The following is a 144,179-nucleotide window of genomic DNA, read 5'->3' on the forward strand; positions in this document are numbered from 1 at the left end:
GTATCTATCATCTGTCAATCATGTATCTATGTACTGATGTATACGTGCATCTGTCATCATTCATCAGCCATCATATATCAATCTGTGATCTGTGTATGTATCTGTCATATATCTACCATCTTTCATCTATCAATTACCATCTATCTATACCTATCATTAATCTATGCCCATGTATCTCTTTAGGAACACAGGAGGCTCTTTAACATTTATCCTTAATACCTATTTACTTCAGAAAGCCACATACCCTCAGTCATTGTATTACTAGGTCTAGTCATGTGAACTTGCCATTTTAAAGGTAAACTATAGGTGATTCCCATGTCATTGACTCTAACATAGTCATGGGGTTTTGTTAGCCTCTCAGTTCCTGACCTCACTCAGACCCACTGAGTCAGAGTTCAGGGAAGCATGGCCTGGGGACTTGCGTTCCCACTAGCCCATTGGTCCTGGGACTTCCAGATTCTCTTCAGAGCTCCATGGGATGCAGACTGTGACATTCTGATTCTGACCCTAATTGTCTCCAGGGCCTTATCCAACAACAACAGCAACAACAAAACCAAAAAGTCCAAAACCAAACAAACAAAAAAGCCCAAACAGGGGCTGGAGAGATGGCTTAGTGGTTAAGACATTTGTCTGCAAAGCTAAAGGATCCCAGTTTGACTCTCCGGGCCCCATGTAAGCCAGATGCACAAGGGGGTTGCACACATCTGGAGTTTGTTTGCACTGGCTGGAGGCCCTGGTGCACCCATTCTCTCTCTCTCTCTCTCTCTCTCTCTCTCACACACACACACACACACACACACACACACACACACACACAAACTCTTTCTGTCTGTTTTTCTCTCAAATAAATATATATAAATAAATAATATATATATGTATGTGTATATATATATATATGTATGTATATATATATATATATATATATATATATATGTGTGTGTGTGTGTGTGTGTGTGTGTGTGTGTGTGTGTGTGTGTGTGTCTCAACCAAACAAGCAAGCAAGCAAATAAACAAACAAACAAAAAACACCAGTGGTAGTTTGGAATCCCCTTCACACTGGATAGAGAAGGGTAAAGTCAAAGTGGCTTTAACAGTCAAGTTCCAAAGCACAGAACCCTAGCAATTGCTTCAGCATTTTGCTCACGTGCTCCTGAGGACAGTGGCCCAGGATATTGGGGTTCCATGGGGTCCTCCGGGATCCAGTTCCTTAGGTCTTGTTGCTGTGCCATGGCTCCTTGTTGGGGCTCATCGATGCGGTGGGAGCTGGAGTGTAGCCTCCTGGAGGGGGCATATGATGGCAGGTGCCTGCCCTAAAGCTGGAAGAGGCTCCTACCTCTACTGCCCTCCATGGGCAGGAAGAAGAGACAACCTTGATGGGTAATGGGAAATCTGGGGTTTGGGCTTGGAGCTGGGGTGCTGCCTGGAGGGGGACAACAACCATGGCCGCTGTGGGCCAGTGGGAACAAGTAGCAGAGGCCAGTTCAGATGGACCAGTGTCTTCATAAGAAGAGGAAGAGAAAAGAGGGTCTCTTCCCCTCTGATCGGAAGGCAGCCAGCCACGGCAGACCCCATTCTGCTAGCAATCCCCATGACTTAGTGCCAACGCTAGAGCAAAATGCCACGCACTCAATGCCTCACACATCTATATCCATCTCTCCTGGTTCTGGAGAAGGGCAGTGCAAGCCTTTAAGCCCCTGGCTGACAGGGTGTCTGGGAGGTGGCACAGGGACAGGGAGTCCTCGGGGCCCCTTTTGTATGACCCTAGTGTGGTTCGAATGTGAAATGACTCCCACAGGCTCACGTGTCTGAGCACTTGGACCCCAGCAGCAGATGGTGCCGTTTTGTCACAGGGCTTTGCTGGCAGATGTAGGGCCAGCCGCGGGGGTCATTGTTGGCTCTGCCTGGTTCCATGGGAAATCTCTTCTTCCTGAGCCGCTGAGCGGTGGCAGCTCCCGCCACCTCAGAGGGAGCCCCAGCCACCAGGCTCCATGCCACGAAGCTGTGAGCCTAAGTAAGTCATTCTTTCTTCTCCTGTGTTGCTCCTGTCTGATGTTTTGTCCTAGCAATGAGAAAAATCACTAACACGGGTGGGACCCACGCTCATGACTTAATCACCGCCACAGGTCCCTGCCTGCGTCATCACGTTGAGCCTTTGGGACTTAGCACAGCCCTATATCCCCTTGGGAGAGCTTACCAATTCTGCCTGACTTGTAGGGTGATGTGGAGACATGGTGGGGCAAGGAACACCTGGCAGAAGATGTGCCCTCTATCAGTGACACCTTTAAGGTTCTTCAACAGCTGGCGAGTGGGGCTCCTGTGGGGCGGGGAGCTGGGAGTGACCACATCAACACGCCTGGAGTCAGCACCGCCTCCCCCGCCCCCTCCCCCACACCATGTGTCCATAAATCCTGCTGAGATTAGCAGAGCCTAGATGGTGGCCTGGTGTTCCAGGCTTTTGCCCTTGTTGATACTCAGTGTTTCCTCCCATGCCAGGTCCCACTGTTTCTGTTTAATTCATGTGTTCAGCGAAGCTTGCGTCCTGCTTGATTGAGTAGAACTGAAAAGCAAGAGTTGGTTACACCTAGACTGAGGAGATAGTTCAGCGGGTAAAGTGTTTACCAAATAAACATGAGGTTGTGAGTTCAGTCCCCAGAACCCATGTGAATGAACAAAAAAAATGAACAAATGAAAAAACAAACAAACAAACAAACTTGGGAGTGTTGATGTTTACCTGTGATCCCAGCAGAAGGGAGGTGGAGACAGGAGGATTCCTGGGGATTGCTAGCTAGACAGTCTAGCCTTCTTGGTAAACTCCGAGCCATTGAGAGTCCTTGTCTCAATAAAAGGTGGATGAGGGCTGGAGAAATGGCTTAGTGGTTAAGCGCTTGCCTGTGAAGCCTACGGACTTTGGTTTGAGGCTCAACTTCCCAGGACCCACATAACTCAGATGCACAAGGAGGTGCATGCATCTGGAGTTCTTTGCAGTGTCTGGAGGCCCTGGTGTGCCCATTCTCTCTCCCTGCCTCTTTCTCTGTCTCGATCAAATAAATCAATAAATAAAATAAATCTTTTTTTTAAAAAAAAGGTGGATGGTGCCTGAGGCTGTTCTCTGGCCTCCACATGCACACACATGTTCATGCACGAGTACACACACACACAGAGAATTGTATACACTCAAGGTGTATAGTACAATGATTTGATATCTGTATAGGGTGTGTGACTCCAGTTAGTAATATACTATCCTTTCACATACTCATGTGTGTGAAAGAGAGACAGACAGAGGGATGGAGAGAGAGAGAAACTCAGGTCTACATTAGCTAACTCAGAAAGTTCATTTCTTTGATCAGGAAACACAGCTCATGTCTGTCCAGCAGTCACCAGGTAAGCTGTGCAGTGACAACCGTGGTAGCCAAGGCCTTGGATATAAGCAGTAGCATTGTGGTCATAGCCACGATCAACTGGAAGAAAACAATCTTATTCTTCATGTGAGGACATTGGGAGTCATGGTCATGTTAAACTTCTTCTAGAAGTTTCCAGCTAGGCCAGCTCAGGTCATCAGAGCCCATGTTGCAGAGGCCTTGCCTGGAGAAGTTGAGTCACCAATGTTGGCTAAGCCATGTCCTCCAATGGACACATCCACGTCCCGTTCCTGAACCCTAGTAACTGTTTGGAAATAGAGTCTTAGCAGATGTTACAGGTTAAGATGAGATCATGCTGGCTTAGCATGGACCTCTGCCCAATGACTGGTGTCCTTGTGAGAAAATGCAAGGCCTCAGGGACACAGGCGTGCACAGGGAGAGTTGGATAAAGATAGAGATGGGCATGGGGAGTGGTGGGTGCCACTGAAAGCTGGGGACTGTGACAGTAGGAGGAGGTGAGGGAGGGAGGGAAGGAGGAAAGAGACTCCCCCAAGCTTACAGGATGGTTTACCTTGCTGACACCTGGTTTTTCTAGCCCTGGAGTCCTGCAAAGGCACTTCCTAAGGGTTTTGGGGTAACAGCTAACAGAGCTGACACCGTCATCAACCAGTGAAATATGGGACAGGAATTCCAACTGAGGTTCCTCAGCGGACCCCTGAGTCTCCCCCCGCCTCACATGGCCACCTTGCCATGTGGCACTGGCAGTGGGCACAGACGGGCCAGGGAACCAGGCCCCAGCCTCTGACTGACTCCCTCTCTGAGGGCTCGACCCAGGCCTGGCTGCTCTGAGATCACTCTCCTTTTGCCTTAAGCTCTGTGAGTTCAAAGCCAAAACCAAGGCAGCTTAATCAGTGTCTGTCCTGGAATTACCCTAACCAGCTGAGCCTGGCTCGTGCGGCTGGGGCTGGGGACCGCTGGCGCTTTGTTCTTCCTGGAACCTTCCCCTCAAATGTGGTCATGCGGTCTGGAGGACTTAGCTGTATGGCCGCCTGCTCTGCCTCAGGGCACTGGTCACATGGGGCTGCTATTCCTTGACAAAGTCCTGGTGAAATCTTGTGCAAAATTAGGTTTTCCTTTGCAACCCGCATCCTCTCCCCCCCCTCCCCGGCGCAAGGGCAAAGCTGATGAGACATTGCAACCCTGCCTGTGGCCCCCTCACCCCTTCCAGCAGGGCCATCGGGGCCTCCCGGAAACCTGGTGCACGGGTGATGTGTGCTATTGTGAAAAGTGGGAAAGACATGCTTTCAGTGAAGCCAAGGAACTGGGGATGCTGTTCCGTTTGCAGAATGCCTGCCTACTGTGCACAAAGCCCGGGCTTTGAGCCCCAGCATTATATAAAGGGAGCATGGGGATGCACACCTGTAATCCCAGCACCCAGATCGGAAGTTTAAAGTCACCCTCAACTATATATATAGTTTGAGGCCAGCCTGGGCTACATGAGACCCTGTCTCAAAAGAAAAAAAAACCTAAAAGGAAGCCAGGTGTAGTGCTACGCACCTTTAATCCCAGCACTCGGGAGGCAGAGGTAGGAAGAGCGCTGTGAGTTTGAGATACCAGCTGGAGACTACACAGTGAATTCCAGGTCTGCTTGGGCTAAAGAAGCAAGACCCTACCTCAAAAAGAAAAAAAAAAAAAAAGAAAGAAAGAAAGAAAGAAAGAAATCAAGCATCTGGGCCTTTAACCCTTCTACTCTGAAGGTTGAGGCAGGAGGATCAAAAATTCAAGGTCTAGGCTGGAGAGATGGGTTAGTGGTTAAGCGCTTGCTGGTGAAGCCTAAGGACCCCGGTTTGAGGCTCCATTCCCCAGGACCCATGTTAGCCAGGTGTACAAGGGGGTGTACATGTCTGGAGTTCGATGGCAGTGGCTGGAAGCCCTGGTGTGCCCATTCTCTCTCTCTCTCTCTCTGTTTGTCTCTCTTAAATAAATAAACAAAAATAAACAAAAAATTTAAAAAAAAATCAAGGCCTGAGCAACTTAGTGAGACCTTGTCCCAAAACTAAAATAAAAAATAAAAAGAGGGCTGGAGAGATGGCTTAGTGGTTAAGCGCTTGCCTGTGAAGCCTAAGGACCCCGGTTCGAGGCTCAATTCCCCAGGACCCACGAAAGCCAGATGCACAAAGGGGGGGGGTGCACGTCTGGAGTTCTTTTGTAGTGGCTGGAGGCCCTGGTGCACTCATTCTCTCTCTTTCTCTTTATCTGCCTTTCTCTCGGTGTCTGTCACTCTCAAACAAATAAATAAAAAATGAACAAAAAAAATTTAAAAAGACAGTAAAAAGAGGGCTGGGGTTGTAGCTCAGGAGTAAAGTACTTGTCTAGCTTATGCAAGGCTCTGAATTTCACGTGCGCGGGGGGGGGGGGGCACAGAAAAAATAAAGGCAAGATGTGCCAGAGGTCAGAAGTGGGTAGACTCCCACAGTTATGGCCAGAAGGGTTGTAACCATATTCACATGGATCTGGGTCAGATGTGTCTCAACTCTTGACTATGTAGTCACATGTTGAGAAATGGATCCCTCTAAGCCTCAATTACTTTATCTGTCCATTGGGGGAGCCGTCATGTCTGTCATGGAGAATTGGATGGAAGGCCCATAAGACAGAGAGAGTATGCACAGCATCAGGCATAGGTGGATGGTGATGACTGTGGTCAGCGAGAGTGAGTGGTCATTAACTGATGGCTGTTGCTATTGCTGCTACTTCCCTCAGCCTGGGGGCTCAGCTGGAGGCCATGCCAGCAGGGCAGGTGGGTTCTAAATACCCCAGCTGGCTCCTACCTTCTACTTTCATATATCTCTCCACCCACACCTGGTGTCTGCTTCCAACCCACTGAGACATTGATGAGCTTCGGGGTCAGGCAACTGAGGAACACTGTCCCAGCGAAGCCGTCACCCAGTGAGGGGTAGGAGTGGTTGGTAGAACCCCACAGATGCCATCCTGCCATGGACAGCTCTGAAGTACAGAGGATACTGGGAGAGGACTGGGTACCCTCCCACTAATGCATGCTTTAGAGGTAACTCCTTGGTAGATACAGCTGTGTGATGGTTATATTGACTGTCAGCTTGACAGGATTTAGGAAATAAGCCTCCGGGCATGTCTGTGAGGGATGATCTGGATGCTTAGATGAAGTGGTAAAACCAATCTTAACTGTAGGTGGCACCATTTTGTGGGCTGGGGTCCTAGACTATACCCAAAGGAGAGAGCTGGCTGAGCACCAGCATTTATTACTCGCTCCTTCCTCACTGAGGACTGAATGTGACCAGCTGCTTCAAGCTCTGGCCACCATGTCTTCCCCACCACTATGGACTTGTAACCTGGAATTGTAAACTGAAATAAAGCCTTTCTCCATTAAAGTGATGCTTTTCCAGGTATTTTATCTCAGCAATGAGGATGTAACTGATACATAAAATTAGTACTGAGGAAGAATGGGACCATTCCAGTGACAAACCTGACCATGTGGCCTCTATCTAGGCTGTTGGAACTCGAATAGGAGGAATGTGGAAGAGTTTGGAATTTCAGGTTGGAAAAGCTCTTGAATACTAGCTTAGTGGGCCATTCTGATGGAAGACAAGAATGCTAAAAGAAACACAGACAGTGGAAGCCAGGTCCTTGGGGTTTCTGTCAGGATCATGGCTAGAGGCAGCTCGTGTTATGTGCTGGCAAAGACAGGGACCTGGCTGCACTTTCCCCATGTCCTGGAAACTGGAGTGGTGCTGAATGAAATCATAATCGACTAAGTTGTTTGACAGAGAAAACGCTCAAGACAGGAGAACATGCAGGCAGGTGAAGAGGTAATCATTAAGATCATTATCACCATTAACTTCTTGTGCTGCACTGGGACAATAGAACAGGTGCCCTGAGGGCCAGACACCACCCTCTGGAGTCTCTAACTTGTGAGGAAAATGATCCATTTGAAAGGAGAGAACCTCTAAGGAGGTTCTCTTCTTGAAAGCAACCATGCAGGCAGGCAGAGGTATCTACAACTAGGGCTGAAGGGAGCCAGGCTGCATCTGCAGCAGACAGCGTCATCCATGTGCTCTTGGAAGCATGAAAGATGCAAGATTGAGGGAGAGGATCATGGTGTCTTGCTCCATAGTTCCAGAAAGCTACCGAGGCCAGGCAGTGTATGGCAGGGTTGGAGTCCTTCCTTGAAAAGAGGACCCAGGAGACCACTGCATGAAACTGTGAAGGTGAGCTGTAAGTTGCAATGGAAAGCCCAGGATGTTGGAGATGTCAGGACCACGGGACATTTGCTGAGGACATTTGTAGTAGCTGAGCAGTGTCAGCCCAAGAGAGAAGCTATGTGCTCTGCGGGCATCAGAGCTGCGGAGGAGATGCTGCCCAAGTCCTTTGGAGCCCAGATGGTTTCGACACGAGCCCCAGAGGCCGGACATGGAGTGGCAAGATTTGGAGTTTACCTGCTGGGGTTTGGGCTTCTTTTGGAGCTCACAATTGAGAGATTACCTTGAGCCATGTTCTCCCTGGCCCCAAAGAGAGACATGTGCTGCACTACTTAGGGTGGGGTCTACATGAATCCTTTGAAACTTCCATCATTGTGCATTTGTGTGTGTAGGTGTGTACACCCTTGTGCATACATTTTTTTTTTTTTTGATTTTTTGAGGTAGGGTTTCACTCTAGCCTAGGCTGATCTGGAATTCACTATGTAGTCTCTGGCCTTAAACTCATGATGATCCTCCTACTTCTGCCTCCCAAGTGCTGGGACTAAAGGCGTGTGCCACCATACCTGGCTCTATGCGCATACATTTTTAATTCTGGCACTACAAGACACTCCAGATTTATTTCATGCATTTCTTGCTCCATCACCATTAAAATAATTTATTATTATTATTTTTTCTTTATTTGAGAGAAATAGGCAGGGGGAGAGAGAGAGAATGGGTGCGCTAGGGCCTCCAGAGTCAGGATTTGAATCCCAATTTGAGACTAGACACAGTCACTCACCTGCTGCAAACCCATGAGAAGTCCTTTCCTCCCGTCTCTGTGAGGGTCCTGGAGCCTGAGAAGTGCAGAATTTGGTGTGGGGGGGGGGCGGGCAAAGAAGTATCCTTAGGTCTAGGCAAGACAAGGCGTGTTTATGTGTCTGTGTCCCTATGGGCCAGCTGGTCGTCAGTTTCCTGAAGGTGATAATGTCACGGAGAGTTCAGACCACCCGAGGTGTAAGCTGGAGTGGGCAGGCGTGGCCTCTGGGGAGGAGGTAGTGTGGTGGGGGCTGCGAGATCTGGAGCCTCCTAGGCAGCAGGCTCAGGATAAGCTATTGCTGCAGCAGCAGGAAGGCTGGCGGCCAAATTCCGACGATTTTGCCCAGGTGGGGGCTCGGGACAGGGCTGGGGAGCGTGTTCCGTGATGAACCATCACTGACTAGATCTGCTTTATCTGTTGCCCGGAATGGTGTGATTTCCTCCCTCCGAGTTGTCTTCAGCAGCCCAGATAAAACGTGAGCATGACTTATTACCCCACATTCCTCCCTGCTATCGTGCCAGCCTGGCTCCCGGAACCCCTTATCAGCAGAGGCTTTCTGTGCCCAGCTGCCTCCTCCTCCTCCTCCTCCTCCCGGGACCCACTGCCGTGGACCGAAGCCCTGAGATTCCACCAGACATCGGCTGGGCTGGTCCGGAGGGAGTCACATCGCACACACGCACTTAAAATAAAGCCGCGGCCTGGCGACACGCGCCTCTGTGGCTGACAGCAGGAGTGATGGGCTGGGCACAGCCTGGTCCTTGGCTCAGGCCTTTCTGGCCATGCTGGGAGGTTTGGCTAGAGACAGAGCTGCGCCAAGGAAGTGGCGAGGCTTCTCAGAGGCGCCCTATCCTGCCCAGGCCTGGCGGATTAGAGAAATACATAGGATTTCCAAATTTAGCGTGCAGGAATCACTTCATGTAAACAAGAGCTGCATTCGTGGCTGAGATGCTGAGTAGATAATGCCAAAAAAGTCCCCCTTTGTGACAGAATTCTGTGATTCTGCAGCCAGCCTCAGAGCTGAGTCTTGGTGCACACGCGGGGCCGCTTCCTGCCGTCCCTCTGCCTGGGTGGTCGGCTTAAACTGAAGGATCCAGCTGACAAATGCTTTTACAAAGGCCAGATTATAAACTGTAAACCTACTGTCAGCCGGGCTGGGGAAGCCGGGAGGCCTCTCCAGCACTCATGTACAGTGAGGCCCTGGATGAAGACCACTGCAGTAGAAAGCTGCCTGGTGCTTACTGGCCTAGCCAGCCACTGCGGCCAGTTCACCTCTGCTCAGGACAAAGGGTCCATCACCCAGAGGCCAGCCACCAGCGGACTAGAAGGGAAGACAAGGCAGAATTTCTGTGGGTGACAAGATCCAGCATGGAGCTCCTCTCTGGAAGCACTGTATCTACCAAGGGATTCAATGGACAAGATAGCAGGGAAAAACAACAAAACCAGCCCAGAGCCCTGGGGACACAAACTAACATGCATGAATGCATACATGCACCCCTCATATATGCACACACGATACATATACATATGCTTGTATTACCCCCAAATGTGCTCACATATGCACACACATGCACATACACACATATTCGTACACACATCACATGTGCCCACATATGTCCATGTTTGTGGGCCCCTCACATGTGCTTTCACACATATGTACACACTTGCCCATACATACATGTATGCACACACATGTTTGCATGCACACAGGTCCTGGCATGGCCAGTGCTATGTGTGTGGGACACCACACTGTGGCTCCCAGTAAGAGCCAGGTTTCCCCCGGGTGCACAGACAGTGGCACAGAGCACTTGAGCCGGAAGCACCATTGGCAGCTGGCTGGTCCCCAGCCCATTTGAAGCAAAGAAGCCTTTGGGTCTAAGCGGGGAGTGGGGGCTGGTCTTGCTGTGAGATGCTCAGCCACCTCGGGGACTGTGGCTCTTGGACTGAGCCCTCTGTGAGGCCACTCACCATCACCCAAAACAGACACATAATCATCAGAGTTGGGAGATGCAACAGAAGGTGTGTGCTGTCAACTGAAAAGTGTGATGGTAACAGTGGTGAGGAAGGTGATGGTTGTGAGGAAGGTGATGGTGGTGAGGATGGTGATGGTGGTGAGGATGGTGATGGTGTGAAGATGGTGATGGTGTGAAGATGGTGATGATGGTGATGGTGGTGAGGATGGTGATGGTGTGAAGATGGTGATGGTGGTGAGGATGGTGATGGTTGTGAGGATGGTGATGGTGGTGAGGAAGGTGATGGTGGTGAGGATGGTGATGGTGGTGAGGATAGTGATGGTGGTGAGGAAGGTGATGGTGTGAAGATGGTGATGGTGTGAAGATGGTGATGGTGTGAAGATGGTGATGATGGTGATGGTGGTGAGGATGGTGATGGTGGTGAGGATGGTGATGGTGTGAAGATGGTGATGGTGGTGAGGACAATGATGGTGGTGAGGATGGTGATGGTGTGAAGATGGTGATGGTCATGAGGGCAGTGATGGTGGTGGGGATGGTGATAATGGTGGGGTGGTGATGGTGGCAGGGACTGTGATGGTGGTGTGTGGTGGGATGGTGGTGGGGATTGGTAGTGATGGTGCTAATGACAGTCCTCCGTAGTTGGGTCAGTTTATTTGCCTTTGCTTTTCTCCCAGGGACGGTGGCAACATTACAAATCTAGTCAGAAACACGAATCCTCTGTGCACTACACACTTTTCCTATGTTATTTATCGTAAATTGTTGCCATTCACATATAAAACCATGGCACGATCATATTGTCTTGTTTACTGAGTTTTTGGTGGCCTCTCAAAGGCTGTATTTACTAGATTAGAACTGATGGACCAGTACTCAGAAAGCTGAGGCAGGATAATAGTCTGGATAACTTAGTGAGAACCTGCCTCAATATAAAAAGGGAAGAGAGTTGGGAGGGGTGTAGCTAAGTGGTGGAGCACTTTGTAGCATGAGTAAGGCTCTGGGCTCCATCCTCAGTACTGCAAAAATGAATCAATAAGAGTGATGGTTAATCTCAATTGTCAACTTAACTGGATCTGGAAAAGAAAATCTCTTGGCACATCTGTGAGGAATTTTCTAGATTAAGTCAATGAGGTGAGAAGATGGACCCTAGATGTGGCTGGGGTTTGACAGTGAATAATCAAAACGAGACAGAGAGCTAAGCACTGGAATTCATCTCCCTTTCCTGGCTGCAGACACTGTGACCAGCTGCCTCACACTCTTGCTGTCGCACCTTCTCCACCACGATGGACTGTACGTCCTCAAACTGCGAGGCAACATAACCCAGTCTTCCTTCAGTTGCTTCTGTATGGTGTTGGGTTACAGCAGCAAGATAAGTAGCTAATAGAATAAGTGAATAAGGAAGGAAAGAAACAGAGAGAGAGAGAAAGAGAGAGAGAGAGAGAGAGAGAGAGAGAGAGAGAGAGAGAAGAAGTAGTAAAGCTTCTCACAGGCCAGTGGCTCCTTCACTTCATCTGGTCCAGAGCTGGGTGCTGAGCAGTGCTGGCTTCTCTCACCATCCGAGGAATGGCTCCACATCATCTCTCTGCCTGCCACTTGGTTTTTGTCCAGGACTCTGCTTCCCTGGAGCCATGTTTCTGACTTGTTAATCAAGGTCTTCCAGATAAACAAAGCCAATAGGATGGACATAGGAAGAGATGGCACATAAGGGCCAGGTACAGGTAGTTATGCAAGCACATTGGGGGCTTAGGAAAGCCTGTGGTGGGATTCCAATCTGAGTACAAAAGCCCGAGGCTCAGAGGAGAGCCTGGTGCAAACCTTAGTTCAACAGCAGGAGAAAAGGGGATGAGTTCTGCCTTCCTCAGACCTCTTGCTCTTCTCGGGCTGAAAAGATTGGCTGAGTCTAGCTTCTAGTGCCTGCTGGCTTTTCTCAATCTCTGGGTGGACTGGATGAGGCCACTTATAGGCGAAGGACTCTTTTGGCTTCTCTGAGCCACGGATTCAAATGCTGATGCCATCTGGAAATTTTCTTCTGGATACACCAGAAAAGATGTATAATCTGGGCACCCCAGACTCAGCCAGCTGACATGCAGAACTAACCATCACATTGACTTTGTCATTCCTTTTTCCGTTCTTCTCTTCCTCCCTCTTTCCCTCCCTCCCAACCCACCTCCCTCCTTCCTTCCTTCTTTCCTTCCTTCCTTTCCCTTCCTTTTATTTATTTTTTTGAGATAGGATCTTACATAGCCCAGGCTGGCCTTGAACTTACTATGTAGCCCTGAATGACCTTAAACTCCTGCCTTCTCCTCCCGGGTGCCTTTCAGAGCCCAACACGTTACCACCTGGTGTGTACCACCACCATACATGGCCAGCAAAGTTAAATTTGCCTAGAAGTAGGACCTCCTGACAAAAGCACTCCCACTGGGTCTGCAAAATGGACTCCCTGCACTTCCTGTGCAACACCTACAATCTTCCCCTCACAGCATCTATTGCAGGAGTTCCGGGGGTTGAACGCATCCCCGTCTACTGCCTCGCAGACAGCACAGTACAGTGTGGAATCTGTCTCCTTGGTCCACTTGGGCCTCTGAGGGACAAAGACACCAGCATGTCTGGTGAAGGCAACAACAGGAGTCTGTGGCTGGCTGAAATGCCTGACAGGGACCGGTTTACCCCGTGTTCCATACCCAGAAAAGCAGAGTGAAAACTAGGTTTCTCTGAGAAGATGGATGTGTGATGATGTTTATGACAGATGACCTTCCAGATGCAGGCTGTTCTCAAATGATGTAAGAAGTTTAGTTCTCCAAATTCTCTTGGAAAGTGTCTCGTCTCCAAGAGTTTTAGCCATGCACAGCAGAACTCATGGGCCCCAGTGGGACTGGTCCTGGCTGGGGCGTGGCAGGGTGGGCAGGACTCGGGGCCCCCCATCCTCAGCCTCTGAACAGCTGCCTGGGTGCCGGTTGTGCATGAAGGGCCCATGAGAGGAACTTGTGTTTAAAGAAATGAGTCTTGGATTAAAAATAGCTGATGAATTATGGACCTAACTCACAGGGTCTCCATCCTGGCTGTGTCCTGGAATCACTTAGGAATTGTAAATATTCAAGGCCCAGGCTCTAAACCCAGGAATTCTGACTTCATGAATCTGTGGTGAGGTCTAGGCATTGGCATTAAAAAAAAAAAAAAGAAAAGAAAAGAAAAGAAAAGAAAACCTTTTCAGAAGAGTCTAACAAGCCACCAAGGGTGAGATCCACAGATTCAATCCAACATTCTTTGTTATATGGAAAATGGGGGGCCCAGGGAGGTTAAATGGCTTGTATGAAGTCATATACTAGTTAATCTCCAGACTGGATCAGAACTTTCATCTCCCAGGGTTTTGTCATTGCCTCTTTTTAAAATTTTATTTTTATTTATTTGTTTGAGAGAGGAAAAGAGGCAGAGAGAGAGAGAGAGAGAGAGAGAGAGAGAGAGAGAATGAAAATGGTGGCACCAGGGCTTCTAGCCACAGCAAATGAACTTCAGATGCATGTGCCACCTTGTGAATCTGGCTTTCATGGGTGCTGGGGAATCAAACCGAGGCCCTTTGACTTTGCAGGCAAGGGCTTTATTCTCTAATCCATCTCTCTAGCCTGTCATTGACTTTTTTTGAGACAGGGTTTGTCTCCTTCTGTAGCCCAGGCTGGCCTTCCTGTCTCAGTGTCATTGTTTTTAGGACCCTGTAAACACACCCACACGGAAAAGGGCAATGTAGTTATCTTACATGACTTCTCTGTGGCTTCATTTTCACATTCAAATGCCCATTTTTTAATCTGACATTTGAGTTTCTGGAGGAAAAAAATCTTTAGGCAAGAAAAGACATTGGTATTTATGCTTTTTCTGGGAAACAGAGGCACTGGGGTCATGGTGCATGGCCCCAAGACCACACAGCAGCACAATCCCCAGAGGGCTGGCTCCCAAGCTCATGGTTTAGCTTAACCACTTCACACACTCAATTCCCCATCCCTTGGGGAGGCCATTCCAATGCTAACTGGTTGATGGAGACAAATTGTCAATACTGGTGAAGTGGTTTTTTGTTTCCAAGGTTAATCTCAGGGTTCCCTTTTTTCTGAGACAGAGTAAGAAAGAAAAAGAGAGAGAGAGGAGAGAAGAGAGAGAGAGAGAGAGAGAGAGAGAGCGAGAGAGAGAGAGAGAGGGAGAGAGGGAGAGAGAAGAGAATATCCATCAGGAGCCAAAGCAACCTGTCAGGTACAAATCCTATGTGATGAAGAGATAGGCACTTTGGCAGAGGTGGGGGGAAGGCAGAGTGTGCACAAAGCTCTGAGGGCTGCGGTCGGTCTCCCATCAGGGCTAGGGAAAAAGCTGCATAAAAACAGGAGGAAACTAGGCTACCAACACACAGCTTTCAGAATCCAAAATGCCTAAGTTTGGGTGGGGGTGGGAGTAAGTGTTGAAGATAATGCCAGCATGGGCAGATGTTTAACTAGCCTTTGGGCATAAGCTCTAACAGGGAGCAGCAGGGCTCTTATGGTTTGAACATGAACTGCCCCCCACAGGCAGTGTGTTTGAACGCTTGGTCCCCAGCTAGTGGTGCTGTTTTGGGAGGTTGTAGAACCCTAAGAGGGTGGAGCCTTGCTGGAGGAAGTGGGTCACTAGGAGGTGGATGATATGCGTGAAAGCCTTACTCCTCTTCCAGAGCAACTGTTTCCTGATCGGCTGTGATGTAAGGAAGCAGCTTCATGCACCTGCCGCCACCACACACTCCACTCTCCCTTCACTCTTGTGGATGTATCCTCTCAGACCATGAGCCAAAATAAATCCCCTGAAGTTGTTTTTGTCAGGCACTGACAAAATGATGACAAGAAAAATAACCACTACAAGGACCAAGTGGAATTTTCATGTGGAAGATTATAAATAATTCCACCTAGCAGTGACACAATAAATATGGAGAAAATTTTTTTTTTTTTACCATATGTTCCATTAAGCAACAGAATACATTTCTTCTTCTTTTATTCTGGGAGAGCCTGAGACTTGATTTGACCAGTAGGATGCAGTAGAAGTGGTATTGGGGCACATCCAAGGTTGGGGCTAAAGAGATCTCAGCTTCAGGTCTCACCTGCACGTAGGCCCCTATGTGGGGGCCTGGTTGTCATGCTGTAGGACCACTGGGCTTATGGACAGGCAAGGTCTTCTGTTGACCCTCCAGCCCAGCTACCAGCCAGAGGCCAGTGTTGACCACTAATCCCATGAGCATTTGCTTGGATGACCACAGATGACATCAGGGGAACAGAACTGTCCAAATGAACCTCAACACCCACAATCCTGGGAGGTCAGAAATATTTATCTTTTAAATGTTGTGTTTTAAAAATCATTTATTTGCTGGGGGCTGGAGAGATGGCTTAGCAGTTAAGTGCTTGCTGGTGAAACCTAAGGACCCTGGTTCAAGGCTCGACTCCCCAGTACCCACGTAAGCCAGATGCACAAGGTGGCTCATGCATCTGGAGTTCATTTGCAGTGGCTGGAGGCCCTTGTGAGCCCATTCTGTCTGTCTCTCTGCCTCTTTCTCTATTACTCTCAAATAAAAATAAACTTTATTTAAAAAAAATTATTTATTTGCAAACACACACACACCAGAGCCTCTTGAGCCTGCAAACAAACTCCAGATGCATGTATCACTTTTGGTGTCTGACTTTATGTGGAGAATTAAACCTGGGCTGACAGGCTTTGCAAGCAAGTGCCTTTAACTGCTGAGCCATTACAGTGGCCTCCCCCTTTTTTAATTAAAGTAACATAGATTGAGGATATTTTATCTGAAGAAATAAGTTACTAAAACTAGCATCTTCCTGCCCTTTGGTGTTTTTCTTTGTGGTTAAAATTCTATATATGTAAATTGCTATACATTTGCTTGACATCATTTTCTCTTCCTACTCCACACTTTTACTTTTCCCCAATCTACTGTTTGTCTACATAGCATTTTCACATTGGTTGAACACCTAAGCTTTCCCCAGATGCTCTGCTAGACTAAGAATGCCTGGTTTTGCATGAGTGAGCTTGTGACTGTATGCAATGGCTGATGCTTGCCCTACATGACATTCTTTTTTTTTTTTAATTTTTTTTTTTATTTGTTCATTTGAGAGCGACACACACAGAGAGAAAGACAGATAGAGGGAGAAAGAGAGAATGGGAGTGCCAGGGCTTCCAGCCTCTGCAAACGAACTCCAGACGCGTGCGCCCCCTTGTGCATCTGGCTAACGTGGGACCTGGGGAACCAAGCCTCGAACCTGGGTCCTTAGGCTTCACAGGCAAGCGCTTAACCGCTAAGCCATCTCTCCAGCCCGACATTCTTGGTCATGAACTTCCATATCACAGGCATCTGGCTATGTATTGCCAACTTGCCTTCCAGGCTCGTGGTATCAGGTTGGTGGCACAAATTTAGACTCTGAGGACATGTATAAGCTTTATGTTTCCTTGTTGTCTTATACCATGACCTACCATGTTTACTTAAAACAAATTTTTTTAGGGCTGGAGAGATGGCTTAGCAGTTAAGGTGCATGCCTGCAAAGCCTAAGGACCCAGGTCCCACGTAAGCCAGATGCACATGGCAGTGCATGTGTCTGGAGTTCGCTTGCAGTGGCTAGAGGCCCTGGCGCACCCATGCTCACTATCTCTCCCTCTCTGTCTCTAATAAATAAATAAATAAATCTTTAAATTTTTTAAAAAAATTTATTTGCTTGCAAGGAGAGACAGGGAGAGAATGAGAATGAGAGAGAGAGGAAATTGCATGCCAGGGCCTCCGGTCACTGCAAACAAACTCCAGATGCATGTGCTACTTTCTCCATCTGGCTTTACATTGGTACTGGGCAATCAAACCCCGGCCTGTTAGGCTTTGTTAGCAAGCGCCTTTAACTGCTGAGCCATCTCTCCAGTCCTGCTGTGTACTTTTATTTTAGAATATAAAATCTGTAATCCTGAGACCTTGACTCTACATCCTTGCATCTCTGTCCCATTGAAGGCAAAGGGAGTGTCATTTCAAAAGCAAACTCTAGCATTGGATGTGAGCAGGATACTGGAGGATGAGGAGGCATCTCTTCACAGGAGAAAGCAGGTGGAAAAGATAAACAGCTGACTAGCCTCTAACGTCACAGGTCCCTCTGCTGAGCCGGGCAGTAGCGGAGAAGCAGAGGAGGCTGATGGCAGGAAGGGATGTGGCCATTGTTCCTGGAAGCACGGCCTCCTGGTTACACATGAAGTCCGTTTTGATTGTAAGTATAGGTTTGCCTTCCCTAATGGCAGGGTCGGTAATGATGTGGTGACGGCAGGCGCATCTGACCAGAAGGATCTGGTCTGCAAACTTCGGCCTCTTAGGGAATGCCTGGCCATTTGACCCCAGCTCCCAGCATCTGCTTGTGTTTCTGAGCTGGGAACATAGAAAACTAACTCTAATGTTTTTAAATTGGGAATGTGGCTGCAGAAGACAGAGTGGGCCATTAATCCTCACAGGTAAGGCTCCCTTCATTATGTGTGGCTGCACAAGGTCACGGGGTTTTGTGGGATGGGGTGGGGCACATGGTGTGGCTCTCTGAGAGAGGAACCCAGAGGCCCAGAGACTTAGAGAAGAGCATGAATGATCTTTGAGCCTTAGCTAAGATGCACAGGCTCTGAGGTTTTGGTATGTTAAAGGTGGCTTGTGGTATAAGCTGTGTCAGGTGTGAGGAGCTAAATCCTGATGTAGAAGTGACCTGGGTGGAGGAGGGCTTTCTGTCTTGGACAGCAGGCTAGGTGCTAGTTTGGTAAGCAGAAGCAGAGATCTGAGGTAGCATCGTGGCAATTTGATTCTCTTAGCCTCTGCATTAGCCCACTTTCTACTACTATCACAAAACACCCGGGGCTGTGTGCTCCATAGGGAAAAGAGGTTTCCTTAGTTCACAGTTACATGGTACCGCGTGTATAGCTTCTGGTGAAGACCCCCATGGTGACAGCATCATTGAGAGTGGGGTAGATTGAATGTGCATTCCTCATAGATGTGGGTGTTTCATTCAAACTTGTAACTTGGATGTCCAGTTGCCTGGCTGGAAGAGATGTCACCACAGATAGATCCTAGGGTCCAGCCCTAACGTATGTTTGGAGGCAGAGCTGTCTGAGCTCTAGTGGGTCCCCTGTTGTTTTGCTACCCGGGTTTTGTGCTTGTTGCTTTTGGTGGTTGCTGGCTGGTGATGGTTTCTCTCGGCTTGGATGAGTGGAAGCAGCTTCCTCCACCACCGATGGAACTTCCCCTGCATGTGTAAGCTTGAGATAAACGCCTTCCTCCCGTAAACTGTCTGTTTTGGATGTTCATTCCATCCACGTGAAACTGAGAGAGCGCGCGTGAGAGCTCCGTCACACAGTGAGAGACATCACGTGGTGAGAATCACATTACGAGGAACACAGAAATCACAGCCAGTGGAAGGCCAGGCTCATCCCTTGACAGCAACCTCTCACACGGGAATGGACAGAGGTTTCTCCAAGTGCTACGCTGTCCCGTAATGAGCATAGTGTCCCGATGACTTAACTACCTGGCCTTAACTAGGTCCTCACCACCTCCTGCATCACCACCCTGGGGACCAAGCTCCCCACACATGAGCCTTTGAGGGCCACACACCAGCCACATCTAAGTGGCACACATCAGCCCAAGCCACACACCAACACATGACCACACTGTCCACGTGCAAGCCGTCGCATGCCAACACAAAACACCACACACTGACCACAGCCAGGCCGGCCTCTGTCTCAGCTTGCCAGTGTAGGTCTAAGCCCTCCCAGCCACACTCCCTCCTCCCCAGCTGCCTTCCGGCAAGCCTCCACTTTGCATTCTTAAGGACAATGCTGCCATTTCTGTTGCACCCCTTGTGACAATCTCAGCGTGCTGCCTGTGGGTTTAAGATGAGGCCGATTGAGTTCCTGTCACCCTGGCCTGGGCCTCAGATGTCAGGCAGGCAAGGGATGTCACAGAACAGCCACCTGGTGTGCTTGGCTCTGTCACCCTCACCACAGACTGTAATGGGACAGGCCACCTGGAATAAATACACTGGCCTTGAGGCTCAAGTCTGGGTTCAACTTGGCCAGACCATGTCAGTGTGTTAGGACTTGGGGTGTGCCCATGCATACCCCCGAGTCTGACCCCTGATCTATCAGATGGGCACCAAAACACACCATAGAGAATGAGACCTAGCCCGGTGTGGTGGCACATGTCTTTAATCCCAGCATTTGAGAGGCAAAGGTAGGAGGATCACTGTGAGTTCGAGGCCACCCTGAGATTGCATAGTGAATTTCAGGATTGTGACTGAGATGTCATGGCACATGTCTGTCACCCCAGCCCTGTGGAGACAGAGCAGAAGGATGTCAAGTTTGAGGCCAGCTTGGCATAGTGAGGCCATGTCTGTAAACAAAAACAAGCAAAGGGTTGTGGTGAGGCCCAGAGAGAAGGTATGAAATGTCCATACCACTGTTCTTGGCAAACTCGAGGGAGCTCAGTGCACAGTCGTGGTTTGCTGCTGAGCCTCCCATGGGAGAGGGGGAGGGACAAGAGATCAACTGATCCTTTCCTGAAGAAACACGATGAAACCTTTCTTCACCTTGCCTCCGATACGAATTAGGATTGGGATTTGGTAAGTGTGTGGGTTGTGCGTCTCCAGAGCTGGCCCCCACATAGTCAGATGTTCAGGATGAAACCACATTGGCACTCACTGTACAGACACAAAACCTGCCCAGCAGACTCTGTGACAAGTGGGCGGCAGGAGCAGGGGAAGGGCCCTGGGTATTGGCACTGGGGAGAAGCCTCCAGGTGCAGAAGCCTTCCCCCACGTCTGTACCGGGGGCACCTGGCATCTCGACATAGTCTGGGGATGCCGCCAGCTGTCCCCTCACAGGATGCTCTTGTGGCGTGAGCTTCCAGGACAACTTCTGGGTCACCTGTAGTGAGTGGGGAAGATGGAAAGATCTGTGGACAAAGGGCTGATTGTGAGAACACAGCCACACAGGAGCATCTGGACTCACCTTACTAAAGAGTTGTTGCAGTTAGGTCTGCATTGCTGGTAGACATCACCCAACCAAGAGCAGCCTGTGGGGGAAAAAAAAGAGGTTTATTTTGCTTATAGGCTCAAGGGGAAGCTCCACAATGGTAGGGGAAAACGATGGCATGAGCAGAGGGTGGACACCACCCCCTGGCCAACATAAGATGGACCATAGCAACAGGAGAGTGTGCCAAACACTGGCAAGGGGAAACTGGCTATAACACCCATAAGCTTGCCTCCAACAATACACTGCCTCCAGGATGCATTAATTCCCAAATCTCCATCAGCTTGGAACCTAGCGTTCAGCACATCTAAGTTTATGGGGGACACCTGAATCAAACCACCACACAAGTCAACAGGAAAGGTTCAGACTGTCCATTTGCTCCAGGTCTTTCCATTTACACACATGAAAGTCACAGCCTGGAAAGGGGTGGGGACTGTCCAGTTTGTCACGTGGCAAGTTAGTGGTACTGCCATTCAATCCATCCACCTGCCCATCATTCACCTGTTCACCCACGCATGCCTCCATCTATCCATCTGCTCCTGTACCACTCCCCTACCCATCCACCCACCCATCTTCTATTTATCCATTCCCCTAATACTTCCCATCTCTTCACCTTCCACCTACACACCCAGCCATTCAGCAATCTATCCACCATGCATCTATTCATTCATTTACCTACTCATTCCATTTCTAGGCCCCATCCCTCCCTCATTCTTTCCTCCCTTTCTTCATCCATCCAGGTATGATGCATGTGTAAAAATTCTGTGTGTGGGCCAGGCACTGTGCTAGGTGCCAAAGCACGGGGTCCCTGCCAGCAGGACTGACTTCCACCCTCAGAACCCCAATGCCCCACTGTGGGAGAAGGGTTCTCACAGACTATACACTTAATTCCATCTTAGATCATTTGGGCAAAGAGAATGGGTACTAAAATTTTGAGTCTGGTGGATCTTGGATGAGGGAAAAGAAAGTACTCTCTTTTTTGGTTCATTTTATGTATTTATTTATTTGACAGCACGAGAGAGAGAGAGAGAGAGAGAGAGAGAGAGAGAGAGAGAGAGAGAGAATATGGGTGCGCCAGGGCCTTCAGCCACTGCAAACGAACTCCAGATATGTGCACCCCCTTGTGCATCTGGCTAATGTGGGTCCTGGGGAACTGAGCCTAGAACAGGGATCTTTAGGCTTCATAGGCAAGTGCTTAACCGCTAAGCCATCTCTCCAGCCTGGAAGTAATCTTTACACTGAGACCCAGAGGTTGAGGTGAAGCAGGGAGATAAAGGAAAGAATGGGGGTAAAGACGAAAGTTTTAGAAAGATCGACACTCCAACAAGGAAGGCACATGGAACATGGAGACAATGGGGGGGGGCAGCATGCAAACCCAGCCCTGTCACTCCAAGACTGGGCATTGTCTCCACCATGGTCCTCAGATCTTGTCTCATGGCCTTTCTTCTGACTCTCATGTCTAGAAAGGGCTGGTGATGAAAACACTGAGTAATTTACCTGAGTGATCCCAACGACCTGCAAGATAGGCTGGAAAAGGGACTGTCCAGAGCAGCGGAAGAGGGACTTGCAAGATGCAGGCTGAGCCATCAACGGACAGTGCCTATCACAAACTTACAGTTACCAAGAACTCTTTTCTCCATTCTCAATGGTGATCGCCATCAATCTGTTTCCTCAATTCATATTTGTCAGTATTTGCATGTGTGATGAGCTATGGGGAAAGCATTGGTAACATGTGATGTTTAGACTGTCAGGACTGAAGAAGCTTCCTCAACCTTTTCATAAACAACTTTACAGTCACTTGAGAAAGAATGACACCTGTCCCTCACCTCACACCATATTCAAAACTTAATGTCAAATAAATGCATCAAGGATCTGAATGTAGGATATAAAACTTTGAAACATTTGGAAGAAAATGTTAAAAATATAACTTCATAGACTTGAGGCAACCAAAGATTTCTTATCCTTGATAAAAAAAAAATAATGCTACAATCATAAGTAAACTGGAATCTACCAAAGCTTAAAAACTTGGTCTTTGAAAAATACTTTTAAAAGAGAAAAGGCAAACCTAAGACTTCAGGAAGTGCTCACAATACATGTATTTGGAAAACACCTTGTAGACCTCTTACAACTAAGAATTAACGATTAAGCTGGGTATGGTGGCGCACACCTTTAATCCCAGCACTCGGAGGCAGAGGTAGGAGGATCTCAGTGAGTTCAAGGCCACCCTGAGATTACATAGTGAATTCCAGGTTAGCCTGGACTAGAGTGAGACCCTACCTCGAAAAAAAAAAAAAAAAAAGAAGAAGAAGAAGAACAATTAAGAAGCTGGCTGCAGTGGTTTGCATGTGAAATATCTCCCTTAGTCTCATGTGTTTGTGGTTGAGCCTCAAGCTCAATCCCCAGCTGGTAGAGCCCTGCTGGAGGAGGTGTGTCATTTGGGATGAGCCTTGAGGTTCATCAGTCCAGACCTAATGGGCATTGTCTGCATCATTCTCTTTTGCTGCTCCTGCCCTGCTGCTGATGTGTGATGATGCTCGCGGGTTGTCTTCTCTGCCAGGGTTTCTCCACCATGATGAAACGTCTCCTCAAAACTGTAAGCTTGAAATAAATCCTTTCCTTTCATAAGCTGCTTCTGTTGGGTGTTTGTTTTACCCCAGTCATGAGAAGTTAATTGCAACATCAGCCAACCCAGCTTTATAAATAGCTAATACTTCTGGGTAGACTTGTACAAAGCAGAGATAGGAATGCCCACTAAACACATGGTAAGATACTACCATAGCTGCCTCCAAATGCAAATTAAAACTATAGTGTGGGAATAATTTCTGCCTTCCAGAGTGGATTAAAACTTAGAACACAGGATGGAGAGATGGCTCAGCAGTTAAGGTGCTTGCTTGCAAAGCCTAACAACTGGGTTTCAATTCCCAGTAGCCATGTAAAGCCAGATGCAAAAGGTGGTGTATTTATCTGGAGTTCCTTTTCAGTCTCTGGATGCCCTGGTGCACCCATTCTCTCTCTGTCTTTTTCTCTCTCCCTCTCTCAGTCATCGCAAACAAATAAAATAGTTTTTAAAAACTTAAAACACTGAAACTGCCAGGTGTTGGTTAAGCTGAGGAGTGACTGGAACTCACGGACCTTGGGGCATGTTAAATGACATACCCAGCATTACAATTTATTTTTATTTTATTTTAGAGAGAAAGAGAATTGACATGCCAGGGCCTCAGCCACTGCAATCACACTCCAGACGCTTGCACCACCTAGTGGGCATGTACCACTGTGTGTCTGCCTCACCTTTTGTGTGCCTGGCTTATGCCAGATCTGGATCGAACATGGGTTCTTAGGCTTTGCAGGCAAGTGCCTTAACCACTAAGCCTTCTCTCCAGCCCCTCGCATGACAATCTTTTACAAAGTCATACAACTGCTGGATCACCTAGCAATTCAGTTTTATGTCATTTTTTCAAGAGAAGTTAAATCTTAAATCATTTGTTCACAAAATATTGCTGTGCAAATGTTCAGAGCTGTTTGATTCACAGGAGCCAAACACTGATATAAGCTAAAAGCCCACGGTTGGGTTAGCAGATAAATCATGGCAAATCTATGCAATGGAACACTACTCAGCAATGGAAAGGAATGTTGTTCTCATAAATGAAGCAAACTGATGGCACTCAAGATGTCTTGTGGGAAAGAAGTCAGTGGAGTCTGCTGCGGTTGCACCGCGTGGAGCTCTGGTCTGAGGCTACAGGATACAGGTTGGCTGTTACCTGGATTTGTGATTTGAGAGCAGGCCAGGGGGAGCTTGGTGGTGACTTGAATAAACAAAGTGTTTGTTGAGGTGACACTCCCACGGAACATGCACAAACTCTAGGGTGGGCTCACCTTCTAGTAAGTAGACGTTATCTCAGAGGCTCGACTTCCCAAACCCTGATGCGAGCATGCAAGCAAGTCAGCACTCATGTTCACCTTGGGCTGCTAGAAGGTGTTTCTATGGGGCTGAAGGAAATGGCAGCTGCAGCCCTTTCCAGGAACGGCCCTTGTGATGGGCGGGGCTGGGGCAGGAGCGCCAGAGCTGCTGATTGGGAGGGCGGGTCTGCACTGCGCAGCTGCGGTGTGTAGAGCCTCGAACTTGTGATCTCCACAGAATGGGACTCGGACTTCCAACTGTCCACAGCCTTCCACACACTCACCCCCGGTTGTGCCACCAACCCACCGCATACGCACGTACACACCCATACCACATAAACACAACATGCACAAGCACACAGAATACACACGCAAACACATATACATATAATATACACAGGCACACACACAATACAAACACGTGCACATCAACGTACATAAATACAGACGGTACACATCCACACATACATAAACACACACACATATTTACTTACATGTACATATACAAAAGTGCACATACAAATGCACAAACTACATACACATACACATGCACACACATCCCCTACATACATGAGAATGGCACTTATACACATCCATATTACATGTACATGCAGACACATATACAAAAAGACATGGACACATATATATATACATGTGCACATACAAGCACACACATATATACACATGTAAGCATACGCACACACACAAACTCCCCAGAACATGGAGGCCTCATTGCTCTGTGGGGATAAAGCTGATGGGTTGGGTATGAGGCCTTCATGACAGAATGTTACCCTTGTCATCTTCAGTCATGTCAGGGGTCACCTCAGCCACAAGTTCTAACATGGACTTCTGTGACTCGGAGACCTGTCCTCAGGCCTCATGTGACAACCCAGAGTGCTGAGGGGCAGGTCCCATCGGTCATGAGCCATGCAATAGGGTGCACAGCCCACACTGCTGGAGCTGCGGGGGAGACTGCAGACCCTTCGCCACTGCCAAGGGCCAGCGCTCCTGTTCCTGTCTCAGCTGATCAAACAAGGAGCCAAGCACGGTGGCTCCTACCTATGACCTCAGCACTCAAGAGGCTGAGGCAAGAGGATCACTTCGAATTGGCCCAAGGCCAGCCTGGGCTACACAGTGGGACCCTGTCTCAAAAAACAGAACACAGGGTTGGAGAGATGGCTTAGTAATTGAAGCACTTGCCTGCAAAGCCAAAGGACCCAGGTTCGATTTCTCAGGACCCACATAAGCCAGATGCACAAGCTGGCATGTTCGTAGTAGCTGGATGCCCTGGAATGCCCATTCTCTCTCTTTCTCTCTACCTGTTTCTTTCCTTCTCTTTCTCTCTCTCTCTAATAAATCAATACAAAATAGAATATTAGGGGCTGGAGAGATGGCTTAGTGGTTAAGCGTTTGCCTGTGAAGCACCCCAGTTCGAGGCTCGGTTGCCCAGGACCCACGTTAGCCAGATGCACAAGGTGGGGCATGCATCTGGAGCTCATTTGCAGTGGCTGGATGCCCTGGCGCACCCATTCTCTCTCTGTGTCACTCTCAAATAAATAAATAAAAATAAACAAAAATTTAAAAAATAGAATATTAAAAAAAAAACAGAACACAAATAGCTAGCAAGTGTATAAAAGGATGGTGACAGACATGCAAGACTTAAACACCAGGGGCAGACCAATTTACCTTGCTGACACTGGCTGTCCTGGCCAGCAGCAGCAGCAGCAGCAGCAGCAGCAGCAGCGTGAGACCTTTCCACCACACCACGGTAGACTAGCCACTGTGGCCTGCAGTCTAGACTTGGTACAGCTGGTCATTTAAAAGTTGTGTATATGTTTGTTTTTGCAGTTCTAGGGATGGAAGCTAGGGCCACAGATATTCTGGGCAGGTGCTGCACCTCTCTGCCCCTTTGCTATATATTTAAAGATTTAAAACACACACACACACAACACTATGCACATGCAACAGTGGCCTGCAAAATGTTTTCTGTCTGGCCTTTACCAAAAAAATCTCCCCTACCCATGTTCTAGGTCAGAGAAAAAGTCTGGATAATTTAAAAAAAAAAAACGTTGTATTTATTTATTTATTAGAGGGAGAAAGAGAGTGAGAATGGGCATGCCAGGGCCTGCAGCCACTGCAAACAAGCTTCAGATGCATGGGCCACCTTGTGCATCTGGCTTACGTGGGTCTTAGGAAGTTGAACCAGGATCCTTTGTCTTTGCAGGCAGGCACCTTAACTGCTACGCCATCTCTCCAGCCCTTGAATAAATTTTAAATGACCAACTGTCTGCCATTTTGATGGTTGCTCTGTACTTGTGCCTGTATTTCCAAGATTCCAATCACAGCTGAGTTGGAGCTCTGCCCGTGGGTGCCTGTGCCTGAAGATGCCCATATCTTACCACATACGGATTCCTCCTCCAAGGCTCCAAGGGAAGGGGTCATCCTGCCACTGTGGCTCTGCAAGGTCCATAAGCTTCACACTCCGAAGTCCTGACTCTCACACCTGTCCTGAGCCAGGCTGTTACTCAGCCTTCTCATGGAGGCGCCGGAAGGTGTCTGAGACATTTTGATTCTATTTTCAACCCTAATTCTAGGGCTTCAACTGGCATATGATAATTCCCACTTTTTAAGGCTTTACTATTCATTTGTCCAGATGCCACCTTACCTAAGACCCTCCTGCACATGAGTCCTTTTAGCAATTGGTCACCCAGGAAAAATAGGTCTACCCCGAGGCCCCGGTTCCCAAGCCCCTTTTGCATAGATTGCCATAATCTGCTGGTCCCATGTGGCCACTTATCAGGAGCCACAGGGCTCTGTAAACCTCATTGAGATTGGTGTTTATTATATATAGCTATATGTGTATGTATGTATGTATGTATGTATGTATGTATGTATGTATGTATCTACCTATCTATCTATCTATTTCTTAGAGAGAGAGAGAGAGAGAGAGAGAGAGAGAGAATGGACACACCAGGGCCTCCAGCCACTGCAAATGAACTCCAGACACATGTGCCACCATGTGCATCTGGGTTGTGTGGGTTCTGGGGAATTGAACCTGGGTCCTTGGGCTTTGCAGGCAAGCACCTTAACTGCTAAGCCATCTCTCCAGCCCCCAAGATTGGAGTTTCCATACCAGCTAATGATGAAGCTTGCAGAACCACATGGAGTGGGAAGAAGACACTTTCCTGATCACATGTGGATCTGTGGGATGGGGAGGGAAGATGGCTGGAGGGTGAGTGGGTGGCCAGGTTCTGGAAGGACCCTGGATTTTACATTTCTAACATGGTGAGTGGCGGAGGATATGATATCTCACTAGACCAATATGGACATTCTAATAGAAGGCTGAGTCCAGTTTTGTGAACATTACTGTCAAATAGGAGTGTGTACATGCGTGTGCAATTGTGTGTATGTGCGTGTGGACTGTGTGAGGATGGCACTCTTGTGATAGAAGGAGGTCCCAGAAAATGAGCAGTAGGAAGCGGAAGCAGGGCTCCATCCAAGCAGGCAGTCTCAGGTGGCTTCGGTGATGGATCACTTTGACTCTATTCTAAACATGAGAATGTCCCTGTAAGGAGCATGCTTCTTATCTAGTCCCACGCTGCTTCCATTATGAAAGTTTGAACGTGGGCCATTTCCTGTGGTGAGGGCTTTACAGAGGGGGTGAGAAGGGCACATCTATTTTGGACTCTTGCTTCAAAACCTCCCAGTATCGTGGAGATCAGTTGGCACAAACAGCACAGGCCGGTCCCTTTCACAGAACTGGCAATGAGGGTCTATCAATGGAGCACACGCGAGCTGGGCGGAAGGGTCTGCCAATGGCCGTTCCATCAAGTTTGGCAGGTGTATACACTATGCCTTTGATCTCGGAGGATGCTGAGTTTAGATGACATAATTCGCGTTTGGTTATCTTTCTCTAAGGTAGAAGGGACGTAAGCAGATATCCACTTTTACAAGATAAAATTAGCACCTCTTTGCTGGAAGATAAATATTTTGGGCAGGAAAGGCCTGATTAAAGCACAAAGCAGCAGAGGGGTATTAGACGGCACCCCTCTGGGTGAAATCCCTATTTATAATAAAAGGAAATAGCATTGGTATGACATAGGGCAAGGAGGAGAAGCCACATACATTGCTTGTAAGAAGTGGCTGAGGCCTTGTTGTAGTAGACGTTCTGGAAAGTTCCACTGGAATTTGGTTCATACAAGTCAAAATTGGGATTGGGGGAAGAAGAGGAGGGTATGGCGGACACTATTTGGAACAAGGTATCCCCATAGGCCTAGAAGATTCCTGTTTTTACATTCCAGGGCTGCAGGTAATAGTTGTATGTTTTTCTGACTACACACAGGGTTGGCCAAGGAGGCAAGTGAGGGCAGGTTCCTAGGCTGTTCACCCTGGGGCGAGGCTGAGTCCAACCAGAAAGGGTGCTTTGTAAGACTCCTAATAGGGGCATCAGGAGGTCCTACTGTTCCTCCCAAGCAGTCTGCCACACCTGTACATCTGGCCTCTCACCTTGACTTCTAGAAATTTATTTATTATTTAATTAACTCATTTATGTATTGAGATAGGGCCTCCAACACACTATGTAGCTGAAGACGATCCTGAACCACTAATCGCCCCAGCCCCACCTTCTGAATACTGAGTTTACAGGCAGGTGACACCATGTCTAGTTGATGTGGTCCTGGGGTTTGAACTCAGGGTTTTGGGCATCTAGGTAAGCACTCTACCAACAGAGCCATATCTCCTCACTGGAGCATCTGGTCCAGGGAAGATAAACTGAATTGGAGCAACTTCACTTCCCTTAGGAAGCCAGTTGCTCAGCTCAGTTTCCCGGCATCAGTGGTCACGTGTTTCCCATGCAAGCTTTGCAGCCTTGTTGGGAAACAACCCACCCCATCCCATGTTTCTGTTGCCAGTATTAAATCATGTAACTTTTTCATTTTAAAAAATTGGATTTCTTGGGCTGAAGAGATGGCTTAGCAGTTAAACACTTGCCTGTGAAGCCTGAGGACCCCGGTTCAAGGCTCAATTCTCCAGGACCCACGTTAGCCAGATGCACAAGGGGGCGCACATGTCTGGAGTTCATTTGCAGTGGCTGGAGGCCCTGGTGCGCCCATTCTCTCTCTCTCTCTCTCTGCCTCTTTCTCTCTCTCTCTCTGTCGCTCTCAAATAAGTAAAAATAAACAAAAAAGTTTAAAAAAAAAACAAAAAAAATGGATTTCTTAAATTGGGTGTAGTGACACATGCCTTTAATCCCAGCTCTTGGGAGGCTGAGGTAGGAAGATCACTGTGAGTTCGAGGCCAACCTGGGTTAGAGAGAGAGACCCTGCCTTGAAGAAACAATGAAAAAATAGACTTGATGTTTCATATAACAAACAGAGGAGGAAGAACTTCAATGTAGTTTCTATGCTGCAGTTTAATACTAACTTTATTTTCAGTGACATTGTTGTGTAGGACTTTGGCATAATCTGTGACAACTTCATGGTTTCTCCTTGCTCAAGACCTCTGAGGTCCCCCATCCTCAGAAAAACATTCCCTTCATGTCCTTCCTCAGGGATCACTGGACCAGTCCCAACCAGTCACTCAGCCCCGAGCAGATTAAGATAAGCACAGGAGGGACAGTGGTGTCCCCTCCATATCTATGTGAAAATCAACATGAACACAACACCTAACTACCACATACACACACTAGAAATCCCACAAAAAAATGCAGGAATCCTGATTATATTTTATAAGAAGAGTCTAGGTGCTGGTTTGCTCTCGCTGTCTCATCTTCTATTAGTTACTTTTTAAAAAAAAAATTTCATCTGGTTTGTGTGGCCTTTAGCCATACACCTGATCATGGAGGCTTATCTTTCTTGGACTGTTATCTTCTTTATATAATTGAAATTTAACTTGAGTGCAGGGCAGTACCAAGCACAAGAATCTTCCAGACAAGATGACAATTTTCACACAAGTAGACTCAGATGGAAATACACACCATTCTCAGCACCCAGAGGCCCAATGGGATGGCAGGACAGTCATCCTCTGACCCTATCCCCAGGGCACTTGGCAGCCATCATGTTTCAACATCATCTTGGTAACCTGGAGGCCCTGGCTGCCTGTGTCCATTGACTGTACCCCAGACAGCCCATCATTGGCTCACTACTTCCCTGCAAACTTTCTAAGCCATGCTGCTCATTGGTACAGGCTCTGTTTTCCAGTCTTCACAGTTGTGCTTCTGTCTTCAAGGATAAGCCCAAGGTGTCTTTCACCCTCCTCCCCGTCCTCAGGAGCCTGAAAAAAATGTAAGTTGAATAAAGCCACTGCCGGGCGTGGTGGCGCACGCCTTTATTCCCAACACTCGGGAGGCAGAGGTAGGAGGATCGCCGTGAGTTCAAGGTCACCCTGAGACTCCATAGTGAATTCCAGGTCAGCCTGGGCTAGAGTGAGACCCTACCTCAAAAAAAAAAAAAAAAAAAAAGCCACTTAGGAAGCTCGCCACTGGGAGAGGGGGAAATGTGCCCAGAAGCATTAAGCAATGTAACCAGGGTCATCCAGCAGGTAAGGTATCAATAAACAAATGCAACAGATTGAAATCCAAGTTTCCTGATGGCAGAATGTCACCCCCCCCCACCTCCCCTGCCAGATCTCTCTCTCTTTTGGCAAGTCTTTCTTTTCTTATTGTGGGGTAGCCACCCCAATTTTAAAAGAGGGTTATTGCTCCCAACGTCATCAGTGATTTTCTCTGTATTGTCTGGGTTTAGGGGCCATCCAGGAGCCTGTATTTAGTGACAACTGCTAGACAGCACTCAGCCCATCTCTGCTGCCCTTTTATAGACAAGGTGACTGGGTTCCAGAGAGGACACATGTAGCCCATAGGAGGCAGAAGCAGGGCTTACCCCGGGACTGAGGGACACCAGACCCCAGATCCTGGGTGTCTCTGCTGCCTGGTCTCTGTGTCAGGTCCCAGCTGGTTGTCAGGAGGCCCCAGGCCTGGCTGGGAACTGGCTCCGGATGCTGGGCTGTTTACAGTTCCCGTGACTCGCTGCGCAGGCGCAAGATGCCTGAAGGGTACAGTAAAGGGGACTTTGAAAAGAGGGAAGGACGGTTACAAGGACTACATCATCTAAACAGTGTGGCAGGAACCCACCAGTGGCCAGGGTGGGTGGCCAAGAGCCTGTCAAACTTGTCTCCTGTCACTCGGATGGTGCTGTGGGTCAGGACCTGGACCCCATGGTGACACGGTGAGGTGAGGGGAAAACTGAGGGATGTCAGCAAGTTCCTCCTGGGGCAGGTGGGAGCAGAAGGTATGGTCCCCACTCTTCTGATGATGCCTGAGAGATCTTTTGCCAACCATGTCTGAGTTTTTCCTGCGGGGGGACATCCCAGCTCTCCGTACAATAGCTTAGCCATCCAGGCATCTATGAACATGGCCAGAGCTCCCATGCAGCCGTGGCCTCTGAGAGGGCGCAGAGGGGTCCTGGGGAACGACACCTAGTGTCTGTTGAGTACTTCTGATGGGACACACACTTATCACTCCCTGTTCACGAAGCCTTGATGACAACTCCCCAAGAGGGGACTGGTGCCACCTTCCTGTCACGGACAGGCAAATCCAGGCACAGAGTATAGAGCAGTCAGTGGCTTGTCCGGGCAGCAGCATGGCTTTGACTTCACTTATAGATATACAGCTCCTGTCATCACAGCCTGGGGCCATTGTGACTGGTGTGCCTGGTGTGACCTGGCCTTGACACCGCAACCTTCTCACCCGTCCAGCAGTGTGGTCCTCGACAACAGACCGACCTTTCTGTGTCAGTATTCCCTATTGCAAAAGGAAGAGAATCACAGTCCTTAGCCCCTGGGCCTGTTGTAGGGTCAAATGGGCTTTTCTACATACAGAGCGTATGTGTCCAGCACGACCTCCTCAGAGGGTACTGACACGTATCATCTCGGCTACGGCTACACTTTGCAGATCCTCATCTAGTGCCATTGTTTCAGAAGGAGTGCACCTTCCTTCTCCAGCTCTATCAGCAGAGCTGTGTCCCTAGCCAGTTCTCCTTCACCTCTAACACTATGAAAAGTAGACAGTGCTGTTAACACCAAGGCCACTGGACAGATTGGCTTCAAACACCATCACGTGCAAACACCTTTGAGGCACGGCGCATTCTTCCAGCGTTCGTTGACTTCTGACATGATTCCTAGCCCTTCCCGGAAGTAAGGCTCTCTCACGACAATCACGTACCGGCATAAAAGTGACTTGTTCAGTTCACATGAAGAGAGGTCTGTGCCATGCTGCTGGTGTCCGGTGGAAGAAGTCACAGCACTAAGGCGTTCTAAAAGAAAAGGAAAATTGCCTCTATGTAGTGGGAAGCAGGAGGGGGGCGCTGTTACTTTCTGGAATCACACCCAGCCCAGAGTCCATTCAAGCTATGGTTACGGGATGAACAGCTTGCCTTGTGCTGGGTTTAAGGATCTGTTGGCTGGTGACAAGCGACACGTGGGGTTTGCTTGTTCCCCTATCCTCTGCTTCCTAAACAGGGGCTCTGTCTCATAGTGGAGGAGTCAGGGGCCAGGTATGGGGGCACAGAATCTCCACTGGGCTTTTGCATGGTCATACTGCCTACTGGGTGAAGAGAATCAGGAGTAGAGGCCACATGTGGTGTGTAGGGTGTATGAGTCTTTGGGCTTTTTAACTGGCCCTCTCCTCTGGTCTCCAGGGTGTCCTGCTCTTTGTCTGAGCTGGAGAGATAAGGAGGAAGCCAGGCTCCTCTGACCAGTGCCTGACCAACAGGCCAGGAGCGCTGGCTCCCAATAACTGACATGAGCGAACACACATTGTGGTCCATTTCCTCAGAAAACACTGAGAAGCTGTCACCAGGACAGCATGGGGTCTTCTGAGCACCTCTAGCCCAGCTGGAGACAACCTGAGCCGGGCGGTCACTGTTCCTTCGCTGCACAAGAGCTTCCTCCTTTGAATGACTGACCTGAATCTTCTGTAGAATTGCAAAAGTGCCCATCAGCTGGGTTTCTCTCCAAAACCAAAACTATCCCCAGGAAATAGAAGAAGCAGTGATTTTTATGACCAGGGTATCACCTGGGACATGCTTGGAAATTGTAGAAATTGGATCAAACAACAGAAAATAATGTCTGTTCATTAGCAGGACTTGGGAAAACAAATAATGCTACAGCAACATTTGTTTTGCTCATGTAGAAATACTATTCTAATAAAGTCAAACAAGGAATTTGGAAATTAAAGCAAGGAGAGGCTTGCTTTAAATTTTTAAAGCCCCCACTTATTTAATAGTCCAAACCAAACCAATATGCCTTGCTGATAATGGATTTTTTTTCCTTCCTAAATATAAAAAGTATTATATGTTATATTGACATTCAGGCTAAATCTTTCCCTTATAAGGTGTTTGACATAAATAGCTTTTATTATGGAACTATGAACTAGAAGGGTTACACACATTTGTTAAAGGTCCCAGCTGCTGTTGTTATCACTGGAGACATAAAATTGGAATTCCCAACTTCTAATATCAAATTTTAGCACAAATCCTATAAAATGTATCTTGTCAGAATGTGCCAGAACCCCTAAGCCCTTTCCCGTGGAACGGATCACAGCTGGCGCTCTGTCCTCCAGGGCTGAGCGTCCGCTTACTGTGTGTGTCCTCTGGTTTAGGCAGCAAATTATCCTCTGGTCCTCCCCTGCCACACCGCTGTCCAGGGCCCTCGTGGGTCTGGATGGGCCCTGGGCTAGGCCATTGGATGGGGCGGCAAGGGGCCTGCAGGGCAGAGTCCAAGGCCTGGAGATAGGACCAGCCACCAGGAATGCGAAGTATGTTTTCCTTCGGACTCTATCGAGGCAGCGGGCCCTGGGGATTCTGCTCACAGTGACAGCCTTAACATTCACCAGAGCGCGGGACGCCTGGAGAAATGGCATTGCCCACCCTGAGAGAGAGAAGGTAACGTTTATTTTTGTATTTTTTTCTCTCTCTCCCATATACAGACCATAGAAAGACCACCAAGTGTGGATTTCTTTCTTTCTTTTTTTTTTTCTTTTCGCCATGATGTACAATTCACATTTGTTAATCAAAAAGAGTGCCCGAGGTCATCTACCTAGACGCGCCCCCCCCACCACAACAGGAAACGGGTTTCAGATGTTTATATGTTAAAAAGTAAGGCTACTAATCTGTTTAGCCATTTACCGAACCCTGGATAATGCTCCTTACCTCCTAACAGCATTCAGATCTCATAAAATGACATTAATTTTTATTCCCCTTGTTATTTGGAATTTAAAAAAAAGAAGAAATTCAATAGTCACCTGCTTTGTTGGGACAGCTCCAGCGGAGGTTAAATAAATGAATCCTGCAGTTTAGTCAAAGGGTACCCTCCACCATGTGGTGTGAAAATTTGTCCTTTTAGGAAATTCTTACAGCAGAGCGCGGTCACAAGTATTTTCATGGGTCTGTGCCCACAGACAGGCGCCTGCTGAGACACGCCGTTAGATTAAGAGTGAAGGTGCACGTGTGCCCGGGCTCTATAAAGCCGATCACAAAAGCAAAGAGGGCTCTTTAGCCACAGCTTTTCTTCAGATCTGTGCACTCCGAGGAGGTGAGGAGAACACAGTGAAGCCCAGGGAAGCCCTGGTCCTTGAAAACGGCCTCATGTTGCTATTTGCAAAGAAATTTTGTTTTATTGCCGGAATTACTCCCCTTGCCCCGGGGCTGGTAATTTTCAACAATCACCACTGGTTCCCCCATTTAGTGTGGCAAATCAGTGGTATTTTCAGCTATGTTGGTCAGGGGTGTGTATTTATAGTTTAGGAAGCAAGGAACACGTGTCGGGGAAATTGGAGGGTTTTTTTTTTTTTAGGAAATTTGTGAGCACTTGAATCTGGGGCTTAAAAGACTACATTATACCACACACTTCAGCTGCATCAAATGTCTTCTGTGCTGTCGCTGGTGCGCTATTAGCCAAATGCTTTACGTCTATAAATCTTGCAAGGGAAATGAAAGATAGTTCTTGAATCATCCAGGGGAAACAAATCAATGCACAAAACCCAGTTAAGATGAAATAAGTTCATAAAATCGGCCCCAGATAATTGGGACCAGTTAAAAAAAAAAAACAACGTATTTGTAGAAAATGAAAAACAAAGAACCGTTCTTTCTGTCCCTATAACTGCTCCCTGTATTTATCCATATATCTAAATACATAAATATGTATTCATTTAGAATATGCACTGCTGAAGTGAGCCCAGATATGTATACATTTTGATGAAGTAGAAATACATTTATTTTCTTTTTCATCGAAGATGAGTAGTGCCTGGAGACATTTCCTTCAATGTGAAAAAAAATAGACATGCAACACCCCCCCCCCCAAACTCTTCCTTTAAATGTTGCTGAGTCGAAATTGGCAAAACAAAATTTAGAGCACATTTAAAAAAATCAAACCAAAAAGGACATTTTAAAATTTCTCAGGGAGTGTTTTAACTTTGCGCTAGGTTCGTGTGAGGCTGGCTGTCACCCCCGGCTCAGGAGAGAAAGCGCACCAGAGTCACCTGCAGACAGTGCACACAAGAGTGACAGAAGGGACTTCTCTGGACCAAGTTGCGGCCAGGGAGCGGGTCGGGAGAGTGGGAGTCCTGGGGAGGCAGGCCAGGGAGCAATCCCACCTCTGTCCACGTTCCTCCACCAAAGCGTGCCAGGGCGCCTCAGGGCTTTGATTCTCATTCAAACAGAAACTGCTCAGCAGGACAGGGTGGGAAGCAAGGAGAGAAGGGCGCTGGGTGGCTCTGAACCCAAGCAGCCCCCAGTGGCAAGGAGCAGGGACTGAGGGGTGAAGCCGGGCAGGGAGGACAGCTGTGAAGTCTCCCCCATCCCCCTGGGCCCCGGTGCAGCCCAACTGGGCTCGTGTGGCTGCTGAGTTCTCCTAGGCTAAAGCCGCAGGGAGGAACCGGCGTTGGGCCCGCTTGTGTAATTTCTTCGTCTTTTTCACTCCCAGATGAAGAAGGAAAAGAAAACGTTGAGAACTGCATGCGCGCTGCTGCGGCCCTGCTGCCCATGTGCAGGGGAGACGGTTCCCAAGCCAACACCTGGGCGCCGTAAATCACCCTGCGGTAAACACGTCAGGCCTGGGCTCGGTCTCAGGCGGCGGGTGGCACCCTCCCACCAGCCAGGTCCATAACCCAGGCACTGACTCTGCACTAATAAATGCTCCTTTCACCCAGCAACGCCCCCTCCCCGAGGGAGCAGAGCCCCTCTGCAGAAGTTGCTCAGATAAGGGACAAATCCCGCCACCCTCACCCTCACGATCTGGTCTGGACAAGGGAGGACTCCCGTCAGTATGTCAGGCGTCTGTGTCATGATTATAGATAGCTTTATGATCCCCCGACAGGCCATTTGTAAAGGGAGCATGAGAAGATAAAATTCAACTTTGGTTTTTAATGTTAAATTATTTAGTAAAAGCATAATGACAGAAAGAATGACACCCAAAGAATGAACTATATTGAGATGTTGCCCAAAGTCGGTAGAAATCAATGTACATTTTCTCATAAACACATAGGGGATGAAAATTTAAGATAAATCCTCCTGCTCCCATCTTAAAACTCTCACTCCTAACAGAGGGCTGTCCATGATGGCAGACAATTGTCACTAAAATGCCCCAATGCAGGGAAAGCCAAGGGCAGACACAGATTACATACATATATCAACCCTACGTACTGGGAATTTCTTTACATTTTGATGTTCTGCTAAAAACCCAAATCTCTCCTTATAATTATCTAGCCCAGAGGGGTCTTTTAAATGGTATCTTCTGTCTTCAGTCAGACATGTGAAGACGGGCCACATAAACATTATAAAGCCACCTTGGAGGTGCTGTTTGCTGCTCTGTTCCTTGCCGCCCACAGCGGGGACCAGCGACTGGGATGGGTGAGGAGCCTGCAGGACTCACCCGTCATTGGAGAAAAATAACCTCCAGAAATTAGTGCTCGGCTTGAAATGAAGCCGGGATCAAATGGCTGCAAATATTTAAATTGGATAAGTCCAATGGAGCATTATTAAATAAGGCATGTTTAATATGTCTCAAGCAGCAAATGACATTGGGAGAGCATTTTAAACCTGATATTAGGAATGTGACCACTTGTGCGTCTTGAGGTTCTGTCTGTGTGCAGGGGAATTTGTTCTTACAGTGAAATGTGGTCTGATATTTTTTTCCCCAAGAAGCACTTTTCTCCCATGTATAAAATGAAAGCAGAAAAGTTTTTAGGTAGCAATTTAAACTGTTAATGTGACATAATAAATATAAGACAACTGACCCGTGTGTGCACATTTATTCGGAAGACACAGTGCAGCCCGGCTGGCTTGGAGATGTGGGTGACAAACTGGAGCCGAGAACACCCACGTGCGGGGTGATGTTTTCCCACCGTGGTGCGAGGGAGACCCAGTGACCCGTGTGCTCGCCAAGCCCCAAACTGGTCCCTAATGGACTCCCCGATATTTACATTCTGAATTTTATTTATAGGACACCAGATGTCTACGTTCAAAAGAGGAAAATCATTTGGAATATAAAATCCCCATTCCTTCCCCACATCTGTGGGCTCGTTGGGTGTTTATGAGCTCCGGGATTGCATCTAGGCTTTGAGTCCGGGGCCTCCTCCGAGGAGAGGAAGGTGGTGATGAATCACCTTTATTTCTGGACCGCGTCTTGTCTTGTAACTTAGAAACACGTGAAGTGCCAAAGGTGCCCCCACAGAGGATCTCCACCTCTCCACAGATTCTGCTCTTGCTCACTGAAGTTTTCTGACCATGGGGGCAAGTGAGGATGACTCTATTAGAACCTTCTGCACTCTAGTGGCAAGCCTTCTCAAGCTACAGGGCAAGGTGGCCCCTTGGGTAAGAAGTTACAATGTGACTTTGTCCTTAAAAGTGTCCTTGCAATAAGAACTCCTTCAAGAATGCAAGGTGATATTTTTTATTAACTTACTTATCATTTTTCAAAGTCAAATGATATTGCACCCACACCCAGCGGGAAACACGCATCCCAGAGATCCACTGTAGGAGATCTGCCAGAGACCATTCATAAGCCAAGCTCCATTCCCAAGTGACTCTGATCCCTTCAGAAAACTGTTCCCTGAGGTCTTGCCCAGGAAACGGTGTCCCCACTCCCAAAACAGGTGACTTTTCAGCTCAGACTATGTTATAGGCTCAGCCTGACCCTTTTCTCTTAGTTCATCCTGGACAGGTTGACGGAGTTTCAAATACCCAGGCGCAACTTAGCTTCCCTGAGAACGGTGGAGCCCAGAGCAGACCTGTGAAGCGCCCTCTAGGGGCCAGGTGTATTTCAGGTACATTCACAGGTCATGGCTTGTCATTCTTAGGGGTATCCCAGGTCCCCTGCCTTTGCAGACACCCCTAACCTCCTCTGCATTGCTGCCAATGCAACACTGACCCTCCAGATGGACTTTGAACACCATTCCAGAAGCCCCAACTATGGCTAGGACACAGAGAGAAACTGGATTCTGACTTCCAGCTAAATCTGCAGATTCACCTCCAGGAAAAGTGACTCACATTCTTTCCTTCTGTGTTTAACTGCGAAGCTCCCTGCTTGGCAGAGGGGACAGTGTGGCTGACAGTACCTGTTTGGGACAGCAGTGCTCAGAGCTGGTGAACTGTCTGACACTGCAGGGTGGGCGATGTGCATGTCACCCCACCTCCCTCTTTGCGTTAGAAAGCCCAGAGCTCCTGCAATCCATCATTCAGGCTAAAGAAGCCTGGCTTTCATTCCATGGCCGGCAGCAACCTTACACCTCGCCTTAGGGCATCAAAGTATGTAGGCTGGGAGGCCAGGAGATGGTGGTATCTGCAGAGCTGAGATGGGGGGGAAGAAGGAGGTGATAGGTCCCTAAAGGAGGTGGGGGAGACAGTTGAAAAGCTTTGTGGCTAGAGGCATAGGGAGAAGGAGAAGCCATCAACAGGGCTGAGATGAGAAGAGATGGTGGGGGTCGACTGTGCTTTCGAGATAGTGTGAGGTGAGGAAAGGTCTGGCGCTTGGAGACAGGCATGATCCACTGCCCCCCACCCTCCCTGAGCCATTTGGTGTGTTAGTTCTGCAGGAAACAGCTCTGTCTCCTGCTGTCCCTACAGAGGTCTTCCTCTCCACTCTCCACTGGGCCTCACCATCTCTCACCACCCCCACCCTGTAGACAGCTTTCCCAGTGGAGGGGAGCCTTGCTTCGGAGAGTCTAAAGACCTCCTCCAGCTCCCAGATGTGGCCAGCATGGAGACTCACCCCTGGAGCCTGGGCTTCACTGAAGCTTATCGTCTGAGCTCTGCTAACCTGAGGCTTGAGGTCTGTTTCTGGGGCTGTAATTCCTCCACTCTAGAGATGTTCATTTGACATGGGCTCGCCTTGGCCCAGAGGTCCAGCAGGTGAACAGGATGCCCAGTTTCACATTCCAGGTACTCCGCATGATGCAGCCTACGTTTGGTTTCTGGGGATGCAGGATGCTCTCGGTAGAGGGGGGTACTTTTCCAACATGTCCACGTCTGCACTGTCCCGTCAATATTGGTTACAGCTCAAGGGAAGCACAGTCCCTCATTAAGTTAACTGCTGTGACCTCCCGAACACCCAGACCTTGCTGTCCAAACTGACATGTTGTGTGACCACAACTGCCCAGAATATGAGCCTAGCTGCCCAGCTGGGTTTTCCTGTGTCGCCTTGTCATGTGGTTTTTCTCCTTCTTACTAACGCAGCAAAACAGAAATCAAGTTTCCACAAGTTAAGTCATGAATCCTGGTTCTGGTTCTGTTTTTTTTTTTTTTTTTTTTTTCTGAGGTAGGGTCTCACTGTAGCCTAGGCTGGCCTGGAACTCACTCTGTATTCCCAGGCTGGCCTTGAACTCATAGCAATCATCCTACCTCTGCCCACTGTGTGCTGGAGTTAAAGGAGTTTGCCACCACTCTGGGCTCTATTCTCTGCTCTAAGTAATTATGACCCCCCCACTTCCCCTTTAATTCCTTTCCTGACAGCCATCAGTAGGGCAGGTTGATGTCCACAGAGAAACTAGTGAATCAGTGCTGTGCATTTCCCTCTGTGGCAGGGCTACTATGATTGCCCATTTCACAGATGGGGTTTATGAGGCACAGGTCAGGCTGGAAAGCACCAGAATGTGTCTTCAGTATTTGGGGTCAGTGTGCTCTGAAAGTGCCAGGGCCAGTGGGATGATGCCAGGTAGAAACTGTAGAGGGTGTCCTAGGTGGAGTGGTCAAAGCCACAATCCCCTGCTGGTCACTCTCTTTCTTTCCAAATCTCCTCTTTTATCAGCAGGCATTTTGCAATTGCCTTGAGGTTGCTGGCTAGGTGCCCCCCCCCCCACACACACTCCACAGCTGCAGGCTTAGCCCCTATTTTCCCTTTTCTCTTGTACTTTAGTCCTCTGTTTTTGCAGAGAAGGGAAGGAAATTCTAGAAATATTCAGCCAGCCCTAGTTGGGGCAGAGCTCAAGGTTTGATGCACAGAGAGAATGTACTGGCATGGGGAGAAGGGAAGTCCCAGCCAGTGCGGGACCCGGTGGTTCTGATCTGGTAACGGGAATGGCTCTCGGTGTTTTATCTCTGGGACACATGGGGTATTGTGGGGAAGACCTTGGAGTCTCAGGCAGTCTTGGGACACATTCTTCCATACTTTGCCCTGGAGACGTAGTCAGTCTCTGTAGAACAAGGGTGACAAAGCCTGGCCCCCACACTTGCCTCACTGCTGGGCAGGTGGACTACAGGAGAACCCCCATACTGCACCCTGTATATGTCCCCGAGGCTTGCTGTGTGTTTCCTAGCTGTGAAGTGGAAATGGGTTTAGTCCTGCCTCTGAAGAGTATCCTGGAGAACTGAGATAGCCCTGGATGCTTGTAAAAACCTTCCAGACCTCCCCTGCCCCCCGTGTGTGTATACAAGTGTGGCATTTGCCAACCTTCCCATCCTCCAATAAAAGCAGGTACCTCTGTGAACCCATGTTTCAGATGCTAACACAGAAGCTCTGAGAGGTGACGCTTTGAATGGGAGTCCCACGCGGAGCTGAGATTTGACACCAAACGGTGTGGCTCACAGGTCATTCACCTTTAGGCTAGCCTCTCTTGCCACTGGACAGGGAGGGATTATTATTGTGTTGGACTTAAGAGATAGCACAGAAGTTAAAGTAGCTTGCTTTCAAAGCCTCATGGCCTGGGTTCAATTCCCCAGTACCCATCTAAATAGCCAAATGCAGAAAGTGGCACATATAACTGGAGTTCCTTTGCAGTGGTAAGAGACCCTGGTGTGCCCATACTCTCTCTGAAATAAAAAAAAATTAAAACATTTTTAAGAGATATTATTTCTCAAAAAATTTTATTTTGGGATGTTTGCACATTTACGTATGGCTTTGAGAAATACTAATAAGGAGACCCTGTGACTTTGTTCATAGTTACAGCATAAACTCACAACCAGAACACAGACAACATCTGCCTGTTTACTCATTTAAAAAAAAGGTCCAAGGGCTACAGGACTGGAGAGGCCAAAACAGCAACCACCCCGCCTGTCCGCACAGTGTGGCTGGCGTCCCGGCCCAGCGTCTGTGGGAAGCTGTACTGTGGATCTAGCTGTGCCTTTCCCCAGAACCCTGGAAAGCCTGCTTTGTACCTCCAGCCTTCTGTCCCTGCTCTCTGGGGTCTCTGAGGTTTCTCTGGCCTCTTGGTGGCCTGTGATCTTTCAACAGTTAAGAGCCTTGCTAATAAGAGATTTGAGAGCAATTTGCATCGCCTGGCGGAGGCCGAGTTTTCTGGCGTGTGGAACAGTCTTGAGTACCAAGCGTGAAGCCCTTACTAATTCTGCTGACTTGAAATAACAAACAGCTTAGCACCATTGTTCTGGGCCTAATGGAAACCACGTCAGTCCTCAGTCCAGGATCCGAGGACAGAGCTCAACAGAGGAGAGCTGCGGTGTGCGGTGCTCCTCTCTGAAAAGATCCCAGGGAGCTGATGGTCTTCCTGGGAGAGAGTGGTTTCTCTTCTCTTTCTGCTTAAGTGAAAGGGAAAGTGTCCTTTCACCGCTACTGTCTCAACCCTCAAGCTCATCAGAATTCAATCGCACCATTTGTTTTCATTGGATGTATTTGTGTGCTTATAGGGTTGCATGAGTCTGTCCTGTTTGCAAGAGCCATGCAAAGTTGTTTTTATAAAAATATGCAATTACCAAAAAAATATGCAATTAAAAACCAAAGTGAATTGGTTTTAAAAATATGAAGATAAGCCTGGGATTGCAAACAGGCATGGCAAAACTTTGACAGTTTTGATGGACCCAGGTGTCAGAAACTGATCCAGAGATGTCTCATGGGGGATACTGAGGCACAGAGAGAAGGCAAGGAGCGTGCTGGCTGGAGATGCCAGCGTCAGAGCTCTTTCAAGATGGCCCAGGCAGCAATGCAGCCAGCCTTGGGTAGAAATTGAATTCAAAGCTGCTTCTCCTCCTGAGGAACAAGGAGAGAAACAGGAATCACTGTCTCCTCCTGGCATGAGCAAAGCACCCTTCCTCCTTCCACATCAGAGTGGGGCGTGGCCAGTGTCCATGGAAGGGTCACGTCCATGAGGAAGGCATTTTGTCTCCATGGTCTGGGTGAGACATCAAGCAGGTTTCTGGTTGTTTATTTTATTAGATTTTTGTTTTTTAGGGGAGGGCCTTGCTCTAACCCAGGCTGAGCTGGGATTCACTATGTAGTCTCAGGGTGGCCTCGAACTCATAGTGATTTGCTTCCCTCTGCCTCCTCCTGAGTCCTGGAATTAAAGAGGTGTACCACCACTCCCAGCAGATTTTTTTTTTTTTTTTTTTGAGATGGTCTTGCCCAGGCTGGCCTCAAACTCAAGGCAATCCTTCTGTCTCAGATTCCAAGTACTGGAATTAAGGTATGTATCACCATATACTGCTCAAAAAGTGCCTTTCTTTCTTTCTCTTTTTTGTAAAAATATATATATATATATTTTATTTATTTATTTGATAGAAAGAGGCAGAGAGAAAGAGAGAGGGAGAGAATGGGCACGCCAGGGCCTCCAGCCACTGCAAATGAATTCCAGATGCGTGCACCACCTTGTGCATCTGGCTAACGTGGGTCCTGGAGCATCGAACAGGGATCCTTTGGCTTTGCAGGCAAACTCCTTAACTGCTAAGCCATCTCTCCAGCACCCCCTCTTTTTTTTTTAAAAAAAAAGATGTGTTTATATCGATATTAAGTAATGACCATCGTTATTATAAAGACTTTGCTTACACTCTCTGTATCTAAGTGTGTATGCATGTGTGTGCACACATGTGTGTGCGTGTGGAAGCGAGGGCATTGCCCGTTTTTAAATTTTGAGACAGGGTCTCTCACCAGCCTAGAACTTGCCAATTAGGTGAACTTGTCCCTTTCCCAGTGCTGGGATTACAGGTGAGAGTAACTGCCCTTGGCTTTTTTATGTGAGTTCTAGGAATTGAACTCAGGTCCTCATGCTTACAATGCAAGCATTTTACTGTCTGAGCTACCTCGCCAGCCCCTCGGCTTGTGTCTTAAACATGATATGAATTATTATATATAATATTATATCACTGTTTTATCATGAACTATTTCCATTTCCTGGAACATTATTTGAGAACATAGATATTTTACATTGAAAATCAAACCCCACAGTGGAAATGAAAACAAAATCCCGAGAGGGAAGGGGTTTCAGCCAGTGGGCCAGGACAACCATTCCACAAGGACATCGTTTCAGTGTCTGCCCAGCAGTTCATTGAATGTGAACTTCAGCCATCCCCAGTGACTGGGCACATAGGTTGTTCTACCACCTTCACCTTCATAAATAAAACCGCCGGTGTCGATCCTCAGATGCAAATGTGCGTGAACTTGCCTGACTATTTTCCTCAGTGCGTTCCAAACAGAGGGGTTCCAGATCAAAGTGTGTGGACACTTTGTAAGCTCCTGGCACACACGGCCAAACCACACTGTGGAGAAGGTGTAAATTCAGTTGTGTCTATAAGCAATGTATGCCAACACTTGCCTCTCTGTGTCTTTGCCAACACTGAGTGTTATGACTTTTAACTGGTTTTTGGCCAATTGAAAAACTAGGGAATTCTAGTCACTGATTTGGAAGTAGCTGACCTCACATCTTAACACCTTAATGAAACACCCAGATCCCAACAGGACTACAGACTCCAATTAGCGAGAGACTGGCACTTTTGCCATAAAGCTGCCAACCCACTCTCTTTGACAGTGTTCAGGCTCTGGGAGCTGGGCCACCCCCTTGCCATCTACTTTTGTTGGACAGGCCTTGTAGGGAGAAGGAGGAAGGGAAGAGGCCTCAGAGATATCTTCCTCTGAGGCTCAGGACCGGAAGATGGCTTACAAACTCTCTTCTGGTGAGGGGAGGAGTTGGCACTAAACAGAACCCTTCTTGCCCCCTCGGATGACCCTTGAGGCCCTGAGGAATTACTGCTGGACCCGCATGGCAGTGAGTGAGGCCTGCCATGTTTTGTTTCCAACCAGAGTCCAGTACCTGACCGCTGCTCATCACAAGGGTTCCAGCCCAGCCATGGAGACATGGAGAGTAAGAGACAGAGCCCTGCCTGTAAACCATGAAGAGGAGCTGGGCAGTGACTGGCAGCTGGTGCTGCTCCCTCCCACCTCTGTATGGCACAGAAACCTGAGCCATTTGGCTCACTGAGGCTCTGGGTGTTATTTCCCTGCTAGCTAAGGCTTGATATTAAATTGAAAAAAAAACAACAAAACGGGAGAAAAATGAACATGGATCAGATGGACCATCTTAAAGTGAACGTCTCGCGGCATTTAGCACACGCACAACGTTGTGCAGCCCTTACTTCTGCCTAGCTCTGAAAAGAGCCCAAACTGTCATCTTTTCTTGTTATCCTCTTCCCCTGGCCCTGGCCTCCCACATACCCCTATTCTGTTTCCACTGTGTAGATTTGTCTGCTCTTGGCATTTAATGGAAGTGGAATTATATAATATGCATTTTTTTTTTGTATCTGGCTTCTTTCACTTCCCACCATCCTCACAGATTTATCACATGTGTCAGACCCCCTCCTCTCGCTGTCCATGGAATGAAGGGCCACATGTTGTCTGTCCATTCGGCTGCCATGGCCGGCGCTAGTGGGAGTGAGCGGTCGCGTGCCGTTTGGCTGAGGACTGCTTGCAGGTCAGGGCGTAAGGAGACCGTGGAGCCTCTCCTGGTTTGTGGTGAGGAGCAGCCAGACTTGTCCGCAGTAGCCACCATTCCCACACCCACCAGGAGGGCAGGAGGGTCCAGATGGGCCTGGGCCCTCAGCACCAGGCTTAATCAGACCAGCGGTTTTCAGAGGCTGAGACCTGACCTATTTTCTTGGTCAAGGTGACAATCACATTGGCTAGGATGTCAGAAAGCCATGGCATCTCCCCTGAAGCCACATAGCTACCACCACCGAGGGGCCGCAGTCCCTTCAAGCTTGGATGCCAGCTTTCCAGTGGGACTGTCCACCTCTCCTGGCCTCAGTCCTCTATCTTGGAAAATAAGGGTGCCAAGTCCAAGCTGAAGGACTGTCCTGAGCAAAGTGTGAACATGTGATGGGTGCCTGGTAAAGGACACCTATGAGGTCCCATAAGAAAGCGTGGGGGGTGTCACAGAGGTTCTGAGTTTGGGTCTTTGGGCCCCAGACCGTCTTCACTATGCCATGCTGTCCTAATGAAGCTAAAATGCTCTGTTGAAGGTGTATTGAGCTAGGAGAGGCAAGCATAACAAAATATACTCCTAACCATTCAGAGAATGCCAAAAGGGTGGCACTGGAAACAGGCTAGCCTGACATGCCTCTGGTACAGAGCGAGCGCATCTGGGGCAGCCCCACCCGGATCCCAAGCTGTCCAGGAGGGAGTGGCGGTGGCCACCTCATTGGGGACAGGCAGGCTCTGTATACAACCCTTCAAGTGCTAAATAAACGCCATAATTTACCGAGAAAAGGCCTTTCAGGGCCACCTCTGGCTCCGAGGTCTTAGGACTTATGGGACAAAGCCAGCATCCATCTTCTGGTGTGACAGGTTCCTGTCAACAGTCGCCCTAATGGAAACAGAGCTGGGCAGGGGCAGTGGGACCGCCCCTCCTTCCTAAGCTCTGTTCTCCTTGGACACTGAAGGGAGGCAGAGGTGGGGGCCAGGGGGCAGCAGGGGTGGGAAGGACCCAGGGGTGAGAAAGCTAGGATGGGGACCAGGGAAATGCAGGACAGGAGGAAGTGGGGTAGTGAGGACTCAGGAAGAAGATCTGCAGGACAGAAAGGGGTGGCCACTTTCCCTCCCCTTATGCTGCCAATTCTCTGCGGCTCATGGGAGCAGAGCCGGCCAGCCACCCCTGGAGCCCAGGCTCCTGTGAGGACTCCAAAGCTGCACACACTTCAAAGCCTGACAGCTCCAGACTGGAATGTAGGGAACCTGAGAGACCAGGCAGATGGGCTCTCCCAGGGTGGTGGCAAGACTCCTGCCTGGCCCAGAGGTCTGGTCCTGGGCTGCCTGCTTCTTAGCATGCCGTGGTGATGCTGCCTGCCCAGGTCACTTCCACGCAAGGGACACAGATGAGAAAACATGAACCTTCCTGGTTTTCTGTGAGATCAAAGGGTTAAGAAAGGGAACTTTCTCTATGAGAGGTGTGAATTAATTTGCACATGTGTAAAAGGAGGGCCTGAGATGATTGCTGTCTCACATCAAGACATTTATGTCATTTAAATTTTCCTAGCAACCATGTTAAAAAAGTAAAAGGAATTAACTTTTAAATATTTCTATGCTGAATATGCAAAACATATCATTATGCTTGCAACTAACATAAAGAGTATAAAGATGTTTAAACGTTCTCTTAATTATTCAGATCGGGCAGAGATGTCATCCTTTAGCCTTATCTACATTTTAGCCTTAGCTACAATGCCCACGTGAGTTAGAGGAAGCCATATTGGGCAATTCAGGTCTTTGGAGAAAAGTCCCACCTCTGTGGGGCGGGACTTCCTGTGGGGTGAGACTTCCTGTAGAATGGGACTTTCTTTGGGCAGGGTTTCCTGTTTTGTTTTACTTTCTATTTCTTTTTCTTTTTTAAAATTTCTATTTCTGTATCTTTAACCTATTATACGATTGGAGAAAGATTCATTAAAAAAGCTATTTGTGTAAAGGTAGGATGTGTAAAAAATTTTCATGGCCGTGATTTCATGGCTGTGTTATTCAGCAAACCAGGTGAATGTCCTGCAAGAAGAGCATGGGTGAAGAGGTGACCATTGAACTAGGCTTCCCCAAGGTAGCCGGTGATTTTGGCCAGGACGGGCCAGTGGCATGGTGAGGGGAAGACAGCGTGCTGGAGAAAACTGGGTTGCTCCATTTCTATGATTTAACCAAAGAAATGTGCAGGGACACAGTCATGATGCTGTCGAGTGACCTCTGGTAATGAGTGTTATGTGTTCTGCTTTAATTTTATTTTCTTATAACATGTAGGGATTCATCGAAGAGTAGACACTATTCAAAAATAAGAAATGTGTGCCAGGTGTGGTGGCATACACCTTTAATCCCAGCGCTCAGGAGGCAGAGTAGGAGGTTGACTGTGGGTTCGAGGCTATCTTGGAACTACAGAATGAGTTCTAGGTCAGTCTGAGCTAGAGTGAGACCCTGTCCATCCCCCAAAATAATAATGTATTTGGATCATATATATATGAACAAATAGATATAGATATAGATATAGATATAGATATAGATATAGATATAGATATAGATATATGGGGGTGGGTGCTGATTTGGAATTCACTATGTTGTCTCAGGCTGGCCTTGAACTCTCACAGCACACCAGGGTCTCTTGCCACTGCAAATAAACTCCAGACACATGCACCACTTTGTGCATCTGGCTTTATGTGGGTCCTGGGAAATCAAATTCTGCTTGTGAGGTTTTACAGGCTTAACTGCTGGGCTCTCTCTCCAGCCTGTACTAATATCATTTTGAGGTCGGCAAGTGGGAAAGACGTAAGGAGACTCCACACATTCAGGATCTGAAATCCCAATCAGACCCCTAGTCCAGACCTGCCCAAATTTAGGAGGTTTTTCCTGGACTCACTCTCACCAGCAGCCACTCAGCTACATAAGGGAAGGAAAGAGTACTTACTGAATACGGACTAAAGTGCCCAGCACAGGACAGGACAGAGCCTCAGCCCTGTCCAAATGCCACGAATAAATATGCAGCAGCTGGTGAAGAAACGGATCCCCCAGAGCCTCCTGACCACTCAGACGCACCTGTGCATCCATGCTGATGACAGAGAAGGCACTCAGGGCTGGCTTGAGCCAGACACTCCGGTGAGCATAAACCTCGCGCGTGTAGGTGTCATAGCATCTCCCAGCAGCCCCTGAGTCCCATTCTTCAGGACGGGAGGCTGCGCACAGGAAGACTGAACTACTCAGGACTGTGGATGATGGTGCTGGGGTTTGAGCCAGGTGGCCTCCTTCCTCCACATGCCCTAGACTCTGATCCTGCTTTCTGTACCTCTTAGCCCACAGCTCTCTCCTCTAGATCATGGCTCCTTCTCCTGCCTCACCTTGATGGATCCCTCTGGGGCACGTAACACCCCTGTTTTCCTTTTCTGTATTCCTGTAGGTCCCAGTGAGGTGGACTGTGATGGTTCATCACCTTGGCAGGATTTAGAATCACACTGAAACAAATCTCTAGTCAGATCTGCAAGGGATTTTCTAGACTGGATTAGTCGAGCCGAGAGGACCCACTCTAAACTGTGGCTGATACCATTCTGTGGGCTTGGTTCCTGAACTTTATGGAAAAGGAAGCCAGGCATGGCGGTGCACACCTTTTAGCCCAGCACTTGGGAAGCGGTGAGTTCAAGGGCAGCCTGGAGCTATAGAGTAAGTTTCAGGTCAGCCTGGGCTAGAGTGACAGCCTACCTTGAACCTCCTCTGCATCCCCCCCCCAAAAAAACCCATAATACTGAGAAAGCTAGCTGAGCACTCAGTGTCCATTACTTGCTTTCCTTGGCCTCCCTGCTGATGTGATGATGAGACTCCAGCTTGCTGCTCCTGCCAGGCTCTCCCCACTATGGTGGGATTCCCCTCAACACCATAAGCCCAAATTAAGCCCCTTCCTTCATTAAACTACTTCTGGTTAGACATTTATAAAGTAACTGATGGATGCCCTTCAGTAATACGCCCGTGGGATATGCAGTTTTGGGCTAAGCTCTCCTCCACCCCCTGACCTACCTAGGAAGATGGGATGTGTTTCTTCTATGTTGCATTTTGAGCCCTGAACACCATTAGCTAAGTCTCAGGATCAGGATGGGGGAATGGTGCCAGGAGCTGTGTGAATGGCTATGCAAATAAACCCATGAGAGTGCAGGCTGAGGGACTGGTGTGTGTGTATGTGTGTGTGTGTGTGTGTGATTCCACTGGGATAAAAGGGAAGAAAAGGTTGAGGGGGTTCCTGCTGTCAGGAAGTCCCCCTGGAGAGGAAGGAAGGACTTAGAATTCAGCCAGCCTCTATGGCTGCCCTCCTCATCCATGAATCTCCTTTTGTCCTGAGACTGTATTCAGGGATGCCCACCTGCATAGGTGTACCACATACAGGGCATGCATGGTGAGTAAACACATGGTCATGAGACCTTATGGCCAACGGGTTAGATAGGACAGCTCCCAGGCCACTAGCCACATCTTGGTAGCTCTGTCTCCTGACAGTCAGTATCCTTGAAGGTGCCGTTAGGTTATTCTTGTTATAACTGAAATTGAGGTGCCAGGGAATTTCCCCAGTCTCCACACATGGGCTCCAATGAAGGGATCTGCATACTCGAAAGGCCCGGTTTGATTTTAATATCACTAGCATGTCATATTTGGCACCTTCCCTTGTAGGCTTTTCTAGAGGATCACGGGAAGCAACCCTAAAAGGGAGATTAGGTCCACCACAATTTTGGAGGAAAAAGTATCATCTTGATCTTGTGAATGTGCCACCTACCTCATAAATATTCATGAGAATGGCACAGGGCTGCAGTCTGCTGGGAGTGCAAGTTTCAGACTCACCCCACACCTGCCGAGCCCAGCTGCCCTGTGACAGGTGCTCCAGAGACCTCACTGGATGTGACAGCTGGAAGACTCCAAGTCCAGGCATGGTTGAACTGGATGAAAGCAAGTTCTCCAAGGTGTCCAAGGTGAGCAGAAGTCCTTCTAGGCTTGACGCTAGGATAACAGGGTCCTGAAGGAGGTCACCAGTATGTGGAGACTGGGACATGGGAAGGTCTTTCTCTCTCTCTCCCTCTTTCTTTCTTTCTGTCTCTCTCCTTCCCTCCATCCTTCCTTCTCCTCCTCCTCCTCTCCTCCTTCTTCTTCCCCTTCTTCTTCTTCTTCCTCTTCCTCTCCTTTTCCTTCTCTTTCTCCTTCTCCTTCTTCTTCCTTTCTCTTCTTTTTTTCTTTGCAAGGATTTGGGGCGGGGGGAGAAAGAGAAAGAATGGGCACAACAGGGCCTCTAGCCATGGCAAAGGAACTTCAGCTGCATGTGCCACTTTACACATGTGGCCTTATGTGAGCACTGGAAAATTGAACCTGGGTGGTTAAGCTTTGCAGGCAAGCACCTTAACTATTAAGCCATCACTCCAGCCTGGGAAGCTCATTTCTGTTATCATCTCCTGACACCCTTGTGGCCAGGTGCCATCTGTTCTGCCCTGAATGCAGACATTTCACCATGGGGTTCCAGCTATCCTTGGAGTGTGCTAAGAGCCCATGATCTGGAACCTTGGAGTGTTTTCAAATTCCAGTCCCAATACTTACTTACACACAATACTTGTGTGATCTTGGACAAGCCTCTGGACCAATCTATGTGTGGCTTCAGTTTTCTCATCTGTAAAATGGGCTAATAGTTCCTGTGCTCAGTAATTTCTTATTCATGTGACAAAATATCTTACAAAAATCAGGTTAAGCTAAGTGAGAAGAGTTTATTTTGCATTAAGGTTTAAAGATACAGTGCTGTTGTATCAACTGCCAGGAAGGAGAGAGAGAGAGAGAGAGGGAGAGAGAGGCACACTGGTGTTCAGTTGGGACCCAAGCTGAAGGGATGGTGCCTCTCAAGTTCATGGTAGATCTTCCCACCTCAATTAAACCTCCCTAGAGACACCCACATAGATACACCCAGAGGTGTGTTTCCATGGTGATTCTAAATCCAGTCAAGTTGAGCATGAAGATTGACCATCACAGTACCCACTGTCATGTATTGCCAGAAGATCAATCAGGCAGACAATAATGGACAGTTCTGGGAGCCATACTGGCCAGAGTGGCTGCCACACATGCCACCTGGCATTGTGTCGTACCATAGTCATGCCTCTACAAGCCCTCCCTGGTGCTGAGAGAAGGTCTGGTCATTATCTTCCTGAGATACTGCCACTCAGGGCTGGTCCAAGGTCCTGACCTCACTGGAGACACACAGCCTGGTCCCAATTGCACTCTGCCAAGGAAAGATCTTATCCAAATGTCCCTGCTTCTAATTTAGGATGAGAATCTGGGCTTCTCCAAGGCTCAGCTCCATTCAGTGCTGGGGGGATTCTGGCTTGTAGGGAAATGAGTCGTTAAGTCTGGGGACTTGCTATGACTCCAACTGAAGGAGGTTTTTAAAAAATATATCATTTATTTATTTACTTATTTGCAAGGGGAAAGAGAGAGAAAGAAAAAGAGAGACAGAGACAGCGAGAATGGGCTTGCAGGCCTCCCAGCTGCTGCGAACGAACTCCAGACGCACGCTCTACTTTGTGCATCTGCCTTCACATGGGGCCTGGGGAACGGAACTCAGATAGTTAGGCAAGTGCCTTAACTGCTGAACCATCTCTCCAGCCCTGAAGGAGGTTTAGATGGACTACCTGTAAAGGAGTGATGAGCAGACGGAGTGCTCTCTGTCCATGTGCATATGGACAGGAAGAGAAGCCGTACTAGCGGGTGTCCAGTGTCAGAAGCAGCTGGCCAGTGGACAGAGAGACTCAGTAATCATGCAGTTCTTTCGGGATTTTAATCCCGGCCTGCCCAGTACTGTTTCCATGTCTGTAACAGTTGAAGCAGGGCTGTAACAGGCCCTGTTTCCTGGGGTACTGGGAGTCGTGGAAAGAGGTAATGTCTGTGAGGCCTGGAGCATGCTGGTCCTGGTAAGAGCCCATGGCTATTGAAAGTCCTGCTCCTAGAACAATGCAGGGAGCTTCCCAAGGCAGCTGCAAACAGCATCCGTTGATTCTGTTCCCATCCTGAAGTCAGATGTCTGGCGTGAGTCTCCCTGGGCTAAGTGAAGGTGCCAACAAGGCTGATTTCTTCCTGAGGCTCCTCTTCCAGTTTCTAGAGGCACCTGTGCTCCTCAGCTTGGGACCCTCTGTGCATCCTGAGAGATGGCTGCTCAGAGCCTACTGTCACAGCTCCCCTGATTCTCACTGTCTGCTTTTGTCTTCCATGAATGAGCCCTTCAGGGTGACCTTGGGCCCACCTGGAGCATGTACAATGGCCTGTCAGTCTCAAGAGCCACACAGAAGCACACCTGTAAGATCTCGTGGCTACAGTAGGCTCCTTGGAGTAGGCTGTGGCTGTCCCTGGGGGACAAGTCACCTAAGGGGGACTGCTAAAAAGGGATGTGAGGTTTTGGACTCCATGGCACACAATTTCTCCATACCAAAGCCCAGCAGGTAACCTCCATGCGGCTCTAGATTCCCAAGCTCAGAGGTGTCTCATCTCAGTGCCCCTGTGGCAAGCTTGTCCCTATTTTGCAGTTGGTTAGAACTGGAGGCTCAGTGATGACCCCCACACCCAGTGGGACCAGCTGAGACATAAACCTGGCAGTCCTTAAGGAGCTTCCATGTGGCTTTGCTGGCCGTGCCTGGGAGCAATGCCAGCTCTTGGGATGTATGTCTGACCTTCAGAGTCTACCAGGATGACCTGTGCTGGAATCAGTTTCTTGCTGTCACCAGCTTGAAATCACTAGTTGTTGGACAAAGGGTCTTGTCTATCAGTGGCCCCAGGCTGGTGTCCCCAGCAGTCACGTTTGGAGGAGCTCTTCCATAAGCCCAGCTGTTGACCTCAGTGTCTGTGTGACACTGTAAAATATAGATTGGGCGGGTGTGGTGGCATACACCTTTAATCCTAGCACTCTGGAGGCAGAGGTAGGAGGATTGTTGTGAGTTCAAGGTCCCCCTGAGACTACATAGTGAATTCCAGGTCAGCCTGGGCTACAGTGAGACCCTACCTTGAAAAATATATATAGATATAGATATAGATTGGGCTCATAGTAGCTCAGGTCTTCTACCCTTGATCCCAGAAACAGCCACAGCATCAGAGACCCAGAAAACAGTGGATGAGCTGAGGAGTGGGGTTCAGTTTAGGGGGGAGGGGGTTCCATCCCAGGAGCTCCCACTCAGGCACATTGAAACTATCATCACCAGTATTTGTTGAAGGCTGCTTCCAGGGTGGCTGCTGCCCCCAAGACCCACCCTAGGCACGTGCACGTGTGTGCAGAGTCTCTCTCTCTCTAATCTCTCTCTCTCACACACAGATACATATATACATGCACATGTGTGTGCAGACACGTCCCATCTGCTCTTTTGCTCTGCTGGGCTCTCAACACCTATTGTCCTCTGTAGGGTTTGAATGATGTCCTGTAACAATGACATGCCTATTTTCTAAGCACTAGAGCCTATAGGTGTGGCCTTAGTTGGGAACCTTTACAGGTGTGGTAGGTTTAGGGTCTCTAGAAGAGTCCATTCTGAATTGGCCCAACCCCACCATCACCTTGGGTCCTTAGAAGAGAGACCAGGGCAGAAGAGACACAGAGAAAAACCATGTGGTGATGGAGGCTGAGGTTGGAGCAATGTGACTCCAATCCAAGGGATGTCTGGGACAACCAAGAGCTGGAGGAGGCAGGAAGGAACCTTTCCAGGGTCTCCAGAGGCAGCACAGCTCAGCCACGTTGGGTTTCGGACTTTGTGACCTCCAGAACCACAACCGCATATGCTCCTCCTGCGTTAAGTACCCCAGGTTTGCGGGCTGCTTATGGCAGTGCCAGCGCCAGCCGCCTCTAAGCTTGAAAGCCACACTGCGAGGATGATGTGTGCCTGCGTGAGGTGTCCCCCACGCCCGGAACAGGGACGATGCTTAGCCCCACACCTGGGAGAAAGGAGGCAGGCATTAGACCCTTGGTCGGGGCAGTGTGACAGAAGCAGATCATCCTGGAGCTGGTCTCTGTCCTACACTCCTCTGGTAGCAGTTTCTCTGCTGGCTGCCTCTGCTTCTGCTGGGGTTGGCCACTGGGTCTGGTGGGTGATGGGAGAGGGGAGACAGCGAGGAAGGCCAGGGCTCCCTCCCACGGTGACCATCCTCCTTGGTTTCCCTCAGCTCTCAGTGGGTCTTAGACGTCCTCTGCTTGCCCATGGTACCGTCAGCCTGGTCCCCTCACTCTCTCCCCCCGTCCTTCACGACCTTACTCCCAAAGTCCTCACCACACTGGGCCCACCCCTTCTGTGTATAAAATTTGGATGATATGTGAGAGATAGCATGCCGGATTTGTCTTGCTTTCCTGCTCTCTTGCTCCCTCATCGCCCTCTCGTTGGACCCCTTCTTCCCTCCACATGGCCCTCTGACTCTCATGCCATAGACGTATTTAAACCTAGATTCCACATGTGAGAGAAAGTGTGATTTTTGTCTTTCTGAGTCTGGCTTCTTTTGCTAAGCAGCATGCTCTCCATTTCCACCCATTTTCCTGCAAATGACCTGATTTTTGTGTTTCTTTATGGCTGAGTAGGACTTCACGCTCTCTACGCACCACAGTCTCTCTGTCCATCCACCTGCTGATGGACAGCCAGGCTGGTCCTCAGTCTTCCATTGTGAACAGTGCTGAGTAATCACGGCTGGGTACTTGTCTCCGGGGCTCCCTGACTTAGAGTCCTTGGGGACGTTCCTAGGAGCACTGGAGCTGGATCACATGGGAGACCGACGTTTTGTTTTTGAGGAATCTCCATCCTGACTTCCACCGTGACTGAACCTGTTGACATTCCCACCCAGCAGCGTGTCTGGGCTTCTCTTCCCCCACACCCACCCCATCATTTGTTGTTACTTGCATTTTAAAAATAATAACCATTCTGACTGAGTGAAATAGAATCTCCTCAATGTAGCTTAAATTTGTATTTTTTTTGCTAAATCATCGTGGTTATTTTTTAAAATATCTGATTTCCTCAGAATTTTTTTTTAACCAGATTTTTTTTTTCACCACCTTATTCCCAGGACCCTTTGCCATGTTTGGCCCATGGCAGAAGCTCAGTGCACACTGATTGCATCCATGTTTGGTGTATGTCACCTCCTTCGGGCAGAGCTGGGAGGCTGGCTCAGTGCCCTGCAGTGGGTGCCAGGTCAAGCGTCAGCGTAGATCTTTTCCAAGCCTTGTGGCTCTGGCCTGATGCGTTTTGACCTCAGGCTGCTCTCTGTGGCTCCGGATCTTGGAATCTAAATGCAGGAGGTTCAGTTTGTCCCTGCAACATTGTGAGGTCATCCTGAACCCTGTCCCGACTGCTGCAGCCAGAACATGCCCAGTGCCAGGACGCTGTGGGCCAGAGCTCAGGTCCCCCACAGCTGTGTTCCAAGAGCCTCTCCTTGGCTCGTCCAAAGGCTGATAAAAGTGCAGGGCAGGACGTGGTGGAGCCTGGAGCCTGGGCTGCCAGATAACCAGCTCCACTTTGATGCTTCCCAAGTTCAGAGCAGGCCGGGCCTCCTCAGCTGGCGTTGCACGCTTGTTTATTTTTGTCGCTGTGTAGCCTTTTTTGATTTCCCCTTCCCAAGCGGGACAGCTATCATTATTGCTGTCATTACCCTATTGGAAATGTTGCTAAATGCCATATCCCACTCCATCGGATCCGTCCTCTAACAGGCCTGAGGAGGGCCACCCACGATGGCAGGCCCCCCTCTGTCTCCTGTGAGCCCCGGGCTTAGGTTTCAGCTTCATCAAATGTAAGCGCAGTGCACGCACGCTCATGAAGCCGGGCTGGCCTTCTTTATTAGACCTGCCAGCCAGTTATTTCCCCCCCCCACAAGGTGGACGGAGGAGTTGCCTAAATATCCCCCAAGACCCATGCATATTCTTGGAGGCTGAAGGACCATGGGATGGCTTCCCAAGATGAGGCAAAGTCCTAAGTCGCCTTTCAAACATGGTAGGTCAGAAAAGAAGAGCCCAGCGGCGTTTGTACATGCCGTAAAGTACTTGGTGGGCATAGGAGAGAGGGGGCCGGGACACTGCAAGATGTCCACCCCGAGAGGTCAGGCCACACGACAAAGACCCCGGCTATCGTAGGGTCCCTGCACGGTCTCTGTGTGTGTGGCTGTGTGCGATGCTTGACGTTAGTTCCAGTGTTTCTACTGTGTACCCTCGTCTTCTGCATTGTGTGAGTCCAAGCCTCAAGTTCACATATAAGTGTGTGCACGCACATACATGCACACTTACTGCGTGCATCCATGCACATGTGTGCACACACACGCGTGCACGTGCACACACATGCACGCACTGTGCTCGGGCACATTCTTCCCAGCACTTCCCTCCCCCACCCGCCAGTGTTCCCACTCTCTCAGTTTTTGGGAAAATGTTGCAAAGCGTGTAATGAGATTCACGTGGTTTCTTTGGCCCAGGAACTCTTGCTGGTTTTCACCAACCAACTTCAGTTTCTTCTTCTGAATTCTCTTCTTCTCTACTTTGCTTTTACTTTTTAAAAAAAAAATCCCTTCAGGCAGTAATACATTTTTAAAATAAATTTCAGTGGCCATTTTCTTTCTGATCTACCTTCAGCGGGAACCCTGGGAGGGAGGAATAAATAATTAATCTCTGGCTCTAACCCTAAGCCTTCAACCCACAATGTAAAAGATGACGGTCTAGCCCAAGGCACGGCAGAACTCAGTGTAAACATTAGGAGACACTCTCTCTGCCTTGAAGAGGATACAAATTCCAACCATGGTATGTCTGCTTGACCACAGTCTCAGATCCACTATGTTGAACATGTGTGCTTCCCCCGAAGAGCCCAGTGCATTGCCCTGTATGCCCAGCACTGGGGTGGCAGCGGTCACAGGGTCAGACTGGAGCTGGGGCAAGTGTCAAGGTCTGGAGCTCTCACACATTGAGGCTGGAGCAGATCCCGGGCAACCCCTTTAGAAAGACGTCCCTATCCAGACTGGAAGCGCATGTGCACCCAGACATGACCTTTCACTCTGGCATTCACCCTTCCTGCAGCCCCAGTTGTAGAGTGGGTGCGCCCTCAGGAGCCTGGGCAGGCTGATCTACTTACTAACCACAGCTTGGGTTTCAGCAGCAAGGGTCAGACCAGAGGTTTGTTCGTAGGAGGATGAGCTGAATAAATTATGGTCCAGCTATTAAATGGAGATGGAAAGCAACACAGCCGTTGACAGGAAAGATGGGGATCCAAGGTGCTCAAATGAGAAAACCAGTATGAGCTATTTCCAGGTGAGGATCCCTGAGTCAGGTGAGGGCAGATACACGCCCACTCAACCAGGGAGCTGAGCAAGGCTGGGCCAGCTCCTCAATCATTCTCTCAGCCTCACTGTCCTCATCTGTGAGATGGGGATGGTAAGAACGACTACCCTGTAGAGGAATGTGCCTGTGGGCCGAGAGACGTTGGCCGTAGTTTCCGAATGCACGCATGCTCAGTGCTGAGCAGGGTCTGGCCCACAGTGCACACTACGTTGTCATTGGTTCTCTTCCTTGTCCTTGCCGAAACAAACACTTGTGGAAGCAGATAGAAAATTCCTGGAAGGGGACCTCAGGGTCCAGCAACACTGGGAGTGGCTATTGTTAGAGAATCTGAAAGGCCAACATTGCGCCTCAAGGGTCTGCATTCTCCATGTGGGAATATTTTTAGATCTGTAGCGACATGTGAAGTTCAGAGTCATAGAAGGAACATGTGGGCAGCTGCCATCTACTTCTGGAATTGACGCAGTGCTCTGCTTAGCTTATTGTTCCTTCACCCATCCTTCTTGCTGTCCATCAGCAGCTCTAACTGTACTTCATAGTCAGTCTCAGACACCTGTGCTCTCTCCCTAGCCTGTGTTGAGTCTAGTGTTTTCTTTATGGGTTTTCTTTTATTTTTCAGTGTGTGTATCTCTGTGTGTGCACATGCGCACGCACACACAGTGCCTGTCACACCATGTGTGGCAGTCAGAGGACAACCTTAGGGTGTTGGTTTTCTCCTTCCTGCTTCTTGTTGTTTTGACACTGGGAAGGCCAGACTGCAGGGATCACGAGATTTGGGATTCTCTGCCTCCTACTGCTATAGGTGTGTTGGGCTCACAGCTGAGTGCACCACTTTGCTTCTGGCTTTGTGTGGGTGCTGGAAGTCGAAATGGGGTGGGCGGACATGGGGAGCAAGTGCCTTTAGCTGCTGAGCCATCGCCCCAGCCCATGGATTTTTCTTTTTAGAAAGTCTGTATGTGGAGCCAAAACCTTGTGTGATGGCTCACATCTGTAGACCCAGCACTTGGAAGACTCAGACAAGATAACTGCCACAGTGCAAGGCTAGCCTGGGTTATCACAATGATGCCAGGCCAGCCAGCATTTCATAGCAAGACACTGTGTCAAAAACAGCAACAGCAGGGGCTGCAGGGATGGCTTAGTGGTTAAGGCATTTGCTTGCAAAGCCAAAGGACCTGGGTTCGATTCCCCAGGACCCATGTCACACGCCTGGAGCTTTTTGCAGTGGCTGCAGGCCCTGGAGCACCCATTCTCTCTCTCTCTGTCAAATAAATAAAAAAATAAAAATATTTAAAAAAAACAGTAACTTCCACAAAATCAGCTCCAGTCAAAGCCGAAGTGTTTGATGGTTTTGACAATGCCTCCATAGCCTGTAGTTGCCTCTATAGCCTGTAGTATCCTGAATTCACTATGAAGACCAGGGTGGCCTTAAACTCACGGTAATCCACTTTTTCTCCTGAGCGCTGGATTGATTAAAGGCATGAACCACCACTCATGGCTTTCACTATTTTAAATATAAATGTTCAGAAATAAAGTGTGGATCTTTTCATACAGTGAGGCTGGGAGAAAAGAGAGGAGAGAGGAGGGAGAGAGAGGAAGATGAAGAAGAGGAAGAGAATAAGGTAGAATAAAGAGAAAATATATTGCACTCACAGAAAGCAGAAAAGCATTGTGAGGTCATAATGATAGCTTATCAAGGGATTTACACATGATAATGACCTTGACAGTTGGCAATCTCTATCCCCAGCTCAATGTCTCCTGGAGACTTTGTACTAGAGCCCAGGCCAGGAACACACTGGCATAAATGGTTTAAGTCATAGCTGCTGGCCTCAGCCAGAACCCAGTGCCTCTGCTCCGAGCTACGTGTTCTTAGGGGGAGTTACTTAGCCTTTCTGAGCCTTGACATCTCCTTCCGGGACACATGCTGCATCCTGCTCTGTGGGTTTGTGAGGAGGATTCTGGGAGCTGAAAGTTCAGCACAGTGTGTTTTGTCTAAACCTGGCACCCCCAAAGTGCTTTTTCAAAGCTTTCTCTCACTAACACTCATGTCTCTGTAATTTTGCTCTTTTTATACAGTTGAAGAAAGCCCAACAAGGTTTCCATCGTCTCTCCAACAGTTTCTTTGCCCTCCGCGAGCTCTGGAAAGGTCCGGGGGAAATGAACCGGCCTGCAGCCTGCGCTCTTTCTAATTCTCTGATTACTACTTGATTGCAGCAGCCCCTCCGTCTGCAACTACAAAATCGAAAGAAAACAAAAATTCTTGAGTCCTTTCCAGATCCTGAACCCGACACCACTGTTCCTCTGTCGGTTTTGGCAGATCCTACAAGATGAGTGAGCAAGCAGGGTAAACAAGTTTAGGTAAACACTGATTCCTGATTTAAGTGCATCACTTAGCATTTTGCTCCACTTACCGCAATGTTTTAATGTCATTAAGAATGTAACTTCTTAGGAAAACTAAGAGCGTCTGTTTTTAGCCCAGACATGCAATTAAAGGAATTAGTAATGTGATACATCATCTCGGAGCTACAGGACGGTAAGAAATCTCGGGGCGACCCTTTATAAAGACATCCTTACAACCCATGCCGGAGTTCACCCGGCTCCTATCGGAGGGCAGAGGGAGCAGTCAAAGCAGAAAGAAAAAGGAGGAATCCTGAGCCCTTGCCAGGCAGCAAGCAGGAAGGTTCAGCAATGGGGGAAAATACTGCAAGGTCGGAAGTGGGGTCTGTCCCCTGAAAGCTTTGAAGGGAGTCACTTTCCTGTCTGGAGCTGGGTCACTCTCATAAAGTCCCCGCCCCAGCTATATGAGGGGTGAGGAGTCAGCGGGAAATGGAGGAAGGAATTTTTTTTTTTTTTGCCCTTTTCTTTTCAGTGCCTGGGAACTTGGCCCTCATTCTTCATGGTGGGGTGCCCTGTGCACTGTAGGAGGGCCAGGGTCCACAGTTCAGACTCCTCTAGAAAATTCCAGAAGCATCCCTCCCCCCGCCCTCCTGCAAGTAACAGATATGTCCCTTGGGCAAAATCACCCTTGAGTGAGAACCACAACTATTGATGAGTCCAGTTGTTTGGCAGATTGGGGAAACTGAGGCACAGAGAAGGTGAGATAGAGTCATACTCAGAAGTGCAGGCCATAGAGGAGGAGATAGCCCAAGCCTGCCACTTCCTGTTGTGGCCAAACTGAGGTCTTCCTTGTGGTGGGACAATTATAGCCCTGTCTAGGGGCGAAGGCTGGTGACGCGCACCGTACATGGCAAGCACTTCAGCAACACGGTCTGTTCTGGAGACAAGGCCCTGACAGAAAGCTGTGGTGGAGAGTTGTCAGCAGAGCTGGCTCCCAAGTGCAGTGTCTGTGGTGGGGTCCTGGTTCAGGTCTGGCCTGGTGACATGCACCTCAATCTCTCATCTGTGAACTGATAGTCACATGACGTCTCTCAGTCTTCCCTCTTCATAATGATGAAACCGGACAGGGACCGCAGAATTCTAAGTTCCTTGGCCCCACATGTGGCAAATACAGGGGTCAGCTCTACTTAGCTGCTCTTTCTTGCTGTTGGAGGTGAGGATACAGGTGATGTTGTCATGGGCAGTGCTGGGATTTGTCGAGAAGGGAGTCTTGTTTGCGTTGTTTGGAGGTCTTGGTCATGGTGTTGGTGTGTTACTGGTGGCGGCGACGATAGAATTAATGGAACTGTTGGAATGTTGCTGTGAGTCTTGTCTTGGTTCTGGTGATGATGTTGGGGTTGTCACTGAGGGTGGCCGTGGTGCTGTTGACACCGTGGTATGGGTATTTATGACAGTACTAGAAGGATGTTGGTGCTGGTGCCACTGCTGATGTTGGCGATGACACTGTTGATGTGGCGATCAGTGTTGATGGTGGCAGTGTGGGTGATGGCATTGCCATTGAGGATGGGGTGGTGATCCCGGCGTTGATGCTGATGATGGTGACTTTAGAGTTGGGATTGATGTCAATTGTGATATTTATTGTTGTAGTCAGGGATGCTGGTGTTGACATTGGCAGCGAAGGCAGTGTTGGCTTGGGAGTTCAGGCGGTGATGGTCTTCTTGGCAATGGTGTTCTAATAGTGCAGTTATTGGTTTGCTGGTGTTAACGGCACTGGTGTCAGTGATGTTTGTGTTAACATTGATGGCGATGGCGATGGCGATGGCGATGGTGTATTGGCAGTGTCAGTGGGGAAGGTAATGCTGGTGTGTGTGATGTCAGCAGTGTTAGTGGTGGTGGTGTATTATTGATGATGGTGGTGATATTGGTGTCATGGTGTGATTATTAGTGTTGGTGATGCTGGTCTGTGTGGCTCATTTTGGCATTATCAGTGTTTATATTCATGCTGAGGGTGTTGGTAGCTCTGGTGCTGGTGATGGTGGTGTTGGCATTGACAGTGTTGGTGATGCTGGTGATGATGGTGTTGGTATAGTTGGTGGTGGTGGAGCCGGGTGAGGGTAAGATTGAGGGGAGATTAATAGCGACCAGATGTCAGTGGCCGATTTTACTCAAGGGTTGTGTAGCTGGTGGTCTGTTGCTCCCTATCAACCTCTCTGAGTTTAAAGGCCATGTACTCACTCCTATCCCACTGAAGACCTGAATCTGTCCTCCTCAAAGCTTTCCCTGGCTCTCTCAGCCCTGTTTCCTCTCCTCTGAACCCCAAGTGGCCACAGCTGGCGCATATTATCTCTTATTCCCTTGTTCTGTTCTCACCGGCATTGGCACCTCTGAACACCTGGGTCTCAAATTATCGAACAAGGTAACTTTCGCTGAACCCCTCCGGTTTTTTGCACCTTGGCCTCCTTGCCTGCACAGCACGGGATAGCCTCCCTCTCTGAGCAGGGCCAGTGCGCCATGATGTCGTTACCCCAAGCAACAGGAGTGACAAACACACAGCAAGCACCCAATAAATGCTGGCATAAGGAAGTGGAAGAGAGTGAGTACCCAGATCTGCCCCTTGCGGTGATCTGTCCATTTTTTGAGTGAAAGTAAGATTGAGAACAAGAGAGGGAAGGAAAGAGATTGCTGTGTGGATGTTATATGAAAGCAAAAATTACCTTACTGGGGAGTGAAGGCCATCCACCCTCTGACCCTCACTCTCCCCATTCACCCACCCAGCTATCCTTCAGTCTTCCTGCCCATCCATCCATCCATCCATATCTATCCTTCCACCCACCTGCTCATTCTTTCACCCACCCACCATCTATCTATCCATTCACCCTTCCATCCACTCCCCCATCCATCCACCATCCATCCACTTTTCCCACCCATCCCTTGAAATCCTATTCCTGTCAGGTTCCAGACCCCGGTTTGAGGATACAGTGGTATATTAGCACCTATGACCTCTGAACCAAGAGGACCATGGGTATGCTTGTAGCATGAATGGCATGCACCAGCAAAGCAGTGAATGGCTCCGGGGGGTGGGGGCTGGGCTCTAGGATGCCAAGCTAGCAGCTGTGCCAGGCCTCTGGCCTCTAGGCCCTTTGACCATCTGTGATTCCTGAGCAGGGCTGGTGCTTTGTCAGGCTTTCAGCTTGGTTCTCTCGAGCCAAGTCACTTACCAACCCACTGCCCAGGACTACGGCAAGGTGGGGTTTAGGGGGGCTGGGATGCAGCCCACCCAGATCCAGTCCTTTCTCTACTGAACTCAAAACTAAAGCATGGGCTGGGAGATGGTTCACTTTCTTGCAAAGCCTGCTGGCCTGGGTTTGATTCTCCAGTACTCAGGTGCACAGAGAGGCTCATGAAAATGGAGTTTATTTATAATAGCAACAAGAGGCTCTGGTATGCCCATTTCTCTCTCTTTCTCTCTTAAATAAATAAATAAGTACATAAAATATTTGTTTTAAAAAACTGAAATGTGGCCGGGTGTGGTGGCACACACTTTTCATCCCAGCACTCAGGAGTAGGAGGATCACTGTGAATCCGAGGCCACCCTGAGACTACAGGCTGAATTCCAGGTCGGCAGCATTGGGCTCATCCTCTGTCTATGGAACCGTTGAGGCTCTGCAAGATTCATACGGCTGGCTCTGTCCCATAGTTCCACAGCTCCCATCAGAACTGGCTTCTCCAAGCACTTAGAGAGTGCCTTGCTGGCTCGGAGCATGGCTGAGGCTCCAGGTGGTCCTCAGCCCATGAAGACCTGCAGCTTCTTCCCGTAGGAGGAGGCTGGTCCTACTGCGTGACCCTGCAAATGGGACCGGGAGTGTGCGTGGGCCCGGGGTGCTTGCAGGAGCTCCTGTGCAGTGCCACCAGCAACCAGCATAGCCGTGGGCTGGTGTGTTCCCAGGGCCTGGCTGAGAAAATGCTGTTCACAAACAGGCAACAGAGCAGAAGGAAATGGCCCTTTGGAGACAGAAATGCTGCCTGTGGGGCTGGGGAAATGGCTTAGCGGTTAAGGTATTTTCCTGCAAAGCCTAAGGACCCTGGTTCAATTCCCAAGACCCATGTAAGCCAGATGCACATAGTGGCACATGCGCCTGGAGTTTGTTTGCAGTGGCCTGGTGTGCCCATTCTCTCTTTCTGTCTGTGTCTTTATCTCAAACAAACAAACAAATAAATGCTGCCTGTGGTACTGTTTTTCTTTTAGTATTACTAGGGATTGAACTCAGGACCTCACATATGCTAGACAAGCACTCAAACTCATTACCTGTGCCCTTTTTGCTTCTTTTTTTTTTTTTATTTCTCACCCATTTATTTGAGAGAGAGATAGATGGTGGGGGGGGGCGTGCAGGTAGATTGAGAAAGAGAGAATGAGCATGTGAGGGCCTCTAACCATTGCAAATGAACTCTAGATGCATGCACCACCTTGTGCATCTGGCTTAAGTGGATACTGGGGAATTAAACTTGGGTCCTTAGGCTTTGCAGGCAAGCACCTTAACCACTAGGCCATCTCTCCAGCTCCCCCTTTCATTTCTTATTTTGACATAGGGCCTCCCTAATTTGCTCAGGCTGGCCTTGAACTCACTGTGTAGCTCAGGCTACACAGTTTTAAACTGCAGTCTTCCTACCTAAGCAGCTGGGATGGCAGGCCTGCATCATCAGGCCTGGCCTTGGTCTGTGGTCCTATGGGACTGAGTGGAATGTTCCCGGCTCTCTGAACCAGGGAGCACACTGGCATACACATTCCTCCTGACCTATCCTCTCCAGGCAGAGTGGAGACTTGGCCTCTGCAGTGGCAGCCCAGCCTGACAGGGGTGCGCGGGGGACACCTGGCTCCCAACTGCAGATGTGTGAGGCCAAGCAGAGACTTGTCTGATTTATGCTTTTTTTTTTTTTTAAATCTTTTTGCATGTTTTCCTCTGTCTTTTCCCAAATACCAACCCAACAGCGGATGGTGACTAGAACCCATGTTACAAGCGCGCAATTTCTCCTTGCTGTTTCTCAGCGGAGACCAATTTTGGATGAATAATTCGCGACCGCAGAAACGCGACACCAAAGTGTCAGCCCTGGGTGGCAAATTTCTCCGTGACCACAAATATCCTCTCTCCTCGAGGATCAGATTGGAAGCATTTGGGAGTGTTTGTGGTACCACCCATCCTCATCAGCCCCAGGAAGGCCTGCGCTGGGCTCAGCAGCAGCAATGTGCCCCACAGGCTCAGTGCCACCCCCTCTGGTGGCACTGATGGACTTTTCCCAAAGAGCTGATGGCGTCCTTAGTCCAAGGTCTGAGGCAACATTGAGCATTGAGCATTGTGCTTGAAACACAGTTAGATAGGGCCCTAGATGCTCCTCTCCTGGCCTCAGTTTACTCCAGTGGCATATAAGTCCAGGCCACTGTGTTCTGGCAGTGACGCAAAGGTGACGGACCTCTTCAGGTGGCTGTCACCCACCGAAGGGATAAGAGAATTGGTTTTGGGGACTTGAATACCACTCTTAGTCACTGTTTTTTGAAATATTTATTTATTTGTAAGCAGAGAGGAAGACTGAGAGAGAGATTGAGAATGAGCTTATCAGGGCCTCTAACTGCTGCAAACAAACTCCAGATGGCGTTGTGCCACTTTGTGCGTCTGGCTTTACCTGGACACTGAGGAATCAAACCCTGGTCATTAGGCTTTGTAAGCAAGTACCTCAACTCTTGAGCTATGTCTCCAGCCCTCTGATTGTTTTTTAACTTGGAAACATTGTAGCCTAAAAATTTCAGGCATGTAGGAAAGTTGCATAGCAAGGAATTGTACTGACATCAACATTTGGGGACTGTCAGCTTTATCTCTCTCTCCTTCTCTTCCTCTTTCCTTGCCTCCCTTCCTCCCTTCATCTTTCCTTCCCTCCTTCCCATCTTTCCAGCCATCTCGTTCTTTTAATGACTTTTTTTTTTTTTTTACAAAAGATTTAGACTTACAGAAAAGTTGAGCAAGAACGCAGCTCTCAGATGCCTCTGCCCTGTCTCCCGTCTTGTCAGCCTATCGCATTGCCCAAAGTCATTTTCTGTAACTAATAAACCGTGATCATGGCGGAACCACGCAGCTGCCATCAACCCAAGCACACACTGTATTTAGATTTCTAGATCCCTTGTGACTTCTTCTGTTCTAAAATCCCACCCATTCAGTATTATACTAAGTGTGGGTCCTTGGGCTCCCAGGCGCTGGCAGTCTCTCAGATGCTGGGCATTTCTGGTGACCTTGGTGCCTGCATGTGTTACTTAGAGTTCTTCAGATTGGCTCCCCTCTGGGATTTGGCTGCATCTGCTTGTGGTTAGGTGGGTTGCAGGTTATTTTCTGATGAGTTTACTTGAAATGAGGCGGCCAGCCCATACCACAGCCGTGCCACAGAGAGGCAGGCCACAGGCACCTGCTGGGACTTACATCCTCCAGTGTGGCATTTGTAAAGAGTGAGGACACTTAGTGTGCTGAGGTCTCCGAATGGTGTAGAATGGGCATCAAGTGGGTTCTCATTCCCAGGTTGCTTTGATTGCTGATACAGCCGCCAAGGACAGCAAGCCTTTACCAAGAACCGTGAACTTCATGATGCTAGGAACGTCCACACAGGTGTCCATCTTCACCAGGTTGACCGGGGTGTCTCCGGAGAGGCTGTTTCAGAGTAGGCAGACCTGCTCTGAGTGTGGGCAGCACTGTCCTGTGTACTGGGGTGCGAGACTGAAGAAAAAAGAGAGAGGGTGCTGAGTGCCAGCATTCACGGCTCGGCTTCCTGACTGTAGGTGTGCGTGAGCAGCTTGCTGCCTTGCGCTCCTGCGGCCATGACTTCCCCATCCTGATAGACCGTATTGCCCTAAACCATGGGCCAAATGTTCCTTTCCTTAATTTGCTGCTCATCAGGTATTTGGCCACAACAATGAGAAAGTAACAATATAGACGGTGATCATCGTGAGACCTCTGGAGGCTGCCTGTCTCCTCTAGCACTTGGGACAGATGTTGCCCTTCCCTGTCCCTGCCCACCCTGGGTGATAGGGTTCAGGGTATAAGGAGTGCCGCTGACACTTATGAGGACAGAGGGATCATCTTTATGATGAGCAGAGCCTTCCAGGGGCTGCCTGCTGGTTGTGAGGAGTGTGTTCACACACACACACACACACACACACACACACACACACACACACACACACCACATCCTTCTCAGCGTGCAGCTAGAGCTGTGTCATACGAGGTTGCTGCTCAGGCCTACATTGCCCCCGTAATCAAGGGAGCTACTTAGTTTCTCCAAATCTTAACTTTTTGTGGGCACAATAATGCAGGACAACGAAGAAGCCTGCAGTGTCATGGGGGAGCCCACTCCCAAGCCTCACAGGCACCCTGGGGTGCAGCCTAAGGAAGATGCTGGCCACCCTCCTGGGCTCAGAAGGTTGATCAGTATGGACGCACAGTTTTACAGCTCTGGAGCATGCAGAGCCCTCCAGCCATCTCTGGGCTCGATCAGAAGCCTTCTGGGAGCTTTTCTGCACCCAGGAGGCCCATGACCGCCATGAGCACCCATGACATATCATCGCAAGAGGACTTGGGTTTCCAGAGGGAAGTGAGCACCAGAACCACTTCTTTCTGAAGGATGCCTGACCTCCCCTGAGGACACACACTTACTTGTGTTCCTTGGTGCTCCTCACTGCTCTAGATGCTCCTCAGTGCTCCTCCACACAGTGGAGTGTTCAGAGATAATGGACCTTGGGAAGTCACAGCTGTAAAGAGGCTTGGAGGCCACCTCAGAATCTCAGAATAGCCACCAATAATTATATCATTCCGGCTGTGACTGGCTCGGGGCTGAGTGTGTGAGAACTGTCTTTCCACCAAACTTCCATTCACCCCTGGGCTTGTGACCCCCAATTTAGAGATGAGGAGACCATGGCACATACACCATGTTATTCCTCTTTGATCTAGTGATCTGGGGCTGTTGGGCTCAGTCCCATAGGATCCTTGTCGAGAGCCCCTTCACTGAGTCATGTCTGAGCCAAGGCCCCAGAGTCCACGTGCAGAACATGGTGTATTTGTGCAGTTTCCTGATGGTGTTCCAAAGCTGTTTAGAGGGAGCCCCACACTCACTAAAGAGCCACTCTCTGTTCAGAGTGCTGAGAATAAAGGACTGTTGAGTGCTCAGCATTAAATGAGACAGCTCTATCACCCCTCCAAAGCTCAGGGAACCCCCACAAGATGACGTGGAAAGAACGTAAGAGCCAAAGGTTGGGGAGAAATGCTGCAAAATGCTGTCTTCTGGACATGAGGAATGGTTGTTCCACTCATGACCCCTCAGCAACTATAGCTAACTGGCTCCAGACCTGCACAGTATTGGGCCCATCAGCATGTTGTCGTGGATGATAGAGGAGAGCAAGCAAACAAAAAACAAAAACAAAAACAAAAAAAACACATCAAAATAGAAGAAGGATTGATTGGAAAAAAGGAGTTCAGAAAGGGGGAGGGGAAGTAAAAGAAGGTGGTGGGAGGAGATTGTGATCACAATACACTATGTCCATGTGTGGAAATTGTCAGTAAAAATAAAAAAGGTGCTGGAGAGATGGCTCAGAGGTTAAAGGTGCTTGCTTGTAAAGCCTGATGGCCTAGGTTCTATTCCCCAGTACCCACGCAAAGCCAGGTGCGCAAAGAAGCAGGAGGCCCTGGCATGCCCTCCTCATTCTTTCCCTGTCTGCCTCTTTCTCTTTCTCTTTTTCAAGTAAATAAATAAATGAAACTAGAGAATAAGTAACCTGATACCCTCATGACCCAAAGAACCCAAAGGCCAGCAGGTTGCCATGGTTACCCAGCAGGCTCAATGCCGATTAGGCCTCCAGAGGAACTTAACGATCTTCCCCACTGTGTTAGTTACTTTCTCAGTGTTGCAACCAAATACCTGGCGAGAAGCAATTTAAGGAAGGAGGGGCCTTATCTCCGTTCAAGGTCCATCATGGTGACAGGAGGTTGAGGCAGCTGGTCACAGCCAGGAAGCCCAGAGCCATGCCTGCTGTGCTCAGCCGGCTCTCTCCTTTGTATGCAGCCTTGGACCCAAGTCCAATCTAATCTAGACAGTCCCCAAAAAGTATGCTCAGAGGTTCGTGTTCTAGATAATTCTAGGTCCTGTCTGGTGGACAATATAAACCATCCACACCTACCACTATCTAGTGCATGAGCATGTTTCCAGAACTTTCTGCTCTATATGAAACACAAGGAAGGTGCTCAGAGCCTTTGAAAAGACTATCCTACAGCAAACACACCTTTGTAATCCCCACTGGCACCCAGAGGTGAAGAGGGCCAGGACTCCCGTAGCTCCTGGGCCCTTCTCATCATGAGTCCCTCTTCCCCAAGGGTAGTAGCTGCTCCCTAACCCTTGGGGGTCTAATTTGGAGTGCTACGAGAGCAGGATAACACGGGCACACTCTTTCGGTGGGGTGGCAGTGCCCCAGAACTGCTGTTTGGTACACCATGGGATAGCATTTCCCAAGGGAACTAACTGTACCAGCTACCTGACACACGCGTGCCCATTCCTAGTGAGGGCTGTTAGGACATTTCCCATCTGGGGCTGTGTATGATCGGGGCTCATTGTCCATTCTTGGGTGCACACATGTGGTCTTTCCTGTTGTGTGTGTCCCAGGGAGCAGAGCTGCTAGGTCATCCAGCAGGCATGGCAGATACGGCCAAACTTTTCCAAAAGGGAAGTTCATACTCCCACAGGCAGCCGCACGTATCCTTGCCAGTGTTTAATTTTAGCTGTAATGGTGGGCGAAAGCATACGCATATTTCAAAATATCAAACAACCTTCCAGTTCTTCTGTTTTCTCCTCCCTGAAGGCATTTTTCTTAATCATCCTCATTCCCCACCCCCAAGACACACACGAGGCCCCGGGCCCTGGAGGAGATGGGAGAGCCAGGCCCTGGGATGATAAGTCAGTGGAGGCACTGTAGGAACCCAGAAACCTGCCTGCATCTCCCCTCTTTCTTCTGAGACTGTTTCATGTGGGCCTTAGGGGGGACCCTGGGCTGACTTGAATCGGGAAGGCTTGCGTGGGTCTGTTTAACGGAGTTTGGCAGTCGGATCTTGGTGAGGCCCCTGGGTGATGGTCATAACAGCTCTGAGGCAACTGTATGGACTGGACTGAGCCACTGGGGCCAGGTAAGCTGGAGGATGCAGGGAATGAACGGAAGCTTAGGGAAGACCATGGTGGCCGATACATGCCTGCTGGGATTTGACGAGCCCCCTGTCAAATGATCTCCACCAGCTAAGTCCATTAGGAACAGAGCATGGCTCGTTCAAGGCCCGGCCCTCTCCCTGGGTGGCCTGGGAAGCCTGTTGCTCACGCGGGCCCACCTCCCCCCCAGGCCACCCACATCTGGGGTGTTGGTAGCGGTGAAGGGACCACGTAGCAGGCTAAGTCTCCTGAGCATGGGGTATCAGCCACAGTGGCTCAGAGAAGGCACAGGGGAGTCACGGCTCCGCAGCGGGACTGCGTGGGGCTGGGGGAGCGTGGAGCGCGTGCCATCTCTCTGGATGGCAGGGAGGACGTGCCTGGGCCTAACCGATCTTCAGAGCTTCTTTAGGACATAAGAAGTGCCTTCTTCCTCTGTTGCCCCTGTTTGGGGCTGGTCCCACTACCTCCAAGATGTCTGCTCTCACTCTACGTGGGGTCTAGAAAACATGCATCCAAAGACGCGGAGGAGGCTGGGCGTGGTGGCGCACGCCTTTAATCCCAGCACTCGGGAGGCAGAGGTAGGAGGATCGCTGTGAGTTCGAGGCCACCCTGAGACTATGTAGTGAATTCCAGGTCAGCCTGGGCCAGAGTGAGACCCTACCTTGAAAAACAAAAAAACAAAAACAAACAAAAATACCCCAAAGACACGGAGGCTTGGACGGTGCTTGTTCTGGCTGAGGGAAGGGATTCGCAGGTGTTGGGGTGGGGGGAGTGATTTCCCAGCCATGCAGGGGGAACATTTTCTGCATATTTTTCTGCTGGCATCGGATGCGGGCATGGAGACTGGGTAGCAATGCTGTGTTTGGAGAGTTTTTGCCACACACAACCCCTTCTGCTACCCACCCACCGCACACAGGAAAGGGAGCTCTGGTGGGGTTGCTGAGGGCGTGAGACTCTGGCTGGTGGCAATTGTACGCATGTGAGGACATCACCTTAAACACATATAACTTTTGTTAGTTGTCTCTCAGTTGAGCTGGACAGTGGACCAAATGCAGGTTGCAGCGGGGCCTTTTCCCAGAGTTAGACAACCAGGGACCCTCTGCGGCTGGCTCTGTCCTTTGCTCTGTCACAGCGCTGAAGGGTCCTTAGAGCTGTGTCTCTCTCCTCTCGTGGCCTGGGCTGCCTCACCTCAGCCCTTTAATTCTTCTAAGGTCACGTGCGTGCATACACACACACACACACACACACACACACACACACACACACCCCTTCTGTTTGCAGGAAGTTGCAGGCCTTGAGAGTCCATCTGCATAGACAGACAGACGTCTTGTGTGGACATTCAGAGGGGTCTCATTAGCGTGGGGCATGGTGGGGGGAGTCGGAGGTCCTATGTCTGGGGATCAGAAAGGACTGAACACGGATACATCCTCCCGTGGTCATGTGACTTTGCACATGCTATGAGGGATGTGTTCTCAGTTATTTAGGTATAGGATGACTATTTCATTTATCACCCACACCTGATCCTTTTGAGAGTGACAGGGCGTCAGATTCAAAGTGTAACCTGGGTGGGCCTACCCCTCTATGGTGGGCAGGGGATGTCCAGGACAGGGCCTAGTGCTCTCTGTCTGTGCCTCTGCCCTTAGGGTACCCTCAGGATAGCTGGTCCCTCTCGCCAGCTTGGAATCAAGGATGAGGACATTACAAACAGTATTACTTGAGAAAATGCAGACATGTTCCAGACACCATTTCTGCCACCAGAAATCCAGATTAAAGGGATAAAAAATTGACAGCCACAAGATACATTTTCAGCCTGATAGGAACTCTTAAAATTCTGATGTTGGGGCTGGGAAGATGGCTTAGTGAGTAAATTGCTTGACACACAAGTGTGAGTTCTACAGTTTAATCCCTAGAGCCCATGTAAGTGTTGGGGATGTGACACCCTGCCCGTGCTTTTAGTGCTTGGGAGGTGGAGACAGGGGTTCCTTAGTGCGGGCTAGCTAATCTCAACAAGTTGGCAAGCTCTGGGTTCAAGTGGGAGACGCTGTGTCAATAAATAAGATGGAGAACAATTGAGGAAGATATTTTGACTTCACCTTTGTCCTCCACATGCTCACACAGGCAAAACACATATACATATGCCACACACACTCATGCGCAACACACACACACACACACACACACACACACACACACACACACACACACAACACCGTGATGCTGAAACTGAATTACCCAGTGGCTCTCTTCCTTAGCTTCAAGTGTACCCTGGGCAGTGGGGTGTCAGGAGATGTGCCTGTGTTAGCAAGCTTTCTCTTAGCTACCACCCACTGTTTCCAGTGACTTTATTTACTTTTTAAAATAATTTTTTATTGACAACTTCCATAGTTATAAACAATGTCCCATGGCAATTTCTTCCCTCCCCCCCCCTTTCCCCTTTGAAATTCCACTCTTCATCATACCCCTTCCCCTCTCAATCAGTCTCTCTTTTATTTTGATGTCATCATCTTTTCCTTCTATTATGATGGTCTTATGTAGGTAGTGTCAGGCACTGTGAGGTCATGGATATCCAGGCCATTTTGGGTCTGGAGGAGCACGTCACAGGAATGTGTGCAGGCCCATCACTGGGTCCCTGTTGCTGGGATGGGTGCTCTCTTAGTGGGATAAGCTGCTGTCATTTATTCTGAAGTTGTTTGAACTTTTTGCCTTCTGTGTTGGGCTAAAGGCTTCTCATGCTGTCATTCATTCCAAATGACACAGGGGGAAGCATGTTTTGTGGCTTTATATAGTGGGTAGCACTGACCAAAATAAAAAGCCTTTTACTCAGGAGCCCCAGGTGGAGGTAGATTAACCCCATTCAGATGGTCATTATGCTGAGCTTCTGCACTGATGAAAATTCTTCTAACTGCGTGACTCAGCTGGAGACATGGGCACTGTTCACCAGTGGATTAGGGCCACATTCCCGAACACCCTAATCACGTGTGTGATGATCAGTGTGATTGGTTTGATTGACCTAAAGCAAAAAACTGCACCTGCCTAAGGCGGCTTTTTATATTTGTATAACAGAGACACAAGTAGATGGAATTTTCCATGACATTTACGTCAAAGTCTTGAAGAATGGCCCAGCAGTGTAGGCATGATCCCAGTTCCTCTGGAGGCTGAAGCAGGAGGATGGGCAAGTTCAAGGGCAGGCTGAGCTGTTGGGTGAGGCCAAGGTCAGCCTAGGCCAGTCTTAATGAGACTCTGTCTAAGAATGAAAAGCAGCAAACAGGCTGTAGTTCACTGGTGGAGTGATTGCCTAGCATGTGGAGGGTTATATCCCCAGCACCACAAAACAAACACAAAAACAAACACAAAAACAAAAACAAAAAATAAGCAAACAAAGAGGAAATCAAGGAAGTCATTGAAAGCCAAATTTACAGTACAGAGCATTTTCAAGGATGAGCTGGGATACTGATCCATGATTGAGTGCTCTCCTGAGCCTCACAGTTTTATCCTCAGTATTGAAAAAAAAAAAAAAAAGAATAAGAAGCTACAGGAAGTAAAGTGTTTGTCACACAAGCATGAAGACCTTGAGTTCCGATCCCCAGGCCCCACTCAAAAAATTGCCAGGTATAATGGTGATGGCCTGTCATCCGAGCACTGGGGAGCAGAGACAGGAGGATTTCTGGGGTCCACGGGCTAGTCCAGCTGAATCAGTGAGCTTCAGGGTCACTGAGAGATGCTGTGGTGAGAAGTCAGGTAGAGAGCAGTTGAGAGTTGACCTGAGGGCAACCTCTGGTCTCCATAGGAGCACACATGGACACAGTGCCGTGTAGGAGACAGTGCCAGGGCTTTTCCGCCCTGCTGCAAGACCTTGGAATGAGCAACGGCATACAAATGTACAGAGGGACACTGTGTGTCCCAGCCTCAAATGGCTCCTCACTTTAAAAAAAATTATTTATTTATTTATTTGAGAGTGACAGAAAGAGAGAGAGAGAGAGAGAATGGGTGCACCGGGGCCTCCAGCCACTTCAAATGAATACCAGATGCACACACCACCTTGTGTGTCTTATGTGGGTCCTGGGGAATGGAGCCTCGAACCGGGGTCCTTAGGCTTCATAGACAAGCGCTTAACCACTAAGCCATCTCTCCAGCCCTGGCTCCTCACTTTTGACATCAGAAAACACTGGCAAGCACAAGAGATGGGAGGGATGCATCTTAGTCAGGGGAAAAGGTGCTCTTAGTTTCCTTCTGAATGTTTGATGATAAATTGGGCAATGGGGACAAAAATATTTCAGGTAGTTTCAAAATGTACACTCTTTTTTTAAACAAAAAATTATTTATTTATTTATTTGCAAGCAGAGAGAGATAGAAAAGAGACCGACAGAGGGAAAAAGAGTGTGCCAGGGCCTCTAGCCAATGCAAACAGACTCCAGATGCATGCGTCACTTTGTGCATTTGGCTTTAGGTGGGCAGTGGAGAATTGAATTCAGGTTGTTAGGCTCTACGAGCAAGTGCCTTAACCATTGAGCAATCTCTCCAGCCCTAAAATGTACATTCTTTGTGGAAGGAGCAAAAATTGCATTTATCAGAGAGACACGGTTTTCTGTCTGCAAACATATGCTTCCTACTCTGGCAAACAGAGTTTTGATTGCATCTAAGTAAGAAGCTATAAAGTCTTAGAAAACTACAGAGAACAAATTTTTTTCTTAAAGATTTTCCTTTTAAATCTAGTCAACTATTTAATTGAGTGTGTGTGTGTGTGTGTGTGTGTGTGTGTGTTTGAGGGAGAGACAGATTTAAAATACATCTTAGAATTGAAAGTTGAAAACACCACCAGATGAATTACCCCAAATCTTTGTAGTTTGCATTTCTCTGGAGACGCCCCGGAAAAGGTTTCAAAGGTTTCTTCCCTTTTTCAGGATGTAGAGTTCCTTCAACTTCCCCACAAATCCTGAAATTCCTTTGTTTAAAACAAAACAAAACAAAACAAACTTGTGGCTTTTCTCAAAATGACAATCCAAACATGAAGAATCTAAAATTCCCAAAACACAACCCGAACCATAAACCTTTCTGACTCACCAAGCAGATTTTATGGAGACCCCAGTAAAACCTAGGACAGCAATAAATAAATCAGACTGCCTCTCCCGACAGCTGCGCCTCGGGACTCGAACCTCTGAAGCAGAGTACAGGCCTGGTGCCCAGCAGTTCTGGGGTTGTGACAAATTGCAGAAGCGCTCCGTGGTGGCCCAAGCTGCTTCCAAGGGGGGCCTGTGGAAGGACACTGAGGGTGGAGGTGGGAGTGCTTGTGCCAAGCACAGTCCCATATTTGCACCTCATCCAGGTGTGTAGATATTTGGAATAAAGAAGGGGGTTGAACTAATCCAACCAAGCAACTATCAAAATGACAACCAACAGGCCAGTGACATTGGAGGGATGGTGAGAGACAGCGAGGCAGAGGGGCTGTGGGACCTGGTGAGGCTCACTCACCTCATAGATTTTTCATACTATGAGCAGGTGTGTTTGTTTGTATGTGGATGTACTTGTGCGTGCGTGTGGAGGCCACAGGCTGATATTGGATTGCTGTCCACCTGATTTGGTGAGACAAGTTTCTGTCAGACTAGGTAGCCCGCCTACTAAGGGTGCCCTCCTCCGTCTCCCCTCCTTAGTACCAGGATTACAGGCCACTCACCAAGTCTGCTCTGAATTTACATGGGTGCTGGGGATCTAAACTTGGAGTTCTCATGCCTGCACTTTCTCCTCGGAGCCGTCTCCTGATCACTTCATGCTTCTAATAGACAGTGCAGGGTCATTCCCATGGCTGGATCTCAGGGGCATCTCTGTGGGGAACAGTAAATCTGTGTGTTCGCCCAAACTCTGTCACTCCCTATGATATTGGACCTCAGTGAAATTTAAATTCTGATCAAAATATGGGATGACATCTCCCTTCTCCCCAGGGAGAGTGTGGAGGCAGGATGGGAGAAAATCGAAAACATTCTTTGTATATATATTTTTATCTTTTTATATTTTATGTATTTATTTGCAAGCAGAGAGAAAGAGAAAGAGAGAGAATGGGTGCCTCAGGGTGTCTAGCCATGGCAAACGAGTGCATCTGGCTTTACCTGGGTACTGGGGAATAGAACTTGGCTCATTAGACTTTGCAGGCAAGTGCCTTACCTACTAAGGCATCTCTTCAGCCCGGTCTTTGGATATTTAAATGCAAGTGTGTGCACTGTCTGCAGATGTGAATGGAAACCAGTGTTCTTTTCGCAGGGTTCTCAGCACCTTCTGTCCCCTCTGAGGTCCAGGCGTCAGTGTGTTTGGGATGGTGAGGGGGCAGGTCATGCTGCGGGTGGGGTTCTCCCCATGCCTGCTGGGCGGCTGTTTCTCTGACAAAAATGAGCTTCCTTTGCAAGTGGCCTAATGCTGCTCTTGTATTCCAGAAATTCCTTTACCAGCTGAGGAAGAAAGACAGCATGTTAAGTCACTAAGAAGGGATCTGGCCCTGGACATGGGATGCACGGCGCACACCTGAATTTAAAGCCTTCTCTTTTGCATGCACAGAAACACTCACACACACGCTCCATGGGCGTGCATGCCACACACCCAGGCTTGTGTCTGGGGGTGAGAAGTGTATGGCGGAGGACAATCAGGCAGTGGGTGGCTCCATCTCAGGAACAGACACCTCCCGCGACCCCCATCTGCCCAGCCACATCCCCAAATGTGGTACTTCACAGCAGCAGGCCCAACATTGGATTAGGAGCAAGGCTTGGCTACTCCTGTGGATTCTAGGGGCAATGCCTCTCTTTGTAGTAAGGCATCCACAGCCCCCCAGCAGGTCTACATGGCCTGGAGCCCCATAAGATCCCCCTGCTGGGCCTGTGCTGATCTGGGGAAGCACCAATGTAGTGAAAACCCCGAGGCCTCTGTAGCTGGAGAACCGCCCAGGCAAATGAAATCTGTTAAAGCCCTGAGCTCTGGGGCCAGACTGGGGATCATCGCTGAGTCCTGCATGGTCCTTCCTGTCGTTTCCTTTGAGCCCCTCATAAGGTCCAGCCCAGATTCAAAATGGAAGGGGTCCATATTCAGAAGACCCTGGGTTTCGGGGTGTCCCCACCTCCCTCTGCCCCTGTTCCTGCCACTGCCTGGTCTTGCTCTTCTGGGCTTCAGATCCCATCCTATACTCACACTCCACTGACAACTGTCTTCCTGACACTCACGGGCTTGGGGTCTGCATTCGCTCTGTCTCCTCTCCAGGGCCCAAGTCCTGAGACAACAGCTCCTGACTTCCAGCCGGCGTTGCTGGCTTGGCACTTTGGCTGTGGGGTGGGTCCCTGGGCCCATCTGAAGGCGCGGAGAAGCAGGGACTATAGTCCTCAGGCACTCAATGGCCAGTGGTTGTCAATCCTACCATTACTGCACCCTGCTTCTGGAAGGGAGACAGCCTATCCCTGTAGCATGCTGAGTCTGTGGGCTTTACTGAGAGCGGGACCCAGCTCCCAGCCCAGGCAGTCCTTAGGAGGTTCACACCCAGGTCTTGCTAGTTTTCTTGAAATGTCAGTTCATGGAACATTCTGCCAGAGAAACCCCGTTTCCACCTTCCCTGGAAGTCCCCAGCCCCTGAGGAGGCGCATGCCTGGGGTCTTAGCACAAGGACACAAGTCTAGTGGTGTGAGTGTCAGGGAGCCAGGACACAGAGGGGCGCAGTACCACCCTCCCGCCACGCCGCTCACAGATGTCCTTGGGTGGCTCTGCACTCGCTGGCACCAGCCCCGCAGGAGATGGGCCCTTTCTCACCCTGAAGCTTCAGCTGTCAGGCGGGGAGGAGCCACATTCAGGGGCTCGGTGACAATTATCTTGTCACTGCTAGGGACCTCCTGTGTGAAGACATGGGGAAGAACGTCTGGAAAGTGGGAATGGTTAGTGTGCCCGGGGAGTAGACAGTGACCCCTCTTTTGGAGTTGTGTGAAGGAAGAGGAGGGAGGTGGGATCTTAACCTAGGGAAATCACCTGCATTTTCTAGATCATTCCAACTGATGGTAGGGAACATTGTGAGGGGCCAGAGGGATGGAAACTGGGAGAGCAGAGAGGGGCACCGGACAGCTACTAGGAAGTAACACAGGGATCAAGGCGGTGTGTGTGGTATAGCATGCTTCTCCAGACTTGGGGTTCATGCCGCTGCAGTGCTCTTAGCGCTGGAACCCAACCTTCATTCCCTGTGCCTGGGGCTCCCAGCAAACCCCAGGCTTCTTCACAGCCAGCAAAATGGGCATCGTGACATCACCACCTGCCCCGACATATGTATGTCTGTGGGTTACACACCGTCCCTGATCCCACCCACTCTTAAGGAGAGGGGATCTCAGAAGGCCCTCCACCATGCACCAGTGTTTGTGGTGAGAAGTGGACACAAACTGAATTTCTGGTCAGAAACAGAACATTTACGTACCACCTTGACAAGTGGGAAACGGTATTGTTCAGCCTGTGGCCAGGGATGAATGAATGACATTGTTTAAAAAAGTATAAAATAAAAATAAAGCATGGGGGAAGGGAGGCTGAGACTGGCTAGATAGGACATTAGGACAAGTTTGGGAGCAGCTAGAGGGCTGGCTCTGGCATATCTGGCAGCCAGTGTCACTGTCCCCAGAATCTACAGGCTATCACGAACCACCTTAAAGCTCACTGGCTTCAGCTGGTTGTGGTGGCTCATGCCTTTAATCCTAGCACTTAGGAGGTAGAGGTAGGAGGTTCGAGGCCACCCTAAGACTACATAGTGAATTCCAGGTCAGCTGGGGTCCCCCTGTGGGACTTTGTACTGACACATGGCGGGGCATGGAGAGGCCGCTGGCAAGAACACTGACACGTGGTCATGATGTATGTCTGGATACTACGACAGCTGGGTCCTCAGGGTGAGTGTCCAAGACAGAGGGTGAGGGAGCTGTCACCTTTGTGACCCATCCTGGAGCCAAACAGGGTTGTTTCCGGGCACTCTGCTTTGTCGGAGGATGTCATTAAACAAGCCATCGATGCAGGGAGGACCTAGAGTCCTCCTTTTGGTGGGAGTGGGTCATAGGGTGAAACCACAGTATCTGAGGCAATGCTGATCAAATCCTGTCCATGGATGAAGTCTCCATGATGTCTGGTTGGTCCTTCCTCCTTTCTTTCTTTCCTTCCTCCCTTCCTTCTTCTCTTTGTGTGTGTAGGATGTACATGAATGTATGTGTGGGGGCAGGTGCACGTGTGTCACAGTGTGTGTGTGTGTGTGTGTGTGTGTGTGGAGAGGTGTGAGTGCAACCTCAGTGATTGGTTCTCCTCTTCCACCTCGTGCAAGGCAGAGTCCGCTGTCCACTGCTGCGTGAACCAGACCAGCTGGCTCCCAGGCCTTCAGAATTCTCCCGTCTCCACCTCCCATCTTCCTATGGGAGCACTGGGGTCACAGACGCGAGTGCTACTGTGTCCAGCTCTATGGGAGTTCTGGGGACTTGAACTCAGATCTCCATGCTAACACAGTAAGCACTTTATCCTCGGAGCCATTTCCCCAGCCCTTGGGTGGGGGGTCCTAACCTTGACTATCTGTGGAGAAGAGTCGGGGCCTCGCTAGCCCTAGGGGTTACTGGATAGCATCAACTCCGACATTCTTGTCTTACCCACCTGCACTGTTAGGGGGTTCCCCTGAGACATCCTGGGCCTTCAGTAATACTGCTCGTTCCATGTACTTGCAAAGACGCTTTATAAAAATGCCAAGTGTCCCACACGCACACGCCCCTAAGTTATTGCATGAAGTGAGGTTAGCAAGAGCCAGCTGGCTCAGAGCCCCGAGAGCAGCCAGGACACACTGGGCCCAGCTCCTGTCAGACCCTTAGGCACCATAGGGACCCAACACCTCCTTAGTTGACAATTCCCTCCCAGACACCTTGGCTGCTGAGACCCACTAGAGAAAGGAACATCTTCACACCCAAGCACAAGATCCTCCCAACATAGATCTCGCCAGTATTGACGGTGTGCCTACACCGTCCTAATGCTGTTCAAGATTTCAGCCATACCAAGCTTTCTCGCAACACAACACAGACGCAAGGACCAGAACCTTCCAGAACCCTCTAGCAGCCAGTGAGTGATGCGTTTGTTCTTTGGAGTTAACACTTTCAGGAAACTTGATACTGCTTTATTTTTCGCTTCTCACTTGAATATTTTCACAATCTTGTTGGGCCAAATAAAGAGGAAATGATCTCTTGCAGGGTGAGGTCGGTGTTCTGGAAGTAGGGCTGGAGAGATGGATTAGCTGATAAGGTGCTTGACTGCAAAGCCCAAGGACCCAGGTTTCACTCTCCCGTACCCCCATAAGCCAGATGCACAAGGTGTGCCTGGAGTTTGTTTGCAGTGGTTAAAGACCCTGGCGTGCCCATTCTCTCTCTTCTTCTCTCTCTCCCTCTCTCTCTCTCTTTTTTTTTTTAGTTTTTTAAGGTAGGGTTTCACTCCAGTCCAGGCTGACCTGGAATTCACTATGTCGTCTCAGGATGGCCTCGAACTCACAGTGATCCTCCTACCTCTACCTCCTGAGTGCTGGGATTAAAGGTGAGAGCCACCATACCTGGCTCCACCCTCTCTCAAATAAATACTTTAGAAAAGTTCTGGAAGTAGATTGTGGGGATGGTGTGAATGTAGACAGTGACCCTGAACTATGTGTATAAGCTTGGCCTAGATGGTAAATTTTATGTTAAATCTTTGACCGCAATTAAAAATTAATATTATAATTTACTAAGACTAATTGCATTTCATACTTTAAATGAGTGGCTGAGTATGAGAAATGAATATCTGAATTTATATCTCATTAGCTTTTGGCGGTGTTGTTTTGTTTTATTTCATTTCTTTTAAAAAAATTTTTTTGTTTATTTTTATTTATTTGAGAGCAACAGAGAGAGAAAGAGTGAGTGAGTGAGAGAGAGAGAGAGAGAGAGAGAGAGAGAGAGAGAATGGGCATGCCAGGGCTTCCAGCCACTGCAAACGAACTCCAGACGCATGCACCCCCTTGTGCATCTGGCTAACGTGGGTCCTGGGGAATCAAGCTTCGAACCGGGGTCCTTAGGCTTCACAGGCAAGCACTTAACCGCTAAGCCATCTCTCCAGTCCTATTTTGTTTCTTTTGAGACAGGGACTCACAAACATGACCCAGGCTGGCCCTAACATCCTCTGCCTCAGCCTGCAGAGGGCCTGGACTATAGATACATGTTACTTTACCTGATCACTAAAGCTGTTTTGAAACATGAATAATTTCTAAAATATACTGTTAAAATGTCAATATATAGTGGGCTGGGGAGATGGCTTAATGGTTAAGATATTCGCCTGCAAAGCCAAAGAACCCATGTTCGATTCCCCAGGACCCATTTAAGCCAGATGCACAAGGTGGCATGTGTATCTGGAATTTGTTTGCAGTGGCTGGAGGCCTTGGCATGCCCATTGTCTCCCCCTCTTTCTATCTGCCTCTCTCTCTCTCTCTCTCTCTCTCTCTCAAAAATAAAGAAACACAAATATATATATATATATATATATATGTGTGTGTGTGTGTGTGTGTGTGTGTGTGTGTTTAAATAGATAAAAAATTCCCCTAATTGTGAGACGAAGCCCACCAGCTGTCATGGACATTTCTATAATGAACATCACACTCCTAATGACGAGTTCTTGTTGTATATCTGGCAAGCTTTTGCAACAGTCATCAAAGGTACCCAGAGAGGGGCTGAAGAGATGGCTCAACAGTTAAGGCACTTGCTTCCAAAGCCCAACAACATGGATTCAATTCCCCAGTGTCCATGTAAGGACAGATGCACAAGGTGGCACATACATTTGGAGTTCCTTTGCAGTGGCTGGAGGCCCTGGGGTGCCCACCCTGTCTGTCTGTCTGGCAGGCAAACCTACGGCTGAGTAGCTCACTTGGCACCTTGAGGCAGGGTCTCATACCGAACCTGGAAGTCACCAATGTAGCTGGACTGGCTGGCTAGCGAGCCCCTTCCTGTCCCCATCTCCCCAGTGCTGAGACTAGAGGCATGTGCCACCACCAGCTTCTGTATGGTTCTGGGACTCTGAACTCCGATCCCTGTGCCTGCAGGGCAAACTCCTTACCCACTGAGCCATCTCCCCAGCCTTTCTCTGTTCTCTTTATAGCAGCTAATATTACTGGAGGTTTGGTAATCCTGGAGCTTTGCGATACCTCTGAGAAGGTTAGGATCCTCAGGGTGGACACTTGGTCCACTGGATAAAGGGCGTCGGCTGACTTCTTGCATGCAGACTCACCATGGGCTCCATCAACTCCCCCAGGGACCTAGATCCCAACAAAGGCGAATTGTGAGCGCCTCAAAGCTTGCGCCCGCGGGATCAGCTTCGACACCGAGCTGAGGAAACGGAGATGGGAACAGGGCTGAGGTCCCTGCCCCAAAAGGAGCCATGTGGTCTTAGTTTGGTTCCAATTAATGTTAGGAACTCTTTTTTTTTTTTTTTTTCCTTCTTCTTCTTTTGGCCTGTGTTAAGGTAGAGTTGCCGTGGCGACTGGCATTTCCTGTAATTGGCCCTGATGGTCACCCGACCCACTGGGCCGAGATCGACACCCTGAGTGCTGCTGATTTAGTTGAAATTGAACGGCTTGGCTTGACCGCAGACCAGTTGAATTGAGAATGTCCCGAATGGGGAGGGGGCTGCGGATGGAAGGAATAGAGGCCTCTCTGTGTTCCTGTCAGGAACCAATCCAAGCCAGGCTGGGTATCCACACTGGCCACAGGTTCTGAGCGAGAGTGAGAGAGAGAGAGAGAGAGAGAGAGAGAGAGGCTGGGGTTACTCAGGAGCCTCCCACTTCTGCTCACCAAACACTCCCCTCCCACTCTACCATCCCCACATCCTGGCCATCGAACCAGGGCACCTGGCCATCACCCTGGTGCCATGGTGCATTCCAAGACTCTGGGCTCTGGCAGAACAGGGGCATGCTGGAGACAGTTCATTTATGAAACCAGAAGCGTGGCCAGTGAGAAGTTCTTTAGTGAGCTCAGCCTGGTCCGGTCCAAGCCACTGCAGCGAGCCCATCACTGCCTGAGAGGTGAGAGGGCAGCTGTATGGATTCCCCTGGGGACCGACCTCAGGCAGCGTCAACAGTGCCTGGCTCCCAGTCAGTGACTGCCCTGTGGGTACCTCGTGGTGACAGTCACCCTCATGACCCTGTATCGTTTCTTCCTTTACACTCATGAACATCTGTGGGCACTGCCCCATGCCTCTTTTACGTGAGCTCACTGGTTATGAGGTCCCAAGCGAGAGGGAGGCTGATTCAGAAGTGGAGGTCTGGGGGGGGGGGGTTCTCCAAGGAGAAGGCAGCAGAGCAGAATCTGGAAGCGGTTGGGGACCCTCCAAGGCTAGGGAAGGAGTCAAGCCAGAAAACATGTCCATTTCTGGGATTCCTCCATTCCTAGGGTGTTCACACTGTCCACCTAGGGGACAGGAGGCGGGGGGGGTGAGGTGGGGAGCTGGGGGCAGCGCCAGCACGGGCATAATGCGGGGACATGGTGCCCTAGACAGTGGCCCAGAGGAGCTTTGACAGGTGTGGGTATGGAAATCGGGGTCTCTTGGCCTCAGAAAGGCAGGTTGGAAGATGGTGACAGGGTGGGAGGGAGCCCACCTTGGAAGCTGTGACAATAAAGCAAGCAGAAACTAGGAAGGTCTGAGGCGGGCTTTGGTGATAGGGATGACTGACGGGAAGTAACAGCAGTGTGGTTAGAAATTCACAAGCGGGGAGCTGGAGGGATGGCTTAGCGGTTAAGGTGCTTGCCTGCAAAGCCAAAGGACCCAGGTTCAATTCCCTAGGACCCATGTAAGCCAGATGCACACGGTGGCACATGAGTCTGGAGTTTGTTGTAGTGGCTGGAGGCCCTGGTGTGCCCATCCTCTCTCTCTCTCTTTCATTCTTTCTCTCTCCTCTCTCTTTCTCTCTGCTTCCTTCTCTGTCAAATAACTAAAAAATATGTAGAAAGGACACAGGACATGTCCTTCCCCTGCATGTGACACCTCTGCTCCCCATGCTCTCTCTTTCTCTCTCTGCCTGGGGTGAGCATGCCGCAGCGCCAGCCTGCCATGGAGCCGATTCACCACAAAACCAGCCTGCTCATGCAGCCAGCCCAGCGCAGGGCCGGCCCCCAGCCCTGCTCCCCCTTAGCTCCGCCAGGGACAGGTGCCTAAAGTCGAGACACTCCCCGTTATTGGAAGTCCTTCCTGCCAATTCGCCCAGGGTCCACGTGACTCTCAGGCCCAGGCCCCTGCTCTTTCATAGTGGACTCCACTTCCATCTCAGTCACACCACCCTCTTTTCCCTGTGCCCTCTGGCCTGGGAGTGTGGCACCTCCAAGATTGCTGGGTTGACTCCTTGCTGTGCCTGGTGCTTTCCTGCCCCACTATCACCAGCATGCTGGTCTCCTGTACACAGCCTAGGGAATTCTCCTAACTTGGATGTCCACTTCCTGCCCACGAAGGACCCTACCCGAGACACAAATACACTCACTCTTCAGAAGTGTAAGTCTTCATAGATGCTGACCCCATGGCTAACTGGGTGCGCCAGACACACTGTGGAAAATAACCCAGGTCCAGCTTCTGTTCCCACTGAGCCAACCACTTCCAGTGGGTCTTGGCAGATATGCAGAGTCCTGGGGCCTGCAGGTCAGCACCTGGGGGTGGAGCTCCTGGTGTCTACAAAGTGAGAGATGTCACATGTCCACCCCAGGCTGCAGTGTGATGGCTCTGTTCTGTGGGACGCCTGGTGTGAAGCAGGGCTTGTCCAACAGCTGTGCACAGAGCCACGGAAAAAAGCCCTTCTGATCCTTCAGTAGTAGTGTGGGGGACCAATGGCCAAGGCACCCATGCTGGAGGGGAAAGCTTGGGCCATCGCCTCTGAGCTCTTAGTGGAGAACTAGCTGTGTGTCCATCCTGCCCAGCCTCAGCTTCTGCTGTGCCTGCGTCTCCAGATCCCTGCAAACCACAGCAACACAGTGACGGCAGCGAGGATGACTTAAAACCAGGACTTCCTCATGTGCGTGCTGAGTGCCCTACCTTCGTGCCCAGCCTCTCCACCATTCCTCCACTTCCCTTCCCTGGATGCATCACCTACAGCCGCGTATGCTTTATAAATCATGCATTGATTTAAAAAAATTGGTGGCAATTAGTCATTTTCTTTGGAAGTCATATTTTGTCTCCTTATCCAACTCTCTGGCATATTTATGGTGTAGTTAACATGAGAAGTAGGACATGTGTCATGTAAGAAATTTGGCTGTGTTTTGAATAAGGTAGGGTGGTAGACCTTCTCAGAGACACCTGGATGTCCCTTGCTCTAACTCCCAAGTGGGCCCCCTGCCTCTGTCTCTGGGGCTCTATCCATTCATTATTCATCACTCCATCCATCATCCATATACCTCTTCCATCCATCCATCCACCCATCATTCATCCATCCATTCACCCATTCACCCGCCAATCCACCCACCCATCCTTTACTGAGCCCTATGCTATGTGCTGAGGGTTATAGACATAAAGGGAACCCCTCACTTAGCCATCCATGGGAGGCTTTAAGTCTCACACCTCTTAACTTTCATACACCCACCCTTTTTACCTCCTTGGTCTTTGAAATGTTCCAAAACAAAACGAAGCAGGTTCTCTTTTCATCTCGCTTCTTGATTACAGCATTCGATACACAGAAATAGGTAACATGTCACCACTGTCGGCCACAAATTCCATTGCACAATATAAAAGTGTTCATTTGCTTTCCTTTTGGATTGGATTTCCAAATGGGTCAAACATTTACAGAAATGGCCCAAACTGTACAAATAAACCTCAGCTCTCGTGAGGAAGGGGGTTTACATTACTCCAGGTCAGATGCACACGGAGCTTCAGCCCCATCCTTTGAAAACCCACTTTACCCAGTGTACGTGCAAGCTCTGCACACCGCCTGGAATTCCTCAATCCCATCAAAGAGCCGCAGCATTGCATGAGGATCCCATAAACCCATGCGCCCATCCCCACTCCAACTGGGTGGCTCTTGACCCTAGCGGGTCACACGAATGGATCGTCACTGAGGTCACTCTGCACAGTGGACCTTCAGAGAGTCCTCCACTTTGCCTCAGAGCCACCTGTCCTCCACCGCTGTTGGGCTCAAGGGCAAAAACTGGGTCACGTGACCCACAGCCCTGCACCAGGCAGAGCTGTACTTAACTTGCTGGTCCAATCCCATTTCGTAGATGGGGAAATTGAGGTGCTGAGTGGTCTGTGTGGCTCTCTCCCTGCTTCTTAGGATAGTGTCTGTACCTGATACAGACTGAGCTGTGTGGGGCCTGTAAGCCACTTTTCTCGCTGCTTTGACCAAACGCTTGGCAGAGCAAATTAAGCGAGGAAGGGCTTCTGTGGGCTCACAGTTGGAGGGACGATAGTCTACCATGACCGGGAGGCACAGCGGCAAGCAGCTGTATGGTGGTGACAGTCTGTTGCCAGAACTTTCCACCTCCTCACATCTGGGTGGCGCCAGGGTCAGAAAGCAGAGTAGACAGGATTATAGAGAAGCAGTGCCAGCTATACATTTCCAGACCTCTGCCTCAGAGATGACTTACTTTCCATAAACTCCCCCAATAGCACCACCTGCTGAGGACCAATTGTTCAAGCAAATGAGCCTCTGGGGACATTTTACATTCAAACCACAGCAGTGTGAATTAGGGTGGCTCTAACCAAATGTGGTGGGGAATCTATAAGGAGGGACACACAGAGGCCAGGGGAAGACAGGTAGAGATGGTAGTGACTTGGCCTTGTGGACATGACCATATGCCAGGGCATTTCAGAGCTACCAGGAGCTGCAGTGGCAGGAAGGAGTTTCCTTGGAGCCTGCAGAGGAGCAGCCCCCTGATCTGTGACTTCTCGTGAGAGCGTGGAACTCTGACTTGTTTTGCCCTGTTGGGTGATGCTGGAGCCTGGCTGAGTGTCCAGTGAGCGCTCCAGGAAGACTGCTGAAATAAGACCCCTCCCACTGCCCATCCACCATCTCCCTCCTGTCTGTCAGCAAACATGGCAGCATCTGTGGCCCTTCATGTCATAAGGGCAGCTGGCTCTTCTTTCCCGGGATTGCCCCACCCACTTTAGAGCCCTCAGAGATGCCACCACCAGCTGCTTAGCTCTGTTTCTTTGTGTGTGTGTATCCCAGCTCCACAGGAACCCATCTCATGCTTCCCACCCTAAGTCCTTCTACCCCACCCTCCTCCCTTTGTCCCCCAGAGGTGCTAGCTGGGTCCATCCGTATCCCTCCTCTGAGATATCATCAGGTGCTTTTGCCTTTTTGGTCTTCTAATATTTACCTTTTTAAAATTATACTAACTGCTCCTTGTTACAAGAGCTGGTGTGTTTAATGAGCAATGGGCGCCAATGTGGGAAGGTGGAGATATTCTGGAGGTGCGTAGTGGGAGCAGACACACAAGTGTGAATGTGCTTAATGGTGCTAGATGGTACACTTAAAATAATTAAGGTGGTAAATTTTATGTTATGTGTATTTTACTATACACACAATCGGTGTGATTGCTGTTTGGCCATCTGATATTCACTATTTAAGTGGTATGATCATTTAGATTGGTTGTCAACTTAAGGGGACCTAGAGTCGCCTAGGAATTGAGTCTCTGAGGATGCCTGGGAGGCGTTATCTTGTGTAGGCTGACTGCAGTGGGAAGATCCACCTTAATTTGGGTGGCACCACTCCCTGGGCTGAGTCCTGGGCCGTATACAAAGGAGGGAGCTGGCTGAGCCCCAGCTCTCACTGTTCTCTGCTTCTTGCTGTGGCCTGGATGTGAGCAGCTGCCTTGAGGGGCCATAACCCGGAAGTGTAGCTGACCCAAGCCTTTCCTCCTTAAAGCTGACGTTTGTTGGGTATTTTGTCCCAGCAATGAAAAGGTAACTGATACCAATGGTAAAGATGAGACGTCTACTGAGTGTGATGGTGATGACAGGCATGGCGTACAGGGTTCCTACCACCAGTGCGCTCATTTGTATCATCGCATTGCTTAAAGCTCCGGGCTAGTGGTGGAAAAGCTCAGGCGCCAAGGTTGTGGGGTTTGAATGAGAGACGGTGAATGGTACAGGGAAGAAAGAGTACTTGTCACTGTGCAGTGTACCTCTCTGTGGCTAGTAATTTTTGATGCTGTTTACTAACTTTATTTATTTATTTGATAGGGAGAAAGAGGGAGAGAGAGAATGGGTGAGCCAGGGCCTCCAGACACTGCAAACGAACTCCAGATACTAGGACCACCATGTGCAGCTGGCTAACATGGGTCCTGGGGAATTGAACCTGGGTCCTTTGGCTTTGCAGGCAAATGCCTTAACCCCTAAGCCATCCCTCCAGCCCTAACTTTACTTCTGTTTCTGCTTAATCTAATACCAATATAGCCCCTGTGTGTGTGCACATACCACAACATGTGTGGAGGTCAGAGCACAATCTCAGGGCATTGAGCATTACCGTCAACTTTGTTTAGGAGAGGATATCTCTTGTTGCTTTATCACTGTGAATGCCAGACTAACTGTGAAAGGGAAATTACCCTACATAGTCACCCTGCTGCTGAGCTGGAATTACTCAGGTGCGTGTGGAGTTCAGCCCCTTGCCATCGCTGCACCCAGGTGTGCTGACTTCTTCCAGATTCAGCCCTGAACCCCAAATAACAAGTCTGGCTGCTCACGAGGCTTTTGGTGGGCTTTTTCCTCCTTTCTGGCTCCTGGGCTGCTCATCTCTCAGCATCTGAGGTTTTCACCACTGGTAAGGTTTTGGCCTTTCCTTCCTGGCAGCAGCTAAGCTGTCAGGGTGGGGAAGGATATACATGGGCCCGTAGGCCACGTGGATGTTTCCACTCCTCCTCCTTTTGGTTCTCAGAGGAACCTCCCCTGCTTTTCCCCTTCTTTGGTCTGTGGTTTCTCCCTTACTCCTCCCGAACCTTATGGAATCAGTATAATAATTCACAAAAATAATCCTTCTCAGTCTTGTTTTATTTCAATTCTTTTTTGTTTGTTTGTTTTTTGGGCATGGTTCATGCCTTTATGAGAGAAAGAGAGAGAGAGAGAGAGGTACACGAGAGAGAATTGGTGCACCAGGGCCTCCAGCCTCTGTAATTGAATTCCAGACACATGTGCACCTGGAGCGCATGCGTGACCATGTGCGTTTGTGTCATCTTGTGTGTTTGGTTTACGTGGGACCTGGAGAATCAAACATTGGTCCTCAGGCTTTGCAGACAAAGGCCTTAACCTCTAAGCCATCTCTCCAGCTGTTATTTCAGTTCTTTCTCTTTAATTCTTTTTTTTTTTTTTTTTTTTAGAGAGAGAGGCAGAGAGGAGAATTGGCACACCAAGGCCTCAGCCACTGAAATCAAACTCCAGACACTGTGCCACCTAGTGGACATGTGTGACCTTGCGCTTGCCTCAGCTTTGTGTGTCTGGCTTACGTGAGATCTGGAGATTCAAACATGGGTCCTTAAGCTTTGCAGGCAAGTACCTTAACCACTAAGCCATTCTGCAGCCCATTATTTTAATTATTTAAGTAAAGCAGACACAAGATCAGGTTTGGGGTTTGTGTTTGAACCCACAAACAAAATCCCATTTCAACTGGCCTGTGAGCTTTGGGATTCTCCTGACTCTGCCTCCCATTGCTATGGGCAATTGGGATTCTAGATGTGTGCACTGCTTGTGTCTGGCTTTGTGTGGGTTCCAGGGATCTGAACTCTGGTTGTCAGGCTTGAGCAGCAAGCACTTCTAACCACTGAGCCATTTCCACAGGCAGACATTACTTTTTAGAATTAATATTTGCATGACATGACAGTTTATCTTTTACTTCCAACCTACCTATGTCATTGTATTGGAAGTGAGCTTTTCTGTAGATGTATATAGTGGAACTTCTCCTTCTTTTTATTTATTCCATCAATCTCTGTCTTTTAATATAACCAGCTACATTAAAACTAACCATTGGTACATTAGAGTTTAAGTCTACTGGTTTTTAGAAATATTTTGTTTATGTGACAGAGAGAGAGAGAGAGAGAAAGAGAAGCAAATAGAGAGAGAATGGGTATACCAGGGCTTCTAACCACTGCAAATGAACTCCAGATACATGCACCACTTTGTGCATCTGGCTTATGTGAGTACTGAGGAATCAAACTTGGGTCCTCTGGCTTCACAGGCAAGCACCTTAGCCATTAAGCCATCTCTCTAGCCCAAGTCTACTGTTTTGTTCTCTTTTGTAAATTGCTTCAGTTTCTTATTCTTCTATGAACATTAGTATGATTCTACTTTGACTTATTTGTGATGCTTCTGAGTATATGGTTTTATAGTTTTATTGATGGATGCTCTAGATATTACAATGTACTTCCATAACTTGGCATATGACGTAAACATGTAGCTTCTGAGTGACATTTGGAAAATGCTCTTTCATCAAGATACCTTGGCCCTCCCTACTTTTCAAATATACTTGTAGCCATTATTTCTCAAGTATAACATAATATCTCAGGTACTCCCACTGTGTATGTTGAGCACTGCCTCAAATGGTGGTGTGATTTTTTGCTGTAAGTATTCCATGTGATTCAAGAAACTTCTGAGAAGAAGAGTTTATGATATCCTTTGGACTTCTTTCCTTACTGAATTTCCTTAAAGACCTTTCCTTAGCCATTTTTAAAAATTAATTAGTTAATTAATTTTTTTGAGAAAGTGGGTGAGAAAGAGGCAAAGAGAGAGAGAGAGAGAGAGAGAGAGAGAGAGAGAGAGAGAGAGAACAGGCATGCCAGGTCCTCCAGCCACTGCAAAAGAACTCCAGACACATGTGCCACATTGTGTATCTAGCTTGCATGGGTCCTGGGAAACTGAACGGAGGTCCTTTGGCTTTGCAGGCAAACACCTTAATTGCTAAGCCATCTCTCCAGCCCTCCTTAACCATTTTTAAGGTTGGAATGCAAGAGATGGATTCCCCGAATTGTTCTTTACCCAAGAAACTCTTCGCTCCCCTCTCTCTCATGACAGATAGTTTTGCTGGATATAGAACATATGGTTGGTGGCTCTTTTCTCTTGTCAACTGGAAAACATTGTGCTGCTTTTATTTCTGTCTTCCATGTTTTCAGATGAGAAACCCTCTCTCAACTGAATGAATGTGCTCTGATAAACAATGTGACTATTCCTTTTAGTGTCTTTCAAGATATTTTACTTGTTTTCTGAAGTTTGATTATGATGTGTTTCTGGTTGATTTTTTTTTTTTTTTTGAGACAGAGTTTTGTTTTGTAGCCCAGCCTGACCTGGAACTCACTATGTGGAGGCGGAGGCTGGCCTCAAACTCATGATCCTCATGCCTCAACCTCACGAGTGCTGTGACTGCAAGATGTCTAGATGAGGCATGGTGGTATACTCCTATAATCAAGGCCACTTTGTAGCCATTATAATCTCAAGATTAATAAATAAGTGGTGAATCATTGTGACAAGAACATTTCTAAACCCTGTTGTATCACTCCAGACCCTCTCATTTTTCTTTTTTATTTGTTTTATCTTATTTTATTCATTTATTTATCTGAGAGAGAAAAAGAGGGAGGGAGAGAGGGAGAGAGAGAGAAAGAGAGAGAGAGAGAGAGAGAGAGAGGATGGGCATGCCAGGGCCAGTAGCCATAGCAAACTTCAGATGCATGTACCTCCTTGTGTATCTAGCTTATGTGGGTCCTGGAGAATTGAACCAGGATCCTTTGGCTTTGCAGGCCAACTCCTTAACCGCTAAGTCATCTCTCCAGCCCCCATCTCATTTTTCTATTGACTGGTTGCTTTCCCTATTCAAGACATGACTGTCCCGGTGATTGGAGTGACAGATGAGTTTAGTTTGGATCCTGGGCCTTTGGGGGATTGTGTTGTCAGACCAGATCCTGTTTAATTTTGTTGAAGAGAAAGGCACTCCCCCTGTTGGGATGTGGCATGTAGACCTGTAGAGGTGGTGTTCAGCATTCTCTGCTGGGCTCTGCTGACCCATGCAAAGGAAGCTGGAGCTCACACAGCCTCACTGTGGGTTAGGGTGGGTAGACCCTCGGCTGCACACTCAGAACCACTAATGACAGCCCACACTGTGCCCTGCTGCTGGCCAGGAGAGTCAGCTCAGTTCTCACTGCTCTGTTGTGACAGAAATTGTTGACCTCATTTTTACTTGGCCTCATTCTCACTTGCATGGGCTTGAGATGCAATGACCCACTGGTTCCAATGGCATGGGTGGGACAAGCAACTTGGGATGTTTCAAGTTCATTGTCAACTTGACTGGATTTAGAATCACCTAGGAGTCTCATGAGGCATCCCTCTGGGTATGTTTGAGGACACTTTCAGGGAGAATTACCTGAGGTGGGACACCTGCCCTGAATGCGAGTGACACCAACCATGTTCTGAGGAACTGGTGGAACAAAAGGATAAAAGGAATAAAGGCAGCTGAGCTCCAGAAATCTGTCTCTTCACTTCCTGGCCACCATGATGGACTGTAACCTTTGAAACTGTGAGCCAAAATAGATCTTTCTGTCAGGCATTTTGGTCACAGTACTGAAAAGATAGCGAAGGGGCTGGGAAGATGGCTCAGTGGGTAAGGCGTGCCAAATAAGTGTGAGAACAGGAGTTTAGATCTCCATCACCTATGTAAATGCTGGGTGGGTGTGATAGCATGAGAGATAGAGACAAGGTTCCCTAGCCTTACCTCTCTACCAAGCAGCCTCCACCACCCAGGCCACAGGCCTTTGCCAACAGTACCCTGGCTGGGACATATTCATCACCTTCTGCATTAAGACATATTGACCCTCTCCTGGCCCCTCCCTTGTCCCCCTGCCCCGCTCCCAGTTAATCATAGCTAAGAAGTTGTCCCAAGACCAGCAGGATGCTGTCCAGCCTTCTCTTGGGGAACCCCCTCCAGGCCTACCTGCCAGCACAGGCTGACTCAGAGCGGGGGCTCCAACCACTTCCTTGGGGGTCATGGCAGCCACTGACCTGAGGCTTCTTTGCAGGACACTTCACTCTCCTGTCATTCAGTCCCTTTCCGAAGGCATACTCCCGAGCCCCTTCGCTCCATGACTTCTTGGGTGGCCTAAGGAAATTCCATCAGCACTCACTCAAAGCTGTGGCCTCCTGATCCAGGGCGGGAGGCAAAACATACAGAGAGTATCGCTGGGCCCTGGTGGGTCATGAAGCCTGGAGAAAGTAGGACAGAACCACAAGGCAATTGTGACAGCTTACTGATGGCTGACGAGTTATCAAAGCTGTGCATCTCACTTCACCTGACTTTTTTTAATGCAAAAGTGATGGGTTCTCTATAAAAGTTGAATATTCCCCTTAATCAATCCATCCACCCAGGCTGGGGGTATAGCTCAGTAGTAGAGCACTTCCCTAGTATGCATGAGGCCCTGGGTTCCATCCCCCCCACCCCACGTGTAATCAATGAACCAAGAAATGAGTCCTTCTTCTACCTTTACTGCCTCACAGCATGGCTGTGGTCAGATGGGCCTCCACCCAGGAATTAATGAGCTTCATACCTGGCCCATTAGTAAATCTCATGTCACAATATCATTTTTATCATTATCAGCTGTTTTCTTAGCCTCTCATTCCTCTAGGTTTTTATTTTTTTGATTATCATCTAAGCTATGCTAGACCAAAAATTTCCAATTACATGAGAGTCCTTAGGCACAATCTTTCAGTTCCAAATCCCTACATCTTCAAATTCATTTTCCACTTTAAATTTGGGAAAAGGGTCAGAATTCGGAAAGTCCCATGGACAAGAGGAGGAACTGGAAGTTATAAAACCCTGAAGCATGACATCAGCATGTGGCGGCCTTGTTTACACAAAGGATGCTGGTTCCAGGAACTCAGGCTCCCAGTCGTCATCAGCGGGCCAGGGGAGGCGAAGTTGTAGGAATCTAGGGTTCCCTCCATCCCTGTCTACAGTGGGCTTAATAGCTTGGCACGGCTGGGGAAGTATTCAGAGCATCTTTGAGCTCATCCTAAAGGCAGCTTGGGCTTTGTCTTGGGATAGGCAGCTGGGAGAAGGGAGGGGCTCCCATGGAACTGAAAATGCCTGGGTTTAGTTGGGGACACTGGAAAGGTTTGAGAGGCTGAAGCCTGTGTTGATTATCTGTTATCCTCAGGTCCCTCAGAGTGGGCAATGCTGGCTCTGCCTCTTCCAGTAGCTGTGGAGAGAAAGGCTTGCCTGTTTGCCTCCTCCACACTGCTACTTCCAAGTTCCCGTCTCCATCTGGGTTTTTTCTGGGGAGTCTCTCTGCTATTGTAGGCTACTCCTGAGGTTCTGTAATTACAGGTCTTTGGGTTTGGTCCCTTTACCCTCCTCTTCCTCCTGTTCTTGTCATCATCCTCCTCTTTCCTTCTTCTCTCATTCCTTCTCTTCCTATACCTCTTCCTCTTCTTACTCTTCTTCCTCTCCTCTGACTGTTCCACCTCTTCTTCTTCACTTCCTGTTCATCCTCCTCTTCCTCCTCTTTTTAAAAAATTTTATTTACTTATTTATTTAAGAGAGTGAGAGAAGGAAAGTGGGGAAGAGAGAGAGAATGGGTGTGCCAGGGCCTCCAGCCATCACAAACAAACTCCAGACGCATGCGTGACCTTGTACATCTGGCGAATGTAGGTGCTGGGGAATAGAACAAAGATTCTTTGGCTTTTCAGGTAAATGCCTTAACCACTAAGCCGTCTCTCTACCCCCCTCTCTTTCTTTTCTACCCACTCATCCTTCTCCTCCCCTTCCTCACTTTCCTTTTCTTTCTCCTCTCCCTCCCCTCCTATTCTTTCTTTCTCTTCCCATCTTCCTTCTCTCCTCAGGCACATGGCCATCTAGGGTAGGTGTGTTTCCCTCTGACACTTGGTAGGATTGGAGTCATTGCTGTCAGACACCACTCTGGCTAAAGTGACTGTAGTTAAGTTGAACAGAAACTCAAACTCGGGAATGGGTTGTGGTTGGTTGTTTGATTGAAACTAGGTTTAGGCTGGCCTACAATATGAAATAACTTCTGACCCTCATGACCCATTTCCTGTGTGCTGAGATTACAGACATGCCATCATGACCACTTTATGTGGTGTGAACTTAGAGCTCTACTGAGCTGCATCCTCAGCCTAAGACTAAGTTATTAAGGAACCAAAGGTATGTCTATTTCTCAAGTAAGGCTGGGACTAAGAGGGCTTGGTGATGATGTGGGCTCTCTGTCAGTCTTTTGCACAGTGCCACATAGCTAGTTGTCACTTCAGGTAAGTTCCACGTTCCTTTTCCAGCCTCTTCTTCTGCGGCTCCTTCGTTTCTGTTGGCTCCAGAGTTGCAGAATTTCTCCCAGAGGCTCTTGGAATCACAGGCTGTCATATGACATTTCCTGGGAAATATTAAAAAAAAAAAAAAGTCCATCCACCTAAGAGAGGGAGAGAGAGAGAACCAGCAGACCAAAGAAAGATAACAAGCCTAACCTGGTGGACCAGTGGGTCTGCTGTGGCTACTTACAGGAGTATGGGTGATTCACAAAGTAGTTACAGTGCCAGGGAGTCCCTTTCCCCAACATGACAGCAGCCTTATCTTGCAGCCATAGCCTGAGTCCCAACCCCCAGCCCACCTCCCATGGATTCTAGAGCCTTCTAGGACCTGTGAAGCTGGGGCAGGCAGGGTGCTGACAGGACTCTCAAGTGAGGGTCTCCTGATCCTCCCTTCTCTTTCCCAGAGGGAAGGTCAATAGTCTTATCAGTATTCCTACATTCCTGGCTGTCACTGTGTCATTCTGTTTATTTCATTAATGTGATTACAGGCCAAGGTCACCATAGCTGCCCTGCTTGAGATGGCAATGGTCATGTCAAACCTGCCACATTGGTGCCCGTGCTCCCACCTAGAACTGTCCCTGTAGCATCATCTCCCTTCGCAGCTCCCCTTGTGCTGGAGAGCATCCACTCATGGCATGAGCCTGATGGAGCACCCCTATCAGAAACTGAGGTTCAAGAGTCTCCTGCAGTGCATCGATGGACCTCAGAGACCCAGTAGGTCAGGAAGTGGGGCTTTGGGGCACAGAGAAAGCCCTAAAGTGAGGGCCCCAATGGCTGAGATAAGAGGTGGTAAATGCTGTAGGTGAAAGCTGATTACTTATAGACAAAGTGAAGAAAGAATCGTAGATTTACCCAGGGAGTATGGAACAGGCAATCTTTTTATTTTATTTTATTTATTTGAAACTGAGAAAGAGACAGACAGAGAATTAGTATGGGTGTGCCAGTACCTCTTGCCACTGTAAATGAATTACAGACCATGTGCCATCTCATGCATCTGGCTTTACATGGGTACTGGGGAATTGAACATAGACTGTCAAGGTTTGTAAGCAAGTATCTTTAACCACTGAGCAATCTTTCCTGCCCAGAACTGGCAATCTTTTGGAAATGTTTATAAAGCAAGATGCCCAACGTGATTTTTCTGGATATTAATAAATGTAGGTACAAATGACCCTGGTGTTTGAATTTCTGCATACTTAGATGTTTGCCTTTTCTGTCTTGCTCAGAATGTCCCAAATTCACCTCCATATCCCTTGTCAAAGGGATGCTTCCAACATCAGTTCAAGGAATAAATTCTGGTCAGTGTGAGCCAAGCAGATCAATCCCACTTCCCATGTCTGATGAGTTTAACAGTGATCATGTGATCCACTTCTGGCCAATGAGATATGGTGAATGCTTCCCTTACCTAGTGAAAGGGATGGGTTGGAAAAGAAACTCTTTTCTGTCCCTGTAAGGAAGCTGATGCAGCCCTTGTGACCACCTGAGGAAAGAGCTAGGGCTGAAGATGTAGAAATGCAGAGAGAATGTGTATCCCTGATGAATGTGTGTCTTCTTGTGTGATTTAAATATAGTATAATCTGGAATTTCCCAGGCTTATTCTTACATTTTTTTAATCTAAATGTCACTATGATAGAAATTACTGGAGCTGGCCATGGGAAACTTCTATGCCCAGCATCCTTTAAAGTGAAGCTGGTCGTGTGAGTAGTTCTGGCCAGTGGGCTGTGAAGAAAATGATGTGTCACTTCCTGCTCAGAACTTCCTTCCCTCCCCGTGGCCAACCTCAGTGTTTGCAGAGCTAGTCTCCACACAGGAACACCAAACTGTAGAGTGTCCCAGACCCATCCCAACAAACAAGCCCTTGTCCCATCTTGGTACAAAATGCTGAAGATGATCACAGAGGAATCCCAGCCAGCCTCACTCCTCTCATTACTCATCATTTCCTTTTAATCATCTCACAAACTTGCTTAAATTGATACATTCCAGAAAGTTGTCACAGAAAGACCAATGTCTCTGAATGATCTTGATGGCTTGGTGTTGCAGGCAGCTTCTCGTTGCTGGCAGAAAACACCCGACCAAGAGCAGCTTGTGGGAGGAGAGTTTGTTTGGGCTTATAGACTTAAGGGGAAGTTCCATGATAGTAGGAGGAAATGGTGGTATAAGCAGAGGGTGGACATCACCTCTTGGCCAACATAAGGTAGATAACAGCAGCAGGAAAGTGTAACACCCATAAGCCGGCCTCCAACAATGTACTGCCTCTGGGAGACTTCAGTTCCTGAATTTCCACCAGCTGGGGACCTAGCATTCAGAACACATAAGTTTATGGGGAACACCTGAATCAAACCACCACATTCCAACCCTATCCCCCATAAACTGATAACCACCCATGATGTAAAAGTCCCTGTAGTTTTTATCAATCTCAATGCTGCTCAAACATTCCTATAGGGCAAGGTCTTTTAACTGAGCCAAACTACCAGAAAAACTCATGATGCCACAGAATAAACATTCATACTGCAAAAGGTGGCATTGGGCATAGCAAAAAAATATAAGATTTAAAACAAACAGGGTAAACATCAAATTCTGTAGCTCCAAATCTGACAACTCTAACCAGTGACAAGTCTTCAAGTTTGATAATTCTAAGCACCGATGAGTCTCTGGAATTCCAATTCCACCTTGCCAGCTAAGCTGCTCACAGTCTGGGAAAACTTCATCCAGGGCTGGCAGCTCTCCTTGGCAGAATATCCTATAGTTCTGGTGTCTCCAAAGGGTCTCAACTGCAACCCACAGTTCATCCTCATGACTCCATCAGGACTTCATGCAGGTAATCCAACAAGCCTGCTTCACGCTGCCCATGGCCATTTCAAAAAAAAAAAAAAGAAGAAGAAGAAAAGAAAAACTGTGTTATAAATTCATTGACCCTCTCTTTCCTGCATTTGTACTCCGTAGTACCAGGTGGAGTACCAACTTGAAAATCCAGGGGAATAAAGCAGAGTTTGAAGAACAGGACACTCCTTCAGCATTAGGCCCCTTCAAAATAATAGGCATTCTTCTTCTTGTCCCGATGCAGGTCAGCTGGCCCAATCGCAACAGTTTTAATCTCTCAAACAATTGCAGCCAAATGGACAGTAGTTTCATCCCAAAGATTTCATTTCTTTCTGTGCCATATTCCTCTGCTCACACTAGTCTACTTCTATACAATGCAACCTGCACAAGTTCTCAGGACATGGGCATAACAGCAAGCCTCTCACACAGATTGCTTCCAGACCAGTCCAACAAAATTTTTTCTCATTCTCATAAGCCAAACCTCACAGTCTACAGTGCTTACTACATTCAGGTCTTTCAACTCTGACAAGAATGGTCCATCAAGCTGTACCTACAGCACTGCAAGACATCTCTTAAGCCAAAGTTTCAAATCTTTCCACATTCCTTCCTCAAATCAGTCCCCAAAAGCCAAAAGCCATCAACATCAAGTTTTCTAGATCAGTGGCACTACTTTTTGGTACCAATTTACTATTGCAGTTAGCTTCACGTTGCTAGCAGAAAACACTTGACCAAGAGCAGCTTATGGGAGGAAAGGGTTTATTTTGGCTTATAGACTTGAGAGGAAGCTCCATGATGGCAGGGAAAATGATGGCATGAGCAGAGGCTGGAAATCACTTCCTGGCCAACATCAGATGAACAACAGTAGCAAGAGAGTATGGCAAATGCTGGCAAGGGGAAGCTGGCCATAGCACTCATAAGCCCACCCCGAAAAATACACTGCCTCCAGGAGGCTCCAGTTCCCAAATTGCCACCAGCTGGGGACCTAGCATTCAGTTTATGGGGGCAATCTGAATCAAACCGCCACACAAGGTAAGCTGCCAAGTTCTCACCAGCTGCCTCCTCCCAGCACAGGGTACTTTGCCAGAAAGGGAAGAGGTGGGGCACCAAGCTGGGACTTCATCCTGGAGTCTAAGCACATGTGTTTAGAAAGGTTGGGCATGATGGCACACGCCACTTGAAAGGCTGAGGCATGACGTTTGATGACAGTTCAAGGCCAACCTAGACTATAGAGTAAGACTGTCTCAAAAAAAAAAAAAAAAAGTAAGAGCCCAGGGAGATGACTTAGTGCTTAGTGGTTAAAGGTGCTTACTTACCTGACGGCCTGGGTTCACTTCCCCAGTACCCACATGAAGCCACACGTGCCAAATGGCACATGCATCTGGAGTTCATTTGCAGTGGCAAAAGGCTCTGATATGCTATACACACACACTCTCTTTCAAATAAATAAATGAAATAATCTTAAAAGTAAGCACTAAGAATAGAATAAAAATTAAAAGAATTAGAGACTTTCTTCTTACTCAATTCAGTGACTCCTGTGTCCTTGGATACACGTCTTACCCTGAGGAAACCATATTAGTGGTCAGACCAGCGCTCAGGACCCCACGTTCCTTTCATGAATCTTCAGTCCTCTCAGTGGCATCATACCTTGGTCCCCATGGGCCCACGTGGTCATCTCATAGCAACTTGATAGCCGCTGTGATAGTCCTTCTGGGCCGTGCATAGACACCAAGACCCTATGTCATTCCCTGCCACCTGTGGCACCTACTCTATGCTGGACCATGCCTAGGAGACCAACATGAGTGACTCCGTCTCCAGCCGAGGGTCGCAGGACTGTGGCTGGGGTGACTCCACAGTGACTCCAGGTCCTTGCTCAGTTGAGCTGGGTGGCCTCAGCTTCCCCAAGGTCATGTCGGGCACCTCAGCTCAACGAGTCTCTTGGCTTATCTTGGCAATAGGACTTCAGGGCCAGAAATTTCCCCTGTTTCCTTTAGGGACTGCTCTTCAGGTTGGTGGGGGAAAGCAACGTTTCCTATAGTAGAGCGTGGGGCAGTAAGGGAGGGAGGGAGAAGACCAGTTTTCCATTGCTGACATTTAATTAATTAATTAATTTGGGAGGGTTTTGAGGTAGGGTCTCGCTCTAGCCCAGGCTGACCTGGAATTCACTATGTAGTCTTAGGCTGGCCTTGAACTCACAGTGATCCTTCTCCCTCTGCCTCCTGAGTGCTGAGATTAAAGGCATGCACCACCACACCTGGCTTTTAATTTGTTCTTTTGCATGTATGTTTGCATGTATGTTTTCATGAATATGTACGTGAGGTGTGTGTGGTGATTTGATTCAGGTGTCCCCCATAAACTTAGGTGTTCTGAATAATAGGTCCCTAGCTCGTGGAAATTTCAGAATTAAAACCTCCTGGAGGCAAAGTATTGTTAGGGGTGGGCTTATGGGTTTTACAGCCGGTTTCCTCTTGCCAGTGTTTGGCACACTCTCCTGTTGCTGTTATCCATCTGATGTTGGCCAGGAGGTGATGTCCACTCTGCTCATGCCATCATCTTCCCCTGCCATCGTAGAGCTTCCCCGTTTTAAGCCAAAATAATTTTTTTTTTTCCCACAAGCTGCTCTTGGTTGGGTGATTCCTTCCAGCAATGTGAACCTGACTGCAAGAGAAAAGTTGGTACAAAAGTGGGGTTTCTGCTAGACACCTGACTGTGTGGCTTTGACCTTTTGGCGATGATTTTCAAGAGCAATATGGAAGGATTTGAAACCGTGGCCTGAGAGATGCCTTGCAGTGCTGTAAGTACAGCTTGATGGGCTATTCTGGTCAGAGTTGAGAGGCCTGAATGCAGTAAGAACTATGAACTGTGAGGTTTGGCTTGTGAGGGTGAGAAAAGCTTTTCCTAGACTGGGCTAGAAGCAATTTGTATGAGAAGCTTGCTGTTATGCCCTTGTCCTGATAACTTGTGCAGGGTTGCTTTGCATAGAAACAGACTGATGTGTACTGAGGGATATGGCACAGAAAAAATGAAATCTTTGGCCCTAAACTATTCCCTATTCAGCTGCAATTGTATGAGAGATTATAACCATTGAGATTGGGCCAGCTGAACTACATCGGGACAATAGAAAGGATGCATTTTTATTTATTTGTTTATTTATGTATTTTTAAAGAAATAGATTTTACTTTTTCCTTATGGCATTTATAAAATTTAATTTAATTTAACTTTTCTCAATTTTTAAAAACATTTTCCATAATTATAAAAAATATCCCATGGTAATACCCTCCCTCCCTGCCTTTTCCCCTTTGAAATTCCATTCTCCATCATATCTCCTTCCTATCTCAATAAGTCTCTCTTATTTAGATGCCATGATCTTTCCCTCCTCTGATGATGGTCTTGTGTAGGTAGTGTCAGGCACTATGAGGTCATGGATATCAAGGCCATTTTATGTCTGGAGGGAGCACGCTGTAAGGACTCCTACCCTTCCTTTGGCTCTTACATTCTTTCCACCACCTCTTCTGCATTAGACCCTGAGCCTTGGAAGGTGTGATAGAGATATTGCAGTACTGAGCACTCCAGTCACTTCTTTCCAGCATTATGATACCTTCTGAGTCATCCCAAAGTCACTGCCATCTGAAAAGAGAAGATTCTGTACCCAAAGTGAGAGTAGCGTTAATATAGGGGTATAAATATTAAGAGAAGTACTTACTGGGCAGTTTGATAAGCATAGTATATACACTTATCCAGACATCAGCAGATGTTACACCCCTAGGGCTCATGACTACACCTGTTTTAAGTTTTCAGTATCAGGGATGTATTCCCTCCCATGGAGCATACCTTCATTCCAATTGGAGGGCAATTGGTTTCCACCATGACAGACTTGCCATTATTACACCCGTTGGCTCATTTGGCCTGGCTGGCCAATTATAAGGCTTGCATTGTCCATTGCTGAGTATCTTCACTGGTGGTATCTCTTTCTCCCAATGAACTGCATGTCGAATGGCTTCTTCCAGCTTTCTGTCAGCTGGTCTACATGGAGGAGGTTATCAGCCCAGTTCCAACAGGATTTCTCAGTGCCCTTGCAATCCAAGTATGTGGAGTCTTCAGCAATAGGGTATTACCATTGATTCCTGGTGGGAAACCAAGGGCCTCGGCAATGGCCTATAATGTTGTGGGGCATCAGGGACCTTCCTGGCCAACAACTCACTGGAAGGTATCCCATCCCTGGCACTGAACATTTTCTAGCAAAGATCCACGGCTCCTGAGTGTTCCATTGTCCAAAAAAGTAGGACTCCATATGATTTATTTATATCCTCTTAGATTTTGATTAGCCCTCCCTCCACCTTTCCTTTACTCAATCTCCTCCCCTGACCTCACTTTGGGCCTTTTCACTCCCATTAATCTATTCTTCTACTTACATATATACAATATCAAGCTATTAAGTACCCTCCTCCTTTCCTTTCTCTTCCCTTTGTCTCTCTTTTCTAGTTTACTGGCCTATGCTACTGAGTTTTTTCCTTCTCACACAGAAGCCCAATCATCTGTAGCTAGGATCCACATTTAAGAGAGAACATGTGGTGCTTGGTTTTCTGGGCCTGGGTTACCTCACTTAGTATAATCCTTTCCAGATCCATCCACCTTTCTGCAAATTTCATAACTTCATTTTTCTTTACCACTGAATAGAACTCCATTGTATAAATGTGCCATATCTTCATTATCCACTCATCAGTTGAGGCACATCTAGGCTGGTTCCATTTTCCAGCTATTATAAATTGAGCAGCAATAAACATGGTTGAGCATGTACTTCTAAGGAAATGAGATGAGTCCTTAGGATATATGCCTAGGAGTGCTATAGCTGGGTCATATGGTAGATCAATCTTTAGTTGTTTTAGGAACCTCCACACTGATTTCCACAATGGCTGGACCAGATTGCATTCCCACCAACAGTGTAGAAGGGTTCCTCTTTTCCACATCCCCGCCAACATTTATGATCATTTGTTTTCATGATGGTAGCCAATCTGAAAGGAGACAGAATCTCAATATAGTTTTAATCTGCATTTCCCTGATGACTAGGGACGTAGAACATATTTTTAGATGCTTATATGTCATCTGTATTTCTTCCTTTGAGAACTCTCTATTTAGGTCCATAGCCCATTTTTTAATTGGCTTGTTTGATTCCTTATTATTTAACTTTTTGAGTTCTTTATATATCCTAGATATTAATCCTATATCAGATATATAGCTGGCAAAGATTTTTTCCTATTCTGTAGATTGCCTCTTTGCTTTATTCACAGTATCCTTTGCAGTACAAAATCTTTGTAATTTCATGAAGTCCCAGTGGTTAATCTGTGGTTTTATTGACTGAGCAATTGGGGTTATATTCAGAAAGTCTTTGCCAAGACCAATATGTTGAAGGGTTTCCCCTACTTTTTCCTCTAGCAGTTTTAAAGTTTCTGGTCTGATGTTAAGGTCTTTAATCCATTTGGACTTAATTCTTGTGCATGGCGAGAGAAAAGAATCTATTTTCATCCTGCTACAGATACATATCCAGTTTTCCCAACACCATTTGCTGAAGAGGCTGTCTTTTCTCTAGTGAGTATTTTTGGCATTTTTAACAAATATCAGGTGAATATGGCTACCGGGACTTACATCTGGGTCCTCTATTCTGTTCCATTGATCTACATGTCTGATTTTGTGCCAGTACCATGCTGTTTTTTGTTACTATGGCTCTGTAGTATAGGTTAAAATCAGGTATGTTGATACCACCCACCTTATTTTTGTTGCTCAGTATTATTTTAGATATTTGAGGTTTTTTGTGATTCCAAATCAATTTTTGGATTTTTTTTTTCCATGAAGAATGCCTTGGGAATTTTGATGGGGATTGCATTAAATATGTAGATTGCTTTTGGTAAGATTGCCATTTTCACAATACTGATTCTTTCAATACAGGAACAAGGGATGTTTTTCCACTTCCTAGTGTCTTCTGCAATTTCTTGCTTGAATGTTTTAAAGTTTTCATTGTAGAGATCCTTTACTTCCTCGGTTAGGTTTATTCCAAGGTACTTTATTTTCTTTGATGCAATTGTGAATGGGAATGATTCTCTGATTTCATACTTTGAGTGTTTGTTGTTAGCATATAGGATATCTACTAATTTCTGTGTATTGTATCCTGCTACATGGCTGTAGGTTTTGATCAGCTCTAACAGTTTGCTAGTAGAGTCTTTAGGGTCTTTTGTGTATAGAATCATGTTATCTGCAAATAATGATAACTTGATCTCTTCCTTTCCAATTTGTATCCCTTTTATGTGTGTCTCTTGCCTTATTGCTATGGATAAGACTTCCAGTACTATATTAAATAAAAGTGGGGACAGTGGACACCCTTGTCTTATTCCTGATTTTAGTGGAAAAGCTTCTAGTTTTTCCCCATTTAGTAATATGTTGGCTGTAGGCTTGTCATAAATAGCCTTTATTATATTGAGATATGTTCCTTCTATTCCTAGTCTCTGTAGGACTTTCATCATGAAGGGATGTTGGATTTTGTCAAATGCTTTCCCTGCATCTAATGAGGTGATCATGTGATTTTTGTCCTCCAATCCATTTATATAATGTGTTACATTTATAGATTTGCATATGTTGAACCATCCCTGCATCTCTGGGATAAAGCCTACTTGGTCAGGGTGAGTGATCTTTCTGATATATTCTTATATTCTGTTTGCCAATATTTTTTTGGGAATTTTTGCATCTATGTTCATGAGGGAGATTGGTCTGTAATTTTCTTTTTTTTTTTGTTCTATCTTTGCCTGGTTTTAGTATCAGGGTGATGCTGGCTTCATAGAAGGAGTTTGGTAGAATTCCTTCTTTTCTTATTTTATGGAATAGATTAAGAAGCAGTGGTGTTAACTATTCCTTGAAGGTCTGGTAAAATTCAGCAGTGAATCCATCTGGACCTGGGCTTTTTGTAGTTGGGAGATTTTTGATAACTGTTTGGATCTCCATTCTTATTATAGGTCTATTTAAGTGGTTAATCTCATCTTGATTTAATTTAGGTAGGTCATATAAATCAAGGAACTCATTCATTTCTTTCAGATTTGCATAATTTGTGGAGTATATGCTTTTATCGTATGTCCCCATGATTTTTTGAATTTCTCTGGCATCTGCTGTGATGTTACCTTTTTCATCTCTAATTTTATTAATTTGTGTCTCCTTTCTTTCTTTTGGTCAGATTTGCTAAGGGCTTATCTATTTTGTTTATCCTTTCAAAGAACCAACTCTTTGTTTCATTGATTCTTTGATTTTTTTTTTTTTTTAGTTTCTATTTCATTAATTTCTGCCCTAATCTTTATTATTTCTTCCTGCCTGCTGATTTTGAGTTTGTCTTTTTCCAAGGCTTTAAGGTGAAGCATTAGGTAATTTACTTGCGACCTTTCTAATTTCTTAATATAGGCACTTAAAGCTATAAATTTACCTCTTAGGGCTGCCTTCATTGTGTCCCAGAGATTTTAGTATGCTGTGTTCTCATTATCATTTGACTCTAAATTTTTGATTTCCCTCTTGATTTCTTCATTGACCTATTCATCATTTAGTAATGAATGTGTTGTTTAATTTCCATGATTTTGTGTATGCCCTATAACCTTTTTTGCTATTGATTTGTAGTTTGATTCCATTGTGGTCAGATAGAATGCAAGGAATTATTTCAATTTTCCTGAACTTGTTAAGATTTGCTTTGTGTCCTAATATATGGTCTATTTTAGAGAATGTTCCATGTGCTGCTGAAAAGAGTGTGTATTCTGCAGTATTTGGATGAAATGTCCTGTATATACCTGTTAGGTCCATTCCTTCTATGACCTCATTTAGTCCAGATGCCTCTTTGTTTATTTTTTCCTGGGATGGCCTGTCAATTGATGAGAGTGGGGTGTTAAAGTCACCCACTACCACTGTGTTTGGTGTTATCTGTGACCTTAGTTCTAATAGCATTTGTTTGATAAATTTGGGGGTCCCCATGTTAGGTGCATATATGTTTAGGATTGTAATGTCCTCCTGTTGGAGGGTGTCTTTACTCAATATAAAGTGGCCTTCCTTATCTTTCTTAACTAATGTTGGACTGAAGTCTACCTTGTCAGATATTAGGATAGCAACCCCTGCTTGTTTTCTAGGTCCATTTGCTTCAAACACTGTTTTCCAGCCTTTCACCCTAAGATAGTGTCCATCCTTTGTAGAAAGGTGGGTTTCTTGGAGGCAACAAATTATAGGATCCTGCTTTTTAACCTACTCTGCAAACCTATGTCTTTTGGTTGGGGCATTGAGGCTGTTGATATTAAGAGATAATATTGAAAGGTGTGTATTCATTTTGGCCACTTTTTGTAGTTCTTCCGGTTTTAACTTTGCTCTCTTGTGTTAACTAGTATTTGAGTATTGTTTGTTTTTTCCTGGTTCCTTATATTTGTGCTTTTCTTTTTCTTCAGCATGGAGGATTCTTTCAAGTATTATTTTCTGTAGAGCTGGTTTTGTCTTCAAATAGTCCTTTAGCCTACTTTTGTCATGGAATGTCCTTATTTCTCCGTCTGTTTGAGTAGATAGCTTTTCAGGATAAAGTAACCTTGGTTGACAGTTGTTATCTTTCAGAACTTGGAATATATCACTCCATGCCCTTCTGGCTTTTTAAGTTTGTGTTGAGTAATCTGCTGTGATCCTGATAGCCTTACCTTTGTAGGTAACTTGATTTTTCTCTCTGACTGCTTTCAGTATTTTTTCTTTGGTTTGTATGTTTGGTAGTTTGATTATAATATGGCGAGGAGAGGTTCTTTCCATGTTTGGTCTGGCTGGTGTTCTAAAGGTTTCCTGTACCTACATTGGCACCTCTTTTACAATTTGGGGGAATTTTCCTTCTATGATTCTGTTGAAGATGCCAACTATGCCTCTGGAGTGAAATTCTTCTCCTTCTACTATGCCTTGAATTCTTATGTTTGATCTTTTCATAGTGTCCTGAATATCTTGAAATTCCCACTCATACTTTTCTATAAGTTTGTCTTTCTCTTTGTTGGACTGTATTAGATCTGCCACCTGGTCTTCTAGCTTAGATATTCTGTCCTCTCCTTCATCCATTCTACTGGTGAGATTTTCTACAGAGTTTTTTTATTTCATTGACTGTGTTCTTTCTTGCTAGTAATTCTAACTGGTTTTTCTTTATTATTTCTATTTCCTTATTTATGTCTAGTATTGACCTCTTTATTTCATTAAATTTGTGTCCTGTGTCTTCTTTGTTTCCTTTGATTTCTTCTTTGAGTTCTTTGACCATATTTATAATCATTCCTTTGAAATCTTTCTCAGGCATTTCCTCTAACTCGTTCTTACTGGAGGTTTTTTCTAATGCATTAATACTTTTTGGTGGATTTATAGTGTCTTGATTTTTGGTGTTTCTTGTGTAATAATGTATATATTTTTGCATCTTGGATTATTTAATGACTGGATTTTCCAATTAGCTGGGTATTGTGAGATGTATCAATCAATCTGATGTTATATATATTCAGGGTAGGAGCTTAAGGCGTTAGGTGTGGCTCTGAAGACTCTCAGAGAATCTACAAAAGTGACTCTAGATGTTGGGTGTGCCTGCTATGAGAGTATTCAAGTAGGCTAAGTGGAACAAAACACAGGTAGATTCTAAAACTTAACTAGACAATGTACACTTTCAATGAAAATTTATGCAAGATTAGGTATTATGACAGCCAGATCCTCTGTCTGTCCCTTAGGCTGTGTGGTGCCTCACCCACTCCCTTAATCCTGACAACAAGGTGGTTAAGATTTCTGGTCTGTAGAGGGTTCCAAGTCAGCTTGTGACCAGGTGGGACCCTTCCCTAATGTATAACAGAAGAGTAAACAAAGCCACTATAATTCAAGAAACAACAAATAGCAAGCCCAAAATACAGCTTATTTAAGAATGGCAAATTTGACCATCCAACCGATTTAACATATAATTTATCCTGATATGGAAGGTGCAATTAGCACTTGTGGTTCAGGCCTATATACCAGGTTTATTAGGCTGGTACTGACCTGGTGTAATCCCAGTTCCCTTTTGGGATGATGTTGGTCTCAGCTGCGCTCTTGATTGGGTTCCTCTTTGGTGCTCTGTCAGTTCAGTTGGCCTGGCCGGGTCTCTGGACCGCTGCTCTGTTCCCGAGGGCTGGGCACTGGGGTGGGAAGGGTAGGGAGCCAATGCTGCTCAGTTCGCCCGCTGTGCCACGCGTTCTTCTACCTTGTGATCTGCTCCTCCGTTGTTCACTGCCACTCTCCCTTCACGTTTCTTGAGTTTGCGGAGAGCTCTGGTGTGAGTGGAAAATCCCCGCACCTGGCTTTTCCTGCAGCTCAAGCTGAGCCTGCCACGGTCTCGCGCGGACCTGCCCTGCTGGAGTCGCTTCTGCTGGCCCGTGTGGGCTCTGGATGCTCTGGATCTCTCCTACTTCTCTGCTGCTGCTTCAATTTCCTATACACCTCACTTTTTAGTAAAAGTGTGTATTTGGCTGGTTTTTTTTGGCTCCCTGCCCCCCAGGCTGCTTTGGCATCATACCTATACTCCCATCTTAACCGGAAGTCCCCATTTATATTTATATTTATATCTTTCAATTGACAACTTTCATGGTTGTAAACCATATCCCATGGTAATTCCCTCCCTCTCCCCTACTTTACCCTTTGAAACTCCACTGTCCATCACATCAACATAAGAGAGACTGATTGAAAGGGGGAGGGGATAAGATGCAGTTTTATTTTTAAAGGGGCCTGAATGCTGAAGGTGTCCTGTTCTTCAAAGACTGCTTTATTCCCCCCCCCCGGATTAACAAATTGACACCCCACGTGGTATTATGGAGTATAAGAAATTCAGGAAAGAGAGGGTTATTGAATTTGCAACATGGTCTTGTGTTTTGGAAAAGGCCATGGGCAATGTGTAGCCGGTTTGCTGGGTGCCTGCACGGAGACCTGATGAAACCATGAGGATGAACTGTGGGTTGCAGTGGAGACCCAGTGGAGGTACTGGGACCATGAGATGGCTATTAGGAGGGCTGCCTGTCCCTGATTAAGTTTTCCAGGACTGTGAGCAGCCTAGCTGGAGGGGTGAAATTGGAAGTCCAGAGACTTATTGCTGGTTAGAATTATCGAACTTGGAGATTTGCCACTGACTAGAGTTGTTGGACTTGAAGCTACAGAGTTTGATGTTTGCCCTGGTTGTTTTAAATCTTGCATTGGTTAAATAATTCTTTGCTAAGCCCAGTGCCATCTTTTGCAATTTGAATGTATATTCTGTGCCATTATAGGTTTTTTGGTTTATTTTTGTTATTATGGCTCAGTTAAAACATCTTGGGGGCTGGAGAGATGGCTTAGTGGTTAAGCGCTTGCCTGTGAAGCCTAAGGACTCCGGTTCGAGGCTTGGTTCCCCAGGTCCCACGTTAGCCAGATGCACAAGGGGGCGCACGCGTCTGGAGTTCGTTTGCAGAGGCTGGAAGCCCTGGCGCGCCCATTCTCTCTCTCTCCCTCTACCTGTCTTTCTCTCTGTGTCTGTTGCTCTCAAATAAATAAATAAAAAATTTAAAAAAAAACCATCTTGGACTATGTGAATGTTTGAACATCATTAGAATTGATAAAAACTAATGGGACTTTTATGGGCTGGAGAGATGGCTTAGCGGTTAAGCGCTCGCCTGTGAAGCCTAAGGACCCCAGTTCGAGGCTCGACTCCCCAGGACCCACGTTAGCCAGATGCACAAGGGGGCGTACACATCTGGAGTTTGTTTGCAGTGGCTAGAGGCCCTGGCGTGCCCATTCTCTCTCTCTATCTGCCTCTTTATCTCTCTGTCTGTCACTTTCAAATAAATAAAATAAAAATAAAAATTAAAAATAAAAAAAAAAAACTATGGGGACTTTTAAAGTTGGACAGGATGCTTTGTATTTTACATCATGGATGGTTATCAGTTTATGGGGGCCAGGGGTAGAGTGTGGTGGTTTGCTTCAGGTGTCCCCCATAAACTTAGGTGCTCTGAATGCTAGGTTCCCAGCTAATGGAGGTTTAGGAATTAACACCTTCTGGAGGCAGTGTATTGTTGGGGATGGGCTTATGGGTATTATAGCCAGTTTTCCCAAGCCAGTGTTTGGCACACTCTCCTGTTGCTGTTGTCCACCTGATGGTGGCCAGGAGGTGATATCCACCCTCTCTGCTCATGCCATCGTTTTCCCCTGCCATCATGGAGTTTCCCCTTGGGTCTGTTAGCCAAAATAAACCTTTTTCCCACAAGCTGCTCTTGGTCAGGTGATTTCTGCCAGCAACGTGAACCTGACTGCAACAGATGTGCATATATGTTTGCAGGCTCATATGTATATATGCAAGTTCATATGTATGTGTGCACATGAGCATGCATGCGTGTATTCATGTGTATGGAGGCCAAAGGTTGGCATCAAGTGTCTCTCACAAGGGCTTGAAATGATGTCTTCCTGATATCTTACAACACTCCTGTAAAAACATTGCTACCTGACACATGGGGAAACGGAGGCCCCCCGAAGCTGAAGTTCTGCACCTCTAGTGTCAGGGGAAAACAGCTAGGATGGTATCCTCTCCCCTCTGGACCAGGCTAACAGACACAGCACCTTTCTGCTGTCAGGTCCCCAAAAGTCCTGGAGCTCATGTGATGCGGCCATCCCAGTGGACAGACCCCAGATAACCACTGGATTTTGGTACTATGTTAGGCTTGACATGTGACATGTTCTGAAAGATCACAGCCTGTTGGAAGCAAACAACAACAGAATCAAAGCTCTGCGAGAGGTTACCCCAGGAGGAACTGAATTACTCTCTGTGCTTCATCCGGATGGATCCTGGAGATGGCTATCCGGGCAGGCTTCTTCAGCCCAGCCGGAAAACAGGCTGGGTCTGGCTCTCACACCTTCCCAGGACTACAGGAGGTAATTTTATGGCTTCTCAGGATGTCAACGTAAACAGAGGCATGATTTCTTTGTGGAGCAGCTCCCTTAATTACGCCAATAAGCACTTGAAAGCCAGCCTTGCCTTGGAGAATCTGTCACGCTGATTTAATCCAAACACAGAAAGGAGAAGGTCTTCACCGGCTTGGCTGGCTGTAAGGACCCAACACCCTGATGTCCCTGCTGAGTGAGGCCATTGGGCCACTAGTCACTCACTCAGAGCCTTCTGAGGGCACAGTCTTAAGTGACAGCTAGGGTACCACAGGTTTTATATAAGGAAAAGTACCTTGCGGTTGTCCTCTGACCTCGGCATGCAAACCATGAAACACACATACCCATACACACGCATCATGCATGTACGCACACACGCACATACCCAAGACAAATATTAATAACAGTAAAATAAAATAAAACAAAAAGATGAGGGCCCTTGGTTCCATGGCTCTTGTGTTCTAGCTCCAGAAAAGGTTACAGGTAGCTTCAGGGATATCAGTTTGTTTCAAGTTTATTTTTATCCTGTTTATTGCTGCTGCTGCCATATAGACAGAAGCTATGGTGCTGGGGCTAGTTTGCCTGAGAGAGCGGCCTTTTGTCTTTCCCCTCCTCTCCTACTTCTTATCTGCCTGAATGTAGATGCAATGGATGGAGCTCCAGCAGCCTTGTTTGACCAGAAGACCCCAAAGAAAGATGCTTGCCAAGTGGAGAGGAAAATCATGCAAAAGCCCTTCATAGAGCGAATACCCACTTCCTCCATCTTTTTTCTGTTATTGCTGTTTCTGCATGTGTGAGCGTGTAATGTGTGTGGTGTATGTATAGTGTATAAACGTGTGCATGTAGATGTGCATGCCCTGTGTGCGCAGGTGCAGAGGCCAGAGGAGAACAGTGCTAGCCTGCTCGAACACTCCTTAAAAAGAAAATTCTCACTTATTATTATTTGTAACTTACCAAAGCAGTGAAAATACACGACTCCCCCCCCGCCACAAAACCCTCCCACTGCTACTCCGGGGTGACATCACTGGAGAGATGGTTAGAAATGGAATTAGAGGGCTGAGGAGATGGCTTAGTGGTTAAGCGCTTGCCTGTGAAGCCTAAGGACCCCAGTTCGAGGCTTGATTCCCCAGGACCCACGTTAGCCAGATGCACAAGGGGGCGCACGCGTCTGGAGTTCGTTTGCAGTGGCTGGAGGCCCTGGCACGCCCATTCTCTCTCTTTTCTCTCTCTCTGCCTCTCTCTGTGTCTGTCGCTCTCAAATAAATAAATAAAAATTAAAAATTAAAAAAAAATGGAAGCAGAATGCCAAACACTGTGGCCAGGGATCACAACATGCCCTGTGAATTGGACAAGCTCAGCACCCACCTACTGTACTTTTGAACCAGTTTTGCTGAAAAGGATTGCTAAGGTGTTGCCCGGGTTTTTTTTTCCCAGGGCAGGGCAGCACTCTGGCTTCCTTGCTGCAGCCCCCCTTTGTTCCAGGCTGGAGCTCAAGTCTCCCTCTCTCTCTTTTTTGTTTTTTTTCCTTAAGATGGAGTCTCTCGGGGCTGGAGAGATGGCTTAGCGGTTAAGCGCATGCCTGTGAAGCCTAAGGACCCCAGTTCGAGGCTCGGTTCCCCAGGTCCCACGTTAGCCAGATGCACAAGGGGGCGCACACGTCTGGAGTTCGTTTGCAGAGGCTGGAAGCCCTGGTGCGCCCATTCTCTCTCTCTCCCTCTATCTGTCTTTCTCTCTGTGTCTGTCGCTCTCAAATAAATAAATAAAAAATTAAAAAAAAAAGATGGAGTCTCTCACTGAATCTGGAGCTTCCACACTTTTTGGTCAAGCTGGCTGACCAGCTCGAGCCAAGTAGCTCTGGTCTCCGCCCCCAGAACTGTGTGTGTGTGTGTGTGTGTGTGTGTGTGTGTGTGTGTGTGTGTGTTGTGTGTGCAGATGCAAGTGCCCTGTGTGCATGTGGACAGAGACCAGAAGAGAATTTCCAGTGTCCTCTTGTTTTTACTTGTCCACCTGTTTTCTTGAGACAGAGTCTCTCACTCAACCTAGAGCTGCCACTTTTGCCTTTATTTTTAATTGTTGTTTGTTGGTTAGTGTGGTGGTTTGATTCAGGTGTCCCCTATAAACTTGGGTGCTCTGAATGCTAGGTTCCCTGCTGATGGATATTTGGGAATTCACGCCTCCTAAAGGCAGTGTGTTATTGGGGGCGGGCTAATGGGTATGATAGCCAGTTTCCCCTTGCCAGTGTTTGGCACACTCTGCTGTTGCTATTGGCCACTTTATGTTGGCCAGGGGGAGATGTCCACCCTCTGCTCATGCCATCATTTTCTCTTGCCATTGTGGAGCTTTCCCTCAAGCCTGTAAGCCAAAAGAAACCTCTTTTTTTCCCACAAGCTGCTCTTGGTTGGGTGATTTCTACCAGCAATGTGAACCTGACTGCAATAGTGATTCTCTAGTCTGACCCCATCCCCAGGGCTGGGGTTACAGATATACAGATATCCAACTGTTTTAGATGGTGCTGGGAGTTCAAATTTGGGAGATCTCAGGCTCTCATGCTTCTGCAACAAGTGCTTTTAACTGCTGAGCCATCTTCCCAGCCTGACAGCCAGCTTTGTAGAGAGGTGCTAAAGGTTGAACTCAGAGGGTCTCAGAAGGTCCTGGCATGCCCTCATGCTTGTGTGGCAAACCCTCTTTCTCGTTGAGCCCTTGCTTCAGCCCCTTACCTTTTTGCTTTGTTTTATGTTATTGTTATTAGTATTTATCTTGTGTATGTATATGGGTGTGTATGGGTATGTGTGTGCCATGGTGTACGTGTGGAGAAAAGAAGACAACCTCAAGGTCCTTTCCTCTTCTTCTACCTGCTCTTGAGACAGCGTCTCTCTTGCTACCGCTACTTGTGAGCTCCCAGATTCTCCTGCCTCACACCCCCGCCCCCCGCCATTGCTTAGTCTCACTGGGATTCCAGACACATGGGTTCTGAGGAGGATCGAACTCTGGTAGTTCTGTCTGCCTACATTACAGTACACTTCTGTGCTATCTTCATGGCCCTGCAGACATCAGAGCAAGGACTCTGCTTCTACCTCCTTCAGAAGGGAAAAGGCCCTTTGTCCCTAAGCCTTCCCTGATGTCCAGACACAGAGGTTTGCTCCTGTTGGATGGCATCTAGGTGCGGCGCTTAGCTGTAGTGTGCCCACTTACAATAAACCAAGGAATCTTCTCAGATGACTTCTATGAAGACCCCAACAGTCCCAGCTGAGAGTTCCTTCTGGCAGAATCCCTAGCCAGTGGAGTGCAGTCCTTTCAGAGATTCCTGGGATTGGGCGGCCTCCAGGGTGGCCGCAGCTGCGGTAGTCTCTGAGCCTTGAAGCGGCCGTTCTCATGGGGAGTGTCGCCACAAGGCTGTGGGTACTTAGTTTTTGTTTATATCTTGGGAGTCTCTTGCACGGAGAGCTAGTGTGGGGAAGCCTTGTGCCTGAGACAGGTCACAGATTCCATAGGGACTGTTGCAACTTGGGTCTCTCCCAAGAGATGTGGAGGAGAGGATTCACAGGAAGAAGTCTGTCTGTCTGCCGAACCTCGCAGTATCAGCGGAGGAGTGGGGAAGAGAAAAGGGACAGAGGGCATCCGTGGGAATGGGTGGGTCACTGAGAAAAGTAGGCCACCGAGCTGGGAGCCGGTCAGAGCGGTCCCAGCAGAGGCAATGGGAATGACCATGGGGAAGCTCAGAGAGTCACTGCTCAGCCTGCTGCTGCCTCACTGTGTGTACGTCCATGTGTGTGTTCATAATGGTGTGTGCATGCGTTTACATACACACCTGCTGCCACGAGTGCATGTGTGTACGTGTGAGCATGCTTGCATGTGTGTGAGTGTGCACTTACTTTCGTGTGTGTGTGTGTTTATATGTGTGTAGACCTGCATGTGTGTGCACATTTCTGTGAGCGCATTATGTGTATATGCATAGAATCCTGGGAATGTGAGCTTGCTGTGCAGGCGGCAAAGGGCAGAAGCTGCCCCAGGCGCAGAGAGGCAGGAGCTGAACGCTGGTGGCCTGAGTAAGACTGTCCTGGTAAGGCTGAGGGGCCCATGGGGTGAACCTGTGCTGCAAGGCCAGATGGCAGGAGCCAGCAAGGGGCTTGAGCCTGTCCATCACAATATGGGAGCTCCAATTGCCTGTTTGAGACGACGGCAATAGTAGCTGAGTTGGAGGCCCAGCACTGGCAAACAGAGAAGTTGGACCTCTCCGGGAAGTTAGTCCCCCTGTTAGTTCTCCTTCAGTTTTGAGAGAACTTATCACGTGTGTGAAATTCAGATGTCTGGGGCTTGGAGAATGTGGGAACTGGCCACACTGCCTTCCGCACAGATGCCTCCCACACTCCACTCTTTAAAGATGCACCTCGAGGGCTGGAGAGATGGCTTAGTGGTTAAGGGGCTTGTCTGCAAAGCCTACAGACCCCGGTTTGATTCTCCAGGTCCCACGTAAGCCAGATGCACACAGTGACACACGCACCTGGAGTTTATTTGCAGTGGCTAGAGACCCTGGTGTGCCCATTCTCTCATACATAAATAAAAATAAATCTTTAAAAAAAAAAACCATGTACCTCGAGTGGAAGAGCACACTGCATCCTGCATACATGCATGGTGGTTGGGCTGCAGACTACAGAAGAGGCAGAGCCGTGGACCCATACGTGTAAGTGCTGGAAGGTTCAACACCTGCGCGGGGCCACTGATGAGATGAAGGGTGATTGCATGGAGGAGTGAAGCATGATTGCGTCCTGGATTCACACCCACCCACACGGCTCTGTGTAGAGCAAGATGGTGTGAGTTCGCAGAACAGAACCCTCACCCGGTCCATCTCCAGCTCGCCTTGCATAGATAAGGCACCTAGTGAGTCTTAGAAAGTCTCACCTGAGCTGAGTTGTCAGCTTTCTGTGTTCACATTCAGGGTGATGGAGTCCATGAGAAATGGCAGCGTGAAAGTCTATGAAGCTGCAATATACTTCTCAATGGCTGCCTCTGGCCAGCATCCTTGGGTGGAGTCTGGGGATGGAGCTGAGCTTGGAGTCCCAGCTCTGATGCCAGAGCACACGACACTTCCAGCCTGATTTCCTCATTTCCAAAATGAAGACTGTAACAGTAACGTCAAGTCCGCAGGGCCAGCAGGGTCTTAGACACAAAGGCAGGATCCAAGCACTCAGCATTTGATTGATGGCTCATTGAGTAAGCTGTAGCGTGGATCTTGTCCAGTTATATTATATCACACTGGCTTAGTCTTACATTAAAATACATATAATGATATCCACTGCAATGCATGCATTAACATACAGCAATGCTAGTTGATATGTAGGAGTTTTTATAAGTTCCTTATTGTTTGTTACATTTAATTTTGCTATCGACATAATTACAGTAAGTCTTAAAAGAGCTGGGATTGGGAGTGGGGATGTGTCTCCATTGGCAGAGTACTTTCCTAGTACGCATGAATCCCTGGGCTCCATCCCAACCAAGTACCAGGTGTGGTGGCACACACCTGTGATCCCAGCATTTAGGAGGCAGAGGCAGAAGGATCCTCTACTATGTGGCAAGTTCAAGACCAGCATGGGATACATGATGGCTGGAGAGATGGCTTTGCATTTAAGGCACTTGCCTGCAAAGTCTAAGGGCCCAGGTTTGATTCCCCAGGACCCACATAAGCCAGTTGCACAAGGTGGCACATACATTTGGAGTTCATTTGCAGTGGCTGGAGGCTCTGGTGCACCCAGTCTGTCTCTCTCTCTCTCTCTTAAATAAATACATAAATTAAATTAATTAAATTGAGCATGTTTTTCTTATGGGATGACATTCTCCATGCATGTGAGCGACTTAAACATGATTTCTTATTGGTAATGAAGTATGTTCTATTTAACTTGGAAGAATATCTAATGGCAAAGCCTCAGAGCCAACAAGGACTCAGTGAAAGTTGGTTTAAAAGGACCTGGCAGGGCTGGAGACATGGCTTGGTGATTAAACGCTTGCCTGTGAAGCCTAAGGATCCCGGTTCGGGGCTCAATTCCTCAGGACCCACGTTAGCCAGATGCACAAGGGGGCGCACGCGTCTGGAGTTTGTTTGCAGTGGCTGGAGGACCTGGCACGCCCATTCTCTCTCTCTCTCTGTTTGTCTGTTGCTCTCAAATAAATAAATAAATAAATAAAAATAAACAAACACAAAAAGGACCTGACAGGGCCCACTTACTGAGATGGAAGTGAATAGGACCTATTTTTCCTTTTCCCCCATGTATGTATTTATATTTGTGTGTGGGGGGGTGCATTGTGTGGGAGTGTGTGAACATGTGTGTATGTGTGTGAATGTGGAGGCTACTAGAGGTCAACCTCTGATATTGTCCTTCAGGAACACTGCCTACTTTTTCTTTTGACAGGGTTTTCCATTGGCCTGGAACTCTAGGCTAGACTGGCTGGCCAGTGAGTCCCAGGGATCCACCTGCTTCCTCTTCCACGAGTGCTGGGGTTGATCACAAGTGCGCGGCACCACATTTGGCATGCTAAAAAGTAACCATTTTTTGACAATTTCGTGCCGGCATCATGTATATCACGTGTGTCAATCACATTCACCCTCATTGCTCTCTCCACCCCCTCCCGTTCCCGCTAGTCCCCTTCCTCTTCCTCAGCTCCAAGAGTGTCACCTGCCTCCTTCTGATGGTGCTGAGTTCGAGGGGGTGCCTGTGCCCACTTTTCAGAAGATGAAGTTCAGCTTGCGCGAAGTCCTGCAAAGCTGCTCTCTAGGCATTCCAAGAACTGGCATCCCCATGCCGGCCTCTCCTTCAGATCCGGCTAGTGCACCAAGCTAGCTTCAAGGTGCCAAAGGTTGCTTTCAAAACCAGACGCAAGAGTGTCTGGGCTCTCCCTGGACTCTCCAAGCTAAAGCAATTCAGCAGCTGCCCTGGGTGGTGGGCACGCCACAGGCAGGGAGGCTACAGGGATGGCTCACTTCAGGCTGGTATGGCCAGGGCATGGTGCTCTGGGCGGCAGGTGGAGTGGAAAAGCAGCAGGTTGCTCATGGCACCGTTTCTAGCTGCAAAAAGTAGGAAGGGGTGGGGTCCCCTGGCTCATCCCAAGTGGGGTTCCTAGGGTTATGTGTTCATAGGAATGGGCCTCTTGTCTACCTGCTGATGCCTAATCAGTAGCTTACACTGGGCTTCACCCTGCTGAAGACCTCTGCCAATGGGGGACCCGAGACAAGCGACCTGTGCTTCAGCCAATGCTAGCTGCCACCCCGCACCCCTGCAATGTTCTTCCCCTTTCTTCCTAGAGCCCCAGTTTTGTGTGTGAACAGATGTGGTGTGTAGGGACCCAACTGTGATGTGATCTTAAGTTGCTTGCAGCTGCTTGGCACAGGCTTAAAATACACACGCACACACACACACACACACACACACAGACACACACACACTGCATCAGAGCAAAGTCCATGGGACATGAACCCACTGCCTTCAGAGGTCAGGATGTAACCAGAAGACTGAAGGTAAAATGCAAGGCAGGAGGATGGTTCAAGGCTGCATGGGTTAGGACTCATCTGTCTGAGAGGAGAGAGAATGGGGAGAGGAGAGGGGATAGAAGGGGAACAGAGACAGGGAGAGGAGGGGAAGGGAGGAGGAAGGGGAAGGGAGGAGGGAAAAAGAGGAGAGAAGAAGAGAGAGAACCTAAGAGAGTTTTGGATGATCCCGATTTCAAACACTCTCTCCACCACCACAAGTGTTACAAAGCACAACACAGAGTTACATTGTGAGGCTCCAAATGGTGTTTTAGAAAAATGGACACATCCGTTCTATCCTGGGCTGCTTCTTTGGGGATGATCCACACGCACGCGTGCAAGCAAACTGCACACTCCTCTACCAGCACATGGGCCGCCTATCAGCCTTGCCACCTCCTCCCTCCACCCAGGCGCTGGCTTGTCAAGTGTCCTCAAGCAGCTATGAAGCCCACAGTCACTCTTGTTCCCTTCCTGGTGATGGCATGCAGGGCGCTCTTTCTGAGAGCCAGGTGTCTGTCCTCACCTACCACAAAGGGGCACCAGCTTGTCTGTTTGCACTGGGGCCTCCTTGGAGGAGTTGGTGAGCGCTGGATTCTTCCAGAGACTTCTTAAATCCCCCTTCAGTCCCTCCAGTTCTTGAGCAAACCCCTAAATCCAATCAATTAACAATGCTGCCTGGATGTCAGTCTGTTTGAAGGAAACCTATTGGCTGACACCTACCTGTCCTTTTCTGGGGAGAATGGCTAAAGCAACTGTGGTCACAGGAGAGCCCTGGCGGGCGGGGAGCTGGTGCAGGGAGTGGTATGTGTTGATACAACACAACACGGAGCTATGTCTGCGCCACTGTTAAGCTGAAAACTCAGGCTCCCCAGGAGCCGCTTTCCCACATCTTCTGAGCTGGGAAGAAGGACGTGCCTCACGTTTGTACAGACGCTGTCTAGGGTGAGGAGCATTGGGGGACCCTAATAAACCTTGCCTGCAGCTACCTGTGGGGAGTCGGGAAGAGGCCAGGTTTTAAAATGTCATTGTTATGTTTTTTTTTTTTTTTGTCCGAGTTGTGCTTTCTACACGAGAATGTACATTTCCCCCCCCCCCTAAGAAATGAGGTGGGGACATTCAATTAAATGACTTTGGTTCTTTAAAGTGAGCACTGTGGTGACTCATAAGTGCCTGATCCCCCTGAAAACCCAAAGAGAAGGGACCCAGAGTGTGACAGCTGCTGGTGGGGAGCAGGCATAAGGAGAGGCTGCTTAAACTGGTACAATCAATGGGGACAATGTCCTGGAGCTGGACGGGAACTGTGAACACATGAATAGTCAATGTTATGCACTTTCTCTCTTTTTGTTTGTTTGTTTATTTTTATTAGAGAGTGACAGACAAAGAGGCAGATAGATAGAGAATGGGTGCACCAAGGCCTCCAGCCACTGCAAACGAACTCCAGATGCGTGTGCTGCCTTGTGCATCTGGTTTACGTGGGTCCTGGGGAATCGAGCCTTGAACTGGGTTCCTTAGGCATCACAGGCAAGTGCTTAACTGCTAAGCCATCTCTCCAGCCCCCTCTCTTTTTTTTAAAGGTAGGGTTTCACTCTAGACCAGGCTGATCTGGAATTTACCATGTCTTAGGGTGACCTCGAACTCACAGGGATCCTCCTTCTTCTGCTTCCCAGGTGCAGGGATTAAAGGCGTGCACAACCATGCCCAGCCTTGTGCACTCTTTAAGATGCTTAATTTGCCTACGTGAGGTTTATTTACAATGAAAGGAAACATACCCGGTTCTGAAGCAAAGCAGGCTACCCAAGCATGGCTGGTCAACTCCAAGTGACCCAATGGCCCTGTTTGCTTGGCTGGAACCAGAGAGAGGGCCTGTGAGTGAATGGGTTAAGCTACATCGTCTTTGAAGCCTATTGTGGTTGAAAAGATGGAGCATTCAGTGGGTGGCCATCCTGCAAGTTATAGCTATTGTCTCACACTCCCTGTGGCTCTGAACTTCCCCCTGACACAGTGCTAGGGTGACAGGCTTTGAGGCAGGACCTTCTAGAACCTTCTCTCTCTCTCTCTCTCTCTCTCTCTCTCTCTCTCTCTCTTTCTCCTCCTTTCCCTTTGTATTGATTTTGATCTTTGCATACAGTGTTTGAGACAAACCTGGAGTGGTGGTACATAGCACTTGGGGACTGGGGCAGGATGATGGCCACAGGTTTGAGGCCAGCCTGAGCTATGTGGCAAGACCCTATCTCAAAAATAACTGAATAGCTGGCTGTGGTGGTGCACGCCTTTAATCCCAGCACTTGGGAGGCAGAGGTAGGAGGATCACCGTGAGTTCAAGGCCACCCTGAGACTACAGAGTTAATTCCAGGTCAGCCTGGACCAGAGTGTGACCCTACCTTGAAAAAAAAAATGAAAAAAAAAAAGTAACTAAAAAGCTGGCTGTGATGGTGCACACCTTTAATCCCAGAACTCAGAAGGAAGCAGAGGTAGGAGGATCACTGTGAGTTCGAGGACAGCCTGAGACTACGTAGTGAATTCCAGGTCAGTCTGGGCTATAGTGAGACCGTACCTCAAAAAACAAAATTAAATAAATAAATAGAATTAAAATTCTGAGATATTGGTAAACCATCAGTGAAAAGGTACCAGCCAGTGAAACCATCAACTGAAGCTGGGTGTGGGTTTCTGGGGTGGGAAATGTTTGAACACACCCCTGGAAGGATGCCAGCTTGGTGGGTGCTAAGTCAGATCACGAGTTCACCTCCCAGTCATATCTTCAGCCTCCCCAAGACTGCTCATTACCTTCTGAGGGTCTGAGATTTCAGGGTGGTTAAGTAGAGTCACAGACCTATATGCTGGGCATGATGGACGCACACGGAGGCCCCCGCTTTGGCTACACCCCCCCCAAACAGGCTGGACCTTTGCTTCAGCCATTGCAGACACCCACACTCACCCTGCCGCTACTAGCCCCCCCCACGTGTGCACTCACACACACACACACACACACACACACACACACACACACACGCACACACACACGTCCAGCCCAGACTGCGTGCGTGTTTTTATTTCAATGGTTAGGAACGCGAACCACATTTTGACCAGCTCTCAACAGGGGTCATTTATGAGCAAGTGTGTGAGTTCAGGAGTGGGTGGGGGGCACAAGGCTCACTTGCTGGGGGAGGGGAAGGTGTGGATCAGACTGGGTCATGTGGTCATGATTTATGTGGAAACTCCTCACCGCCTGTCCACTGTGGGGCTTCAAGGGGCATCGCTGCCTTCCCATCTCCCGCTCCTCTGTCCTCATCCTCCCCCTCCTCCACCCCCTCCCCACTGTCCCCCTGAGGAGGTCCAGCTGGAAGGAGACAGGGCTCCTAGTTCAGCGGCGCAGACAGGACTAAAGTAAACACGCCGGCCATCGTGCAGTGAGCAGTTCTGGACAGATGATCGTCACTGGGCTGGTGAGGACCACACACATGACGCCCGCAGACCACACAGGCACTGCTGCCCGCCTGCCTACGCCACACGCACGCATGCAGAGGTGTATACAGGATGTCCTTACCTTAGCATCCCGGACACATGTTTAAAACACCTCGACATTTCCAAGCAGAGAGTGGGAGCAGAGTCACAGGTCTCCTGGGCACAGGGCATGTCTTTGTACCTCTTGGGCCTCAGTTTCCCTCTGTAAGTTGGGTGATCAAAGGTGCCTATGTGAGCCGGGCGTGATGGTGCACGCCTTTAATCCCAGAACTCGGGAGGCAGAGGTAGGAGGATCGCCATGAGTCCAAGGCCACCCTGAGACTACATAGTGAATTCCAGGTCAGCCTGGGCTACAATGGGACCCTACCTCGAAGAAAAAAGGAAAAGAAAAAAAGAAAGAAAAAGAAAAGGAAAGGAAAAGGAAAGGAAAGGAAAGGAAAGGAAAGGAAAGGAAAGGAAAGGAAAGGAAAGGAAAGGAAAGGAAAGGAAGGGCCTCCCACGGCCTGTTGCTCAATGCACAGACCTGCCTCACGATACCCCAGCTTGACCACTTGGTCTGTACTCTCCAAGGTCAAGAAGGGTCACCAGCTCTCCCGCTGGTCCTGGACATGCCAGCCCTGCACACCTGGCCTTTGCAGTGGCTGGTTGCTCAGGGACGAGTGTCTCGTCCTCTCTGTGCCTCCGCTTCAGCCCTTTTGGAGTGGTGAGAGCAATGGAGAAGCGGCTGCAGGGGTGAAGGTGGCCTCGAACGTGGTCTGAAGTTGGCCATGGCTGCTGCTTAGGTTCCCAGTGCACCATCCAAAGGCACTTAGGTCAGGGATGTTCTTGGTGCCCTTCTAAAATTCAAGAGGCAGGATGTTGCGTCCCATCCTCCCTGAATGGCAGGCCCTTGATGGACAGTGCCTACAGCCTGGTATGCTCAGAGCTCCCACAGCCCGGCCTCCCTCTGACCTCCACACACAGCGGCCACAGGTGGGCAGGAGACAGAGAGAGATGGGCAGACATGATTCCTTGCTCTTCACTAACCAGACTCCTCTCGCTACACGTTTCAGTCTGTTCCTTACCCTCACACAGACATGTCATGAAGGAGGGTCCCAAGACCTGAACAGATCTGTAGTGAGGAAGTAGTCATGTGACAAACCCCGCTGTTGGCCCAGGTGGGCTGGCTGCTGTGGCCCTGGCTGGAGGCCTAGGAACAAAACCCACGTCTCTGGATTCACATCATAGGCACTCTGAGATAGGTTTCTACCTTGTGACCCTTCCAGCCATGGCTGTAGCTTGGCCTAAGTGCTCACAGGCTGCGTATGGCCTTCCAGGGGCTATTCTCAGGGTTGGGAGGGGAGGGCAGGGTGCTGAAGCTGAGCAGGGCCATCTGTCTCCGTCACCTGGTTTATTTGGGGAGGGGAGCACGGGGCTGTCAGAGAGGAGGGCAGCTTGATCCGTCCACAGCCTCACTTTGAAGCCTCCTGCAGGCTGTAGCCCAGCAGATCAGAGCAGTGTGACAGCCTCAGACAGCAGGAGCTCACCCTGGGATTGGCTGCTGCCCCGAGGCTCTTCCAGGCTGGCCCCATGGTCTGAGCAGTCACCCTGAAGGTGTGTGGCCCGGCGCTGAGGACACATCTGAGAGGAGCTTCCCTGCCTGGAGGGAGAAGCAAACAGAATGGAGCAATCCAAGAGACCCTCGGCAAATGAGAACCCCAAAACTATTCAGCAGGGTGACAGATGGGAGAGAGTGGGCAGGCTCAGATCTCAGGACTCCTGTGGGAAATGCTATCCCATGAGGACCTGGCCTTCTTGTCCCTGTGACTTTGGCCTGACACACCCATCTCAGTCTCCTCATCTGGAAAATGGGTATGATGAAGTGAGCATGCTCCTAGAGCTGCCTGGGGTCTAGCATGGCTACTCAGCCACAGGGGTAAAGCACCCCAGGCCATGAAGAGTGGCGGCATGGGGAAGGTCTCCTGCTGTCCTGGACAGAGAGAAGAGGCAGCGTCCCCTCATCCAGGCTTCCTAACTCTTGGCTCTGCCCTGGGCAGGGCAGATGACCAGGTCTCTCCTTAGGGACCCTGGTCCTCATTTTCTTCTGGAGACAATCATCTCCACACCAGGAACGTCACAGAGAGGGAAATAGGCCTGGAGTGGCATGGGATGGAGACTCTGCAGTGGAAGGGAAGAGCATGCTGGGATATCCTTAGGGGACAGTGCCTTTCTCCGTCCATCTGCTCATGGCCCTGGCCCGGAATGGGTGGGGGGTGGGGAGGTGGAGGCAGGTGGTACTATCTCCTCTTGCCCGGGAGAGTTCATCTATCAATGGCCCTAAGTGCTACTACTGGGTGCTATGGAGGGTGACTTAGAATGTGTGCTAGGTGCCCCCCAACGTGCCCAAAACCTGCTTCTATGATGCCCCCTCATTCAACGGCTGACACACTTCGGAGGAGCTGGGACCCGCGGGACAGTCAGGACGCTGGGAGCATGTGGCTCAGACCGGAGCACCCTTGTTGCAGGAAGCAGATAGTGATCAGCACAGGACAACGGAGACACTCGTCATGAAAGTGGCTTTGGGGACCCACATTGGAACCTTTCCAAATGGCACTGAGCTGCAGGAGAGGCACCCCTGAAACCAAGGCTGGGCTCGCCGAGTCTTACCGGCTCTGGTCCCTGTCCCTCTCACCACCAGGAGTCAGACTCTCTACACCTCTCTCTCACTGTGGGAAATGGAGGCACCCTAGAGCAACAAGAACTGCACATCCCTCACACTGCGGGGAAACTGAGGCACCATAAAGTAACAAAGTCCCTCCCCAGGGTGGACTGCCCAAACTTGCCCCTCTTACCTCATTCTGGTCTGGAAGCCCCACATGGGACACCCCCACCTCCTGCCAGACATGAGTTGGTGGGCTGATTGGTCACACCAGGCTATAAAACAAACCACAGTGGGCCAGCGCTGGCCCCTACATCTGCTTTCAGGGCCTGGTGCAAGCCGAGCCCAGACCTCTACCCCACCCCCAGCATGGAAGGCATTTGGGCTCCTGCTGAGAAACATGAAGGTCACGACCCCGGCTTCCCATCTGCCTGGCCCTCACCAAGGGAATCTGACAGCAGAAGTGATTTATACAGCTTAATGCAACCCAGAGCCGCTGGCCTGTGGCTGAGAGAAAGGGACAGGAGGGCCACCTCACCAAGACCCATTTCACTCGCTGCTTGCTGAGCAGGGCAGCCATGCTTGGGGAAGACGTTGCACTAAAGCAGAGCCCAGGGACCCCACTCTAGGCTGCGGGGGTCAGTACTGCCCTGCTGGAATGGAGGGCAGGGGAGGTGCCCCAGAGCCAGTTTCCAGAGTGCCATGGAGGTTTTAATACAGGAACTAAGCAACTGGGCATCCCCAAGAGCAAAGCTGCATTGATTTAAAAAAAAAAATAAGTATTTTTTTTTTTTTTGCTTCCAATTAACATACACACAGCATCACCTCGTTGAGCACAGAAATGCTATTTTAGGGCTGGAGAGATGGTTTAGTGGTTAAGCACTTGCCTATGAAGCCTAAGGAGCCCGGTTCGAGGCTCGATTCTCCAGGACCCACGTTAGCCAGATGCACAAGGGGGCGCATGTGTCTGGAGTTCGTTTGCAGAGGCTGGAAGCCCTGGAGCGACCATTCTCTCTCTCTCTCTCTCTCTCTCTCCCTCTTTCTCTCTTTGTCTGTCACTCTCAAATAAATGAATAAAGAAATAAAATATAAAAAAAAGAAATGCTATTTTATTTTTCTTTTTAAAAATATTTTATTTATTTATTTGAGAGAAAGAGAAAGGGAGAGAGAGAGAGAGAGACAGAAAATGAGTGTGTCGGGGCCTCCAAGCCCTGCAAATGAACTCCAGACACATGTGCCACCTTGTGCATCTGGCTTAAGTGGCTACTGGGAATCGAACCTGGGTCCTTAGACTTCACAGGCAAGCATCTTCACCACTAAGCCATCTCTCCAGCCCCACTATTTTCTTTTTCTATGCTTCCTTCCATGGCCTTGATGAACACTCAGGGAAGAGAAGAGCCAAGGGCACTGTAGCCTGGCCTGTGACTCCAGCCTCAGCATCCTCCAATCTGTGACCTTGAGCAGGTCACTGACCTTGCCTTCCCTGGAAAAATGGGTACCAGAATTGGGCTTCACCCCAAGTGTGGGCTGATCCGAAGGACACAGTAGGCTTTAAACCCCAGTGCGATTCTTTCTTCTCCTCCCCCTCCTCCCCAGTGCAGGCTGCCTCGTAACAGTACTTGGTGCTCTGGGTTCAAATCCCATTTCCTCCCCTTGCCCATTATGCGACCTTAGGCTAGTCTTTCTCTGCACCTTTGAAATGTGGGGAGAATAGCGAGTGTGAAGATCAAGTGCATTCGACAGTGGAAGGCATTAACGTGAGAGCCTGACCCACGGCGATTGAAGTGCTTATCACAGGAGCAACAGGCGGGCAAAAGACAATGATAACAAAAGGAAGGAGAAGGGGACTGAGACCTTCAGTTCTAGTAATTCTACCTGTTTTTGATTTTTCACACTGGTCATTATTGTATCTGCTTTAGAGAAAATTTATGTTCTCAAACCTTCAATCTAGTCATTAAAGGAAGCTGAGGCAAGAGTTCTAGGTCAACCTGGGCCACAAAATGAGACCCTGTTTCAAAAACAAACAGGGCTGGAGAGCTGGCTTATTGGTTAAGACATATGCCTGTGAAGCCAAAGGACCCAGGTTCGATTCCCTAAGACCCACATAAACCAGATGCACAAGGTAGTACGTGTGTCTGGAGTTCATTTACAGAGGCTGAAGGCCCTGGCACACCTATTCTCTCCCTCTCTCTCAAATAAATAAAAATTTTAAAATATTGTAAAAACAAAGTCATCTAAAAATATGTATTTCAGAGCTGGAGAGATGGCTTAGTGGTTAAGGCACCTGCCTGCAAAACCAAAGGACTCAGATTTGATTTCCCAGTACCCATCTAAGCCAGATGCACAAGGGGGTACATGCATCTGGAGTTCGTTTGCAGTGGCTAGAAGCCCTGGTGCACCTATTTTCTCTCTCTTGAAATAAATAAATATTTAAAAAATATGTATTGCACAAATAGTAACATGCCAGAGTGGTAATTGAAAGAAAAATGACTTTTAAAGTTATAATAAATCTTATTGAGAGACTTTAAAAAATATTTTTGTTTATTTTTATTTATTTATTTGAGAGTGACAGACAAAAAGAGAAAGAGGGAGGGAGAGCAAGAGAGAATGGGCACGCCAGGGCTTCTGGCCACTGCAAATGAACTCCAGCTACGTGCGCCCCCTTGTGCACCTGGCTAACGTGGGTCCTGGGGAATCGAGCCTCGATCCGGGGTCCTTAGGCTTCACAGGCAAGCGCTTAACCACTAAGCCATTTCTCCAGGCCCTTATTGGGAGACTTTTTGCAAGTTACAGAAATCTTTGTGTTGTTGGCCACAAAGTGCCCCAGAGCCACACATCTTGGAAACACAGGCTTAGAAGCCGTATCTCAGTGTGCGTCACCTCTGCCGTCAGGACACCCCCCAGTTCTATGATGGACCCCAAGGATGGAATGTCTGTGTGAGTCACTGTCACGTGATGCTGAAATTTGAGCTGATGAAGCACTTCCCAGGATTGAGAGCCTGGTCCTGGCTGTTCCCCGGCATCCTGGACAAGGACCCCTGTCCCCTGTAGACTGCCCACGGAACATCAGCTACTGTGTCTTCATAGCCGGCCCTGTGACAAGCCCATCGCCACAGTCACACTCCACGGACACAGCATTTCTTCTCTCGTCACCATCCTTTGGGACACGGGGAAGGATCAATATTCAATGGAGAATTTATGCACAAATCAATGAAAGAGTAGAAAGGATTCCAGGCTCGGTAACATACTATATCAAAACATTTTTCTTGTTTGTTTTTTTAAGGTAGGGCCCACTGCAGCCCAAGCTGACCTGAATTCACTATGTAGTCTCAGGGTGGCCTCCAACTCACGGTGATCCACCTACTTCTGCCTCTTGAGTACTGGGTTTAAAGGCGTGATCCACCATGCCTGGCATATTTCAGAACATGTTTAAGAGACCCCATCCTTCATATTACTCCTTTGCCAATCCCACTAGCCAGTGATTTGTAGACACAAGCCCAAGTTGGCCCAGACCTCAAGATGCTCCTGCCTCAGCCTCCCAAGTGCTAGGATTACAAGCCTATTCCATCATGCCCAGCCACCAGTTTATTTTTTGGCTTCATGGATTTACTTAATTTGAATTTTTTTGTTTGAGGTAGGGTCTCACTCTGGTTCTGGCTGACCTGGAATTAACTATGTACTCTCAGGGTGTCCTCGAACTCACGGTGATCCTTCTACCTCTGCCTCCCGAGTGCTGGGATTAAAGGCATGTGCCACCACGCCTGGCTCTTGAATGTTTTATGTAAGTAGAATTATATAATCTTGAAAAAAAAGAGCATAAAGGGAGAAGGCTCAGAGACAGGCCATATTCTGTGAGATAATTTGAAAGTAGTTTTTGAGAGACAAATTGAGATATTTTTAAAACCCAAAGTAATGTAAGATGCACTTTACTTGCAGCAGTTCTCGAACATGGCTGTGATAAGTGTGCACATCCTCACTCATGTTCTCAGTCTCCACAACCCCATGGGGAAGCAATGAGTGTGACCCAGTTTCCCCAGTGTTCAGCCCAAGCCTGGCAAGGGGTGGTGGAGCTAGACACAAGCTGCAACAGTGTGGACCCTGTTTCTCCTGTTTTTTCCTCATTTCCCTCCGTCTGCTTGTCATCACCCTCCCCAGAAGGACTCAGGACCCCACTTCCAATTGACCTCCATAGTACCCTTGCCCACAGCAGCCTCTTGGGGTCTGTGTGCAATCAGAAGTCAGGTTCTGCGGTGGGCCCGGGAGGGCACGGTCTCATCCAGGCTGCCCAGACATGGGCTCTGCTTCCTGTTTACTGCGGAGGTGACCTGAGGACCATAGGGTCTGTGGCCAGTGCTGTGGCAGAGGCCAGCCACTTAGGGGTTATCACCGTATCAGCCCAGATAGGACGCTGGCTCTGCCATCCATCAGCTGTCCTCTGAGATCATTGAGAGCTCTGTGTCCTAGGAGGTCACCTCGTTAGGGGCCAGTGCTGTGTAGGATACATGGAGTTTTCAGCAGATCCCGGCTACTTTTCTTTACTTAAATTTAGTAGACCTATACTCTTGGAACATGCCAGCAAAATTTCATATAAACAAACAGAAAACAACAACAACAACAAAAAGCGGCTGCAGTGATGGCTCAGTGGTTAAGGCACTTGACACAATGCCTAACAACCCAGGTTGGATTCCCCAGTGCCCACGAAAAGCCAGATGCAAAAAAAACGGCACATGCATCTTGGAGTTCGTTTGCAGCAGCTGGAGGCCCTGGTGCCCCCATTTTCTCTTTCTCCCTTTGTGTGTGTGTGTGTGTGTGTGTGTGTGTGTGTGTGTGTGTGTACATATATTAAAGTCTCTTCCTAGGAGAAGTTCCAAAAGTTAGAAAAGAATAAGACAGAAGAATCATCCCATGATTGATGCCAGGGTTTGAGACCTTGTCTCAAAATAATCACCCCAAGTTTTCAAAGTATAAAGCAGAAAGTGTTAGCCACCCAAAATCTTACCCAGAAGAAGTGTTTGGGGCGTGTTTGATTCAACATCTGTCTGGTTCTCAAAATGGGAGCGTGTCTTAGGTAGTGGCTGGCTGAGTAGCTACCAACTTCACACTGTGCAGGAAGCGCTTCCTGGCCCAGCAGTGGAGATCAGCACCTCTTAGAAACATCAACTCAGTGGCCATGGGCCTTGTTCTGGGTTTTGCTCCTATCAACGATAAACAGATCCATGGAACTCTGGCACACATGTGTCTCATTGTAAATTCCTAGAGTCAGGATAACTGGAGTGTGGGCACTGGCGTGTAAAATGTCACTATGCCTAAGTGTCCAAGGATGAGGCAGCGCCATTCACTTCCTGCAGACAGCAGCGTTGGGTCCCAGCACGAGCCCGGTGTTGGCGCGTCATGAACGACCCTTCCTCTCATGGGGATCACAGCAGGGAGAAAGGGGTGTCTTGTGGTTTGTTCCTTGATTGTTACAAAGGCCCTTGCATAAATTTATTAGACATGTGTGTGCCTGTGAGTTGGGCCAGATGTTCAGGACTAGATCTTCCAGCTGCAGCAATCTTTAGGGGTCAGAGTCTCCATTTGTCTGCCATCCACAAACCATCCACCTTGCATCTGTCATTCCCCTACCATCCAACATCCAACCTCCACCACCATCCAGAGTGGTCAATCCATCTATCCAAAGTCCACCCATCCAATGCCCTTCCACCCACTATCTACCACCCATCCATCTACCATTCCTCATCCATGCACCACCCACCATCCTTCCATCCACTGTCCATCCATCCATCCCTGTCAATTCCATCTATCCATTCCTCAACCACAATCCACCCACCATCCACCTATAAGCCAATCATACATCCAAAATCCACCCATCCATCAACCGCCATACATTCATCATGCATCCCAGATCCATCTACCCAACATTTACCATCAACCACCAGCAGTTACCTTCCATCTATCCTGAATCCATCCCCAACGGCTGCCCAACACCCATTCGTCATCCTCCATTATCCAGCCACTGTCCATCATGCACCCTTTCATTCACCATCTACCACCATCCTTCTATCTACTACCCACCATGCACTAATCCACCACGCACCACCACCAGCCATCCTTCTACCTTCTACCCAGCCATCAGACACTAACTCAGCTCAACCATCTTTCCCTGTGTCTGTCTGTGTGACCACCCCATATACAGGAGCTCACTACCGCCTCACATCATCCACCATGTTTCCACACTAAACCTTTAGAAGACAGTGCACGTGGACAAGCTACACTGGACTTGTGCTAAGCCTCCTGGGGGGCAGTGTGTCCAGTTTCATACAGCACTGAAGGCCCATATCACTTCCACCTTTTATTTTATTTTATGTTTAGAAAGACACAGAGAGAGAGAATTGGAGTTCCAAGGCCTCAGCCACTGCAATTGAACTCCAGATGCTTGCGCCACCTAGTGGGCATGTGTGACCTTGTGCTTGCCTCGCCTTTGTGTGTCTGGCTTACGTGGGATCTGGAGAGTCGAACGTGGGTCCTTAGGCTTTGCAGACAAGTGCCTGAACCACTAAGCCATCTCTCCAGCCCTACTTCCACCCTTTTTTCCCCATCAAGGTCACCAACACAGAGAGGTGAAGTAACTGGCCCAGGGCTACATAGTAATAAAGAAGCAAAGTGACTGATTGAACCATGCTGTTTCTCACACACAAAAAAACTTTGCATGCGTAAAACTGCTCCAGAGTAGAGGTAAAAGAAAACGTTTCCTCAGAACGCATTTCTGTAACAGCACCTTGCTCAGACACTGCCTTCAGTTGCCTGAGGAAGCAGACTTGCCACCTGCACACCTATGGGGTCAGCTTTATGCAAGACTCACACTGGCACGTGGGGCTTTGAAGAAGCAGAGGGTCCCAAGGACATTTTAGGGGAGCCAGGTGCCACTGGTCCATGTTCTTTAATTTTTTTTTTTTTTTTATTTATTTGAGAGCGACAGACACAGAGAGAAAGACAGATAGAGGGAGAGAGAGAGAATGGGCGCGCCAGGGCTTCCAGCCTCTGCAAGCGAACTCCAGACGCGTGCGCCCCCTTGTGCATCTGGCTAACGTGGGACCTGGGGAACCGAGCCTCGAACCGGGGTCCTTAGGCTTCACAGGCAAGCGCTTAACCGCTAAGCCATCTCTCCAGCCCTGGTCCATGTTCTTAAGGCAAGTGAAGAAAAGGTCTGTATTCATTGATATAGTCCCCAAATTAACCCAAAGCGCCCACCTCTATTTTTCCTAATAGGAACCAATTTTACAGACTCAATTTCCTATGTGAAGAAATGCTTAATTAAGCATACCAGAGGCAAGTTAGCAATGGCCGTATTTGACTCCCCTGGCTCCAACTTTCTGGTGGCCTAGCACCCTGTTTCCCAGACACCTATCTAAGCCTCATGCTCTTCCTTAAAACTTCATTCCCTGATATTTAGTCCTCAGGTAACTTAAGGAAAGACTGAAGCATTAATTACTTACACGTTAGTGTGAATTAACCCAACTATAGTTGTAACAGTTGTACTGCCAGTATCATGTAGATTTATTTTATTTTAGTTATTTATTTGACAGAGAAAGAGGGAGAGAGAGAGAGAGAGAGAGAGAGAGAGAGAGAGAGAGAGAGAGAATGGGCGCGCCAGGGCCTCCAGCCATTGCAAACAATCTCCAGATGCATGCACCCCTTTGTGTGTCTGGCTAACATGGGTCCTGGGGAATCGAACCTGGGTCCTCTGGTTTTGCAGGCAAATGCCTTAACCGCTAAGCCATCCCTGCAGCCCCTCATGTACATTTAAAAAATTGTTTTTGTTTATTTTTATTTATTTATTTGAGAATGACAGAGAGAAAGAGGGTGAGAGAGAGAGAGAATGGGCATGCCAGGGCCACCAGCCACTGCAAATGAACTCCAGATGCATGCGCCCCCTTGTGCATCTGGCTAACGTGGGTCCTGGGGAATAGAGCCTCAAACCAGGATCCTTAGGCTTCACAGGCAAGCCCTTAACTGCTAAGCCGTTTCTCCAGCCCTCAAGTACATTTTTAAAGGAGGCTATTCCTCCATAAACTGGATGCCTATGATTTGAACAGGAGACTTGTCAGTTTCACTGAACTTAATATTTAATTTTTTGCATGTGCATGGTGTTCATAAACGTGTGTGATGTGTGTTCATATGTATATGGGCTCATGTGTGGGGTGTGTGTGTGTGTGTGTGCATGCAGAGGCCAGAGGTTAACATTGGGTGTCCTCCTTAGTTGCTCACCATCTTGCTTTTTTAGATATTCTTTTTAAAAATAATATTTTAATTTTATTTATTTGAGGGGTGAGAAAGAGCTAGTATGGGCATGCCAGGGCCTTTTGCTTCTGCAGACTAACTCCGGACACATGCACCACTTTGTACATCCGTGTTATTTATTTATTGGTTTTGCTTTGGTTTTTTTTGAGGTAGGGTCTCACTCTATCCCAGGCTGACCTGGAATTCACTATGTAGTCTCAGGGTGGCCTTGAACTTACAGAGATCCTCCTACTTCTCCTCTGGAGTGCTGGGATTAAAGTGCGTGGGTCACCACTCCCGACTCCATGTTAGTTTTTATTTTATTTTATTTTATTTTTTATTTTTTTTTGTTCATTTTTTATTTATTTGAGAGCAACAGACAGAGAGAAAAAGACAGATAGAGGGAGAGAGAGAGAATGGGCGCGCCAGGGCTTCCAGCCTCTGCAAACGAACTCCAGACGCGTGGGCCCCCTTGTGCATCTGGCTAACGTGGGACCTGGGGAACCGAGCCTCGAACCGGGGTCCTTAGGCTTCACAGGCAAGCGCTTAACCGCTAAGCCATCTCTCCAGCCCTCCATGTTAGTTTTTAATGCCAAGGTTTCTCACTGACCCGGAACTCTCCGATTAGGCTAAATTGGTTGACCAGTAAACACCAGGGGTCCTCTGTCTCTGCCTCCCCAGGTGCATGCTGCTTGCTGAGAATCTGAACTCAGGTCCTCATGCTTCCTGGCAAGCGCTTTCCCCAATGAGCCATCTCCCAGACCTCTAAATCCTTAATTGCAACCCCCCCCCCCACACACACACATTCCTTTCTGCACAACGCACCTTTCCTGGGTGCTTTTCACCCTCGGGAGGTACAGCGAACAGGTTCAGCTAGAGGCTGCTTCCGATCTGAGAAAGACTGAGCCCCAGAAATAAGAGCTTTCATTTTTCTTTTGTCTGTTTGTTTCCAAACAAGCCAAACAAACTTCAACAGCGAAAACAGCAGAGCACCCACCCCGTGATGCCTTCAGGTGGGCAAGTGCAGCCCCGTGGGTCCCATCTTTGAACTGGCTGGGTGGGTGCGGGGCAGGAAGAAGGTCATGTGGCCGCTTCCTCGGGGCTGGGCGCATTGGCTCGAACCCTCGGGTTTGCACTCTAAATTTAAAAGCTCACATCCCAAGACCCTTGAGGAAAGGTTACCCGAGGCTTATTCCGGGTTCGGGCGGAAAGCAGCGACTTTATTTGGCAAGGAAATACTCGCGAGCAGGGCTCGCCGGCCCTGGCCGGGGCGGCGGAGGAAAGCTGTGAGTCAGGGCGTTCTTCTCTTGGCATTTACAGCCCTGAAAAATGATTGCGGCTTCCTCCGCCACTGGAGCCAGAGCCTCAAGAAGTGACCTTTGAGGCCCGTTTGTTTACCCCGAGCTGGGCCAGAGCCCTTGCGTGATCTGGGGATCTGTGCCTGCTGACCCTCCGCGGTCCTTCGGGAACGGGGACCGGGGCGGGCGGGGATAGCGGGAGGCTGCGCTGGCCTGTGTGGCCATGTCCGCCAGGCAGGTCTGCCGTGACCCCCGCCTGGTTCAGACCTCACTGCCCGCTGGGAACCCGCTCCGCAGCCTTCCACCTCTGGCTGCTTAGCTAAAAGGGAAGAGCCCCGCTGCAGGGCCAGACTCCTCTTTCAGGGTTCTAGGAAACACACTGCATTTGAATCCCAGTTCCTTGGATTCTCACCAAATTAAAACGAGGGGGAAATGGAAAAGCATGCAGTCGTTCCCTTATTCCACAATCTCTTTTTTCTTTTGGAAACATGGCGTTTCACTATAGTCTTTCTTTGGAGGCAATCTGGGGAAGTATGGAAATGAAAAACAAAGCCGGGCGTGGTGGCGCATGCCTTTAATCCCAGCACTTGGGAGGCAGAGGTAGGAGGATCTGTGAGTTCGAGGCCACCCTGAGACTACATAGTGAATTCCAGGTCAGCCTGGCTAGAGTGTGACCCTACCTCGAAAAACAAAAAAACAAACAACAACAACAACAAAAAACCTAGGGCTGGAGAGATGGCTTAGTGGTTAAGGCGCATGCTTGTGAAGCCTCAGGACCCAGGTTCCATTCTCTAGGCCCCACCTAACAGGGTGGCACATGCATCTGGAGTTCGTTTGCAGTGGCTAGAGGCCCTGCCATGCCCATTCTCACTCTCCCCCCTCTCTCAAATAAATGAATAAATACAAATATAATCTTAGAAAAAAAGAAAGAAAACAAAATGACATGACATCTCACCATCAAGCATAACATGGCTAAATTTCTCTTTGCCCGTTTTTCTGAGCCGTGAGACCTCATAGGCAAACAGGGCCCTACAGCATCTTCTGCCCCCTGCACACCACAATGCCAGACCTGGCAGCTGGCTGGTTTCCCCAGAGCAGTAATAAAGCGAGAAGGCTTGGACTTTTAATTTTTTAGAGGTATTTTATTATTTATTTATTTATTTATTTGCAAGGAGACAGAGAGAGAGAGAGAATGAAACATGCCAGGACCTCTTGCCACCAAAAACAAACTCTAGACACACAAGCCACTTTATGTATCTGGCTTTACATGGGGACTGGGGAATTGAACCTGGGCTGTAAGGCTTTGATTGCAACTACCTTTAAGCACTGAGTCATCTCTCCAGCCCAATTTTTTTTTTTTTTTTTTTGAGACAGGATCTCATGTAGTCCAGGCTGGCCTCAAACTCCCTATGAGGATGGGGATGACCTTGAATTTTTGATCTTTCTGCCTCTACCTCCCCTGTTCTGGGATTACAGGCACATGTCACCACATTTAGTTTATGCAGGGCTGGGAATTGAACTCAGGACATTGTGCGTGCTAAGCAGACACTACCCAATGAGCCACATTGTCAGTCCTTTGGATCTACATTTTTAAAGATGGTTGGAACCATCTGTTGCTGTTTACCATGCGATGGCTTCTACTTTTTCCATTGTTCCCTGATTCCACAGTCTATTTTTCTCTGGGAAACACGGTGTTTCATTATAATCTTTTGGTTTCTGTTGCAAACAGAAGGAGGCAATTTGGGAAAGTATAAAAATGGAAAACAAAATGACATGACGTTTCAACATCAGGCATAACATGGCTAAATTTCTCTTTGCCCATTTTCCAATGTGCATTCTATGCGTGTGTGACAGCAGAATGTCTTGTATAGTAAAGTCAGCACCAGGAATTTGACACACTCCTTCCTCACCCTCCCATGATCCACAGACACTTCCTCAGTCATGAAAAGTTCCTTCCAAGCCCCATGTAGGCAGCCGCCACGGAGGCTGTTGTATAGCTGTCCTGTGATTTCAGTTTTTATTCCCCAGAGAGAAAAACGGTATTTGAGTGTGCGAACTTCCTTTCCTGGTGGGTGGGAAAAATGGAATATCTGGAATGGTTATTTGTGATTTCCTGAAATCAGGTAAAAAAACAAAACAAAACAAAAAAACAACCTTTTTTTGTGACTCCAAGTGCCTGCTTCCTGGTAAGTTCCAAATCTTGATCCTGTGGTGACCAGAGGAAGGTGAGCGTGGGACCCCAGCCTGGGAGGGGGACAGTGGTCTCCCCTCCCCCATGGAGGCAGTCACTGAAGTCACACAGCACAGGGAGGATGTGTGCTCACTCCAGGAGCCTGAGTGGGCAGGCCATCTCCAGCCCAGCAGCTCCAGGGCTTGGGGGCCCTTTGGGGTCCTGGCCTCAGGGCTTAATTGATAAGTTCCCCTGTGACCCAGCTCCAAATCCTTCTTGGATTCCTTCCATCTGTAGCTTTGGGAAGAAAGACCATAAAGCGTGCACACTTGTACACACACACACACACACACACACACACACACACACTTCTCTCTTTTTAAACTCTGACTATTAATGTTCAGCCAGAAAATCTTTTATGTTTTTCAGACGTTCAGAAAATGTAAAGTTCTTCTTGAAGCACAAGGCTTGAGGCCTGTCACAGAGGAAGGAGTGATTAGAAATGATGAAACTTACATGAATTCTCACAAGTTGTGCGTATCTGTGTGTGGCGTGCAATTAGCAAGCCTGAGACTTTCAGAAGGAGTTTCCAGTCAATGTGCTTGTTTGTATGGGTTTTATTTTATTTTTTTATTTTTATTTTTATTTGGGGGATATTTGGTAGAATTAGAAAGTCACGATTGATTCCTTCTTCTCACTTCCTGTTTTAAAAATATTTTTATTTATTTATTTGCAAGCACAGAGAAATAGAAAAGAGACAGAGAGGATGGGAGAGCCAGGGCCTTCAGTTGCTGCAAAGGAACTCCAAATATATGTGCCACTGTGCATGGAGCTTTACGTGGGTACTGGGGAATTGAACTCAGGTTGTTAGGCTTTGCAGACAAACGCCTTAGCCGCTGAGCCATCTCTCCATCCCTCTTTCCACTTTTTATTTACTTTTTGGATTTTCCAGGTAGGGTCTTGCTCTAACCCAGGCTGACCTGGAATTCACTATGGCCTTGAACTCATGGAGCTCCTCCTACCTGTGCCTCCCAAGAGCTGGGATCAAAGGTGTGCACCACCATGCCCAGAACTTCCCAGGGAGTCTCCTGTCTCTGCCTCCCTTCTTGTCACAGGAGCGCCAGGATTACAGGTGCTCCCACGATGGCAGCTGGCTTTCTGCGGCTGTGCTTCTTAGTAGATAACACTGAGCCATCTCCCCAGCCCCCACGTCATGTCCTTGCCTGGTGCCAGACTGCATGCTAGCGCCCAGGCTCGGTGGGAGCATCCTGGCTCAGCTCTTCCTCATGGGATGCTGGGAAAGTCACCAACCTCATAGAAGGCTCCATTTCCTGGTCCTGAGTGGAATTAAGCATGTCGCTGACATGAGAGAGGTGGCCTGTATGTGAGTTGTGATTCAGTACTTCGGATCTTGCCAACAGAAGATCCTGAATACAAACAGAATTATGAATGACTCATCCTTTCTGGCCCTTTCAATAGAGATGAAAAAGTAATGGCTGGACTTATATCACTAAAGGTCTGGTGCTAGTGGATGCTCCAGTGTCACATATGTATTGGAATAAGTATGTATATGGAATATAAGGGAAAAGCACAACCCAAACAGCAACATGTCAATCTGGATCTGTGCGTCTGAGGCAGCTGAGAGATTCGAGGGAGAAACTTTCTCAATAAGGAGAGCACAGGGATGGAGAGATGGTCAAATGGGCTTCCTGTGCGTGCATGAGGGCCTTAAGGGGCCTGAGACCACCTGAGTTTGAAGCTTCAGAACCCACATGAACTACTGGGCATGGCCACGCATGCCTGTAACCCCAACCCGGTGGGAAGTGGAGGCTGGAGAACCGCTGGGGCTTGTGAAGGCAGCCGTCACAAGGGGAAAACAGATGAGCAAGAGTGATGGATGGAGCTCCCTGGGGTTATTCTTGGACAGATGCAGGTGACCCTATGGGGTGGTGCAGGTGAGCACACACACCACATATCATGTACACACACACACACACACACACACACACACACACACACACATACACACACACAAAAGCATTCCAGAGCTGGACAGAGAGCTTAGCAGTTTAGGTACTTGCCCATGAAGCCTAAAGACCTAGGTTCAATTCTCCAGAACCCATGTAAGCCAGATGCACAAAGTGATGCATGCGTCCTGGAGTTCATTTGTAGTGATGAGAGGCCCTGGCACACCATTCTCATTCTCTTTCTGTCTTATAAATAAACAAAGATAAAATAATTAAAAAAAATTTAAAGCATTCCATAGGATACTTGTCTTTATAACTATCTCTTGCTAAAAATAGCAGGACAACCTGGAGAGATGGCTTGAAAGACGCTACTGTCTTGTATACCTTCGTGAACATTAGCACAGTAAGTGTTCTGAAAAGCCCTGCAGCAAAAAAAAAATCAACAGGACTATAGTAAATCCAGGTTCTCTCACTCCTTTGGGAGAAGGATTCATGCTGTGGTGAAGGCTGATGTGGCGATTCCCAGCACCCCCTCAAATCATCAGCAGAGTCTCAGGGCCAGGCAGTGGAAGGCCAAGCATCAAGGATTTCAGAGCTGCTTCTGTCCGCTGTTGTTCTGTGGAGCTGGAGTTTACAAAGCCACAGAGTTGTGCAGCTATCATCACAACTTTAGAACATTTCTATCATTCCAAAATTGAACACCACGCTGAATAACATCACCCCCCACTTTCCCCAAATCCCAAATCTGCTACCTCTCAAGATCTGCCTGTCTGGGACATTTTTCACCCATGGAACCCTTTGCAACTAACCCTCTCACTTAGAGTGATGGGGTCGAGGCCCTGGGGTTGTAGGCATGTCAGAGTGTCCTCCCTGTCATGCTGAGTATTGTCCCACCATGGAGATGGCCACATGCCATGGATCTGCAATTGGCCCATGACATTGGGACAGTTGTGCCCTGTGGCCATGGGAACATGCCAGTTCTGGGTGACGTCTACCCTTATTTCTCTTGGCTGTCCACCTAGTGGGAATAATGACCAACAGCTTTTCAAAGTGGCTACACCATTTGATCACTTTACCAGCAATGTCTGAGGGCTCCGACTTTTTAATATATTAGTCATTTATATACTTATTTTCTTAATAACTTGTTGATTGTTTAAGACAGGCTCTCACTCTGTCGCCCAGACTGTCCTTAAGCTTGTAGCAATCCTCCTGCCTCAGCCCCACACAAGGGCTGGGATTTCAGGTGTGAGCCACACCTGGAACAAAGCAGTATACTTTTGGGTTGAGTGAGGATATTCTAAAAGCTCTCATGTTTACATGCCAATGTCTTGGTGTCACAAAGTGAACCATATGGGGCACTTTGTATGACAACCTGTTTTTGTAGGAAGGACACAGGAGAGGGGCGGAGCATGTGTGGAGGGAGCCTCTTCTGTGGCCTCCCAGTGCAGTCCCCAGACTTCCCTGCCCTCTGTGCCCAGCACGGCAGGATCGAGCACCGTCATCTCCAGCCGCAGGGTCCTTGGCGTGGAGGGAAGCTGCTGAGCATTAGTCCCAATGACCTGTGGCCTCTTTTCACACGAGCAACTCCTTCCTGGTATGACACGGAATGGTCCACCCCAGAGTGGTCCCCATTCACCCCCTGGGCTGTGTGTGGGGAGAGCAAGATGAACACATGTCATCATGGAGACAGAAGGGCCCCAGGGAGGGGTGGGGGACCGCCCATGTGAACCTTGGGCATAGCACCCGCCATCAGTGGCCTGGGCCAAGCCGCTCATCCTGAACGTGGGACAGTGCTTCTATGTCGTGGGACCAAATACCACCTCTCTGGCCACCCCACTGGCTCAGAGGGAAAGCTGAGTGGACCTGGGCAGCTCTTGGCATTTCCCCGCACCCCCCACGTGCGCTGTCGTCACATTCCAAGTTCACGTCCATCTCCGTCCCCATGGGCAGCTGCGCACACTGGCAGCTTCAGGAAGCCTGTAGGCTACCAGCTGTGTGACCAGCATGTTGCGTTTCTCTTCTATAAAATGAACAAGATGGCACTTGATCCCTTGGAACTAGGTGCTGTTGGGAGATGATGCTCTTAGAACCTTCTTGTGCCTGGAAGCTGTTGAGATGCAGCCCAGTGGCCCAGGAGTTCATGTGTGTGTGGACACTGCCTGAATCCCAGGGCGTGTCCAGCGTGAGAGGCTCCCGCCACTGTGGGTCACCAAGGTGGCCGGCGATAGCGCCAGTGAGCATACTAGCTCCCAGCGCTGCTGTGTTCGCTGGAGGCCATTGGAGAGCTTGCATTTGCAAAACAGCAGGTCACAGTTAATGTAAGCTTGGGAAACCATGAGGAAATTAAGGAGATCACTTTAAATTAGATATCTTAAGACGACACGTGCTCTAAATGTGATAAGACAGCTATGGTACATTAAGCCAACGAGAGCGGTAATTAAAAGCGGATTTTAGCAGGCAGAACTGGCCCGGGAGCGGGGGAGCCATGGCTTCCTGTGGAGCCCGTCGGCCTCAGGAGGTTTGGTTCTAATAAGCCCAGGCCCGTTTGCCTCCTCTCGGCAATAATAATAATTTGTTCTCATAATGAAATAATAGTCATCTACTGCAGATGGAGAGGCTTGGTAAAGTCGCTGTCACCAATCCTGAATGTGACCCTGAGAGGGTTCCCAGGGCTCTGGGATGCCTGAGCTGCAGGGGAACATGCCAGCCCAGCCTCTGTCCAGCAGGCTGGCTGGAAGAAGAAAATGCCATTGGCCCTGGCCCCCTGTGGAGATGCTGGGAACAGTGTTCATATTGCAGGATAGCTCAGCTGAGCAGTGTTGCTTACCTACTTAATGGCCAGAGAGAACGGAGGAGGTTCGTGGACTTGGCCATCAATGGAATTTAACTTTGAGCTTCCTGGCAGCTGGAGGAAAGGATGAAATGGATGGATTGGGTTGGGTTATAATTCTCATTGCCTAACGACAATACCTGACTTTAAGAAACTGTGTTGGGGGCTGGAGAGATAGGGAAGGAAAGCTTCAGCTTCTAGCTCAGAGGGCAAGATCCTTATGTCAGGAAAGGCTCAGCAGGCCTGTGTCACATCACTGCATGGTCAGGGAGGAAGAAGAGAGGTAACCGCCAGTGGGGCTGGGGTGACCCACTTCCTCCAGCAAGGTTCCACCTCCTAAAGATTGCACAATTTTTCTGAAATAGCACCACTTGGGGGAGGGGCAGTGGTGGTTGGCAACTGTTAAAACACACGAGTCAATCCAGGGTGCATTACATTCAAAGTACCACAGGGTGAGGACCGGAGTTCAGGTTTGGGGGAATAGCGGGGGGCCAGAGTCTGGAAGATTCTCAGTGATCTGCTCCTCCCTGCTCAGTTCGGTCTCGCTATCAACAGAGTCATGCTTTGTGCTCAGGCTGACCGCAAACTCTTAGCGATCTCAGCGGCCTCAGATTCAGAGTACTGGGCTTTCAGGCGTGAGCCACCATGCCTGGGCACTGGGGCGCTTCTTCAAAGAGCCGGCAACCCGGAAGGGGGAAGCTGGGCCCAGATACAGCATGCTGCTGCATCCGACTCAGGGGTACCCCCCACCCCAGACACCCCTCCCACCCCAGACACCCTCCCATTCCATTGACTGTCTGGCTTACTTTCCCTCTTATCTGCCCCGGGAGATCCCCATGGCAACGCCATCGTGTCTGTGGTTTCGCTCTTCATTATAAAATCATGTTTCACTCTGCAAACACAGTAATAGTGGAACCAACTTAATTAGGCCCCGAAACCCGAATCTCACAGCAAACAGGCTTTTCTTCCTCCCTAGCCCACTGCAAGGGAGCTGAAATCAGATTATCCCTAAATCTGATTTGGGACAGGCTTGGAGCACAGCCCTGGCTGGAGTGTCATGAGTGGTCTTAGTGACCTAGTGCAGGAAGCAAAGACATCTTCAGGAAGAAGCAACAGCAAAAAGAAAGCAGTTCCAACTGGCTGAGGCGGAGAGCAGCGGCTCAGAGATGGACGACATCCCCTCCCCCGGGCTAGCGTGCACCATTGACTGTCCACAGCCCCAGACTTCAGACAGACACAGCCAGAGAGTTCCAAGTCTAAACACGTGCATGCAAACTTCTGCAACACGTAGACAGTGGAAATCAATTTGTGCTGTGGCCTGAATGATATCACTACATATACATATACGTGTACATACATATACCTATATATGTATATGAACACACACACTTTTGCAGTCATTTCACTGCTACCAGCAAACACCCATCAAGAGCAGCTAGTGGGGAAAAAAAGTTTATTTTGGCTTACAGACTCGAGAGGAAGCTCTATGATGGCAGGGAAAATGATGGGATGAGCAGAGGGTGGACATAACCTCCTGGCCAACATCAGGTGGACAACAGCAACAGGAGAGTGTGCCAAACACTGGTAAGGGGACACTGGCTGTAATACCCATAAGCCCGCCCCCAACAATACACTGCCTCTAGGAGGCGTTAACTACCAAATCTCCATCAGCTGGGGACATGGTATTCAGAACACCTACGTTTGTGGGAGACACCTGAGTCAAAGCACTACACACACACACACACACACACACACACACACAGAGTTTCATTTGAGAGAAGAGTTCACTTTGTAGCCCAGGCTAGCCTGAAACTTGCAGTGCTTCTCCTGTCTCAGCCTTCCAAGGGCTGGGGTTACGGGTATGAGCCATCACACCTGACGTTCGGACTCACTTGTAACTTCCTTATGGAGTCTGGCATCTTGTCGAAAGTTTCTGTGGATGACGTGGTGAGTCTGCCTTCTTTAATGGCTCAGCTACTCTGCTCGGGCTACTTCTGCTCCTGAACGTTCCTGCTCCTCTGGGGTCACAGTGTTCTTTGTCACCTGCTGCAATCTGAGGAAGTCACATGCTCACACTGTACACAACTCTGGTCAGCATTCTAGGGACACTTGGGAATTGCATATGTCCTGTCTCTCTGGTGGAGGCCCTTGTTTGTGGGGTGCTTGCTTGCTTTTGCATAGGATTGTCAGTTTTTGTTGCTCAAAAACAGGTGGAGGGGTCTGGAGAGATGGCTTAGTGGTTAAGCGCTTGCTTGTGAAGCCTAAGGACCCCAGTTCGAGGCTTGAGTTCCCAGAACCCACGTTAGCCAGATGCACAAGGGGGCGCACGTGTCTGGAGTTTGTTTGCAGTGGCTCAAGGCCCTGGCACGCCCATTCTCTCTATATATATCTGCCTTTCTCTCTCTGTCTGTCGCTCTCAAATAAATAAATAAAAATAAACAAAAAATAAATAAAAATAAACAGGTGGAGGGGCTGGAGAGGTGGCTCAGTGGGAGCAGGAGAACCTGAGTTCGATCCCCAGCACTCACCTAAAAAGCTGGGTGTGGCTGTGCGTGCCTGTAACCCTAGCACCGAGGGGGTAGAGAAAGGAGGGTGGCTATGGGTTACCGGTCATCCAGTCTAACTGAAAAAT

The sequence above is a fragment of the Jaculus jaculus genome, chromosome 1 (assembly GCF_020740685.1).
Source record: "Jaculus jaculus isolate mJacJac1 chromosome 1, mJacJac1.mat.Y.cur, whole genome shotgun sequence".
Taxonomy (NCBI): Eukaryota; Metazoa; Chordata; class Mammalia; order Rodentia; family Dipodidae; genus Jaculus; species Jaculus jaculus.